At 45.8% G+C, this 118,884-nt stretch overlaps 1 protein-coding gene across 1 annotated transcript; it reads left to right on the top strand.

The window, feature by feature from the left end:
- The first annotated feature begins 238 nt into the window (after window positions 1–238).
- LOC129869651 (PR domain zinc finger protein 5-like) lies at window positions 239–75,354 on the top strand. Its single transcript, XM_055944264.1, has 14 exons — window positions 239–328; window positions 1,151–1,237; window positions 3,364–3,486; window positions 4,707–4,869; window positions 5,187–5,364; window positions 5,840–5,955; window positions 8,979–9,058; window positions 10,899–10,983; window positions 11,088–11,245; window positions 13,915–14,008; window positions 21,684–21,844; window positions 52,829–52,922; window positions 68,082–68,167; window positions 75,158–75,354. The coding sequence occupies exons 1-14, from the start codon at window positions 239–241 to the stop codon at window positions 75,320–75,322; spliced, it is 1,680 nt and encodes a 559-aa protein (XP_055800239.1). The 3' UTR covers window positions 75,323–75,354.
- Window positions 75,355–118,884: the final 43,530 nt, after the last annotated feature.

The following is a 118,884-nucleotide window of genomic DNA, read 5'->3' as shown; positions in this document are numbered from 1 at the left end:
AGGGACTTCAAAGTGCGTGAGCATCCTTCACAAAATATGTAGCTTCTGGTAACAAACTTTGAACCAATCAGGACGCCTGCTAGTCTTGCAGCAAGAGTGGAAATTTAACCTGGACCGAATTACAGAGAACACCCCGCTGCAAACTCTCGTGTCTGTGCGAAAACAGACAATAGTCATTACTTTCCCCGCTGGCATAGTTTCTAATGATCACATTAGGGATTCCTTCAGAGCAATGACAATGTTGGGAATGTATGTGCCAGATAGATTTTCTTTGAAATCATCTAATGTCCAGGATGGAATCGGGCTTTACACGGCGAGACGAGTGAAAAAGTTTTTTTTTTTTTGGACAGGACAATTTTGTATGATTTGGGCATGAAGAAACGTACCAACGTGCAAAACTCATTCGGTGAATGGGAAAAAGGCAGTTTTCTGTTCGTATTTTGGTTTCTTTTTGCGAGTCGCTCCCAAAATCTCCAGCCATAGCCTACTTTAATGCTGCTCTGAGGTGCAGTGCCACGTAGATACTGTAACTCCATAACAATGTTCACTTAGAACTCAACTCTCGTGTGTTACACAGTAACACGTGTTGATACATATTGAACACTTTCTAATTTACGTTTCCTATGCTGTCATTTAACTTGCATACTCAAAATGTGTCTAGTATTATAGGATATTACACAATGTTGTAACCAAGTTGACAATGTTACAAACAATGGTGTTTGAAGATGGTGCAAACAATGTTTTTTACTGAAACTTATTAAACACTGCAAACGGCCATGCTACCAAACGTTATTCATTAGGCAATCTCATATTGGTCAAAACTTTGAACATGAATGCTTCATTCACGAGGAGCACATCTTGACCACACCCCCTCTTGTAGGCTGTTTGAACTAGGCTACTACATCTAGTGGGTCCAAAGTGAAACGCATAGGATGGATTCATGGACAATACTATGTATTATAATACTATAGTCCTATACTGTTTTACAATGTTTACTACTACATTATTTTTGGCATCTATTCCATCGCACAATTTATATCTGATTGCCTTCACATACCCCCTGACAAAATGGAAAATGCCTCTAGTAAAAAAGAAAGACAAGAAAATGAATATCTTGTATCCTCAAATTCTGACAACATGTGTTTTCTACAAGGGGGAAAAGTTTGGCCCTTTTGCTGGAGAGAAGAAACTACCGAGTGAGCTGGATGAGAGCACAGACCCCAGACTGATGTGGGAGGTGATACTGAAACAGACTACCTTCAGTCCTCTAACACTGCAGTCACAGCACAGCATGTTTCTCTTCATAAGCACAATAAATTATATTATACTTTTATATAGTACAATAAATAATATTTATGTTCATTGTAGGCCTACTATTGAAATGAAAGGGTAAATAGTTTAATTCTGTGGCAGTTCAGATACAGCACAGGTGATGCTTAATTGGAGCTTCTAGTTTGATGCACATACACTTGTTGACTGTAGAGTCTTGGTTTGGCAAACTACACCCGCATCGTGTGCCTTTGTTATTCAAAGTGCAATTATGTTTTATCCCCAACATGAGGTTTTGAATTTATTTGAGAAAAGGGACAGGTTTAATTACATTTCAGATCAGTGAGATGATGTTTATTTTCTGTGTAGTTAAAAGTACAAGTAATTGATTATATGTCAGCCATAAAGAATTCAGGTGTCGTCTGAAATTATACACTGAACAAAAATATAAACGCAACATTTAAAGTGCTGGTTTCATGAGCTGAAATAAAAGATCCCATAAATGTTCCATATGCACAAAAAGCTTATTTCTCTCAAATTTTGTGCACAATTTTGTTTACATCCCTGTTAGTGAGCATTTCTGATTTGCTAAGAGAATCCATCCACCTGACAGGTATGGCATTTTAAGAAGCTGATTAAACAGCATGATCATTACATAGGTGCACCTTGTGCTGGGTTCAATAAAAAGCCACTCTAAAATGTGTAGTTTTTTCACACAACACAATGCCACAGATGTCTCTAGTTTTGAGGGAGCGTGCAATTGGCATGCTGAGTGCAGGAATGTCCACCAGAGCTGTTGCCAGAGAATGTAATGTTCATTTCTATACCATAATCTACCCCCAACGTCATTTTAGAGAATTTGGTAGTACGTCCAACCGGCCTCACAACCGCAGACCATGTGTAACTAGGCCAGCCCAGGACCTCCACATCCGGCTTCTTCACTTGCCTGATAGTCTCAGATGAGCAACCCGGACAGCTGATGAAACTGGTTTTGCACAACCGAATATACAAACTGTCAGTTGTCCTCACCAGGATCATGACCTGACTGCAGTTCGGCATCGTAACCAACTTCAGTGGGCAAATGCTCACCTTTGATGGCCACTGGCACTCTGGAGAAGTGTGCTCTTCACGTTTGAATCCCGGTTTCAACTGTACCGGGCAGATGGCGTCGTGCGAGCGAGTGTTTGCTGATGTCAATGTTGTGAACATAGTGCCCCATGGTGGTGGTGGGGTTATGGTATGGCCAGGCTTAAGCTACGGACAACGAACACAATTACATTTTATCCATGGCAATTTGAATGCACAGAGATACTGTGATGAGATCCTGAGGCCTATTGTCGTGCCATTAATCCATCATCATCACCTCATGCTTCAGCATGATAATGCACGGCCCCATGTCGCAAGGATCTGTACACAATTCCTGGAAGCTGAAAATGTCCCAGTTCTTCCATGGCTTGCATACTCACCAGACATGGCACCCATTGAGGATGTTTGGGATGCTCTGGATCGAAGTCTACAACAGCGTGTTCCAGTTCCCACCAATATCCAGCAACTTCACACAGCCACTGAAGAGGAGAGGGACAACATTCCACAGGCCACTATCAACAGCCTGATCAACTCTATGTGAAGGAAATGTGTTGTGCTGCATGATGCAAATGGTGGTCACACCAGATACTGACTGGTTTTCTGATCCACGTCCCTACCCTTTTTTAGGTATCTTTGACCAACAGATGCATATCTGTATTCCCAGTCATGTGAAATCCATAGACTAGGGCCTGATTAATTTTAAAAAATTGACCGATTTCCTTATATGAACTGTAACTCAGTAAAGTCTTTGAAATTGTTGCATGTTGCATTTTATATTTTTTCTCAGTGTTGTATAATCATCTAGTCCTCTATAACTTTCATGTTATATTGGATAGAAGCACATTGTTTCACAGGGTTTTTCATGGCAACTCTGATTTAGTTTGTAAAACAGCATCTCCAGATGAACACAAAGCTAGATCAAGAAGCTAGGTCTGTATGGAAGTGAGACGTTAATTCCAGCCGACAGTATTTCATGTTCTTGATAGGCATGTCTGTTTTCTGTTTCAGGTCCGAGGTCATAAAGGCAATGTGCTCTATGTTTTGGATGCCAGTAACCCTCGCCATGCCAACTGGCTGCGTTTTGTCCATCAGGCGCCATCACAAGAGGAGAAGAACCTGGCAGCAATCCAGGTACAGCCCCACGCTGAAGATAGTAACACCTTCAGATGTATCTACAGGGAGAGACACAGATAGAGCTGGATATCAGCACATATCTCTGAGAGAGAAGGGGGGAGAGAGAGAGAGAGGGAGAAGGAGAGAGAGAGAGGGATAATGAGAGAGAAGATGTACATCAGAGAGAAAGACTAGAAGAGAAGCGAGGGAAAGTTAGTGAGAGTGAGTTGAGATGGATAGTGAAAGTGAAATGAAGGGGAATGTGGATTTTTTGTTTGTTTTGTCTGCCTGTGCAGACAGCTTGTAAGATTGCACCATGTGTTACTGATCAAGCCTGCCATATCAGAAGGAGATGTGATGCTGTCTGATGACTGTATGAGATGAGGCGTCTTTTACAGCTGTAAGTAACTCTCTCTCAAAGTGTCTGAACTTATTATGAAAATCTTCTCTAGTGCTTTGTGCATCCCTTACATTAAAATGTAACAAAACATGTCAGTCTGTGATTAAGATAAGATTAATTATATCCATAAACCCACAAACACATAACAATCCATACACAATCAGATCTATTGGCCAAAGTCGTGAACACACACACACACACACACACACACACACACACACACACACACACACACACACACACACACACACACACACACACACACACACACACACACACACACACACACACACACACACACACACACACACACATACACATGAGTCAGGGCTTGGCCTGGGACATTTCAGCTAGAGGAAAAATAAAAACCGTGGTAGAAGGGAGAATTTAGAAGGGAAGTAGAACAGAACCTGTGATCTTCTGGCTGAGGTTCTGTCATTAATGCCAGAGTGCTAAAGTGATCACTTGTTCAAAGGTCATTCATGTGTGTTAGAGCTCTGTGTTACATCAAAAGTTTGATTTATTGTGTTTCTCTGTTAAATTAATATATATGTGTATTTATAAATGCCTTATCCAAAAGAAAATGACTCTTTGATTTGATTAGACCGTGACCTTTAGGATGTGGAAGTTAATGATGACATGTTTAGGAGTTGAAGTGTTTGACCTTCGACCTTAATCAAGCCTCAGCAGACGAATGTCTAGGTTTATTGGGTTCATCCTTCAGCTACCCCTTTTTTCCATTGTGTGTGTGTGTGTGTGTGTGTGTGTGTGTGTGTGTGTGTGTGTGTGTGTGTGTGTGTGGGGGGGGGGGGGGATGATTATGGTTCTGATCTCTTAGGACGGAGAGAATATCTTCTACCTGGCAGTGGACGACATTGAGACAGACAGAGAGCTGCTGATAGGCTACCTGGACAGTGATATGGAGGAAGAGGAGGAGGAAGAGGAAATCATCAAATATGAAGATGAAAACAGCAAAGATGCCAAACATCTCGTTGAAATGGGTAAATGCCTAACAAAGTTTTACCTAAACCTTCATAAACAGTGTTTTGTCAGTCCAACAGTTTATGCTTGAAGTGTGTAGTGCTTGCACATAGCTGATACTCACACACAGCTTATACTCACACACAGCGGATACTTGATACTCACACACAGCTGATACTTGATACTCACACACAGCTGATACTCACACACAGCTGATACTTGATACTCACACACAGCTGATACTCACACACAGCTGATACTCACACACAGCTTATACTCACACACAGCTGATACGGCTGCGTGTGTGTGTAATGTGTAATAATGACTATGTGGGCAGAGCTGTTGATCAAGAAGGAGGACCACCCGTGCCTGCTGTGTGAGAGCAGCTTCCCTAGCGAGGAGATCCTAGCAGCCCACCTCCAGACCCTCCACCAGAGACCCAGTACTGAGGAGAAGGAGTACAAGTGCAGGAACTGTGGCAAGAAGTTCCCCATCAAACAAGCCCTGCAGCGCCAGTGTGTAGCCTACATCATCTCTCTACTCTACTTACCTGACAGTCTATTGAGTTACACAGAAGTATGCTACCAAGTGGATCATATAATGGAACTGACAGATTTGCACACACTCAGTACATTTTCTTACAACTGAATCAGCCTCTTTATTCGTTTCCTGATGTAGGACACCTGGAAATGTAATAGTATTGCTGTTCATATCTTTATAGCCTACTCCTACTCTGACTGTATACCTCTTTCATTTTGCCCTCAGTGTTTTGCACTGTGCGGAGACCCTGGGTCCTTCAGGAGACTCTTCCAGAGCCCACCACCAGTGTTCCCTCTGCTACATCACCTTCAGCTCAGAGTCCAGGTAGGCTCACATAACTAGATACGAACATACATACTATTGTAATATGTATACAGGGGCTGCCATCTGTTCTTGTCTGAGTTCCTGTGTATTTGAGTGACTGTCTGTATTTTCTGTTTGTGTATGTAGTTATGACCAGGAGGCGTGTAGAGGAGACACCAGGTTCATCTGTAAGGCTGACAGTTGTGGGAAGAGGTTCAAGAGCAAAGACTCTCTGAAGAAACACAAAGGGAACGTCCACACAGGTTGGTCTCCGTCTCACAGACATGTATACAGACACATAGTCCACACTGGTGATGAAGTAAACTCAGCAAAAAAAGAAACGGACGTTTTTCAGGACCCTGTCTTTCAAAGATAATTCGTAAAAATCCAAATAACTTCACAGATCTTCATTGTAAAGGGTTTAAACACGGTTTCACATTCTTGTTCAATGAACCATAAACAATGAACGAACATGCACCTGTGGAACGGTCATTAAGACAGTTTACAGATGTTAGACAATAAAGGTCGCAGTTATGAAAACTTAGGACACTAAAGAGGCCTTTCTACTGACTTTGAGAAACTAAAAAAGAAAGAGGCCCAGGGTCCCTGCTCATCTGCGTGAACGTGCCTTAGGCATGCTGCAAGGAGACATGAGGACTGCAGATGTGGCCAGGGCAATAAATTGCAATGTCCATACTGTGAGACGCCTAAGACAGCGCTACAGGGAGACAGGACGGACAGCTGATTGTTCTCGCAGTGGCAGACCACGTGTAACAACACCTGCACAGGATCAGTACATCCGAACATCACACCTGCGGGACAGGTACAGGATGGCAACAACAACTGCCCGAGTTACACCAGGAACGCACAACCCCTCCATCAGTGCTCAGACTGTCCGCAATAGGCTGATAGAGGCTGGACTGAGGGCTTGTAGGCCTGTTGTAAGGCAGTTCCTCACCAGACATCACCGGCAACAACGTCACCTATGGGCACAAATCCATCGTTGCTGGACCAGACAGGACTGGCAAAAAGGGCTCTTCAGTGACGAGTGGCGGTTTTGTCTCACCGGGGTGATGGTCGGATTCACGTTTATCATTGAAGGAATGAGCGTTACACCGAGGCCTGTACTCTGGAGTGGGATCGATTTGGAGGTGTAGGGTTCGTCATGGTCTGGGGCGGTGTGTCACAGCATCATCGGACCTAGCTTGTTGTCATAGCAGGCAATCTCAACGCTGTGCGTTACAGGGAAGACATCCTCCTCCCTCATGTGGTACCCTTCCTGCAGGCTCATCATGACATGACCCTCCAGCATGACAATGCCACCAGCCATACTGCTCGTTCTGTGCGTAATTGCCTGCAAGACAGGAATGTCAGGTTTCTGCCATAGCCAGTGAAATGCCCGGATCTCAATCCCATTGAGCACGTCTGGGATCTGTTGGATCGGAGGGTGAGGCTAGGGCCATTCCCCCCAGAAATGTCCGGAACCTTGCAGGTGCCTTGGTGGAAGAGTGGGGCAACATCTCACAGCAAGAACTGGCAAATATGGTGCAGTCCATGAGGAGGAGACGCACTGCAGTACTTAATGCAGCTGGTGGCCACACCAGATACTGACTGTTACTTTTGATTTTGATCCCCCCTTTGTTCAGGGACACATTATTCCATTTCTGTTAGTCACATGTCTGTGGAACTTGTTCACTTAATGTCTCAGTTGTTGAATCTTGTTATGTTCATACAAATATTTACACATGTTAAGTTCTCTGAAAATAAACACAGTTGACAGTGAGAGGACGTTTCTTTTTTTGCTGACTTTTGAAACAAGTATCTGCCTTGATCTTTTAGCAGTCTGGTCAGTATAGGAGTGTGTAGGTGAGCGGGGTGTGGTGTAGGCTCTATAAATGTGGCACACATGACTCGTAAATAAATGGGTCGTTCCATCAATTCTGTGCTTTTTGAGAAGTGAGAAGAACTTGGTCCAAAGAAACATTTGATTTCACAAGATGTTAACATTCTGTTATAAAGAGCACATGGTTATCCTAATAAAAAATGTGTTTTCCCATTTCGAGGTTAAATATAAGGAATTACAAAAGTAAGTGCCTATTAAATGCCAAATAAAGTAACAGGGTTGATCGTAACAGGGTGAACCTTAAATCAACCACGAGTCCCGTTGTGACTGGGGGAATGGAAGCTTGTTGTGTGCAACAGGCAGTGGCAATTGAATGCAAGCTTCACAAAATATATATAAAATATATATAAACAAGGGCCTCCCGGGTGGCGCAGTGGTCTAGGGCACTGCATCGCAGTGCTAACTGCGCCACCAGAGTCTCTGGGTTCGCCCCCAGGCTCTGTCGCAGCCGGCCGCGACCGGGAGTTCCGTGGGGGCGACGCACAATTGGGCTAGCGTCGTCCGGGTTAGGGAGGGTTTGGCCGGTAGGGATTTCCTTGTCTCATCGCGCTCCAGCGACTCCTGTGGCGGGCTGGGCGCAGTGCGTGCTAACCAAGGGGGCCAGGTGCACGGTGTTTCCTCCGACACATTGGTGCGGCTGGCTTCCGGGTTGGAGGCGCGCTGTGTTAAAGAAGCAGTGCGGCTTGGTTGGGTTGTGCCTCGGAGGACGCATGGCTTTCGACCTTCGTCTCTCCCGAGCCCGTACGGGAGTTGTAGCGATGAGACAAGATAGTAATTACTAGCGATTGGATACCACGAAAATTGGGGTGAAAAGGGGATAAAAAAAAAATAAAAAAAATGAGGGACAGACGTAAATGAATCACTCATCACATGAAATAAATAATCATCTTCAGAAATGAATTTGTCTAAGCAACAAAATAACTAGGGATTTACAATGATGGTGAAAACTTGGAGAAATGTTGGGGTTAAGTGGGTTAGAATCTTCCTAGAAGTCACAGAGGTTGCATGGAGGGACATAGAAATTAAACAGTTTGTTGAAATTTAGTGGAAACAATGTTGATTTAACCAATGTGTGGGCAGTAGATGCAGACAACCTTCATTAGTGACCCTGTCATGTTTATGTTACATCTTGGTTGCCCCCGACAGTCAGAAGAGAACATATATCTGGTAATTAAACTTTGACCTCAAGTGATTATCTGATAGAATGTGTGTATTTGCTTCCGATGGAATTGGCTTTGCCATGAGGTGAGTGATGATGCTGTTCACTAACATGTGGAATGCCCTGACCATTGTTGCTACTGCTAGCCACCACATCATCACAATGTAGATTGAGGCATGAAGAGCAGGATTGGTAACTCTGCTTGTCCAATCATTGTGTTTCAGGAAGCTCCAGGCGGAAGCTCATGTGCACCATCTGCAACAGGAAATGTTCCTCCTTACTGAACCTCCAGGAACATCGCAAGGTCAGACCTACTACCTCACTGTCTCACCTTTTCACTGCCTCTGTTTTACATGTATTCCTAGACATGTTTTGATCCTTCAGAGATCTGGAAGGACTGGATAGGTGTAAGGTGTATGTTGTAATGGCTCCCAGTCCACTTAGCCCTCTGGTGTCCAGGGCCAGGTGCGTGTGGATGGTTTCACACTGGCCATGTCTGTTCCTTTAAGCTCTATTTCCTCCATATCCCTCCATCTCTTTTTGTTCCATTCCTTTGTTCCTGTCCCCTAATCCCACGCTCTGTCTCCTGTCTCACTCTTCTTCTCTCTCAGTAGGAGGTTGGCTTTATGTTCAAGATGTTACATTTTCAGACTGTGTGACAGTAGAGAAAGGTTGGTTTTTATTTCACAAGCTCATCCCCACAGACTCTCATGAAACTTAAGAGGCATGGTGAGTAGACAATAAGGCTTTAACTGTGGCGGCAGGATTCTACCTCTCAGAGATGGACCCTGAAAAATGACAGAACCACAGAACCATTATGTTACATTACTTTTAGAGATGAATGGAGGTAAGGTATTGCCATCACAAACTATTTCACAGTGAAGCATCTTTATATGCTTAAAGTGAATTATCTTGGAGAGTATATTTGCAGTGAGTTATTTGATTGTCTTGCAATTGGTTTCGCTTCCCATCCAAATGAGGATTTGATATTTATGACCCGGGAACCCAGCTGGTGTTTGGGTGAGGTTTCATGTTCCCTGTCAACATTGATCCAATAGATTATTTAAAAGACATTAATCCACTCTAATGAACTGAACAGGGTCATAAGGGATTCATAATGAACACACTTCATCAGCAAAGGTTGTGTTACTGTTAATCACTTAGACAATTTTAGATAGGTTGGTTGGTTGATCTGTTCCTGAACTATCAGTCAATCAATCAGGTTTTTCTTATCTCCAAACTTCCACCCAATGTATTTGAAAAGGAAGAGTACATTGCCCTATTCTGACCTTTTCATGCTGCCAGTGCCAGTCCTATCCATTCAATATGTGGCACATGTGAACTTGAAAAAGTTTTAAGCAAGCTTTTCTGTATTACTGATGTTCTAATCACCAGTCTTTGTCTGTGAGAGAGACTCTTTCCTCATTTACAGTAGACACAGAAAATGTGTATTGATACAGGGAGATTTGGGTCAGTTGCCACCCGAATTCAATCAATGCTTCATTCTTCTCTTGTATGAAGTAGTTTATTTAGTCATACTTACACAGCTCATATGTTACAGATTTCATTGGAACAGTCATGTGCTGAGGTTAAAAAGACATGAAGCAAAGAAAGAGAAACCATTTTTGGGCCAAAGCTCTATAGAACAGAGACATGTCACAGTTGAGCTAGAGACAGACACTTCCAAACCCAGGATTATGATTCGCACAAGAGCACTCAAACTTAGCATAATGATACATTTGCACAAAAGCTACTTAAACCAGTCCAGTCATTATTAGAATTATCCTGGATTGCTCAATCTTTGAAGCTCTGAGCAGAGGAGCAATTCAGTCTCAGCATATTGTAGCATTAGGCAGAACAGCTATCAAATGTGCTATTATTCAAACCATGCTGAGAGCAGGAGAAGGATTCAAACTTTTCAGCTGTTTAATTATATTTCTGTGTGCAGACGTAGTTGAGCGAGGAGTGAAAGAGTGTGTGTATGTGTGTCTGTGAATATTCCTCTGCCTGCAAGTGTGGAAAAGGTTACACATCAAGGTCATACATTGTCATTTACACAACACAGCATGCAGCGAAATCCATGATCTCTGTCTCTTACATAACCCCCCTGTATCTGGTCTGTTGGCTAATTTATGTATCTCCAGGTACATGAGATATTCGACTGCGCTGCCTGCGACAAGAAATTCATCTCGATCAATCAGCTCAAGCACCACATGATCACTCACTCAGGTAAGAGAACACACGCACGCACGCACGCACACACACACACACACACACACACACAGCTACACTCAGACATCGTTTACTCTCCCTCTCTCTCTGTTCCTGGTTAGAGAAACGTCCGTATACCTGTGAGATCTGCAGTCGTTCGTTCAAGCGTCTGGACCAGGTGACGGCCCATAAGACCATCCACAGTGAGGAAAAGCCCTACAAGTGTAAGCTGTGTGGGAAGGAGTTTGCCCACAGGAACGTCTACAAGAACCACAAGAAGGTGAGCAGGGAACAGGGAGGGTCAGAAAGCTGTAGTCTCTTTTCAGAATGACAGAATGCTTCAACTACATAAAAGGTGGATGTGACAGATTTAAATGGGTGGTTTTATATATGCAAGTTTTACTGATGGAGATCATGCGGAAACGTAACAAGCTCATACATACACAAACTAACATACAAGCATAATCTCACTGCTTCAGAGCTAACATTGTTAGACGTCTCTTCCGTTTTCATTGGGTTTCTGTGGCGTCTGTGGCCTGTCTCCCCCTGAAGACTTCCATATTTACTTAAGGGAATAGGGTGTCACTCAGACAGACATGTGGGGGGCAAAGCGGGGTACACATAAACAAATGTACTTTGAACCTTAGCCCCTCAAGCTACTTGTCTTCATCAAGTCAACATACCAAATCAGCCATGGAGCCTAACCCTAACTCTAACCCAAACCCCAATGCTCACACATCTGATCCCACATCAACACAGAGACAGGAGACAGCGCTCAGATTGAACCAAGAGAAGAGATGGAGGGGAGGTTTAGAGGGAGTGAGAGAACAGATGGAGGGGAGATTTAGAGGGAGTGAGAGAAGAGATGGAGGGGAGGGTTAGAGGGAGTGAGAGAAGAGATGGAGGGGAGGTTTAGAGGGAGTGAGAGAAGAGATGGAGGGGAGGGTTAGAGGGAGTGAGAGAACAGATGGAGGGGAGATTTAGAGGGAGTGAGAGAAGAGATGGAGGGGAGGGTTAGAGGGAGTGAGAGAAGAGATGGAGGGGAGGTTTAGAGGGAGTGAGAGAAGAGATGGAGGGGAGGGTTAGAGGGAGTGAGAGAAGAGATGGAGGGGAGGTTTAGAGGGAGTGAGAGAAGAGATGAGGTATACAGTGCATTCGGAAAGTATTCAGAGCCCTTGACTTTTTCCCCATTTTGTTATGTTACAGCGATATTCTAAAACGGATTCAATTATTTTTCCCCCTCATCAATCTGCACACAATACCCCATAATGACAAAGCGAAAACAGGTTTTTAGAAATTTGTGCAAAATTATTTACAATAAAAAACAGAAATACCTATTTAAGTATTCAGACCCTTTGCTATGAGACTCGAAATTGAGCTCAGGTGCATCTTGTTTCCATTGATCATGCTTGAGAGGATTCTACAACTTGATTGGAGTCCACCTGTGGTAAATTCAATTGATTGGACAGGATTTGGAAAGGCACACACCTGTCTATATAAGGTCCCACAAAACCAAGCCATGAGGTTGAAGGAATTGTACGTAGAGACAGATTGTGTCGAGGCACAGATCTGGGGAAGAGTACCAGAAAATGTCTGATACATTGAAGGTCCCTAAGAACACAGTGGCCTCCATCATTCTTAAATGGAAGAAGTTTAGAACCACAAAGACTCTTCCTAATGCTGGCCGTCCGGCCAAACTGAGCAATCGGGGGAGAGGGAGGTGACCAAGGGAGGTGACTAAGAACCCGATGGTCACTCTGACAGAGCTTTAGAGTTCCTCTGTGGAGATGGGAGAACCTTGCAGAAGGACACCACTCTCTGCAGCACTCCACCAATCAGGCCTTTATGGTAGTGTGGCCAGACGGAAGCCACTCCTCAGTAAAAGGCACATGACAGCCCGCTTGGAGTTTGCCAAAAGGCACCTAAAGGACACTCAGACCATGAGAAACAAGATTCTCTGGTTTGATGAAACCAATATTGAACTCATTGGCCTGAATGCCAAGCGTTAAGTCTGGAGGAAACCTGGCACCATCCCTATGGTGAAGCATGATGGTGGCAGCATCATGCTGTGGGGATGTTTTTCAGTGGCAGGGACTGGGAGACTAGTCAGAATCGAGGGAAAGATGAACGGGGGCAAAGTACAGAGCGATACTTGATGTAAACCTGCTCCAAAGTGCTCAGGACCTCAGACTGGGGCGAAGATTCACCTTCCAATAGGACAACAACCCGAAGCACATAGCCAAGACAACACAGGAGTGGTTTCGGGACAAGTTTCTGATAATCCTTGAGTGGCCCAGCCAGAGCCCGGACTTGAACCCGATCGAACATCTCTGAAGAGACCTGAAAATAACTCTCCCCATCCAACCTGACAGAGCTTGAGAGGATCTGCAGATAAGAATGGGAGAAACTTCCCAAATACAGGTGTACCAAGCTTGTAGCGTCATACCCAAGAAGACTCAAGGCTGTAATCGCTGCCAAAGGTGCTTTAACAAAGTACTGAGTAAAGGGTCTCAATTCTTATGTAAATTCGATATTTCCGTTTCTGATTTGTGTTACATTTGCAAAAAAATTCTAATAACCTGTTTTTGCTTTGTCATTATGGGGTATTGTGTGTGGATTGATGAGGGAAAAAAACTATTTAATCAATTTTAGAATAAGGCTATAATGTACCAAGATTTGGAAAAAGTCAAGGGGTCTGAATACTTTCCAAATGCAGTGTATTTAGGGGGTGTCAGGGCCACACATTAGCTCTGTTAGTTGTTCTCACGAACTGACCGCATCATTAAATACTTATTTACTCTATATTAGTCAATTAAATAGAAAGGAAGGAAGGTGTATGTTTTGATGGTCAGCTAACTGGTATGTAGATATGTAGAGAGAGGTAGTCAGAGGTAGTTTTCAGTGATGCTGTGTACCTTAAGCGTAAATGCTGTCCTGTTCTTTCTCCAGACTCACTCAGAGGAGAGGCCGTTCCAGTGTGAGGAGTGCAAGGCCCTGTTCCGCACCCCCTTCTCTTTACAGCGCCACCTGCTCATCCACAACAGTAAGTATGAGTTTGTTTGTGTGTATCTCTCAGAGTGTGAGACTGTAGCCGCTAGTACCAATGTTCAGGGCCCCTACAACACATAGATGCTATATATAGCCCCTAGTTCAGACCTTTTTTTAGCACGAGATACTGAGGGCTTCCACAACCTCCTGGTCCTCTGTGTCATGGTCCTCCTAGTCCTGAGTGGCACAGCCAGCCAGCCAGCCAGCCAGCCAGCCAGCCAGCCAGCCAGCGTGGTCCTCCTAGTCCTGAGTGGCACAGCCAGCCAGCCAGCCAGCCAGCCAGTCAGCGTGGTCCCCCTAGTCCTGAGTGGCACAGCCAGCCAGCCAGCGTGGTCCTCCTAGTCCTGAGTGGCACAGCCAGCCAGCCAGCCAGCGTGGTCCTCCTAGTCCTGAGTGTCATAGACAGACAGACAGACACAGTGGCTCTCCTAGTCTTGAGTGTCATAGCCAGACAGACACAGTGGTCCTCCTAGTCCTGAGTGGCACAGCCAGCCAGCCAGCCAGCCAGCGTGGTCCTCCTAGTCCTGAGTGGCACAGCCAGCCAGCCAGCCAGCCAGCGTGGTCCTCCTTGTCCTGAGTGGCACAGCTAGCCAGCCAGCCAGCCAGCCAGCCAGCCAGCCAGCGTGGTTCTCCTAGTCCTGGGTGTCATGGACAGACAGACAGACACAGTGGTCCTCCTAGTCCTGAGTGTCATAGCCAGACAGACACAGTGGTCCTCCTAGTCCTGAGTGTCATAGCCAGACAGACAGACACAGTGGTCCTCCTAGTCCTGAGTGTCATAGCCAGACAGACAGACACAGTGGTCCTCCTAGTCCTGAGTGTCATAGCCAGACAGACACAGTGGTCATTGAGGACTGAGGAGCCCTACAGACAGTTGGTCTTGGCAGGATGGAGTCCTGTATGGTCTCCCAGTCTAGACTGATGACACAGAGATTGTGAAGCTCAAGGCATTTCCTGCTTGTGTCTCTGGAGACAGATCACTATTCACACAAATCACTAGGATACTGGGCCATGAGGCTGAGACTGGTATTATGTATTGTGTGTGTGTGTGTGTGTGTGTGTGTGTGTGTGTGTGTGTGTGTGTGTGTGTGTGTGTGTGTGTGTGTGTGTGTGTGTGTGTGAGATAGAGAAAAGAGAATAAGAGAAACAGCATGTGGGAAAAAAGTATGGTAAAGTCTGGGGAGCCAGGTCCAGCCAATCAGAATGAGTTTTTCCCCACAAAAGGCCTTTATTACAGACAGAAATACTCCTCATTTTCATCAGCTGTCCGGGTGGCTGGTCTCAGATAATCCCGCAGGTGAAGAAGCCGGATGTGGAGGTCCTGGGCTGGCGTGGTTACATGTGGTTATGAGGCCGGTTGGACATTTTGCCAAATTCTCTAAAACAACGTTAGAGCCGGTTTATGGTAGAGAAATGAATATTACATTATCTGGCAACATCCCTGGTGGACAGTCCTGCAGTCAGCAATTGCACGCTATTGTGTTGTGTGACAAAATGGCACATTTTAGAGTGGCCTTTTATTGTCCCCAGCACAATGTGCGCACCTGTTTAATGATCATGCTGTTTTATTAGCATATTGATATGCCACACCTGTCAGGTGGAAGGATTATCTTGGCAAAGGAGAACTGATCACTAACAGGGACGTAAACAAATTTGTAAACAACATTTGAGAGAAATAAGCTTTTTGTGCATATATAACATTTCTGGGATATTTTCCATCAGCTCATGAAACATAGGATCAACACTTTACATGTTGTTTATATTTTTGTTAAGTATATATACAGAGAGAAAGAGACTAAATCTCTGTGTTTTTGTTTGTGTGTTTATGTTTGTGTGTTTAGTTCCAAGATGGCTTAGCAGTTCAGACGTCATTTTTGTCCTCGTACTGTCTTGTCCTGTATATATATATTTACATATATATTTACACCTTCTTCGCATATCTTTTATATTTTTTTATTATCCAAGAACTCAACTACAAAAGCTTTCCTGCAACCCGCCTCACCAATTACAACAAAAAAAAGTATTATTTACCTCAAATCTGAAAATCCACAGTGGAAGCTAACCAGGGGCTAATCAGAAGTTAGCCAGAAAGCTAACCAGAAGTTAGCCGAAAGCTAGCCGAAAGCTAATCTGAAGCTGCCCAGAAGTTAGCCGGCTTGCTGGCTAGCGTTGGTGTTTCAGCTGCCCACGTTTTGTGGTCATCAGCTATTCCTTTAGCTCGATAATCTACCGGCACTTTTGTGCAACGCGACTCGGACCGGAGCATACCGGGCCTTTTTTTTCTCTCAGTTTCCCCGGATTTCAGCCGCAGGCTCTGGACATTTGCACCTTGATTTCGCAGCTAGCTAGCTGCAAACCGTGTGACTATTGGCTTACGTCGATCCCGGAGCAAACTTAAATTATTCCGGAGCTAGTCAGCTGAGGAGTTCCATCAGCCATTCCTGGGCTACAGTCACCTATCCGGACCGGGGTTTATTTTGCTGCAGATACGGAGCCCCACCGGGCCTTCACGATTGACTGCCGACGTTATCTGCCCGAGGGAGTTATCCAACTGGCACCTCCGTTGCGACGTTACCTGAACGCTCATCTGGGGCCCGCTAATCGTTAGCTGTCTTATCGGCTGCTATCTTAATAAGTATATCGGACATTTTTTATTTTCTTTTCTTTTTTTATTTTTTTGTTCCTTGGGTCACTATATCTATTTTGCCAATTGGATTGATCCCCTCTACAAGACACGGAACCCCACTAATCTACCGACGGAAACGCACGAGGTGTCTAAAAAATAGACCTCCATCCTATGCTATCTTGCTACCGATAGCCATCTACCCGGCTAGCTGTCTGGATCGCCGTGACCCCAACCAACCTCTACTCACTGGACCCTTATTGATCACTCGATTAAGCATGCCTCTCCTTAATGTAAATATGCCTTGTCCATTGCTGTTCTGGTTAGTGTTTATTGGCTTATTTCACTGTAGGGCCTCTAGCCCTGCTCACTATACCATATCCAACCTTTCAGTTCCACCACCCACATATGCGATGACATCACCTGGTTTCAATGATGTTTCTAGAGACAATATCTCTCTCATCATCACTCAATACCTAGGTTTACCTCCACTGTATTCACATCCTACCATACCTTTGTCTGTACATTATTCCTTGAAGCTATTTTATCGCCCCCAGAAACGTCCTTTTACTCTCTGTTCTAGACGCTCTAGACGACCAATTCTCATAGCTTTTAGCCGTACCCTTATCCTACTCCTCCTCTGTTCCTCTGGTGATGTAGAGGTGAATCCAGGCCCTGCAGTACCTAGCTCCACTCCTATTCCCCAGGCGCTCTCTTTTGATGACTTCTGTAACCGTAATAGCCTTGGTTTCATGCATGTTAACATTAGAAGCCTCCTCCCTAAGTTTGTTTTGTTCACTGCTTTAGCTCACTCTGCCAACCCGGATGTTTTAGCCGTGTCTGAATCCTGGCTTAGAAAGACCACCAAAAATTCTGACATTTTCATCCCCAACTACAAGATTTTCAGACAAGATAGAACGGCCAAAGGGGGCGGTGTTGCAATCTACTGCAAAGATTGCCTGCAGAGTTCTGTTTTACTATCCAGGTCTGTTCCCAAACAATTTGAACTTCTACTTTTAAAAATCCACCTCTCTAAAAACAAGTCTCTCACCGTTGCCGCCTGCTATAGACCACCCTCTGCCCCCAGCTGTGCTCTGGACACCATATGTGAACTGATTGCCCCCCGTCTATCTTCAGAGCTCGTGCTGCTAGGCGACCTAAATTGGAACATGCTTAACACCCCAGCCATCCTACAATCTAAGCTTGATGCCCTCAATCTCACACAAATTATCAATGAACTTACCAGGTACCACCCCAATTCCGTAAACACGGGCACCCTCATAGATATCATCCTAACCAACTTGCCCTCCAAATACACCTCTGCTGTTTTCAACCAAGATCTCAGCGATCACTGCCTCATTGCCTGCATCCGTAATGGGTCAGCGGTCAAACGACCTCCACTCATCACTGTCAAACGCTCCCTGAAACACTTCAGCGAGCAGGCCTTTCTGATCAACCTGGCCGAGGTATCCTGGAAGGATATTGATCTCATCCCGTCAGTAGAGGATGCCTGGATATTTTTTTTAAATGCCTTCCTCACCATCTTGAATAAGCATGCCCCATTCAAGAAATTTAGAACCAGGAACAGATATAGCCCTTGGTTCTCTCCTGACCTGACTGCCCTTAACCAACAGAAAAACATCCTATGGCGTTCTGCATTAGCATCGAACAGCCCCCGTGATATGCAACTTTTCAGGGAAGCTAGAAACCAATATACACAGGCAGTTAGAAAAGCCAAGGTTAGCTTTTTCAAGCAGAAATTTGCTTCCTGCAACACAAATTCAAAAAAGTTCTGGGACACTGTAAAGTCCATGGAGAATAAGAACACCTCCTCCCAGAAGATAGGAAACACTGTCACCACCGACAAATCCACTATAATTGAGAATTTCAATAAGCATTTTTCTACGGCTGGCCATGCTTTCCACCTGGCTACCCCTACCCCGGTCAACAGCACTGGCCTCCCCTCTGCTACTCACCCAAGTCTTCCCCATTTCTCTTTCTCCCAAATACAGTCAGCTGATGTTCTGAAAGAGCTGCAAAATCTGGACCCTTACAAATCAGCCGGGCTAGATAATCTGGACCCTTTCTTTCTAAAACTATCTGCTGAAATTGTTGCCACCCCTATTACTAGCCTTTTCAACCTCTCTTTCGTGTCGTCTGAGATTCCCAAAGATTGGAAAGCAGCTGCGGTTATCCCCCTCTTCAAAGGGGGGGACACTCTTGACCCTAACAGCTACAGACCTATATCTATCCTACCCTGCCGTTCTAAGGTCTTCGAAAGCCAAGTCAACAAACAGATTACCGACCATTTCGAATCCCACCATACCTTCTCCGCTATGCAATCTGGTTTCAGAGCTGGTCATGGGTGCACCTCAGCCACGCTCAAGGTCATAAACGATATCTTAACCGCCATCGATAGGAAACAATACTGTGCAGCCGTATTCATTGACCTGGCCAAGGCTTTTGACTCTGTCAATCACCACATCCTCATCGGCAGACTCGACAGCCTTGGTTTCTCTAATGATTGCCTCGCCTGGTTCACCAACTACTTCTCTGATCGAGTTCAGTGTGTCAAATCGGAGGGTCTGTTGTCCGGGCCTCTGGCAGTCTCTATGGGGGTGCCACAGGGTTCAATTCTTGGACCGACTCTCTTCTCTGTATACATCAATGATGTCGCTCTTGCTGCTGGTGATTCTCTGATCCATCTCTACGCAGACGACACTATTCTGTATACTTCTGGCCCTTCTTTTGACACTGTGTTAACAACCCTCCAGGCGAGCTTCAATGCCATACAACTCTCCTTCCGTGGCCTCCATTTGCTCTTAAATACAAGTAAAACTAAATGCATGCTCTTCAACCGATCGCTGCCTGCACCTGCCCGCCTGTCCAACATCACTACTCTGGACGGCTCTGACTTAGAATATGTGGACAACTACAAATACCTAGGTGTCTGGTTAGACTGTAAACTCTCCTTCCAGACTCACATCAAACATCTCCAATCCAAAGTTAAATCTAGAATTGGCTTCCTATTCCGCAACAAAGCATCCTTCACTCATGCTGCCAAACATACCCTTGTAAAACTGACCATCCTACCAATCCTCGACTTCGGTGATGTCATTTACAAAATAGCCTCCAAAACCCTACTCAATAAATTGGATGCAGTCTATCACAGTGCCATCCGTTTTGTCACCAAAGCCCCATATACTACCCACCACTGCGACCTGTACACTCTCGTTGGCTGGCCCTCGCTTCATACTCGTCGTCAAACCCACTGGCTCCAGGTCATCTACAAGACCCTGCTAGGTAAAGTCCCCCCTTATCTCAGCTCGCTGGTCACCATAGCAGCACCTACCTGTAGCACACGCTCCAGCAGGTATATCTCTCTGGTCACCCTCAAAACCAATTCTTCCTTTGGCCGCCTCTCCTTCCAGTTTTCTGCTGCCAATGACTGGAACGAACTACAAAAATCTCTGAAACTGGAAACACTTATCTCCCTCACTAGCTTTAAGCACCAGCTGTCAGAGCAGCTCATAGATTACTGGACCTGTACATAGCCCATCTATAATTTAGCCCAAACAACTACCTCTTTACCTACTGTATTTATTTATTTATTTATTTTGCTCCTTTGCACCCCATTATTTCTATCTCTACTTTTTTCTATCTCTACTATCTCTACTTTTTTTCTTTTTTTTTAACTTGCTATATTGTATTTACTTCGCCACCACGGCCTTTTTATATTTTTATTTATTTATATATATATTTTGTTTGCCTTCACCTCCCTTATCTCACCTCACTTGCTCATATTGTATATAGACTTATTTTTCACTGTATTATTGACTGTATGTTTGTTTTACTCCATGTGTAACTATGTGTTGTTGTATGTGTCGAACTGCTTTGCTTTATCTTGGCCAGGTCGCAATTGTAAATGAGAACGTGTTCTCAATTTGCCTACCTGGTTAAATAAAGGTGAAATAAAAAATGTAATGTCTCTGTCCACTCGTGTGTTCCGCTGTGAGAAAATGAAGAACAGCTATCATCATTTTCACTTGAAATAAAGATTACATCTTTGCGTAGGGTCAAATGTCACTCAGTGGTAAGCCCTCAGTGTGTGTTATGATCCTCGGGGTGCGTGTGTGTGTGTGTGTTTGAGTATCCGTGTGTGTTTCTGAAGGCTTTATTGAATGAACAATTGCCCTTCATCTCTTCTCATAATCAATCGTGTTTGTGAATGACTTAAAACCTCAGCATTAATGAAGCCAGTATTTAAAGGAGTCCCTGACATGAATATTCATGGATGGAAGGTTTTTATTGGACCACTAGAGCGTTAACGGACACAGGCGTCTACTTGTGTCCCACTTTATTGTTCTGACCATCATGTTCGTTCTTCGTAATGGGAGAATTAACACACGTTTGGAGCCAATACTCACTCTGCCAAGCAAACACACACTATCCAACCCACTGATCCCCCTGTAAAGCACTTCTCAACAATAGTCTCTGTTGTATGGAGTCACTGAGTTAAGGCGTGAGGAATAACATCATGCTGTAGTTTATATGGCTCTCGTTGGGAACAGCTGAGAGTTCTGCTTTTGTTTAATGTCAGAGTGATGTCTGGTGTTTTTTATGTTTTTAAATGAATGAATAAGTTAAGTGCTAGTTGCATTTTTTTATTTTATTGCTGTTAAATAGGAGACCCATTCAAAGAGCAGGCAGCTGTGTATGTTCAGTGTCCGTCTGTTTCTGTCCTCTCCTGCAATCTGTGTTACTAGGGAAGGATTCAAAATGAGTGTCATTTTAGAAAAAGGTAAAGAAATAAGTACTGTCCAGAATGAAAATAACATTGTAGGGAGCAGCACCGTAACACACAGTGTTCTTTAGCCCATACATTTATCCCGTAGAAGTACTTTTCAGTCCTACTGTGAGGGATAGTTCTGCTTTTAGAAGCATAATAATGGATCCATCTCTTCTCCTCCCTAGAAAATAAGACGGTGCAGAAAAGAGACTTGGAAAGTGTCTCTTTCTTTACTGTCATCTTTTGTCACTTCTCCAGGTGAGAGGACATTTAAGTGTGACCAATGTGATGCCACCTTCAAGAGAAAAGACACGCTCAACGTGCACATCCAGGTGGTGCACGACGGACACAAGAAGTACAAGTGTGACCTGTGTGAGAAGGCCTTCGTCACCCCCTCTGTTCTCAAGAGCCACAAGAAGGTGAGTTCAGCAATCCCAGCCAGTCTGACACACTATAGAGCCCAGTCCAGACATTGTCAATCTTTTCCAGAGAAAATCCTTTTTCAAATACTTATCCTGTATGTATGTGTGTGTGTGTGCTTTTTCAAAAAAGAATTATATGTATGATTGTCCTTTGAAAGTTAAAGGAAAGTATAGGAAATTGAGATTGCTGTTCTCTTGGTATCTCTCTTAGGAACTAGGCTACAGTATATAGTCAGCCTCCACCATTGTTCCCCATGCAGCCCAGGAATCATCCGGTCTCTGTTTGTAAATGACACATGGCATTTAGTCCATTAGCTCCACAGGGTTTCAAAGCACAGGACAGATCCCAGAGCAGATTACCAGCCTCAATATAACATTGTCCGCTTGGGTTATTGATCAGATTGAGACCAAAATGTTTCTTGCCACAGAAAGACTAAAACATAACATGGCCTTAGTACAGTAGGACTGAAGACAGACAGGCACATGAGTTGTCTCTCTCCGGTCTGTCGATGTTCAGAAACTGTGGACTTCTGAGAGAGAGCTCTGCTCTGGCAGTGATTAAATCAAATCACATCAAATTTTATTTGTCACATACACATGGTTAGCAGATGTTAATGCGAGTGTAGTGAAATGCTTGTGCTTCTAGTTCCGACAATGCAGTAATAACCAACGAGTAAATCTAACCTAACAATTTCACAACAACTACCTTATACACACAAGTGTAAAGGGATAAAGAATATGTACATAAAAATATATGAATGAGTGATGGTACAAAACGGCATAGGCAAGATGCAGTAGATGGTATAGAGTACAGTATATACATATGAGATGAGTAATGTAGGGTATGTAAACATTATATTAAGTGGCATTGTTTAAAGTGGCTAGTGATACATGTATTACATAAAGATGGCAAGATGCAGTAGATGGTATAGAGTACAGTATATACATATGAGATGAGTAATGTAGGGTATGTAAACATTATATTAAGTGGCATTGTTTAAAGTGGCTAGTGATACATGTATTACATAAAGATGGCAAGATGCAGTAGATGATATAGAGTACAGTATATACATATGAGATGAGTAATGTAGGTTATGTAAACATTATATTAAGTGGCATTGTTTAAAGTGGCTAGTGATACATTTTTTACATCAATCTTTCCATTATTAAAGTGGCTGGAGTTGAGTCAGTATGTTGGCAGCAGCCACTCGATGTTAGTCGTGGCTGTTTAACAGTCTGATGGCCTTGAGATAGAAGCTGTTTTTCAGTCTCTCGGTCCCCGCTTTGATGCACCTGTACTGACCTCGCCTTCTGGATGATAGCGGGGTGAACAGGCAGTGGCTCGGGTGGTTGTTGTCCTTGATGATCTTTATAGCCTTCCTGTGACATCAGGTGGTGTAGGTGTCCTGGAGGGCAGGTAGTTTGCCCCTGGTGATGCGTTGTGCAGACCTCACTACCCTCTGGAGAGCCTTACGGTTGTGGGCGGAGCAGTTGCCGTACCAGGCGGTGATACAGCCCGACAGGATGCTCTCGATTGTGCATCTGTAGAAGTTTGTGAGTGCTTTTGGTGACAAGCCGAATTTCTTCAGCCTCCTGAGGTTGAAGAGGCCGTCTCGTCGTTGTTGGTTATCAAGCCTACCACTTGATGATTGAGTTGGAGGCGTGCATGGCCACGCAGTCGTGGGTGAACAGGGAGTACAGAAGAGGTCTCAGAACGCACCCTTGTGAGGCCCCAGTGTTGAGGATCAGCGGGGTGGAGATATTGTTGCCTACCTTCACCACCTGGGGGCGGCCCGTTAAAGACAGGTGGCTGAGCCCAAGAGACCTGGCTGGGACTGAACACCAGGTGTCCCAAATGGAACCCTTTGTCCTATATAGTGCACTACTTTTGGCCAGGCCCTGGTCAAAAGTAGTGCACTATATAGGAAATAGGGTGCCGTTTCAGACGGGAAAGATACTGAGTACATGGTGCATTGTGTGGTGTACCACACTGTAGAGAGCACAGTCTTTATCCTCCATTTTCTATTCCACTCATGACAGGAGAGTAAGGATCGTCTTGTTCCTGTCATCTGAGTTTCTTTTCCTCCAGGTGCTGTCTGAGTGTCCTTTCCACTGACAGGTTGATCTGAACATCAACAGTAATGATGTGTTTCTCTGGCAGCCCTAGTTTAGTCTTCCTCTCAGAACATCCTGCAATTGGCGTAAACATTATTTTTAAAGTCAGAGTTGTGTATAGGGGAAACCGGGGACAATTGTAAAATGTTTTGTATTTTAGGCCAGTCATTTTTTTGATATAAGAAACTTACAAATTCATACCATTTATAGGTCTGTACATGAAGCAGTCAGATAACATTATTGATTTTAGTCTGAAAAGTCCAGACGTTACATCTGCCCCTTGCCAAGGGCTGGGGCCAAATGTAACACCTAAAAAATAAACCCCAAAAAAAGACTTCACTTCAAAAACATGAATGTTTATGAATTATCATAGACATATGTAATGATTTTGCAAGAAATATTATTATTTATATGTACGTAACCAATATTTACAGTAACACCCCTGTTTGCGCATGGCCATTGGGTTCCTCAGAACATTTGAATAATTTGATGGTGCTCAGCGATATCTGTTTACAACTTATTTGGCACTCTACAGGACCCCAATGTCACGATCGTCTTGCTGTGAGAGATTGGACCAAGGCGCAGCGTGTGAAAAATACATCTTCTTTATTTCAAGAAGAGAGAAAACAAAACAAGAAACGAACAACTATACACGAAATAACAAAATAACAAAACTGACGACCGTGAAGCTATAACGACAGATAGTGCTGACACAAACACTACCCACAAACAGCTAAAGCCTATGGCTGCCTTAAATATGGCTCACAATCAGAGACAACAATAACCAGCTGTCTCTGATTGAGAACCAATTCAGGCCACCATAGACTTTCCTAGACACCCACACTGAACACTAACCCATCTACTCTACTTAACCCCCTAAACCATACAACACCCTAGACAATACAAAAACACACAAAGACAACCCACCCCAACTCACGCCCTGACCAACTAAATAAATAAAAGAAAAAGGAACAAAAGGTCAGGAACGTGACATAACCCCCCCCTTAAGGTGCGAACTCCGGGCGCACCAGCATAAAGTCTAGGGGAGGGTCTGGGTGGGCGTCTGTCCACGGTGGCGGCTCTGGCACTGGTCGTGGTCCCCACCCCACCATAGTCACTACCCGCTTTCGTAGCCTCCTCCAAATGGCCACCCTCCACATTAACCCCACTGGATTAAGGGGCAGCACCGGACTAAGGGGCAGCACCGGACTGAGGGGCAGCACCGGACTGAGGGGCAGCACCGGACTGAGGGGCAGCACCGGACTGAGGGGCAGCACCAGACTGAGGGGCAGCACCGGACTGAATGGCGGATCCTGGCTGGCTGGCTCTGGCGGATCCTGGCTGGCTGGCGGATCCTGGCTGGCTGGCGGATCCTGGCTGGCTGGCTCTGGCGGATCCTGGCTGGACGGCTCTGGCGGATCCTGGCTGGACGGCTCTGGCGGATCCTGGCTGGACGGCTCTGGTGGATCCTGGCTGGACGGCTCATGGCTGGCTGACGGATCTGGCTGCTCATGGCTGGCTGACGGATCTGGCTGCTCATGGCTGGCTGACGGATCTGGCTGCTCATGGCTGGCTGACGGATCTGGCTGCTCATGGCTGGCTGACGGATCTGGCTGCTCATGGCTGGCTGACGGATCTGGCTGCTCATGGCTGGCTGACGGATCTGGCTGTTCATGGCTGGCTGACGGATCTGGCTGCTCATGGCTGGCTGACGGATCTGGCTGCTCATGACTGGCGGAAGGCTCTGGCTGATCCTGTCTGGCGGAAGGCTCTGGCTGATCCTGTCTGGCGGAAGGCTCTGGCTGATCCTGTCTGGCGGAAGGCTCTGGCTGATCCTGTCTGGCGGAAGGCTCTGGCTGATCCTGTCTGGCGGAAGGCTCTGGCTGATCCTGTCTGGCGGAAGGCTCTGGCTGATCCTGTCTGGCGGAAGGCTCTGGCTGATCCTGTCTGGCGGAAGGCTCTAGCGGCTCCGGTCTGGCGGAAGGCTCTAGCGGCTCCGGTCTGGCGGACGGCTCTGAAGGCTCATGGCAGACGGGCGGCTTTGAATACTCAGTACAGACGGGCAGTTCATGCGGCGCTTGGCAAACGGACAGTTCAGACAGCGTTGGGTAGACGGGCAGTTCAGGCGCCATTGGGCAGACGGGCAGTTCAGGCGCCGTTGGGCAGACGGGCAGTTCAGGCGCCGTTGGGCAGACGGGCAGTTCAGGCGCCGTTGGGCAGACGGCAGACTCTGGCCGGCTGAGACGCACTGTAGGCCTGGTGCGTGGTGCCGGAACTGGAGGTACCGGGCTGAGGACACGCATCTCAGGGCTAGTGCGGGGAGAAGGAACAGGGCATGCTGGACCCTGGGGATGCACATTAGGCCTAGTGCGTGGTGCCGGAACTGGTGGTACCGGGCTGAGGACACGCGTCTCAGGGCTAGTAAGGGGAGCAGCAACAGGACGCACAGGACTCTGGGGACACACAGGAGGCTTGGTGCGTGGTGTAGGCACTGGTGGTAAAGGGCTGGAGACACGCACCATAGAGCTAGTGCATGGAGGAGGCACAGGGCTCTGAAGACGCACAGGAAGCCTGGTGCGTGGTGTAGGCACTGGTGGTACTGGGCTGGAGCGGGGAGGTGGCGCCCGGAAATACCGGACCGTGCAGACGTACTGGCTCCCTTGAGCACTGAGCCTGTCCAACCTTACCTAGTTGTATGCTCCCCTTCGCCTGACCAGTGCGGGGAGGTGGAATAACCCGCACCGGGCTATGTAGGCGAACCGGGGACACCATGCGTAAGGCTGGTGCCATGTAAGCCGGCCCGAGGAGACGCACTGGTGGCCAGATGCGTTGGGCCGGCTTCATGACATCCGGCTCAACGCTCAATCTAGCCCGGCCGATACGTGGAGCTGGAATGTACCGAACCGGGCTATGCACGCGTACAGGAGACACCATGCGCTCTACTGCGTAACACGTGTCTGCCCGTACTCTCGCTCTCCACGGTAAGTATAGGGAGTAGGCGCAGGTCTCCTACCTGACTTCGCCACACTCCCTTTAAGGCCCCCCCCCAAGAAATTTTTGGGTTGTACTCACGGGCTTCCAGCCTTGCTTCCGTGCTGCCTCCTCATATCGCCTCCTCTCGGCTTTAGCTGCCTCCAGCTCTTCACGAGGGAGGCGATATTCTCCCGGTTGTGCCCAAGGTCCCTTACCATCCAGTATCTCCTCCCATGTCCATGAATCCTGTGTAGGTGGGTCCTGTTGCCGCTTGACACGCCGCTTGGTCCTAGGTTGGTGGGTAATTCTGTCACGATCGTCTTGCTGTGAGAGATTGGACCAAGGCGCAGCGTGTGAAAAATACATCTTCTTTATTTCAAGAAGAGAGAAAACAAAACAAGAAACGAACAACTATACACGAAATAACAAAATAACAAAACTGACGACCGTGAAGCTATAACGACAGATAGTGCTGACACAAACACTACACATAGACAATTACCCACAAACAGCTAAAGCCTATGGCTGCCTAACCAGCTGTCTCTGATTGAGAACCAATTCAGGCAAGCATAGACTTTCCTAGACACCTACACTGAACACTAACCCATCTATTCTACTTAACCCCCTAAACCATACAACACCCTAGACAATACAAAAACACACAAAGACAACCCACCCCAACTCACGCCCTGGCCAACTAAATAAATAAAAGAAAAAGGAACAAAAGGTCAGGAACGTGACACCCAAGGCTAAAGTTAGTTTTTGTATAATGAATGTGTAATTCATACAATCCTAAAGTTTTCTTTTAAAGCATAATTTGGCTGCTTGTCTCAGGTTTATTTTAACACCGCGTTACAATTTCCCCCAACCCAGCAGCCATGACAACACCTTATGTGCCACAATAGTGACACATGTCAATCATGTTGTCACGCCCTGACCTTAGAGAGCCTTTTTATGTCTCTATTTGGTTTGGTCAGGTGTGATTTGGGGTGGGCATTCTATGTTTTGTTTTCTATTTCTTTATTTCTATGTTTTGGCCGGGTATGGTTCTCAATCAGGGACAGCTGTCTATCGTTGTCTCTGATTGGGAACCATACTTAGGTAGCTCTTTTTCCCTCCTTTCGGTGTGGGTAATTAACTTTGTTTATGGCACTAATGCCCTGTAAGCTTCACGGTTGTTTCTTTCGTTTGTTGTTTTGTAGGCGACATTTTAAATAAAACGGAAAATGTACGCTTACCACGCTGCACCTTGGTCCACTTCTTTCATCGGCCGTGACAGAACTACCCTCCACAAAAGGACCAACCAGTGTGGTAAAAAGGAGGACTGGACATGGGATGACATCCTGGATGGCAAAGGATCCTGGACATGGGAGGAGATCCTGGCCGGAAGGGATCGCCTTCCATGGGAACAGGTGGAAGCAGCCAGGAAGGTGGAGGCAGCTGGTAAAGGGGCCCATCGTTATGAGGGAACATGGCTAGCAAGGAAGCCCGAGAGGCAGCCCCCCAATTTCTTTTTGGGGAGGGCACACGGGGAGATTGGCGGAGTCGGGTTATAGACCTGAGCCAACTCCCCGTGCTTTCCGTGGCGAGCGTCGTACTGGTCAGGCACCGTGTTATGCGGTGGAGCGCACGGTGTCTCCAGTGCGTGTTCACAGCCCGGTGCACTACCTTCCAGCTCCTCGAATCAGCCGGGCTAGAGTGGGCATCCAGCCAGGTCGGAGGGTGCCGGCTCAGCGCATCTGGCCGCCAGTACGTCTCTACGGCCCAGGATATCCTGCGCCGGCTCTGCACACTGTGTCTCCGGTGCATCTGCACAGCCCAGTGCGTCCTGTGCCTGTGCCCCGCACGTGCCGTGCCAAAGTAACCATCCAGCCAGGAAGGGTTGTGCAGGCTCTACGCTCAAGACCTCCAGTGCGCCTCCACGGCCCAGTGTATCCTGTGCCCGCTCCCAGAGCCAGGCCTCCTGTGTGTCCCTCCAGTCCGAAGCCTCCAGTGATGATCCATGGCAAGAAGCCTCCAGTGATGATCCACGGCACGAAGCCTCCAGTGATGATCCACGGCAAGAAGCCTCCAGTGATGATCCATGGCACAAAGCCTCCAGTGAGGACACATGACACATGTCAATGTTTAGTCAACATACAGTATATTGATAAAAATGATGCTAGTTTGAATTCTTGAACATTAATGCTCAGGACAGTAAAAGAAAAATATAGCTGGTCAAAAAAACTAGAACAAACATTTGCCGATAAAAGGTGCACATAGTGAGAGCCGGGAGGGAACCTGAATGCACATGTAATGATAGACTTTCATCACTCTAGCTTGTTTCTGTGGAGAAATTCAAGGTTTAACAATTGCCCCCGGGTCTCCCCTACATGGAGCATGTGTTTTCTCTCTCTCTGCCATGCAGTGTGTGCCGTCAACACTGTGAACCATCAGATCCTCCTCTCCACCCTCAGGGCTGGGTGTCTCAGGCTCTGCACACTCTTGGATTGCATCCTACCAGGCAGGCTGCTCCTACCAGGTGACATGGAGAGGATCTGTGTCTGCACCACGTAGTCTCCTCACTACTGGTGTTTCCCAGGTCTCTTGGTCCTTTCCTCTTCTCTCTACACCAAGTCCCTCAGTTCTGTCATATCATCACATGGTCTCTTCTAACATTGCTATGCGGATGACACTCAACTACTTTTCTCCTTCCCCCTTCTGACACCCAGGTGACGACACGCATCCCTGCGTACCTGGCCAATATCTCAGCTTGGATGTCGGCCCACCACCTCAAGCTCAATCTCGACAAGACGGAGCTGCTCTTCCTCCTGGGGAAGGACCTGCCCGCTCAAAGACCTCTCCATCACAGTTGACAACTCCACAGTGTCGCCCTTCCAGAGTGCAAAGATCCTTGGCGTGGCCCTGGACAACACCCTGTCGTTAACACTCAGCAAACATCAAAGCAGTGACTCGCTCCTGCAGGTACAACGTACAACATCCGTAGAGCACAACCTTTCCTCACACAGGAAGTGGCGCAGGTCCTAATCCAGGCACTTGTCATCTCCTGTCTGGCTGGGCTCCCCGCTTGTGCCATCAAACCACTGCAATTTATCAAGAACGCTGTAATCTTCCCAAGTTCTCCCATGTCACCCCGCTCCTCTCATGTCACCCCGCTCCTCTCATGTCACCCCGCTCCTCTCATGTAACCCCGCTCCTCCCATGTCACCCCGCTCCTCTCATGTCACCCCGTTCCTCCCATGTGACCCCGCTCCTCCCATGTGACCCCCCTCCTCCCATGTCACCCCGCTCCTCCCATGCCACCCCGCTCCTCCCATGTCACCCCGCTCCTCTCATGTGACCCCGCTCCTCCCATGTCACCCCGCTCCTCCCATGTCACCCCGCTCCTCCCATGTCACCCCGCTCCTCTCATGTGACCCCGCTCCTCCCATGTCACCCCGCTCCTCTCATGTCACCCCGCTCCTCTCATGCCACCCCGCTCCTCTCATGTCACCCCGCTCCTCTCATGTCACCCCGCTCCTCCCATGTCACCCCGCTCCTCCCATGTCACCCCGCTCCTCTCATGTCACCCCGCTCCTCTCATGTCACCCCGCTCCTCTCATGTCACCCCGCTCCTCCCATGTCACCCTGCTCCTCCTATGTCACCCCGCTCCTCTCATGTCACCCCGCTCCTCCCATGTCACCCCGCTCCTCCCATGTCACCACGCTCCTCCCATGTCACCCCGCTCCTCTCATGTCACCCGCTGCTCCCATGTCACCCCGCTCCTCTCATGTCACCCCGTTCCTCCCATGTCACCCCGCTCCTCTCATGCCATCCCGCTCCTCCCATATCACCCCGCTCCTCCCATGTCACCCCGCTCCTCCCATGTCACCCCGCTCCTCCAATGTCACCCCGCTCCTCTCATGTGACCCCGCTCCTCCCATGTCACCCCGCTCCTCTCATGTCACCCCGCTCCTCTCATGTCACCCCGCTCCTCCCATGTGACCCCCTCCTCCCATGTCACCCCCCTCCTCCCATGTCACCCCGCTCCTCCCATGTCACCCCGCTCCTCCCATGTCACCCCGCTCCTCCCATGTCACCCCGCTCCTCTCATGTCACCCCGCTCCTCTCATGTCACCCCGCTCCTCCCATGTCACACCGCTCCTCCTATGTCACCCCGCTCCTCTCATGTCACTCCGCTCCTCCCATGTCACCCCGCTCCTCCCATGTCACCACGCTCCTCCCATGTCACCCCGCTCCTCTCATGTCACCCCGCTCCTCTCATGCCACCCCGCTCCTCTCATATCACCCCGCTCCTCTCATGTCACCCCGCTCCTCCCATGTCACCCCGCTCCTCCCATGTCACCCCGCTCCTCTCATGTCACCCCGCTCCTCTCATGTCACCCCGCTCCTCCCATGTCACCCCGCTCCTCCTATGTCACCCCGCTCCTCTCATGTCACCCCGCTCCTCCCATGTCACCCCGCTCCTCCCATGTCACCACGCTCCTCCCATGTCACCCCGCTCCTCTCATGTCACCCGCTGCTCCCATGTCACCCCGCTCCTCTCATGTAACCCCGCTCCTCCCATGTCACCCCGCTCCTCTCATGTCACCCCGTTCCTCCCATGTCACCCCGCTCCTCTCATGCCATCCCGCTCCTCCCATGTCACCCCGCTCCTCCCATGTCACCCCGCTCCTCCCATGTCACCCCGCTCCTCCAATGTCACCCCGCTCCTCTCATGTGACCCCGCTCCTCCCATGTCACCCCGCTCCTCTCATGTCACCCCGCTCCTCTCATGTCACCCCGCTCCTCCCATGTGACCCCCTCCTCCCATGTCACCCCCCTCCTCCCATGTCACCCCGCTCCTCCCATGTCACCCCGCTCCTCCCATGTCACCCCGCTCCTCCCATGTCACCTCGCTCCTCTCATGTCACCCCGCTCCTCTCATGTCACCCCGCTCCTCCCATGTCACACCGCTCCTCCTATGTCACCCCGCTCCTCTCATGTCACCCCGCTCCTCCCATGTCACCCCGCTCCTCCCATGTCACCACGCTCCTCCCATGTCACCCCGCTCCTCTCATGTCACCCGCTGCTCCCATGTCACCCCGCTCCTCCCATGTCACCCCGCTCCTCTCATGCCACCCCGCTCCTCCCATGTCACCCCGCTCCTCTCATGCCACCCCGCTCCTCCCATGTCACCCCGCTCCTCCCATGTCACCCCGCTCCTCTCATGCCACCCCGCTCCTCCCATGTCACCCCGCTCCTCCCATGTCACCCCGCTCCTCCCATGTCACCCCGCTCCTCTCATGTCACCCCGCTCCTCCCATGTCACCCCGCTCCTCCCATGTCACCCCGCTCCTCTCATGCCACCCCGCTCCTCCCATGTCACCCCGCTCCTCCCATGTCACCCCGCTCCTCTCATGTCACCCCGCTCCTCTCATGCCGCCCCGCTCCTCTCATGTCACCCCGCTCCTCTCATGTCACACCGCTCCTCCCATGTCACCCCGCTCCTCTCATGTCACCCCGCTCCTCCCATGTCACCCCGCTCCTCCATGTCACCCCGCTCATCCCATGTCACCCTGCTCCTTCCTCACACCCCACTGGCTTCCAGTAGAAGCTCACATCCACTACAAGACCATGGTACTTACCTACAGAGCAGCAAGAGGAACTGCACCTCCCTACCTTCAGGCTCTGCTCAAACCCTACACCCCAACCCGAGCACTCCGTTCTGCCACCTCTGGCCTTTTGGCACTATGGGAGGGTAGCAGAGTCCCTGCACATCTTCTGAAGCACCTGAAACTCTACCTCTTCAAAGAGTATCTTAACCCCCCCCCCCCCTTTCTACTATCTCTGACTGCTGATAGCTACTTCATTGAGAAAAAAGATACTTATTATGACTGTGATATGTGGTTGTCCCACCTAGCTATTGAAATATGAATGTACTAATTCTGGATAAGAGCATCTGCTAAATGACTAAAATGGAAAATGGTCAAATGTACAGTCCCGGTATATTGTTTTTGTTTTGTGTGTGAAGAAATGACAGCGGTTTTAGCCAAGTTATTAATGTCACATCCATATTACAAGGATGGTTTAATGATTATGTCTAACCCCAATACCTTGAAAAGTTTTGTTTTGGAACATAATGTTCCATAGGGAAAACTATATGAAGCCTTTTATGAAGTAAGAATACCAGTGATATTTCTCCTTGTCCTACAAACAACAAACCAAACAATTGTACATTGAGGCATCTGGAAGACATCTGTCTGTGTGTGTGAGAGAGGGAGAATGAAGGAAAGGGCTTATGTAGCATAACGCCGGTGGCGTGGGATGCAGGGGGTGATGGGGGATGGAGAGAAGAGGATAGAAAGGGGGTACTCCTGTCTATATTGTTGTACTGCTGTTTAAACTGTCCCTCAGCATTTCAGCTTCTTATACTTGTGTTTATTCTGTGGAATTGACATCAGGCAGCAGAATTCACAACATACCTACCTTTCAGTAGAGAGTAAGAAAGAGAGGGAGTGAAGGAGAATGAAGGAGAACGAGGGTGAGAACATTTAGTTGCTGGGGCTTGCTGGGGGGTGCAGCACACTCCTCTCTTTGTACACATTCTCCTTTGTGCGTACATATAGTGCCCCCCAGTCTGGAGCTCAGAGAAAAGACTGACCTGAGTGTGTTTGAGGAGCAAGGGGAGAAAGCGGGATGAGAGGGAGGAGGAGAGGAATGCAAGCAGAGCAGATCTATCTGGTCTCCACCCTGCCCCTCACCCTCCTGGCTCTTTGACTCTAATGAGAGGCCTGCATCATTTGGATTCTTTAATGCAGCTTCCAGGAGAAAGACTTCATTGAAACCACTAGTCAGCCTGTAGGGTTCCCATGTAGAGCCTGTAGAGTTCAGAGCCTGTATAGTTCTCATTGGAGAGTCTGTATTATTATTTGACCCTGCTGGTCATCTATGAACATTTGAACATCTTGGCCATGTTATAATCTCCACCCGGCACAGCCAGAAGAGGACTGGCCACCCCTCATAGCCTGGTTCCTCTCTAGGTTTCTTAGGTTCTGGCCTTTTTAGGGAGTTCTTCCTAGCCACTGTGCTTCTACACCTGCATTGCTTGTTGTTTGGGGTTTTAGGCTGGTTTCTGTACGGCACTTTGTGACATCAGCTGATTTAAGAAGGGCTTTATAAATACATTTGATTGATTGATTTATTGATTGTAGAGTTCAGAGCCTGTACAGTTCTCATTGGAGAGCTGTAGAGTTCAGAGCCTGTATAGTTCTCATTGGAGAGCCTGTATAGTTCTCATTGGAGAGCCTGTAGAGTTCTCAATTGAGAGCCTATAAAGTTCAGAGCCTGTATAGTTCTCATTGGAGAGCCTGTAGAGTTCAGAGCCTGTACAGTTCTCATTGGGGAGCTGTAGAGTTCAGAGCCTGTATAGTTCTCATTGGAGAGCCTGTATAGTTATCATTGGAGAGCCTGTAGAGTTCAGAGCCTGTATAGTTCTCAATGGAGAGCCTGTAGAGTTCAGAGCCTGTATAGTTCTCATTGGAGAGCCTGTAGAGTGCAGAGCCTGTATAGTTCCCATTGGAGAGCCTGTAGAGTTTAGAGCCTGTATAGTTCTCATTGGAGAGCCTGTATAGTTATCATTGGAGAGGCTGTATAGTTCTCAATGGAGAGCCTGTAGAGTTCAGAGCCTGTATAGTTCTCATTGGAGAGCCTGTAGAGTGCAGAGCCTGTATAGTTCTCATTGGAGAGCCTGTATAGTTCTCATTGGAGAGCCTGTAGAGTTCAGAGCCTGTATAGTTATCATTGGAGAGCCTGTATAGTTCTCAATGGAGAGCCTGTAGAGTTCAGAGCCTGTATAGTTCTCATTGGAGAGCCTGTAGAGTTCAGAGCCTGTATAGTTCTCATTGGAGAGCCTGTAGAGTTCAGAGCCTGTATAGTTTTCATTGGAGAGCCTGTAGAGTTCAGAGCCTGTATAGTTCTCATTGGAGAGCCTGTAGAGTTCAGAGCCTGTATAGTTCTCATTGGAGAGCCTGTAGAGTTCAGAGCCTGTATAGTTCTCAATGGAGAGCTGTAGAGTTCAGAGCCTGTATAGTTCTCAATGGAGAGCCCGTATAGTTCTCATTGGAGAGCCTGTAGAGTTCAGAGCCTGTATAGTTATCATTGGGGAGCCTGTAGAGTTCAGAGCCTGTATAGTTCTCATTGGAGAGCCTGTATAGTTATCATTGGAGAGCCTCTATAGTTCTCAATGGAGAGCCTGTATAGTTCTCAATGGAGAGCCTGTAGAGTTCAGAGCCTGTATAGTTATCATTGGGGAGCCTGTAGAGTTCAGAGCCTGTATAGTTCTCATTGGAGAGCCTGTATAGTTATCATTGGAGAGCATGTAGAGTTTAGAGCCTGTATAGTTCTCATTGGAGAGCCTGTATAGTTATCATTGGAGAGCCTGTATAGTTATCATTGGAGAGCCTGTATAGTTCCCATTGGAGAGCATGTAGAGTTTAGAGCCTGTACAGTTCTCATTGGGGAGCTGTAGAGTTCAGAGCCTGTACAGTTCTCATTGGGGAGCTGTAGAGTTCAGAGCCTGTATAGTTCTCAATGGATAGCCTGTATAGTTCCCATTGGAGAGCCTGTAGAGTTTAGAGCCTGTATAGTTCTCATTGGAGAGCCTGTATAGTTATCATTGGAGAGCCTGTAGAGTTTAGAGCCTGTACAGTTCTCATTGGGGAGATGTAGAGTTCAGAGCCTGTATAGTTCTCATTGGAGAGCATGTATAGTTCTCATTGGAGAGCCTGTATAGTTATCATTGGAGAGCCTGTATAGTTATCATTGGAGAGCCTGTATAGTTATCATTGGAGAGCCTGTATAGTTCCCATTGGAGAGCATGTAGAGTTTAGAGCCTGTATAGTTCTCATTGGAGAGCCTGTATAGTTCTCAATGGAGAGCCTGTAGAGTTCAGAGCCTGTATAGTTCTCATTGGAGAGCCTGTAGAGTTCAGAGCCTGTATAGTTCTCATTGGAGAGCCTGTAGAGTTCAGAGCCTGTATAGTTCTCATTGGAGAGCCTGTAGAGTTCAGAGCCTGTATAGTTCTCATTGGAGAGCCTGTAGAGTTCAGAGCCTGTGTAGTTCTCATTGGAGAGCCTGTAGAGTTCAGAGCCTGTATAGTTCTCATTGGAGAGCCTGTAGAGTTCAGAGCCTGTATAGTTCTCATTGGAGAGCTGTAGAGTTCAGAGCCTGTATAGTTATCATTGGAGAGCCTGTATAGTTCTCAATGGAGAGCCTGTAGAGTTCAGAGCCTGTATAGTTCTCATTGGAGAGCCTGTAGAGTTCAGAGCCTGTATAGTTCTCATTGGAGAGCCTGTAGAGTTCAGAGCCTGTATAGTTCTCATTGGAGAGCCTGTAGAGTTCAGAGCCTGTATAGTTCTCATTGGAGAGCCTGTAGAGTTCAGAGCCTGTATAGTTCTCATTGGAGAGCCTGTAGAGTTCAGAGCCTGTATAGTTCTCATTGGAGAGCCTGTAGAGTTCAGAGCCTGTGTAGTTCTCATTGGAGAGCCTGTAGAGTTCAGAGCCTGTATAGTTCTCATTAGAGAGCCTGTAGAGTTCAGAGCCTGTATAGTTCTCAATGGAGAGCCTGTAGAGTGCAGAGCCTGTACAGTTCTCAATGGAGAGCCTGTAGAGTTTAGAGCCTGTATAGTTCTCATTGGAGAGCCTGTAGAGTTCAGAGCCTGTATAGTTCTCAATGGAGAGCCTGTAGAGTGCAGAGCCTGTACAGTTATCATTGGAGAGCCTGTATAGTTCTCATTGGAGAGCCTGTAGAGTGCAGAACCTGTATAGTTCTCATTGGAGAGCTGTAGAGTGCAGAGCCTGTATAGTTCTCATTGGAGAGCCTGTATAGTTCTCATTTGAGAGCCTGCAGAGTTTAGAGCCTGTATAGTTCTCATTGGAGAGCCTGTATAGTTCTCATTTGAGAGCCTGTAGAGTTTAGAGCCTGTATAGTTCTCATTGGAGAGCTGTAGAGTTCAGAGCCTGTATAGTTATCATTGGAGAGCCTGTATAGTTCTCATTTGAGAGCCTGTAGAGTTTAGAGCCTGTATAGTTCTCATTGGAGAGCTGTAGAGTTCAGAGCCTGTATAGTTATCATTGGAGAGCCTGTATAGTTCTCATTTGAGAGCCTGTAGACTTTAGAGCCTGTATAGTTCTCATTGGAGAGCTGTAGAGTGCAGAGCCTGTACAGTTCTCATTGGAGAGCCTGTATAGTTATCATTGGAGAGCCTGTATAGTTCTCATTGGAGAGCCTGTAGAGTTCAGAGCCTGTATAGTTCTCAATGGAGAGCCTGTAGAGTTCAGAGCCTGTATAGTTCTCATTGGAGAGCCTGTAGAGTGCAGAGCCTGTATAGTTCTCATTGGAGAGGTGTAGAGTTCAGAGCCTGTATAGTTATCATTGGAGAGCCTGTATAGTTCTCAATGGAGAGCCTGTAGAGTTCAGAGCCTGTATAGTTCTCATTGGAGAGCCTGTAGAGTTCAGAGCCTGTATAGTTCTCATTGGAGAGCCTGTAGAGTTCAGAGCCTGTATAGTTCTCATTGGAGAGCCTGTAGAGTTCAGAGCCTGTATAGTTCTCATTGGAGAGCCTGTAGAGTTCAGAGCCTGTATAGTTCTCATTGGAGAGCCTGTAGAGTTCAGAGCCTGTACAGTTCTCATTGGGGACCTGTAGAGTTCAGAGCCTGTACAGTTCTCATTGGGGAGCTGTAGAGTTCAGAGCCTGTATAGTTCTCAATGGAGAGCCTGTATAGTTCCCATTGGAGAGCCTGTACAGTTTAGAGCCTGTATAGTTATCATTGGAGAGCCTGTATAGTTATCATTGGAGAGCCTGTAGAGTTCAGAGCCTGTACAGTTCTCATTGGAGAGCCTGTAGAGTTCAGAGCCTGTATAGTTCTCATTGGAGAGCCTGTATAGTTATCATTGGGGAGCTGTAGAGTTCAGAGCCTGTATAGTTATCATTGGAGAGCCTGTATAGTTATCATTGGAGAGCCTGTAGAGTTCAGAGCCTGTACAGTTCTCATTGGGGAGCTGTAGAGTTCAGAGCCTGTATAGTTCTCATTGGAGAGCCTGTAGAGTTCAGAGCCTGTGTAGTTCTCATTGGAGAGCCTGTAGAGTTCAGAGCCTGTATAGTTCTCATTAGAGAGCCTGTAGAGTTTAGAGCCTGTATAGTTCTCATTGGAGAGCCTGTATAGTTCAGAGCCTGTATAGTTCTCAATGGAGAGCCTGTAGAGTGCAGAGCCTGTACAGTTATCATTGGAGAGCCTGTATAGTTCTCATTGGAGAGCCTGTAGAGTGCAGAGCCTGTATAGTTCTCATTGGAGAGCCTGCAGAGTTCTCAATTGAGAGCCTATAAAGTTCAGAGCCTGTATAGTTCTCAATGGAGAGCCTGTAGAGTTCAGAGCCTGTATAGTTCTCATTGGAGAGCTGTAGAGTTCAGAGCCTGTACAGTTCTCATTGGAGAGCCTGTATAGTTCTCATTTGAGAGCCTGTAGAGTTTAGAGCCTGTATAGTTCTCATTGGAGAGCTGTAGAGTTCAGAGCCTGTATAGTTCTCATTGGAGAGCCTGTAGACTTTAGAGCCTGTATAGTTCTCATTGGAGAGCTGTAGAGTGCAGAGCCTGTATAGTTCTCATTGGAGAGCTGTAGAGTTCAGAGCCTGTATAGTTATCATTGGAGAGCCTGTATAGTTCTCAATGGAGAGCCTGTAGAGTTCAGAGCCTGTATAGTTCTCATTGGAGAGCCTGTAGAGTTATCAATGGAGAGCCTGTAGAGTTCTCAATGGAGAGCCTGTAGAGTTCAGAGCCTGTATAGTTCTCAATGGAGAGCCTGTAGAGTTCAGAGCCTGTATAGTTCTCATTGGAGAGCCTGTAGAGTGCAGAGCCTGTATAGTTCTCATTGGAGAGCTGTAGAGTTCAGAGCCTGTATAGTTATCATTGGAGAGCCTGTATAGTTCTCAATGGAGAGCCTGTAGAGTTCAGAGCCTGTATGGTTCTCATTGGAGAGCCTGTAGAGTTCAGAGCCTGTATAGTTCTCATTGGAGAGCCTGTAGAGTTCAGAGCCTGTATAGTTCTCATTGGAGAGCCTGTAGAGTTCAGAGCCTGTATAGTTCTCATTGGAGAGCCTGTAGAGTTCAGAGCCTGTATAGTTCTCATTAGAGAGCCTGTAGAGTTCAGAGCCTGTATAGTTCTCAATGGAGAGCCTGTAGAGTGCAGAGCCTGTACAGTTATCATTGGAGAGCCTGTATAGTTCTCATTGGAGAGCCTGTAGAGTGCAGAGCCTGTATAGTTCTCATTGGAGAGCCTGTAGAGTTCTCAATTGAGAGCCTATAAAGTTCAGAGCCTGTATAGTTCTCAATGGAGAGCCTGTAGTGTTCAGAGCCTGTATAGTTCTCATTGGAGAGCTGTAGAGTTCAGAGCCTGTACAGTTCTCATTGGAGAGCCTGTATAGTTCTCATTTGAGAGCCTGTAGAGTTTAGAGCCTGTTTAGTTCTCATTGGAGAGCTGTAGAGTTCAGAGCCTGTATAGTTATCATTGGAGAGCCTGTAGAGTTCAGAGCCTGTACAGTTCTCATTGGAGAGCCTGTATAGTTCTCATTGGAGAGCCTGTAGACTTTAGAGCCTGTATAGTTCTCATTGGAGAGCTGTAGAGTGCAGAGCCTGTACAGTTCTCATTGGAGAGCCTGTAGAGTTCAGAGCCTGTATAGTTCTCATTGGAGAGCCTGTATAATTCTCATTGGAGAGCCTGTAGAGTTTAGAGCCTGTATAGTTCTCATTGGAGGGCCTGTATAGTTCTCATTGGAGAGCCTGTAGAGTTTAGAGCCTGTATAGTTCTCATTGGAGAGCCTGTATAGTTCTCATTGGAGAGCCTGTAGAGTTTAGAGCCTGTATAGTTCTCATTGGAGATCTGTAGAGTTCAGAGCCTGTATAGTTCTCATTGGAGAGCCTGTAGAGTTTAGAGCCTGTATAGTTCTCATTCGAGAGCCTGTAGAGTTTAGAGCCTGTATAGTTCTCATTGGAGTGTCACGTTCTTTCAAAATCGAACCCAGAAGCAGACCAGGACAAGGAGCGTAGAAAGAAGGTGAGTATTTATTTACAAGTGAATTTGAATGAGTAGATATATCCAGGTGGCGTAGCGGGCAGCGGAGGTGAGTGGATGGGAGTAAATAGGTGAATCCAATGGAGTAGCGGAATCCTCCGTCGACCAGGCGGGAATGGGGTGAATGATCCGGGTGAGTAACTGAAGACAAAACAAACGGAGGTAAGTTCAAGGCAAGCAATACGTAAACAAAAACAACAAAACAAATACTATCCAACTTGAGGCTGATACTATGGCACAACATACTGTTCATGTCTAACGATCCGGCAGGGAATGGAAGTCAGGTCAGAGCTTTTGAAGGGGAGAGGTGATGATCAGGACAGGTGTGCAGATTACTGATGGGATACAGGTGCGGGTGAACATCAATCTCCCAACGAGCTAATTCGCCCGGCAACCAGACAGGATGCGTTCCAGGACACCGGAAACACACTCCAGGACAGACACACAGGCAAACACAGACTCAGGAAGCGGGATTCGTGACAGTACCCCCCCTCCGACGAACGCCACCGGGCGGACTACCTGGAGCGCCAGGGTGGAGGCGGTAGAAGTCACGAAGCAGGTCGTCATCTAGGATCTGACGCCGAGGAATCCAACTCCTCTCCTCTGGACCATATCCTTCCCAATCCACTAAATACTGGTACCCTCGACCCCGCCGTCTGGAGTCCATGATGCGGCGCACCGTGTAGACAGGACCACCTCCGATCATCCGAGGAGGAGGAGGACGAGGAGGAGGGGGCAACAAAGGACTGAGGTGAACCGGCTTGAGGCAGGAGACATGAAAGGTGGGATGTACTCTAAGTGTTGCAGGCAACTTAAGTCGAACCACAACAGGAATAATGATTCTCTCCACTACAAACGGACCAATGAACTTCGGTGACAACTTTCTCGACTCAGTCCGTAGAGGAAGATCCCGTGTAGCCAACCAAACCTTATCACCGACCGTATAAGCTGGGGCAGGAATACGGCGACGATTCGCCTGGATCTGATACCGGTCCGACACTCTAAGGAGAGCCTTCCTGGCCCGATGCCAGGTCCGGTGGCAACAACGAATGTGGGTCTGGACAGAGGGAACCGAGAGATCCCTCTCCTGAGAAGGAAACAAAGGAGGTTGGTAACCGTACAGGCATTGGAAGGGGGACATCCCAGTGGCAGATGAAGGAAGGGTATTATGGGCATACTCGACCCAGGGTAATTGAGATGACCAAGAGGTAGGATCAGAGGAGACAAGACAACGCAGTGTGGACTCCATCTTCTGGTTGGCTCTCTCCGCCTGACCATTAGATTGTGGGTGAAATCCAGAAGTGAGACTGACTGTAGCTCCAATGGCCAAACAGGAAGATCTCCAGACAGCAGAGGTAAACTGAGGACCACGGTCAGAAACAATGTCACTGGGCAATCCGTGGACCCTGAAAACCTCCCTAACCAGGATCTCAGACGTCTCCGTGGCCGATGGAAGCTTGGAGAGAGGGACAAAATGAGCAAACTTGCTGAATCTGTCCACAATGGTCAGAATGACCGTGTTCCCAACAGAAGGGGGCAATCACGTGACAAAATCCAGGGCCAGATGCGACCAAGGTCGCCGAGGAATAGGTAGGGGATGAAGAAGCCCAGAGCTGGGCCGATTGGTACCTTTGTTCTGAGCACAAACAGGACATGCGGCAACAAACCTCCGGGTATCTTCTCCCATGGCAGGCCACCAAAATCGTCTGCGCAGAAGCGCCATAGTCCGAGCAACGCCAGGGTGACAAGCTATCTTGCTGGCGTGGGACCACTGAAGAACAGCAGAACGGACCGACTCAGGCACGAACAACCGACCGGGTGGACCGTTACCAGGGCCGGGCTGCGTCCGAAGGGCCGCCAACACCTCCTCCTCAATCCTCCATGTAACGGCTCCCACGACAAGGTTCTGGGGAAGAATCGTCTCAGTCTTGGCCCCACTCTCCTCCGTCTTGGAGAACATCCGGGACAAGGCGTCCGCCTTGCCGTTCTTCGACCCAGGTCGGAACGTCAGGGAAAAATTGAAGCGTCCAAAAAACAAAGCCCACCTGGCCTGACGGGAGTTGAGACGTTTAGCCGACTGCACATAAGCCAGATTCTTGTGGTCAGTCCAGACCACAAACGGTTGCTCCGCTCCCTCCAACCAGTGACGCCACTCCTCCAAGGCAAGCTTCACAGCGAGAAGCTCCTGGTTACCCACATCGTAGTTTCTTTCAGCTGGAGAAAGACGACAAGAGTAGAAAGCGCAGGGATGGAGTTTACCGTCAGTGGAGCTACGCTGGGACAGGATGGCGCCCACCCCCACATCAGACGCGTCCACCTCAACCACAAACTGACGGGAAGTGTCAGGTTGAGAGAGAATCGGGGCGTGGGTGAATTGGCTCTTCAAGTCCAGAAATGCTCGGTCTGCCTCAGGAGTCCAACAGAAACTTCTGGTGCAAGACGTCAGGGCAGTTAATGGGGCTGCCACCCGGCTGTAATCACGGATAAACCTCCGATAGAAGTTCGCAAACCCCAGGAATCTCTGGAGCTGCAATCTCGTACCGGGCTGGACCCAATCCCGAACCGCCCGAACCTTCTCTTGGTTCATCTTGATTTCTCCCCTGGAGATGATGTACCCGAGGAAGGATGTAGTGTGGGCGTGAAAATCACACTTCTCTGCCTTCACAGACGGTTCTCCAATAACCGCTGCAGGACCTGCTTAACATGCTGGATGTGGCTGGAAAGCTCCTTGGAGAAAATCAGGATGTCATCCAGGTAAACGAACACAAACAGACCTATCATATCCCTCAGCACGTCATTCACCAAACCTTATAACACTGCTGGAGCGTTGGAAAGTCCAAACGGCATCACCTGGTACTCGAAATGTCCCATAGGTGTATTGAATCCAGTCAACCACTCGTCCCCCTCTTTGATCCGAACCAGATGATACGCATTGCGTAGATCAAGCTTCGTAAACACAGTAGCACCCTGTAAAGAATCGAAAGCGGAGCTCATCAAGGGCAAGGGGTACTTGTTCTTGACCGTAATCTCATTCAACCCCCGATAATCAATACACGGTCGAAGAGAGCCATCCTTCTTACTCACAAAAAAAATCCAGCTCCCAGGGGTGATGACGAGGGACGAATGAGACCTGCAGCAAGAGACTCCTTTATGTAGGTTTCCAGGGCTTCCCGCTCAGGTCGAGAAATACTGTATAACCGACCCTTGGGAAAGGCAGCTCCAGGGAACAGCTTAATCGTACAATCATAAGGTCGGTGGGGAGGAAGTGACTGAGCTTTCTGCTTACTGAACACCTCACCCAACTCATGATATGCTTCAGGAACCAGGGACAAATCAGGAGGAGCAGACTCACAGACCCGACTGGGGACAGCATGAGAACAGGCAGTCCTGAGGCAGTTAGCATGGCACTCAATGCTCCAACTAGTTACTTTACCAGTCACCCAATCGAACGAGGGATTGTGTTCTTTTAGCCAGGGGTATCCAAGAACCAGAGGTACATGGGGGGAAGGCAAAATGAAAAAAGAAATAACCTCTGAATGATTCCCCGACAACAACATCTTAACCGGTTCAGTCCTCATAGTGATCCGTGCCAGAACACTGCCGTTCAGAGTGGTTGCTTCAATGGCTTCCGGTAATTGCTCCTTGGAAAGCCCCAGCTGTTCCACTAAGTCGGCATCAATGAAGCTGTCATCGGCACCTGAATCGATGAAAGCGTTAATCGCTAAACTCTGATCCTTATTAATGAGGGTAGCAGGAAAACGAGGTCTGACAGGACTCTTGAGAGGTTGAAACTGGCTCGCTAACATTCCTCCCAAACTTAACGAGCCGAGCAGTTTAACGGGCGCTGAGGACAAACGGAGATGTAATGTTCCGAACTACCACAGTAGCGGCAGCTGTTGGTCTCACGTCTACGTTGGCGCTCGTCCTTAGTTAACCCGTGCCGCCCCACTTGCATAGGTTCAGGATCTGGCGGCCGAACTCCTCCACTTATCCCGTGTGAAGGAAAATGATCAACCCGTTCTGGTCCATCTCCTGACCCGAATGATAACCGAGTCTCAGATTGATTAGATGGACCCCACTTCTTCTCCCTCCTTCTCTCTCGGACTCTATTATCTACCCGAATAGATAAAGTGACCAAGCTGTCTAGGTCACTAGGCTCTGGATAGGATATCAGCTCGTCCTTAAGTTCCTCCGACAACCCCTTGTAAAAAACCGCTTGTAGTGACTCCTCATTCCAACCACTCTCCACAGCCAATGTCCTGAACTCGATCATAAAGTCTGCCAGTTCTCATTGGAGAGCCTGTATAGTTCTCAATGGAGAGCCTGTAGAGTTCAGAGCCTGTATAGTTCTCATTGGAGAGCCTGTATAGTTTAGAGCCTGTATAGTTCTCATTGGAGAGCCTGTATAGTTCTCATTGGAGAGCCTGTAGAGTTTAGAGCCTGTATAGTTCTCATTGGAGAGCCTGTGTAGTTCTCATTGGAGAGCCTGTAGAGTTTAGAGCCTGTATAGTTCTCATTGGAGAGCTGTAGAGTTCAGAGCCTGTATAGTTCTCATTGGAGAGCCTGTAGAGTTCAGAGCCTGTATAGTTCTCATTGGAGAGCCTGTAGAGTTCAGAGCCTGTATAGTTCTCATTGGAGAGCCTGTAGAGTTCACAGCCTGTATAGTTCTCATTGGAGAGCCTGTATAGTTCTCAATGGAGAGCCTGTAGAGTTCAGAGCCTGTATAGTTCTCATTGGAGAGCCTGTAGAGTTCAGAGCCTGTATTGTTCTCATTGGAGTGCCTGTATAGTTCTCATTGGAGAGCTGTAGAGTTCAGAGCCTGTATAGTTCTCATTGGAGAGCCTGTAGAGTTCAGAGCCTGTATAGTTCTCATTGGAGAGCCTGAATAGCCTGTATAGCCTGTATAGTTCTCATTGGAGAGCCTGTATAGTTATCATTGGAGAGCCTGTAGAGTTCAGAGCCGGTATAGTTCTCATTGGAGAGCTGTAGAGTTCAGAGCCTGTATAGTTATCATTGGAGAGCCTGTATAGTTCAGAGCCTGTATAGTTCTCATTGGAGAGCCTGTAGAGTTCAGAGCCTGTATAGTTCTCATTGGAGAGCCTGTATAGCCTGTATAGCCTGTATAGTTCTCATTGGAGAGCCTGTAGAGTTCAGAGCCTGTATAGTTCTCATTGGAGAGCTGTAGAGTTCAGAGCCTGTATAGTTATCATTGGAGAGCCTGTATAGTTCTCATTGGAGAGCCTGTAGAGTTCAGAGCCTGTATAGTTCTCATTGGAGAGCCTGTTGAATTCAGAACCTATAGTGTTCCCATTGGAGAGCCTGTAGAGTTCAGAGCCTGTATAGTTCTCATTGGAGAGCCTGTAGAGTTCAGAGCCTGTATAGTTCTCATTGGAGAGCCTGTAGAGTTCAGAGCCTGTATAGTTCTCATTGGAGAGCCTGTAGAGTTCAGAGCTTGTATAGTTCTCATTGGAGAGCCTGTAGAGTTCAGAACCTGTATAGTTCTCATTGGAGAGCCTGTTGAATTCAGAACCTATAGTGTTCCCATTGGAGAGCCTGTAGAGTTCAGAGCCTGTATAGTTCTCATTGGAGAGCCTGTAGAGTTCAGAGCCTGTATAGTTCTCATTGGAGAGCCTGTAGAGTTCAGAGCCTGTATAGTTCTCATTGGAGAGCCTGTAGAGTTCAGAGCTTGTATAGTTCTCATTGGAGAGCCTGTAGAGTTCAGAGCCTGTATAGTTCTCATTGGAGAGCCTGTTGAATTCAGAACCTATAGTGTTCCCATTGGAGAGCCTGTAGAGTTCAGAGCCTGTATAGTTCTCATTGGAGAGCCTGTAGAGTTCAGAGCCTGTATAGTTCTCATTGGAGAGCCTGTAGAGTTCAGAGCCTGTATAGTTCTCATTGGAGAGCCTGTAGAGTTCAGAGCCTGTATAGTTCTCATTGGAGAGCCTGTAGAGTTCAGAGCTTGTATAGTTCTCATTGGAGAGCCTGTAGAGTTCAGAACCTGTATAGTTCTCATTGGAGAGCCTGTAGAGTTCAGAGCCTGTATAGTTCTCATTGGAGAGCCTGTAGAGTTCAGAGCCTGTATAGTTCTCAATGGAGAGCCTGTAGAGTGCAGAGCCTGTATAGTTCTCATTGGAGAGCCTGTATAGTTCTCATTGGAGAGCCTGTAGAGTGCAGAGCCTGTATAGTTCTCATTGGAGAGCCTGTAGAGTTCTCAATTGAGAGCCTATACAGTTCAGAGCCTGTATAGTTCTCAATGGAGAGCCTGTAGAGTTCAGAGCCTGTATAGTTCTCATTGGAGAGCTGTAGAGTTCAGAGCCTGTACAGTTCTCATTGGAGAGCCTGTATAGTTCTCATTTGAGAGCCTGTAGAGTTTAGAGCCTGTATAGTTCTCATTGGAGAGCCTGTATAGTTCTCATTGGAGAGCCTGTAGAGTTCAGAGCCTGTATAGTTCTCAATGGAGAGCCTGTAGAGTGCAGAGCATGTACAGTTCTCAATGGAGAGCCTGTAGAGTTTAGAGCCTGTATAGTTCTCATTGGAGAGCCTGTAGAGTTCAGAGCCTGTATAGTTCTCAATGGAGAGCCTGTAGAGTGCAGAGCCTGTATAGTTCTCATTGGAGAGCCTGTAGAGTTCTCAATTGAGAGCCTATAAAGTTCAGAGCCTGTATAGTTCTCAATGGAGAGCCTGTAGAGTTCAGAGCCTGTATAGTTCTCATTGGAGAGCTGTAGAGTTCAGAGCCTGTACAGTTCTCATTGGAGAGCCTGTATAGTTCTCATTTGAGAGCCTGTAGAGTTTAGAGCCTGTATAGTTCTCATTGGAGAGCCTGTAGAGTTCAGAGACTGTATAGTTCTCAATGGAGAGCCTGTAGAGTGCAGAGCCTGTACAGTTCTCATTGGAGAGCTGTAGAGTTCAGAGCCTGTACAGTTCTCATTGGAGAGGCTGTATAGTTCTCATTGGAGAGCCTGTAGAGTTCAGAGCCTGTATAGTTCTCATTGGAGAGCCTGTAGAGTGCAGAGCCTGTATAGTTCTCATTGGAGAGCCTGTAGAGTTCAGAGCCTGTATAGTTCTCATTGGAGAGCTGTAGAGTTTAGAGCCTGTAGAGTTCTCAATTGAGAGCCTGTAACGTTCAGAACCTGTATAGTTCTCAATGGAGAGCCTGTAGAGTTCAGAGCCTGTATAGTTCTCATTGGAGAACTGTAGAGTTCAGAGCCTGTACAGTTCTCATTGGAGAGCCTGTATAGTTCTCATTTGAGAGCCTGTAGAGTTTAGAGCCTGTATAGTTCTCATTGGAGAGCCTGTATAGTTCTCATTGGAGAGCCTTTAGAGTTTAGAGCCTGTATAGTTCTCATTGGAGAGCTGTAGAGTTCAGAGCCTGTATAGTTCTCATTGGAGAGCCTGTAGAGTTTAGAGCCTGTATTGTTCTCATTGGAGAGCCTGTACAGTTTGGAGCCTGTATAGTTCTCGTTGGAGAGCCTGTAGAGTTTAGAGCCTGTATAGTTCTCATTGGAGAGCCTGTAGAGTTCAGAGCCTGTATAGTTCTCATTGGAGAGCTGTAGAGTTTAGAGCCTGTATAGTTCTCATTGGAGAGCCTGTATAGTTCTCATTGGAGAGCCTGTAGAGTTTAGAGCCTGTATAGTACTCATTGGAGAGCCTGTATAGTTCTCATTGGAGAGCCTGTAGAGTTTAGAGCCTGTATAGTTCTCATTGGAGAGCTGTAGAGTTCAGAGGCTGTATAGTTCTCATTGGAGAGCCTGTTGAATTCAGAACCTATAGAGTTCCCATTGGAGAGCCTGTAGAGTTCAGAGCCTGTATAGTTCTCATTGGAGAGCCTGTAGAGTTCATAGCCTGTATAGTTCTCATTGGAGAGCCTGTAGAGTTCAGAGCCTGTATAGTTCTCATTGGAGAGCCTGTATAGTTCTCATTTGAGAGCCTGTAGAGTTTAGAGCCTGTATAGTTCTCATTGGAGAGCCTGTAGAGTTCAGAGACTGTATAGTTCTCAATGGAGAGCCTGTAGAGTGCAGAGCCTGTACAGTTCTCATTGGAGAGCTGTAGAGTTCAGAGCCTGTACAGTTCTCATTGGAGAGGCTGTATAGTTCTCATTGGAGAGCCTGTAGAGTTCAGAGCCTGTATAGTTCTCATTGGAGAGCCTGTAGAGTGCAGAGCCTGTATAGTTATCATTGGAGAGCCTGTAGAGTTCAGAGCCTGTATAGTTCTCATTGGAGAGCTGTAGAGTTTAGAGCCTGTAGAGTTCTCAATTGAGAGCCTGTAACGTTCAGAACCTGTATAGTTCTCAATGGAGAGCCTGTAGAGTTCAGAGCCTGTATAGTTCTCATTGGAGAACTGTAGAGTTCAGAGCCTGTACAGTTCTCATTGGAGAGCCTGTATAGTTCTCATTTGAGAGCCTGTAGAGTTTAGAGCCTGTATAGTTCTCATTGGAGAGCCTGTATAGTTCTCATTGGAGAGCCTTTAGAGTTTAGAGCCTGTATAGTTCTCATTGGAGAGCTGTAGAGTTCAGAGCCTGTATAGTTCTCATTGGAGAGCCTGTAGAGTTTAGAGCCTGTATTGTTCTCATTGGAGAGCCTGTACAGTTTGGAGCCTGTATAGTTCTCATTGGAGAGCCTGTAGAGTTCAGAGCCTGTATAGTTCTCATTGGAGAGCTGTAGAGTTTAGAGCCTGTATAGTTCTCATTGGAGAGCCTGTATAGTTCTCATTGGAGAGCCTGTAGAGTTTAGAGCCTGTATAGTACTCATTGGAGAGCCTGTATAGTTCTCATTGGAGTGCCTGTAGAGTTTAGAGCCTGTATAGTTCTCATTGGAGAGCTGTAGAGTTCAGAGGCTGTATAGTTCTCATTGGAGAGCCTGTTGAATTCAGAACCTATAGAGTTCCCATTGGAGAGCCTTTAGAGTTCAGAGCCTGTATAGTTCTCATTGGAGAGCCTGTAGAGTTCATAGCCTGTATAGTTCTCATTGGAGAGCCTGTAGAGTTCAGAGCCTGTATAGTTCTCATTGGAGAGCCTGTAGAGTTCAGAGCCTGTATAGTTCTCATTGGAGAGCCTGTAGAGTTCAGAGCCTGTATAGTTCTCAATGGAGAGCCTGTTGAGTTCAGAGCCTGTATAGTTCTCAATGGAGAGCCTGTAGAGTGCAGAGCCTGTACAGTTCTCATTGGAGAGCCTGTATAGTTCTCATTGGAGAGCCTGTAGAGTGCAGAACCTGTATAGTTCTCATTGGAGAGCCTGTAGAGTTCTCAATTGAGAGCCTATAAAGTTCAGAGCCTGTATAGTTCTCAATGGAGAGCCTGTAGAGTTCAGAGCCTGTATAGTTCTCATTGGAGAGCCTGTAGAGTTCAGAGCCTGTATAGTTCTCATTGGAGAGCCTGTAGAGTTCAGAGCCTGTATAGTTCTCATTGGAGAGCCTGTTGAATTCAGAACCTATAGAGTTCCCATTGGAGAGCCTGTAGAGTTCAGTCCCTGTATAGTTCTCATTGGAGAGCTGTAGAGTTCAGAGCCTGTATAGTTCTCATTGGAGAGCCTGTAGAGTTCAGAGCCTGTATAGTTCTCATTGGAGAGCCTGTAGAGTTCAGTCCCTGTATAGTTCTCATTGGAGAGCCTGTTGAATTCAGAACCTATAGAGTTCCCATTGGAGAGCCTGTAGAGTTCAGTCCCTGTATAGTTCTCATTGGAGAGCTGTAGAGTGCAGAGCCTGTATAGTTATCATTGGAGAGCCTGTATAGTTCTCATTGGAGAGCCTGTAGAGTTCAGAGCCTGTATAGTTCTCATTGGAGAGCCTGTAGAGTTCAGTCCCTGTATAGTTCTCATTGGAGAGCTGTAGAGTTCAGAGCCTGTATAGTAATCATTGGAGAGCCTGTATAGTTCTCATTGGAGAGCTGTAGAGTTCAGAGCCTGTATAGTTCCCATTGGAGAGCCTGTTGAATTCAGAACCTATAGAGTTCCCATTGGAGAGCCTGTAGAGTTCAGAGCCTATAGAGTTCCCATTTGAGAGCCTGTAGTTCAGAGCCTGTATAGTTCCCATTTGAGAGCTGTAGAGTTCCCATTGGAGAGCCTGTTGAATTCAGAACCTATAGAGTTCCCATTGGAGAGCTTGTAGAGTTCAGAGCCTGTATAGTTCTCCTTGGAGAGCTGTAGAGTTCAGAGCCTATAGAGTTCCCATTGGAGAGCTGTAGAGATCCCATGAACACCAGTGTCTAGTAACAGTGTCTAGTAACTGTGTTCTAGTAACAGTGTCTAGTAACAGTGTCTAGTAACAGTGTCTAGAAACAGTGTCTAGTAACAGTGTCTAGTAACAGTGTTCTAGTAACAGTGTCTAGTAACAGTGTCTAGTAACAGTGTCTAGAAACAGTGTCTAGTAACAGTGTCTAGTAACAGTGTCTAGTAACAGTGTCTAGTAACAGTGTCTAGCGGCAGTGTCTAGTAACAGTTTCTAGTAACAGTGTCTAGTAACAGTGTCTAGTAACTGTGTTCTAGTAACAGTGTCTAGTAACAGTGTCTAGTAACAGTGTCTAGTAACAGTGTCTAGTAACAGTGTCTAGTAACAGTGTCTAGTAACAGTGTCTTGTAACAGTGTCTAGCGGCAGTGTCTAGTAACAGTTTCTAGTAACATTGTCTAGTAACAGTGTCTAGTAACAGTGTCTAGTAACAGTGTCTAGTAACAGTGTCTAGTAACAGTGTCTAATAACAGTGTCTAGTAACAGTGTCTAGTAACAGTGTCTAGTAACAGTGTCTAGCGGCAGTGTCTAGCGGCAGTGTCTAGCAACAGTGTCTAGTAACAGTGTCTAGTAACAGTGTCTAGCGGCAGTGTCTAGAAACAGTGTCTAGTAACAGTGTCTAGTAACAGTGTCTAGCGGCAGTGTCTAGTAACAGTGTCTAGCGGCAGTGTCTAGTAACAGTGTCTAGTAACAGTGTCTAGTGGCAGTGTCTAGTAACAGTGTCTAGTAACAGTGTCTAGTAACAGTGTCTAGTAACAGTGTCTAGCGGCAGTGTCTAGAAACAGTGTCTAGTAACAGTGTCTAGTAACAGTGTCTAGTAACAGTGTCTAGCGGCAGTGTCTAGTAACAGTGTCTAGTAACAGTGTCTAGTAACAGTGTCTAGTAACAGTGTCTAGTAACAGTGTCTAGTAACAGTGTCTAGTAACAGTGTCTAGCGGCAGTGTCTAGTAACAGTGTCTAGTAACAGTGTCTAGTAAAAGTGTCTAGAAACAGTGTCTAGTAACAGTGTCTAGTAACAGTGTCTAGCGGCAGTGTCTAGTAACAGTGTCTAGTAACAGTGTCTAGTAACAGTGTCTAGCGGCAGTGTCTAGTAACAGTGTCTAGTAACAGTGTCTAGTAACAGTGTCTAGTAACAGTGTCTAGTAACAGTGTCTAGTGGCAGTGTCTAGTAACAGTGTCTAGTGGCAGTGTCTAGTAACAGTGTCTAGCGGCAGTGTCTAGAAACAGTGTCTAGTAACAGTGTCTAGTAACAGTGTCTAGCGGCAGTGTCTAGTAACAGTGTCTAGTAACAGTGTCTAGTAACAGTGTCTAGAAACAGTGTCTAGTAACAGTGTCTAGTAACAGTGTCTAGTAACAGTGTCTAGTAACAGTGTCTAGCGGCAGTGTCTAGTAACAGTGTCTAGTAACAGTGTCTAGTAACAGTGTCTAGAAACAGTGTCTAGTAACAGTGTCTAGTAACAGTGTCTAGCGGCAGTGTCTAGCAACAGTGTCTAGTAACAGTGTCTAGTAACAGTGTCTAGCGGCAGTGTCTAGAAACAGTGTCTAGTAACAGTGTCTAGTAACAGTGTCTAGTAACAGTGTCTAGCGGCAGTGTCTAGTAACAGTGTCTAGTAACAGTGTCTAGCGGCAGTGTCTAGTAACAGTGTCTAGTAACAGTGTCTAGTAACAGTGTCTAGAAACAGTGTCTAGTAACAGTGTCTAGTAACAGTGTCTAGTAACAGTGTCTAGCGGCAGTGTCTAGAAACAGTGTCTAGTAACAGTGTCTAGTAACAGTGTCTAGCGGCAGTGTCTAGAAACAGTGTCTAGTAACAGTGTCTAGTAACAGTGTCTAGCGGCAGTATCTAGTAACAGTGTCTAGTAACAGTGTCTAGTAACAGTGTCTAGTAACAGTGTCTAGTAACAGTGTCTAGTAACAGTGTCTAGTAACAGTGTCTAGCGGCAGTGTCTAGTAACAGTGTCTAGTAACAGTGTCTAGCGGCAGTGTCTAGTAACAGTGTCTAGTAACAGTGTCTAGTAACAGTGTCTAGTAACAGTGTCTAGTAACAGTGTCTAGTAACAGTGTCTAGTAACAGTGTCTAGTAACAGTGTCTAGTAACAGTGTCTAGTAACAGTGTCTAGTAACAGTGTCTAGTAACAGTGTCTAGCGGCAGTGTGGTCTGGTCTTTCAGTGGGGTAAATGCTCCCAGTGCTGAACAGGGCCTCTGGTTAAATGACTGACATCAGACATTTGTCAGAAGACCACCCTTGAATTCACCCTGCATGCGGTCGACTTTGAGTCTCTTTTGTTGTTGTTGACAATATACAGTATATTAAACATCTTTGATCATTTATCCAACACTTTATTAAAAATATTTTGTAAATGGTATATAACCATGGGGCATTTAACTGGACTTTAAGAGCTTCTCTGTTTAGTATCCAAGTGTATTAGCAGTGCTCATAGTATTCAAGTGATGGGTATGCTCTACCAGTGATCACTGTGCTCTGTAATGAGGCAAAGTTGTACCACTGCATGTTCCAATTGTCTTTCCTAAATACCAACACTTTGTTTTCTGATCTTTTCCATACCAGACGCACACAGGGGACAAGGAGAAGATCTGCCCATATTGTGGACAGAAGTTTGCCAGCAATGGAACTTTGAGGGTTCACATCCGCAGCCATACAGGTCAGTAGGCCTCCCATAACCGGTCATTTGGACAAATTCAACTATATTGTCCTAATTGTTTGGTTAAATTCATCAACTGTCATTGAACGTCACAAACTGTAAAACGGTGTGAGATCGACCAATCCAGTCTACCAGATCCAATCCAGTCTACCAGAATGGTAACAGTGTCCCACAGTGTATGTTCATTAAACTGCCTTGAACTGGAGAGCTACACATTCCTGTGTGTTTCCTTACCGACAGACTAGTGCAGAGACCTGGCACAGTCACACACTCCTTCCATCTACCCCTCCCTCCCTTTTTATTTCTCTACTTCTACTTGTCTTTTTGGCTCTGGCCTTTTGGCCTCTCTCCCACTTAGACTCTCCCCTGTCTTTCCCCACCGATCTTTCCTGTTCTCTCCACTGTCTTTCCCCACCGATCTTTCCTGTTCTCTCCACTGTCTTTCCCCACCGATCTTTCCTGTTCTCTCCACTGTCTTTCCCCACCTATCCTTCCTATTCTCTCTCCACTGTCTTTCCCCACCTATCCTTCCTATTCTCTCTCCTCTGTCTTTCCCCACCTATCCTTCCTATTCTCTCTCCACTGTCTTTCCCCACCTATCCTTCCTATTCTCTCTCCTCTGTCTTTCCCCACCTATCCTTCCTATTCTCTCTCCACTGTCTTTCCCCACCTATCCTTCCTATTCTCTCTCCACTGTCTTTCCCCACCTATCCTTCCTATTCTCTCCACTGTCTTTCCCCACCTATCCTTCCTATTCTCTCCTCTGTCTTTCCCCACCTATCCTTCCTATTCTCTCTCCCCTGTCTTTCCCCAACTATCTTTCCTGTTCTCCTCTTGTCTTCCCTGTATGTGAGATTGAATCGTCACTCCAGTCATGCCACATACATCCTCTCAGGCTACGTAGCTCCCAACAAACAATGGTGATTTCTCTTCCCCAATCCCCTTAATCTCTAGAATGTGTTTGCAGCTTTTTAGTACAAAATATTTTCCATAGGCTTTTCTGCCATTGAGATCCAAAGCACACACATCATCACTAGTGCATCAATCACTATCACGACCATCACTACTATCACTGACCACCATCCAATTTAATGAATTATGTCCCGTTTTCCAGTCATATCTACCTAATCAGGGCTCTATGATTAAGCAATCAAATGCCTTTTGACTGTTTTTATAATGTGCTAATGTATCTATAACTAAATATCTATTAACCTAATGCCTATTCCTACTTATTTAGGTAAGGATTTAGTCTGAAACCATTTCATTGCTAGCTCAGTTCTACTCACCCTCTACAGGTTCCCAAGGCACAAAATAAAGAGTGTGTGTGTATCTGGTTTGTGTGTGTGTGTGGCAGTGTGGAACATGGATGAGGCTGTTTGTATTTATATAGAATAAACCAAACAGCGGGGCTGTGGGGGAATGCAGTGGGAGGGGTGGGAGCGGAGGGGACACCTCAAAGAAAGAAAAGAGGAAGGAGAGAAGAGAGAGAAAAGACCACTCCAAGAAAGCATACAGCGGGATGACCCTTGACCCTGACTGGCTGTAAATCTGTCCTCTCATTCTATAGCCCAGAACTCACTTGACCAAGCTTTTGTTGTTTCTTGTGTAAAGAAAGTTGAGGAAAAGTGTGAGTTATTCCCATTAAAAAAACTCAACAAGGCTCATTTTGTTCTCTCACATTGAGGAGTTATTTGTTGGGCATACATACTGTTCTTTCCAGAACAGCTTGGAAGTCTTAGTGTAGCATTATGCATGAAATATACAGGGAATGCATAGTGTGGGCTTACACATGATGCTGTATGAACTGAACCAGTAGTGGGGGTATTTTAATTGTGGTAGAGTCTCTCCCTTCTAGTGGCATTTGACCTCTCTGCAGGTAGGAAGACAGAGGCATGACTAGTGTCTGTTTGGCTTAAGTACAGTTAAAAAGGAAGGACACTTGTCATGTAAGACAAACTGTGTAAAAAAACAAGACATTTATGAGAGACTTGTGTTGTCTCTGTACACTACTAGGTGTCGTTTTGTTCATGTGGCTGCTAGTTCTGTAAATAAACCTTTAACGTGCCATCTCTCCCTGTCAATAATCTCCTTATTGGATAAGCCCCCAGCTGAGGTTAAAGGCCTGTATGTTGACAGCCTCTCTGGATGGTACTAAGTTAAAGCCTGGTATTCTTTGTTTTACCAGTGTCCCTTCACAGGAACAGCACAGCTTCACTTATTTACTGGATAAACAATAAACACACTGGATGCTTTGCAAGATTTTGTCACAGCAGGTCCCCCCCCCCCCCCCCCCCCCCCCCTGGGAGCAGTTATCACTGGACACTGGTAATAACTGTTTCACGGGACACTGGTAATCACAGTTTCACTGGACACTGGTAATCACAGTTTCACTGGACACTGGTAATAACTGTTTCACTGGACACTGGTAATCACAGTTTCACTGGACACTGGTAATCACAGTTTCACTGGACACTGGTAATCACAGTTTCACTGGACACTGGTAATAACTGTTTCACTGGACACTGGTAATAACTGTTTCACTGGACACTGGTAATAACTGTTTCACTGGACACTGGTAATCACAGTTTCACTGGACACTGGTAATCACAGTTTCACTGGACACTGGTAATCACAGTTTCACTGGACACTGGTAATCACAGTTTCACTGGACACTGGTAATCACAGTTTCACTGGACACTGGTAATCACAGTTTCACTGGACACTGGTAATAACTGTTTCACTGGACACTGGTAATCACAGTTTCACTGGACACTGGTAATCACAGTTTCACTGGACACTGGTAATCACTGTTTCACTGGACACTGGTAATCACAGTTTCACTGGACACTGGTAATCACAGTTTCACTGGACACTGGTAATCACTGTTTCACTGGACACTGGTAATCACAGTTTCACTGGACACTGGTAATCACAGTTTCACTGGACACTGGTAATAACTGTTTCACTGGACACTGATAATCACAGTTTCACTGGACACTGGTAATCACTGTTTCACTGGACACTGGTAATCACAGTTTCACTGGACACTGGTAATCACAGTTTCACTGGACACTGGTAATAACTGTTTCACTGGACACTGGTAATCACAGTTTCACTGGACACTGGTAATCACTGTTTCACTGGACACTGGTAATCACAGTTTCACTGGACACTGGTAATCACAGTTTCACTGGACACTGGTAATAACTGTTTCACTGGACACTGGTAATAACTGTTTCACTGGACACTGGTAATATCTGTTTCACTGGACACTGGTAATCACAGTTTCACTGGACACTGGTAATAACTGTTTCACTGGACACTGGTAATAACAGTTTCACTGGACACTGGTAATCACAGTTTCACTGGACACTGGTAATCACAGTTTCACTGGACACTGGTAATCACAGTTTCACTGGACACTGGTAATCACAGTTTCACTGGACACTGGTAATCACAGTTTCACTGGACACTGGTAATAACTGTTTCACTGGACACTGGTAATCACAGTTTCACTGGACACTGGTAATAACTGTTTCACTGGACACTGGTAATCACAGTTTCACTGGACACTGGTAATCACAGTTTCACTGGACACTGGTAATAACTGTTTCACTGGACACTGGTAATAACTGTTTCACTGGACACTCTGGTCATCACAGAATTGTAAAAAATATTTTGGAGAGGTTATGTATTAACTCTAATAATTGAATTTATAGCACACTTTGAATTTAAAAACAATCGAAGTGCTCCATTGAATGCACTAATAGTGTGGCCTGTTTATGAGGAAGTGAATGGCCATCCCATTAATTTAGGATGTTGTTTGGCTAACACATAGTAACATGGAATTTAGCTGTTGATTGATTCACAAGCATTATTCCAGGCAGACAGAGCGGGTGGGACACTTCTCCCCAGAGTACTGCTGGTGATGTCATGGGCATCCAGGGGACATCCCCCACCAAACTCCATGTCTGAAAGTCCCAATCAGAAATCCTTCCATTCTAAATTGAAAAGTGGAAGGGGGTGGTGACATTACAGGTGATTCCAGAGAATATTAAGTATTAATTCACCAGATGATTCATCTTGGCATAAAACTGGTGTAAATGCAAATGAACATAAATAGATAATTGGTCAGTGTGACTGAGTTTTCTACAGTGTGCAGTGATGTTATATGGTAGTCCTGGGGTTGACCCAGGTGCTTACGCCAAAGGAAATGTTTACAAAACCCAGTGGCCTGAGCGTTACTGACATCATAGCAAATGTCATAATTTAACGCTCGCAAAGGGTCACTTGTGGAATTACCCAGTTCAACTATTTAGTGTCTCTAAACAGAGAAGTTCTTTGTGTGAGATTTTATATTTTGGATTACGTTTCTGGAATTGTAATATTTAGGGTTCCAAATGTATGATTGGCTCAACCTACGTACATTACAATGGTGAACTTTGCAGTTATTGGTTAAACATGAAGATGAATTGGTAGTTTAGTTTTAAAAAATCGGTGTCCTCTGTGCAAGATACAATTGAAGTAAAATGTTTGAGTCATTCCACCCATGACCCTTTCCTCTGCATGATGTGTGTAAAGATATGGTACTGTTTGTCATTATAAAGACAGTGAAGCAGATGTCTTGAGTTCCCCTTGAGAGTCCAGACCAGAGCGAGGAGTGGCTCTGTGTCTTCTGGACTGAAAACGATGGATAATTCTAAGGGAAATGTACTCTGCTGGAGACCAGTGTCTTGACAGTTGTTAAGTATGCAGTAGTGTCTCTGGTCACAACATGCAGTTCAAATGTACATCTGACAGACCTCTGCAAAACACTGAAGGACCACTTATTTATGGCTGTTTGTCTCTGTTTTTGTCAGCCTGTAGGGACATGATGTCATGTTGATATCTGAGGTCCCCTGGTTCTAATAGTACAGTCTGTCCCAGAGACAAGTTTCTCTCCTCATCTCCTCTCTTAAGGCCTAAGGAGGTTAGTTTCCAATGAAAAAGGTGTATGGTGAGGGTAGTTTTAAGGTATGGATCATTGTGGTGTGTGTGTTTGTGGTAGAGCCGAGGGCAGGGCATGAAGTTCTGTGATACAGGTACTCTCACATGGGCCAGTTTAAGAGAAATGTTTGAGGAAGTAGAGCAGTCTTTGGAGGCCCTAGCCATAATGGCAAGGCCAAGTGTAAAGTTGTTGAGTGTTTCTGGGGCTGATCAAAGGCAAATTGCTTATCGGATAAAACAGATCGATATCACATTACCTCAGTGGCCCCTGCCGGCATGCAGAGAGAGGCAGAGAGAGAGAGAGAGGGGCCGGGGAGCGCCAGTGTCTTGCTGGACTGGAGGAAGCCAGGAATACATTTCTGATGGACAGCGATAATGTCTTTCAGACTAGGGCCTGGAGCTACAAAGCGTTCTCCGTAACACGAACGCTGTGTGGCAGACATGCGACGAGCAAGACCATCTGCTTACCAGACACACACACACACACACACACACACACACACACACACACACACACACACACACACACACACACACACACACACACACACACACACACACACACACACACACACACACACACACACACACACACACACACACACACACACACACACACACACACGCACACAGGCACACAGGCACACTGTTAGGGGTGCCAAACGGATCGATTAGCAGACAAGGGGTGTAAGGAGCACAGTGGGGGTTGGGTGGCAGAGAGACACCCAGGGTCACAGAGAGCTGGTGTCCCATTTCAGCGCATACTAAATCAGTTACCATCTCCACCACACAGAGCCCAGCCTCACCACATAATCCCCAACAATCTAGATAATAAGTGGATGGGTTCCAGTTACATTACTGTTCAACTTAAAGGACATAGCACCTCTCATATGAACCATGCCACCTCAAGGAAATTATTCCTGAAATGATCGCTATTGGTTCTGGTCCATGTTTGTATCCTGTAAAGGATTGAGCTGATCTTTTCGGGGTATTCTGGTCGCCAGGCGTGTGTTAGAGAGAGCTGGTCTGGTTTGGTGTGAGTGGTGCCAAAGGGTTGGGGTTGTGTGTCAGTCAACTGTGGAAGGAGGATAATGTTACTGAACATTTACGTAAGTTTGATCATAGTGACCACATTGTACCCTGCTGTTAACAATGGTGAGGACTAATGCTCCGTTTGCAGAGTGTGGGTGTCTATACACTATATCAGTTTATACTCAGCCTGCTCCTCTGCTCCTACTGAGGGATGCGCTGCAAGCCGCAGAGCAGAGGCAGTCAGAGCACACTACCACACTGTATCAACCATATTAGAACACACAAATGCCTTCTCCAGGGCTCCCCAAGGAAAGGACCAGCCTTAACCTGATACCCCATTATGCTACATAACAGACAGATTCTCTCTCCTCTGTGAGAGATGGCACATCTGGGATTCCCGATTTTCCTGTTTGTCAACAAAGGCATCCTAGAGGCTGAACAGGGATTTTTTCCGGGGATGTGATTTTGAGCTGTCCTCTCTGCTCATGTTTCTGAATGTGTGATCATTCCACACTGTACATGAGGCCTGTTGTTAACCCTTTACAAGCTATATGTTGGATGGATAAGACAGGACGGTCTGGTGTGCCCATTCTACCTCTGTGGCCACTCCTGGTTTATGGGGTTTTGGGTCTCCCGAGTGGCGCAGTGTTCTAAGGCACTCAGTGCCAGAGGCGTCAATACAGACACCCGGGTTTAATTCCAGGCTGTATCACAACCGGCTGTGATTGGGAGTCCCATAGGGCGACGCACAATTGGCCCAGCATCGTGCGGGCATGGCCGATGTAGGCCGTCATTGTAAATAAGAATTTGTTCTTAACTGACTTGCCTAGTTAAATAAAGGTTAAGTAAAAAAATAAATAATAATTGTAAGGACAGCAAAGTGATAGCTAGCCTGGTTTTAATAAAAATGTACTGGGTTGGAAGAAATGGGCAGACACACAGACACAAATGAAAACAAACCAGTAAAATCCCACCCTTGAGTTAGAGGAGACTTAAACAGATTTGACACTCTGAAACATGACAAATATATTTTTTTCCCTCCCCAGAAAATGAGTGAATCTGTAAAGGATGCAGCCTTGCGGGCTAGTCCACTCCCAATGAAGTCTGGTAATAGAAGACCGACAGGAATAGTGTTTAACCCAAAACCACATCATCTCGTACATGTGAATGACATTCAACTGGAAGCTCAGTTTAAAACCTGTCTAAGTTGTGTCTGTGGTGAAATAGACCCAAACAGAGCTAAATGTTTGTTATGGGTGATGTTTCTCTGCTGTGTACTCTTTCTCTCTCTGGGTGGTTGTGGTTCCTCTGATTGAATAAGCATCCCTGCATGTTAACTCTCCATCTCTCTGGGACACTCAGCTCATTAACCTTATGACATACAAGAGCAAAACATCTCCCCATCAATTCCTCCTCTATCTGATTAAAGAAACTCTCTTTTTCTTTTTGATAATTAGTCACTAAAGAGAGATTATGCTACAACAAAATGAATGAGAAATTAGATTTTGGTACCCGCAAGGACACACACACACAGAGTAATCTGTATCCCTCTTAAGGCAGTGTTTTATTAAGTTAACATTTAGCTGTTTCACGTCTCCCCCTGGATCTGCTCCATTAACACCAGCAGGAGCAGCTCTTGTTCAGAAGGGACTCATTCTGTCCAAAATACCCTGATTCCATTACCCCAGAAATTAGCCACATTTTTGTCTTTAGTTTCATAACTTGGTGTTTCCTTGTGTTACCTGGTCATGACTGTTGAGGTGTAGTTAACAATAACTTACTGTGAGCCTCTGTGAAAGGAATATTCTGCCTCTGACTTCAATAGTTCAGAACCAGTAACATAGCTGTGGTGGAACCCCAAAATACTTCCTTACATGTATTGTACTGTATTTTCCTTTGGAACGGTTATTTTCTTTGCATTTATATGGGTTACCTCATCTTCCATATATAGGTTGGTAATCAGTGCTGGTTGTGCTATCTGGGCTGAGGATCAGCTCAGGGGTAAATAGATCCACGTGTCTGCTGGCTCTTTGACTGACAGCCTGTCACATCCTCTTTGCCATCTTACGGAGCGTGCTCAGATAGGAACTCAGGGAGTTAGGCTGGCCTGCCTTTGATCCATTGGGCCTAGGCTCAGCTGAGCTACACTGGGCCGGGCCAGCCTGTGTATGGGTTGTAGGGATGTGACAAATGGATAATTTTTCTTTACATTTAAACAGGATAAAAAAAAATATTTTTACTATTAAAACGATTAAAAAAATTCATAAAATAAGGGTGACCCGGGATGGAAGGATAGAAGGTATGTGGACACCCCTTCAAATTAGTGGATTCGGCTATTTCAGACACACCCATTGCTGACAGATGTTTAAAATCGAGCACACAGCCATGAAATCTCCATAGACAAACATTGACAGTTAGAATGGCCGTACTGAAGAGCTCAGTGACTTTCAATGTGGCACCATCATATGATGCCACCTTTTCAGCAAGTCGGTTTGTCTAATTTCTGGCCTGCTAGAGCTGCCTCTGTCAACTGTAAGTGCTGTTATTGTGAAGTGGAAACGTCTAGGAGCAACAACTGCTCAGCCGCAAAGTGGTAGGCCACACAAGCTCACAGAATGGGACTGCCGAGTGCTGAAGCGTGTAGGGCGTAAAAATTGTCTGTCCACGGTTGCAACACTCACTACCGAGTTCCAAACTGCCTCTGGAAGCAACATCAGCACAATAACTGTTTGTCAGGAGCTTCATGAAATGGGTTTCCATTGCCGAGCACCCGCACACAAGCCTAAGATCACCATGCGTAATGCCAAGTGTCGGCTGGAGTGGTGCAAAGCTCGCCGCCATTGGACTCTGGAGCAGTGGAAACACGTTCTCAGGAGTGATGAATCACGCTTCACCATCTGGCAGTCCTGATGGACGAATCTGAGTTTGGCGGATTCCAGGAGAACACTACCTGCCCCAATGCTTAGTGCCAACTGTAAAGTTTGGTGGAGGAGGAATAATGGTCTGGGGCTCATTTCATGGTTCGGGCTAGGCCATTTAGTTCCAGTGAAGGGAAATCTTAACGCTACAGCATATAATGTCCACATACTTTTGGTCATGTAGTGTTACACGCACCTAATGTGTAGGAAAACCTCCCTGCAAAAAACAGCCCAGTCTGACAATGTTTCACTGACAAAATGTTGTTTTGAGCGATGTAAGTTTGAGAAAAAACTGACCCGGAAGTGTTTTTCAGTTGTAGAGTTGTGTTTAGTTGTTTACAGTTCCAAACATACAGTATGTCATTTTCTTAACCCATCTAGTGACTAAATGACAGCACAGGTTTCAAGTATCATACTAGCTAGCCTTGGGTGTCAGCCTGGGAGAAGTTACAGGAGAGACGGGTGGGACGAAAGTAGCATAATGTAAACCGATGAGCTGTAATAAAATAAACATTTAAGCACAGGCCATTGTCTCCTCTAGTTCATATTGCATTTATAATGTTAGCTAAATATCAACAAGTGAGTGTTTTTGAAAATTACACATGCAACAATTTCAAAGATTTTACTGAGTTACAGTTCATATAAGGAAATCAGTCAATCTATGGATTTAATATGACTGGACAGGGGTGCACCTGTGTAATGATCATGCTGTTTAATCAGCTTCTTGATATGCCTTGAAGGGCATAGGCCCACCCACTTGTCAGACAGGCCCACCCACTGGGGAGCCAGGCCCAGCCAATCAGAATGACTTTTTCCCCCGCAAAAGGGCTTTATTACAGACAGAAATACTCCTCAACACCCCACTACCCCCACTCAGACGATCCCGAAGGTGAATAAGCTGGGCTGGCATGATTACACGTGTTCTGTGGTTGAGGCCGGTTGGACGTACTGCCAAATTCTCTAAAACAACGTTGGAGAGAACTGAACGTTCAATTCTCTGGCAACAGCTCTGGTGGACATTCCTGCAGTCAGCATGCCAATTGCACGCTCCCTCAAAACTAGAGACATCTGTGGCATTGTGTTGTGTGAAAAAACTACATATTTTAGAGTGGCCTTTTATTGTCCCCTTATTGTGCACCTGTGTAATGATCATGCTGTTTAATGAGCTTCTTGATATGCCACACCTGTCAGGTGGATGGATTATTTTAGCTAAGGAGTAATGCTCAGTGGGGTCGTGCATTAAAATGCTTAAACATTAGGTGATTTACAGTTGGACGCAATCGGTGTACGAGTCTTCAGGCATCTGGAATCTGCTTCGTTGGTGCCCAAATGGGCAGGTGAAATTTTGTCCCGAAGACAACCGTTAATTCACATTGACTCGTGTTCCTTCCATTTGTTATGTGCATTACCGACTCACAACAAAAACGAAACTTAGCCAACTTCTCTACATTCTCTTCTCCCTCCGTTACGTGTCTCACTCAATTTCGTTTTGACCGCTCCCTCTACACGCATGGGTGCTGCGTACACAAGCTCTAAAGGGCTACAGAAATGACTGTCTATAAAAACCAATCTAATTGATGGGATACACCAACCAAACTGTAGACAAGCAGCATTCCTTGCCAAATCATTACACCTTTATCAGAAACTCAAACTGGACTGTTTGATTGAAGTATGGAATTATGTGTTCCAACCACAAGCTGCAGTTTTAGAAGAATAGATGTCTCCTCTATTTTAGTCTTTTGTTGCGAACTGTAACAATTCCAGTGGTGGAAATAAGAGTCAGGTGCAGAGAGCAGGAATATCTTCAACGAGTGGAATTTATTTCCTTACAGTAATCACCTACAATCCGGTGACGCCACACTAAACACTGGGCGCGTAAAGAGTAATGTCCAAAGTAAATTGAATCACAAAAATCCACTAATACACACCACAAACACGAAACAGAAAAACAAGCCCGCACAAAAGTGAGCGGGCAAACTGGGTTTAAATAACCCCTAACCTAAACACACAACAGGTGAAACAAATTAGACCAACTAAAAAGAAAACAGAAAAGGGGATCGGTGGCAGCTAGTAGACCGGAGACGACGACTGCCGAGCGCCGCCCGAACGGGAAGAGGCACCATCCTCGGCGGGACTCGTAACACGAACTGCTAGTGTGCCATTTAGAATAGGTTACAACCTAGACAGGTTCCAGACTGAAATATGCAACAAAACATGGTTTTGATGAAGACAAATACCATATTCATTAGTCTAGGGGGTCTACTTTGTTTCATGTTTAGCAAAAGCTTAAGCTCGCAACCAGTATCACCTGGTTGAAAAGGGAAGAATTTTAACTTTCTAATGCTGTTAACTATATAACATTTAATGAAATTATATTTGTCACATGCTTCTTAAGCAACAGGTGTAGACTAACAGTGAAATACTTCGTTACGGGCCCTTCCCAACAATGCAGAGAGAAAAATAGAAAAACAATAACACAAGGAATTAATACACTATGAGAAACGATAACTTGGCTATGTACACAAGGTACCAGTACCGAGTCAATTTGCAAGGGTATGAGGTAGATAGGTACATACAGTATATAAACTCAGCAAAAAAAGAAACGTCCTCTCACAGTCAACTGCGTTTATTTTCAGCAAACTTAACATGTGTAAATATTTGTATGAACATAACAAGATTCAACAACTGAGACATAAACTGAACAAGTTCCACAGACACGTGACTAACATAAATGGAATAATGTGTCCCTGAACAAAGGGGGGGTCAAAATCAAAAGTAACAGTCAGTATCTGGTGTGGCCACCAGCTGCACTAAGTACTGCAGTGCATCTCCTCCTCATGGACTGCACCAGATTTGACAGTTCTTGCTGTGAGATGTTACCCCACTCTTCCACCAAGGCACCTGCAAGTTCCCGGACATTTCTGGGGGGAATGGCCCTAGCCCTCACCCTCCGATCCAACAGGTCCCAGAAGTGCTCAATGCGAATCGGACAATCACCCCTGGTGAGACAAAACCACGACTCGTCACTGAATAGCACTTTTTGCCAGTCCTGTCTGGTCCAGCGACGGTGGGTTTCTGCCCATAGGCGACGTTGTTGCCGGTGATGTCTGGTGAGGACCTGCCTTACAACAGGTCTACAAGCCCTCAGTCCAGCCTCTCTCAGCCTATTGCGGAAAGTCTGAGCACTGATGGAGGGTTTGTGCATTCCTGGTGTAACTCGGGCAGTTGTTGTTGGCATCCTGTACCTGTCCCGCATGTGTGATGTTCGGATGTACTGATCCTGTGCAGGTGTTGTTAAACGTGGTCTGCCACTGTGAGGACGATCAGTGTTCCGTCCTGTCTCCCTGTAGCGCTGTCTTAGGCGTCTCACAGTACGGACATTGTAATTTATTGCCCTGGCCACATCTGCAGTCCTCATGCCTCCTTGCAACATGCCTAAGGCACGTTCACGCAGATGAGCAGGGACCCTGGGCATCTTTCTTTTTTATTTTTCAGAGTCAGTAGAAAGGCCTCTTTAGTGTCCTAAATTTTCATAACTGTGACCTAATTGCCTACCGTCTGTAAGCTGTTAGTGTCTTAACGACCGTTCCACAGGTGCATGTTCATTAATTGTTTATGGTTCATTGAACAATCATGGGAAACAGTGTTTAAACCCTTTACAATGAAGATCTGTGAAGTTATTTGGATTTTTACGAATTATCTTTGAAAGACAGGGTCCTGAAGAGTTTGGATATGGGTAAAGTGACTAGCTAACAGGATAGATAATAAGCAGTAGCAGCAGCGTATGTGATGAGTCAAAAGAGTGAATGCCAATGGGGTCAATGTAGGTAGTCCAGGTAGCTATTTGGTTAACTACTTAGCAGTCTTATGACTTGATGGTAGAAGCTGTTCAGGGTCCTGTTGGTTCCAGACTTGGTGCATCGGTACTACTTACCGTGCAGTTGCAGAGAGAACAGTCTTTGACAATTTTTAAGGCCTTCCTCTGACACCGCCTGGTATAGAGGTCCTGGATGGCAGAGAGCTCAGCCCCAGTGATGTACTGGGCCGTATGCTCTACCTTCTGTAGCGCCTTGCAGTTGAATGCCAAGCAGTTGCCATACCAGGCGGTGATGCAGCCAGTCAAGATGCTCTCAATGGTGTAGCTGTAGACATTTTTGAGAATCTGAGGGTCCATGACAAATCTGTTCAGCCTCCTGAGGGGGAAGAGATGTTGTCGTGCCTTCTTCACGGCTGTGTTGGTGTGTGTGGACCATGTTAATTACTTAGTGATGTGGACACTATGTCTCAATTCCCATTATGTAGTGAATAACACCCTGTTGAAACAGGAGTAAATGGTGAAAAGCGATATTGATGAGAAAGACGCACCTGTTTCAGTAGCGCGAGTCGCGTGTCAAATGGAGCTTGCTGTCCTCCATTTAGCAAATGACCTTGCAACTATAGGAGGCCATTGACATTGGCTGCGTATCAACTATAGGAGGCCATTGACATTGGCTGCATATCAACTATAGGAGGCCATTGACATTGGCTGCATATCAACTATAGGAGGCCATTGACATTGGCTGCATATCAACTATAGTAGGTCATTGACATTGGCTGCATATCAACTATAGTAGGTCATTGACATTGGCAGCATATCAACTATAGTAGGTCATTGACATTGGCAGCATATCAACTATAGGAGGCCATTGACATTGGCTGCATATCAACTATAGGAGGCCATTGACATTGGCTGCATATCAACTATAGTAGGTCATTGACATTGGCAGCATATCAACTATAGTAGGTCATTGACATTGGCAGCATATCAACTATAGGAGGCCATTGACATTGGCTGCATATCAACTATAGTAGGTCATTGACATTGGCTGCATATCAACTGCAATCATTCCTGTAATCAGCGCTTTTTCCCCCAAAATTTTAATGACGATGATTTGTGGAGTGCTTTATATCCGTGGCAAATCATTTGAAAGATGCATCCACTTTTACTAACGTTACCATTGTTTCATTAGGTTGGCCTATATGTTACATTTTTTCCCTTTTTGATGATGATCGGGACCTGGTAGTGGTAGTTTTGTGATAACTGCACTGTGATTTAAATTTGGGATTTTTTCTTAACGTTAACGATTCAATTTGGTTTAAATGTTTTAACGTTCACACCCCTAATGGATTGTAGTGTGTCCTTACTCTTTGACTCTGGTCTTTCACGTGACAAGCGGTACTACTGATTGTGGGGGCTTTTATCACATGACTAATAATAATACTTTTCTCAGATTAAACTCTAGGCAGATGTGTGTTGCATTTATTAAGATAAAGTGGTATTTTACTAAATCTGATTCTGAGAAGGCTTGTGGGGGTTCTGTTTGCTTTGCTTCATCATTGGACAATGAGGGTCTTCTCAGAACACATCTACATTAAAATAACCTCGACCCCAAACCTGAGACACATAGAATCCCATCGTCGATAGTTCCTGTGAGGACCTACATCCCGGAGAAGAAGAGTTTCCCTGCATGGAGGAGCATCATAAACACATCAGAGGCAGCATGGCTGGAGGGAGAAGAGGGGCCTTCAGGAGAACCAGATGCTCCAGCTAGCAGGAGGCTCAGTGGCAGAGTGCAGTGTAGTGAATCGGGGCAGGGCTGGCATAAGCATGTAGACCTCCTCAGCTCTCTCTGTGGTGCTGCATAAGAGCTGGAGGCCTGACTCTGTATGTGGCCGGCCGCAGCTCAACATCTTAGTTTTTCTCCCTTCCTTTCTTTAAATCTCCAATTCTTCTTTTAAGCTCAGATCTGCTGTATTTGGGGTGTGAATATTTATGTAAATTAGATATTTCTGTATTTAATTTTCAATACATTTGCAAAAATGTCTAAAAACATGTTTTCACTTTGTCGTTATGGGGTGTTGTAGATGGGCGCGAAAAAAATATTTAATTAATTAATTAATTAATTTTGAATTCAGTCTGTAACACAACAAAATGTGGAATAACTCAAGGGGTATGAATACTTTAAGGCACTGTATGTACTGTATGTCTAATGTTTGATCATCATATAGTATTTTATGTTTCAAAGAGTTTGTTGCCTACTGCCTAGTGTGTAGACAAATGTATGTCTTAACTACTTATCTTAACTACTTAAAAGCATCTGTACATTGTCTTTGTAGTATGCTCTGGGTCGTTTTTTTGTTTCCTTCTCTCTGATGTGTGTTGATCCTTCTGTTTTCTCCCTAGGTGAGCGCCCATACCAGTGCCCCTACTGTGACAAAGCATTCAGCAAGAATGATGGTCTGAAGATGCACATCCGCACACACACTCGGGTAAGTCTCCACACCCACTCCTCCCACACTCCCCCCTCTTTTTGTTCCAGGAACAGTTTGAGATGTTGGTGTTACCCGCATGGAAATTATTGTATTTCCCTCCACCTCCCCACAGCGCTGTGTGTGTGTGTGTGTGTGTGTGTGTGTCTTTATGTATGTGAGTAAAAGAAAACTGTCATGAAAGCCAGGGAATAGCAGTAACTTTTTGGAGCTGTTTTCTTTGACGGAGGTTTTTAACCTCTAAACCAGCTGGCCATTAGGAAATAACTTCTGACCGCAACATGAGTTATGATATATTCAATAAGTCACATGAAATATCCTGAAGCAAACTTTTCTCTTTTTATAGAAAATCTGCACACGCTACTGTTTTTGCGAGTGTGTGTGTGTGTTGAGTATTTCCTGAGATACCAACTCCTAGGTGTCCATAAAGTCTTATCTCTCCATCTCCAGTACTATGCTTTGGTTGATCTGCTCAGTGCTCAGCCAAGCTGTAAAACGTAACACACCCAGGAATAGAGGTTCACACACCTCTGTCAGGCCGCCAAGCAGGGAGGGAGCCAGAGAGGAGTCCTGTCTTGCCAGTCATGGGCTAGTTCTGCAGACATGAACGCTGAAGATCTTTTTTCCAATGCGGTGATGCCAGGACCCTCACTTAGGCTGCTCCCACAGTGAATTTCTTTAAGACTGGGGAGGATAATGAAGACTACTTAGAGCTGTAGATGGTAGACTAGAATACATCCACATCTCATATCAATCTCATTCAGTCGTACTGAAAGACAGTCATTGGGTTCCTGAATGTATACGAGCGGAGAACATGATAGGTATCGTTGGTGTTGATATGATGAGCATGTACAGTGCATTTACAAAGTATTCAGACCCCTTGACTTTTTCAACATTTTGTTACGTTACGGCCTAATTCTAAAATTGATTCAATTGTTTTTTTCCCTCATCAATCTACACACAATACCTCATAATGACAAAGCAAAAAAAACAACGTGATACACATTTACATAAGAATTCAGATCCTTTACTAAGTACTTTGTTGAAGCACCTTTGGCAGCGATTACAGCCTAGAGTCTTCTTGCATATGACACTACAAACTTGGCACACCTGTATTTGGGGATTTTCTCCCATTCTTCTCTGCAGATCCTCTCAATCTCTGTCAGTTTGGATGAGGAGCGTCGCTGCACAGCTATTTTCATGTCTCTCCAGAGATGTTTGATCGGGTTCAAGTCCGGGCTCTGGCTGGGCCACACAAGGACATTCAGAGACTTGTCCCGAAGCCACTCCTGCGTTGTCTTGGCTGTGTGCTTAGTGTCGTTGTCCTGTTGAAAGGTGAACCATCGCCTCAGTCTGAGGTCTTGAACGCTCTGGAGCAGGTTTTCATCAAGGACCTCTCTGTACTTTGCTCTGTTCATCTTTCCCTCGATCCTGACTCGTCTCCCAGTCCCCATCGCTGAAAAACATCTCCACTGTATGATGCTACCACCACCGTGCTTCACCGTAGTAGCCAGGTTTCCTCCAGACGTGACACTTGGCATTCAGGCCAAAGAGTTCAATCTTGATTTCATCAGACCAGAGAATCTTGTTTCTCATTGCCTGAGAGTCCTTTAGGTGCCTTTTGTCAAACTCCAAGCGGGCTGTCATGTGCCTTTTACTGAGGAGTGGCTTCCGTCTGGCCACGCTACCATAAAGGCCTGATTTGGTGGAGTGCTGTTGAGATGAATGTCCTTCTGAAACGTTTTCCCATCTCCACAGAGGAACTCTAGAGGTCTGTCAGAGTGACCATCGGGTTCTTGGTCCCCTCCCTGAGCAAGGCCCTTCTCCCCTGATTGCTCAGTTTGGCGTCTTGGTGGTTCCAAACTTCTTCCATTTAGGAATGATGGCCACTGTGTTCTTGGGGACCTTCAATGCTGCAGACATTTTTTGGCACCCTTCCCCAGATCTGTGCCTCGACACAATCCTGTCTTGGAGCTCTACGGACAATTCCTTCGACCTCTTGGGTTGGTTTTTGCTCTGACATGCACTATCAACTGTGGGACCTTATATAGACAGGTGTGCGCCTTTCCAAATCATGTCCAGTCAATTGAATTTACCACAGGTGGACTCCAATCAAGTTGTAGAAACATCTCAAGGATGATCAATGGAAACAGGATGCACCTGAGCTCAATATCGAGTCTCATAGCAAAGGGTCTGAATACTTACGTAAATACTTTTCTTTTGTATTTACATTTTTGGGGGAAAAACCTGCTTTCGCTTTGTCATTTTGGGGTATTGTGTGTAGATAGATTATTTTTATTCAATTTTAGAATAAGAATGTAACTTAACAATATGTGGAAAAAGGGGAAGGGATCTGAATACTTTCCAACTGCAGTGTAGGTGTAACCTGACTCAGAGATCAGTGTTGTAAGAGGAAGGTCATGGTCACACTGGTCTCTCATTAGGTCATTTTCTGCCTGTGCCTCTGCACTACTTCTCTACCCACTGATGTTCTCCTCCACTTCACAGCTTTCCATGAGCTATGTGTGTTGAAGTGTGTGTTTGTGTTTGTGGTTATAGCCATATGGGGCTGTATATTCATATATACAGTATTTATTTATGACTTTTAACATGATCATTAATTCATAAGGGTATGGCCTGAGGGTTTTGTTGACATGTTTCAATTACATTTCCTGTTTGCTCAAGCACAAACCATTTCATTGCACCCTTTGAATCTGAGCTGCAGGTAAAGTATAAAGCTTCTGGCCTGAAACGGTACAGTGGAAACAGGCAGCTGGCGGGACCGGGAAACTCCTATCAGCTCCAATTCTCTTGAGAGGACTTGATGAAACGTTAATGTTTGAATTGAGACATGGCTTTGTGTGTTCCCGGCTCTGTCTTTGCTCAGTGCATGGTGACTGCAGTAGTGAAATATGGGCTGAGCTGTGATACACAGCAGAGAGCTGGACGATGACATCACTACTCAGCAGAACAATGTCATTTGGCTGAAGGAGCTCCAGCTCAGTGTTAATGTATAGTTTAGAGATGGATCTGTTTAGAATTGTGTGTTTATCCCACATAGCAAACCATCTGCAACAATGAGAATACATGTGATTCCTATAAAGCTGCTGACATGTTGCCTGGTCAGAGATTTTTATTAATCTCTTTAAGGTTCTGTGATGTGACAAGAGTGATCTGACTGTAAACACACTGATTAACATTCCACTGGTTCTCTCTGTGGGGGTGCCTGCTCAGTTTTGTTTGACTTTGGCCTAGAGTTCTGATAGTTTCAACATAATCTTCCAAGCACCTCTGTTTTCAGTTTGAAAACCTCTAAAAGGGTTTTACTGTAATACTTTTCCATTGGTCAGTTTCAGCTGGCTCCTATTGATCCAGTATAGCAGTCTCTGATTGGTTAATCACAGCATTAAGTGATCGGACCAGTTGAAATGAGTATTAGCAATATGGCAGGTGCTCCACTTTGCCCTCTGGTAGGCTAGGTGAATTATCATCATATAGCTAATACCTCTCCAATCCTTTAAGAGCTATACGAAATGTCTAGGGGTATAGGGGCAAGGGTTTCATGTTGTATTGGGTAACAGAAGATGAGGACATGCCATGTTGGTTTAGAGATGACCATTGACCACACGTTTGATATGAAATGTGATCCTCCTGCCTCTCTCAGTGTAAATAAACAGGAGCTTTATCCCTCCATTCATAACCCTACTGACTCCTGAGGGGCCAGATTCAGAGGTGAGCCAGTCAGAGGGTCAGGTCAAAGGTCACTAGGGTGGACAGCTGCTGAAGAGCAGAGGTCACCAGGTACAGATGTTAGATGTTACTGGGGCCACAGTGATGCATTCTGGGTCCTCCACATTACCCCTCTACATCCATGTGTTTCCTAAACTCTGAACTTTAACCCTTTTTGGTTTTTTTTGTACGTCATTCAGGGGGGAAGATTTCCCCAAAGTGGGAAAGTGATACTTTATTAGAAAAGCAATACCTTAAACTAGCAGATTTTACTGGTGGTTTACAATACACATACTGTCAATTATGTTCTGGTTTGGCCTCCACACCCAAGTTTCTCACACACCCACATACACTCTGTTAGGTGTCTCTATGTTTCTTTCTCACTCACACACACAATATTGTCACGTTCCTGACCTTTTTCCTTTGTCTTGTGTTTATTTAGTTGGTCAGGGCGTGAGTTGGGGTGGGTTGTCGAGGTGTTATTTTCTTGTTGGGTTGTTTGTGTTCGGCCGGGTATGATTCTCAATCAGAGACAGCTGTCAATCGTTGTCCCTGATTGAGAATCATACTTAGGCAGCCTGTGATTCACGTGGTGGCTGTGGGTGGTTGTATCTCGTGTCTGTGTTTGTACCACACGGGACTGTTTGCGGTTTGTCACGTTTGTTGTTTTGCCATGTATAAGTATTCGTTCTACGTTAATTAAAGATGACCACTTTCCACTCCGCATATTGGTCTGATCCTTCTCGCCTCTCCTCCTCGTCCGAGGATTACGACGATCGTTACAAACATACTCATGCAGACATGTGCATTGAACCTGATCTGTACCTCCTTTTGTATCTCTGGGCACTAACTTTTTCCCGCCCACATGATAGCCCTTTTCCCAGGACCCCAACTTCCTGCATTCACCCTGTACCCTTGACAACTGATCCATAAATGGGTAGAGATTTCGCTATCAGTGAGTCTTGTCAAAGACTGACACCCAAACAAGAAGTCTTGCTATCTCTGTGCTTATTATTTAACACTAAGCTTTCAAGTGTCAAAAATATTTCCCTGAAGTCAGACACACACCTAGATTGAGAAACACACACACACACACACACACAATAACACACCCACAGAGCGATAACTGCTTTTGAGTGACACCCAGACAGGCCTCTGAAAGGCACAGAGGAAATGGTCTTTGGTGAACTGATGAGGTGGGGAGACAGGAGTGATATTTTACAGCCCCTTTTACAGCCCCAGTGCACTGATATATGTTCAAAGGGCTTTTCTGTGCCATGTTTTGCTTACGCTTTAGAGGATCCATGTGTTCCTTAGAGGATCCATGTGTTCCTTAGGGATCCATGTGTTCCTTAGGGATCCAAAAACAAAATAAAAAAAGATGTGTTCCTACGCTGGTCATTTCTTCCCTACTGCAGGTGCTGTACAACCTCTCATTTCATATCTTCATAAACTCACTGGGGGGCGGCGGGGTGTGAAGTGAGAGGATATGAGAGTGTGTGGGTGTTGGTACTTTTTTGGGATGCTAAATGCTATCCAGGTTTCTTCCATGTGTGAGAGAGTTAATTTGTGTTTCAGTATTTGTGTACAGTATACAGCAGGGGTAGGCAGCTAGATTCAGATGTTCAAATACAATAATTTCATTGAGACACGACCACATCATTTTTTCTTTTGTGGGGGGGGGGGGGGGGTATGGATACTTGGGAATAGATTTCCAAAATTAAACTCCTTTTTAGCTGAATCCTTTGTGAAAATACAGTTTATAAAAATAAACATTTGCGGGCCGCCTGTTGCCGACCCGTGGTATACAGATTAGCTGTGTGTTGAGAGGTGATCTGTCTGTAAAGTGTGTGTTTGTCTGTGTGTCCCTGCAGGAGAAGCCATATAAATGCAGTGAGTGTAACAAGGCCTTCAGTCAGAAGAGAGGTCTGGATGAACACATGAGGACCCACACCGGAGAGAAACCCTTCCAGTGTGATGTGAGTCTCAAACCACCTTATTCTGGACTCTAACCCTAACCATAACTCCAAGTGGTGTGTGTGTGTGTGTGTGTGTGTGTGCGCATATGTTTATGTCCATGCATGTCTCTGTATGTGTGTGCTGATGCTCTGCTCAGCCAGACTGTGGCACGTGGCCAGATGTGGGCTAAAAGTCAATATGAGTAAGATAAAGATCTCTGGAGAGGCAGTCGGCTGATCTCACGTAAACACAGTGAGAGGATCAGAGGGAGAAATGACCCTCTGTTTATAATACCACAGGAGTAATAATGATTCTCAGAGAGAGAGAAACACGCGACCATGGATCCTGATGATGCTCTGGAAGAAACTTTTAAGACGAGTTAAAGTTTCTGGATCCCCCTCACTTTCCTCTAACCATGTCTGGAAATTGAAAACATCTTTCCTTCCACTCTTTTTATTTTGTTTCATGGAAGAACCACAATTGTGTCTTTTTAAGTTAAGAGTTTTAAATCCTTAAGCCAATCAAATTTGCTGTTTCCTTCACCTTCAGAACTGTCTGACATGACGGGTCCTTTAAGCTCAAAATGCCTGGGTTAGCACTAGGGGGTTTGGGAAACGAAGGCTCTCAGTTAAGGCCATTTCTTTATTGTAATAATTTCCTGACCGTGTTGGAATTTAGTTGATGAAATACTTTGTTGATTCAGTATTAAATGTATTGAGCGTTATTTTTCTTTGGTATCTCCAGCCATCTGTGTGATGACGTGTATCACACATTTGATTAAACCGGGTTGATGACGTAATCACAGAAACACTCACTCTCTGCAGGTGGACTTTAGGGTACTTCTCCATGGTTTGTATTTTGAATGGAGGATACAGTATTTGAGTGTGAAGAAAACATGCTGGGAAGCCTGAGTCCATGTGGGGAACTGCTGTGCTCATGCCAATACAGGATTAATATGATTGATAGTTTGAGATGGAGTCATTTGTAGGGTGTAAAATGTATCATTTGTGATGGATGTTTAGTTTAATTTATTTCCTCCTTGCTTTACTGGGAAAATATGATTTCTGCCTTGAAGCCTTCTCTCATGTGATTGGTTCAATTAGCTGGCTGTACCCATAATAGGGATTTCATAGCTTAATATTCCTCTGCAGCATAGTCCTTTAGTTTAGGACTGAATTAATTCAATATGATCCGTCAGAGACCTACTAAAACAGAGATTTGTATGTACCGTATTTAAGGTGTGATAATTGCCATCTCTAACAGAGCTAACTAACACACTTCTGTTTGCTCTGCTCTCTGTAGGTGTGTGATCTGTTGTTCAGTCTGAAGAAGATGCTGAGCAGGCACAAGCTGACCCACAACCCCAACAGGCCCATGGCAGAATGCTCGCTGTGCCATAAGAAGTTCACCAGGAATGACTACCTCAAAGTGCACATGGAGAACGTTCACGGAGAGACCGAGGGCTAAGGAACCCATCTATTTGAGACAGTTTACTAAAGATAAAGATACACTATACTATATTTACAGTGTTATACATACAGGATGACTTGCTATGCATTTCATATGTAGCAATACGCAGTGTTTGTTGCTATTAAATACTGTATATGCAAATGCAGAATATGGAAAATATACATTTAAATATTGAAACAAATCCTGTACGTATGAGTTATGGAGTATGAACATTAGATATTACATTCACAGGGATTTTTGGATGAGGCACAAGACCCACACAGTTCTGATCTGCTTCCAAACTGCCATTTTGTCCCTGTTTGTAGTTTACATTCAATGTAATTTTGATATAAAAGTTTGGGATTGACATTTCCAGACAATGCAGCACAATACAATAACTAGCCTAGTTCAAAAAGTCTCTATCCCACTGTCTGCTTCTAGGTTCCCACCTCATGCCAACCATACAGTGCCTTTACCACCTCCGCTCAGGTGTCTTACTCTGCCACAACTATTGTGACCAGGTACAAACTTTCCAAAGAGTTTCCAAGCCAAAGATGTTTACCAAACACAGCCAGCCTACTCCCTTCCTCCAGCCCACGCATTGCCTGGAAATGCAATTCATTACCATTGTCAAAGTCACTGTTACGGTTTGACAAAAGAAGAATGTTTTTTATGGTTATTTCAGATTCTGAGGGACCAAGTAGTTTCTTTGTGTTTACACTCCTGTTTTTGTAATCCTGTATGTTAAATGGGAAATGTATTTAATGGATGGTGCAGTTATGTTTGTTTCTCTGTAGATTTTATATGACCAGACCATAGCCTTCCTGTATTCCACAGACTGTTACACATTCCCTCTCTTTAACTGTTAATCTCAAACTGTGAATATTTCACATCACACTTCCATGTTTTTACTTCATAAAAGCCTCATTACCTACAAAACAGACATTTACTCTGTTCATTCTAAGTGCGTGTTGGTTAACTGTTGACGTTGGGGTATTTCGGAAACGCTTTGAGAGTTGGTTAAAATTGTTGACTTTGTTGTTGTTAATTTAACCCCTATTCTTGGGTTGGCTGGGAGTCTGCTGGGAGCCTGAGGTAATTTAAGTGCTTTTTTCAGAGGCCACAGTCATCACTCTGATCACCACCTGATCTAAAGCCACCCACTAAAGAGTCTCTCTGATGTTTGCTCTACTCTCTGCTCTCTCTATAAAGGGACTCACTCGGACTCATTTCTCAAACTCATCCACTGCTGATGCTCCTGAAGGGCTCAAAGGCATTGGTTTGTAGGATTTACTGAGTCTGTGAGAATCTCCTGAATGGCAGTTGGATGCTTGAGCTGGAAGTCTCTCTAAACTTGTCATCAAATAGGCTGCGGTGCTGTTGAAGTGGCTATAAATCCTGTCATGTTTGACAGTCAGTCTCCTCAAAATCACACTCCGGTTTATAAAACCAATAGTCGGTAGGTCTATTTTCTGTGTTTGGGTGCTTGTTTATGTGGATATGGTGTAAAATCAATCAATAAATCAATGTAGAAAACTAGTAACACCTATCCCCCCAGAGACTGATTAGGCCTATGCTGCTCTTGCTTTGCTAAACTCATGGGAGATCGTGGATATGGAATGAGACACATGTGTCTCTACAGGCGCATCTCCACCACTCACACACCCAGTGTCCCTGAGGACTGTGGTAGCTGGCTGTTCTGCAGGGTTCTCAGATCAGATGTGGCCATGTTAACCTCTACTCCCTCTGGAACTGATTTCACCACATGGCCGTCCAGGCAGGGCGTGGCTCAGCCTGCACACAGGGCCCTGGCCCACGCTCCCCACTGGTTCAGCTGTGCCCGGTGCCTGTGCTTGCCGCCTGTGCCCGCTGCCTGCTCTTAGTGGTCAGGCCTCAGGGCCGTGCTGACACGCTCAAACACAGTGGCATTTAAAGAAAAAAATTCTAAACAAAGTATGACTGCTTTTTTCAGCTGTGGAATACTCCTTTCTTCCTACACCTCAATGCAGAGGGTTAATGGCTCTAAAAGATGTTGGCTATTCCCTTTTCTTGGGACAGCCCCCACCGCCACATACAGAGCATGCACACCGGGGCTCCCAGCGACTCAATGTGTTTCTAATTGCATGTTTTTACTGGAAGCCGGAGTTTCCTGCTGTTCCTCCCCATCTGAATATGGCTGCTCCCCGCACCAGTCAGCCACGCCCACCGCCCTGCTGAACCGCCATGGAGTGTCATTACCACGCCAGCCAGGGTTTACGGCAAAACCACAGTCACGCTGGGAATGATACGGACAAAGTTGTCTCAACACTGTGTTTGGCCGTTGTTGCCGTGGTAACAGATAGTCTGGAACACTTCCGTGACCAGGGGAATGCACAGTTGCTGGGTGCCCCGCGTGAAGGGTGCCATCAATGGGCATTTTATATGTATAGGGAGGGTGTGCGGGTCTATTCTGGGTGTCCGTTCCAACATTCCTGGACATTCCTTTAAAGCTGAGGGCCTGCGTCCATGGAAACCAAGGGAGTGGTACTCATGGGTAGCAACAAACCCTGATGACCAAAACCACTTAGAGGTCAAGAATTTGACAGTGAGTAACACAACACCAGCAGCAAAAAGAGTAATTGAAAAAAATGTAGTAAAAATAATTGAAAGTTATAGGTGGAGAGAATAAAAAAACAGGTTGAAGTTAAAGAACAGATTGGAAGTGAAACATCTGGTTTTACCTCACAGCCTCTGCTGGTTTAAGAAAGCATTGCAGCAATACAAACTCATCACACTAGTATGAATCTGTCCTTGTGTGTGTACGTGCGTGCGTGTGTATGTGCTTGCACATTTGCTTGTAATCCAAATCCTCTGACATAATTCAGCCCAGTATCACAAGCATGTTGCATTTCAGTGATGGTCTTGAAAAGGAAAGGAATTGGGATTTCTCACATTGTTTGAGAAGATGCAGATATTGTGTCCTTATTGTTTACCCTGTATCTGCCAGGATGTGATTCGAACAAGTTGTCTCAGACTTCAGGCTGAAGCTGGGGCTCGTGAGAAACGCAATGAATGTGACAATGTACAGAGAACAAATCTGAACAGGCATTGTCCCAAAACAGAATGTTAAAGTTCAAGAATTTCAGCTTATATATACACAACTGTTTTCCCTGTTCTGTCACACACTATGTTCCTTCTGAGCAGTAACTGTATTTGAGGCCTGGGGTCTACACAGGCTCTAACCAATATCTGGCAAATGTGTTGAGGTTTCTCTTGATCCAACAAACTCTTCCCCTCTTTTTCTCACAGTGGAGAGAGGGAGATGAAAGAGGAGAATTGGACAGAGGCAGGATGAGAGAAAAGCATAAGAGCACAGAAAACCTGGATGTTGATAATGAATGTTGGAAGAGTAAAAGGCATCATTCAGTAAGTCCACCTCTATAGCCCCAGTGGTCTTCAGTCCTGTCATCAGGTGCATTGCGCCTGCCTTCACCGTGCAGTGTCATTAGTGACCACAGCCCTGTCTGCACCTTACAGGCTGTTGACTGGGAAACACTTGGGAAATGTAGTCAAGCACACTACTGACTTGCCTAGTTAAATAAAGGATAAATCATTAAAATTACAAACAATTATACCTAAAGAAAAGGAAAATCTCCACTAACTCAACTTTATTCATTTTACACTAACAAGGACATGTGTGTCCTTCAAGATGAGATCTTTGTGGAGAAAACGACATACAGTATATAGATACAATGACAAGGGTTCCGACATCACATAACAACTAAAACAATTTAAGTTTCTCCATCCAAAATGTCCTTAACAACAAATCCACTACTTGAACAGAAGATCCTATCAAATTCTGACCGGCTGCCAAGGTTCGTTGTAGCTCAGGAAACTAGAAACAAATGTCAAGAGCCGCCGCATAATCTAATTCAAGGCGTTCTTTAATTCATTTTGAATGCTGCTGCTGTGTAGTGGATGGCTCTCCTCTTTAAACCAGAGCCATCTTTCAGGAATCCCCTTCTTATTCCCTTTCCACAGAGGTTCACTCATAGCTGTTCTGGTATTTATCGCTAGGTGATTGGTGATGACAGAGATGTCTTAAATGGTCTAGTCAAAACATTTGTGTGAACGTGATGAGAGATCCACCATATTTCTTCTCTTTTGCTTTGGTCAGACAGTTACTCGTCACTTTACCTTCCTCTTCCCTCTCCTTCATTCTTCCCTCTCTCTTTCTGTTTCTCTGCCCTCCCAAAACTGCCTTTTAGGGTTTGGCTACATTGAAATGCCCAACACAAATCTCCTAAGAACACACACAGAGACATACACTGAGGCCCTTGGGCTCACTCACCCATACAGACATGCACAATAGCACTGGTAAATGTAGTCCTTGACTGACTCACGCCATTTGTGCCTTGATACATTATCAACTCAGGAGCGGACACAAACAAATACATGTGTCACGCCCTGGCCTTAGTATTCTTTGTTTTCTTTATTATTTTAGTTAGGTCAGGGTGTGACATGGGGAATGTTTGTGTTTTGTTGGGTTTGGGTGTTTTTTTATGGTAAAGGGGTTGTTGGGTATAGTATATGGGTTTGTGTGGAGTACATGTGTCTAGTGTTGTCTATGTATGTTTAGTTGTCTAGGAGAGTCTATGGTTACCTGAATGAGTTCCCAATTAGAGACAGCTGATTTCGGTTGTCTCTGATTGGGAGCCTTATTTAGGGTAGCCATAGGCTCTCATTGGTTGTGGGTAATTGTCTATGTCAGAACGTTTGTAGCCTGTTGAATGTGCACGACGTTTATTAGCTTCACGATCGTTTGTTGTTTTGTTAGTTTGTATTAAGTGTTTCGTGTTTATTTTTTCGTCATCTTTAAAAATAAAAGAAGATGGCTTATTTTCCTAAAGCTGCGTTTTGGTCCATCAATCCTCCACACGATCGTGACAGAATTACCCACCATCGGACCAAGCAGCGGAAAACAAAGCAACAGCAGCAATGTCAAGACTCCTGGACGTGGGAGGAAATTCTAGACGGGAGAGGACCCTGGTCACAGCCAGGGGAATATCACTGCTCCAAGGCAGAGATGGAGGCAGCACGGCGACACGGGAGGAAGCCCAAGAGACAGCACAAATTTTTTTTTGGAGGGGGGCACTTGGAGCAGTCGGCGAAGTTGAGGGGTGAGTCTGAGTGTGTCGAGGAGTTATTGGACAGATTGGAGGAGAGTGAACGAAGGGGAGATTATGAGACATTCGAAGAGTTGTTGACGAAATTGGAGGAGAGTGAAGAGAGAGAGCTGTTGGTTTGGCAGAGTATGCAATGCATTCTCCCTGAGGAGCGTATTAGCTGTCCGATGCCACCTGTGTCAGTTCCTCGTACTCAGCCTGAAACTTGTGTTAAAGTTCCGGAAGATTTGATGCCGGCTATACACACCAGGTCTCCAGTACACCTTCACAACCCGGTGTGTCCTGTTCCTACTTTTTGCACTCATCCTGAGATGCATGTCCCCAGCCCTGTACCACTAGTTCCGGCACCAAGCACTAGGTCTAAGGTGCGTCTCCAGAGCCCTTTACGCACTGTTCCTGCTCCCCGCACTAGCTTTGAGGTGCGTGTTTCCAGCCCATTACCACCAGTGCCTACACCACGCATCAAGCTTCCTGGGTGTCTCCAGAGCCCTGTTGTTCCTCCACGTACTAGCCCTGTGGTGCGTGTCTCCAGCACATTACCACCAGTGCCTACACCACGCACTAGGCCTAATGTGCGTCTCCAGGGTCCAGTATGCCCTGTTCCTTCTCCCCGCACTAGCCCTGAGATGCGTGTCCCCAGCCTGGTGCTACCAGTCCCGGCACCACGCACCAGGCCTACAGTGCGCCTCAGCCGGCAGGAGTCTGCCGTCTGCACAGCGATGACTGAACTGCCCGTCTGCCAAGCGCCATCTGAGCCATCCGTCTCCCCAGCGCCATCTGAGCCATCCGTCTCCCCAGCGCCATCTGAGCCATCCGTCTGCCATGAGCCTGCAAAGCCGCCCGTCTGCCATGAGCCTGCAAAGCCGCCCGTCTGCCATGAGCCCACTGAGCCGTCCGCCAGACAGGAGCCGCTAGAGCCGCCAGCCAGACAGGAGCCGCTAGAGCCGTCCGTCAGACAGGATCTGCCAGAGCCGTCAACCAGACAGGATCTGCCAGAGCCGCCAACCAGACAGGATCTGCCAGAGCCGCCAATCAGACAGGAGCAGCCAGATCCGTCAGCCAGCCATGAGCAGCCAGATCCGTCAGCCAGCCATGAGCAGCCAGATCCGTCAGCCAGCCATGAGCAGCCAGATCCGTCAGCTAGCCATGAGCAGCCAGATCCGTCAGTTAGCCATGAGCAGCCAGATCCGTCAGTTAGCCATGAGCAGCCAGATCCGTCAGTTAGCCATGAGCAGCCAGATCCGTCAGTTAGCCATGAGCAGCCAGATCCGTCAGCTAGCCATGAGCAGCCAGATCCGTCAGCTAGCCATGAGCAGCCAGATCCGTCAGCCAGCCATGAGCAGCCAGATCCGTCAGCCAGCCATGAGCAGCCAGATCCGTCAGCCAGCCATGAGCAGCCAGATCCGTCAGCTAGCCATGAGCAGCCAGATCCGTCAGCTAGCCATGAGCAGCCAGATCCGTCAGCCAGCCATGAGCAGCCAGATCCGTCAGCCAGCCATGAGCAGCCAGATCCGTCAGCCAGCCATGAGCAGCCAGATCCGTCAGCCAGCCATGAGCAGCCAGATCCGTCAGCCAGCCATGAGCAGCCAGATCCGTCAGCCAGCCATGAGCAGCCAGATCCGTTAGCCAGCCATGAGCAGCCAGATCTGTCAGCCAGCCATGGGCCGTCCCTCAGTCCGGAGCTGCAGTCCCTCAGTCCGGAGCTGCCATTCCTCAGTCCGGAGCTGCCATTCCTCAGTCCGGAGCTGCCATTCCTCAGTCCGGAGCTGCCCCTTACCCTGGTGCTGCCCCTTACCCTGGTACTGCCCCTGACCCTGGTACTGCCCCTGACCCTGGTACTGCCCCTGACCCTGGTACTGCCCCTTAGTCCGGAGCTGCCCCTTAGTCCGGAACTGCCCCTTAATGCAATGGGGTTAATGTGGAGGGGGGTCATTTGGAGGAAGCCTAGGAGGTGGTTAGGGACTGTGGTGACGTGGGGACCACAACCAGAGCCGGAGCCGCCACCGTGGATGGAAGCCCACCCAGACCCTCCCCTAGACTGTGTAATGGTGCGCCCGGAGTTCGCACCTTAAGGGGGGGGGTTATGTCACGCCCTGGCCTTAGTATTCTTTGTTTTCTTTATTATTTTAGTTAGGTCAGGGTGTGACATGGGGAATGTTTGTTTTGTTGGGTTTGGGTGTTTTTTATGGTAAAGGGGTTGTTGGGTATAGTATATGGGTTTGTGTGGAGTACATGTGTCTAGTGTTGTCTATGTATGTTTAGTTGTCTAGGAGAGTCTATGGTTACCTGAATGAGTTCCCAATTAGAGACAGCTGATTTCGGTTGTCTCTGATTGGGAGCCTTATTTAGGGTAGCCATAGGCTCTCATTGGTTGTGGGTAATTGTCTATGTCAGAACGTTTGTAGCCTGTTGAATGTGCACGACGTTTATTAGCTTCACGATCGTTTGTTGTTTTGTTAGTTTGTATTAAGTGTTTCGTGTTTATTTTTTCGTCATCTTTAAAAATAAAAGAAGATGGCTTATTTTCCTAAAGCTGCGTTTTGGTCCATCAATCCTCCACACGATCGTGACAACATGTCATGTTGTGTAGTAAACTACACATATAGGGTTGTTGTTGTTTGAGAGTGGCATGAATGAAAATGTAGAGAGTTGTATGTTAACACTGACAATGCTGTAGTTGTCCCTTTGCAGGAGGAAGTTCTCTTTTTCTATTTGTTTTTGTGTTTGAAAGTTAGCTGGTTTCATAGAATCCCACGTGTGAGAGAAATTGAGAAACTTAACACCAGACTGAAGGTTTGTTTGAGCAGAGAAAAGCGACCCTGGGATACACACCTTTCATGTGCTGAAAACACACACAGGCAAGTATTTACGCATAAACACACACACAGAGCTGTGACTTAGATGCTGAGAATGGCCTCCAGTGTCTCTGTCCTCTATGCGTGGCGTGAAGGTGTGGTGAAACAGGGTCTCTGTCCTTTATGCGTGGCGTGAAGGTGTGGTGAAACAGGGTCTCTGTCCTTTATGCGTGGCGTGAAGGTGAGGTGAGACAGGGTCTCTGTCTGAGCTCTTTACATTAGGCACGCTGAACCTGCTGCTCCCAACACACACAGGCAGACACATACTGCACTGAATGGTAATTCCCCCAGCATACAGGGACATCATGCAAGGGGAGTGACTCTGCTGTCAGAATGAACACCTGCCTGGGCCAAAACACATCTATCTTTCACAGGAAGTTATTGGTCAAACAAATGTAATGGATCCAGTGTTCCTGTCTTGTTGTTTGAGCCATTTAACTGTGACCGTATCTGTCTAACATATTCAAACACAGTTCTCACACGATTCACATAAACATAAATGCACACACACACTCGTGCAGACACGCACAAACACACGGTAACAGCTACTGTGGAGTGGAGACAGATGAGCAAGGCTGAGGTCCTGCTTCATAAAAGATGCCTCACTCCCACACACATTGTGGCTTCAGTGCTTTGCAAACACAGCCTGCCTCTGTTGCACTGAGAGCTGCTTGTCTAAACACACACACACATACTCTCATGTGTACTCTATGTGCTCAGTGCTGTTTATTCTGGGGAAATCAAGGGGGACATGACATTATGACGCCAGTATCGTCACATCAGATGTGCGTTGGCTGCCCCATACTCAATATTCTTCTTTAGCCGCCATATTGAAATTGGGGCCAAATCCATGTTGGCCCCTGGACATAATTCAAAGACTATGAACTAAAGATGCCAAACCAACTGAGAGACTTTCAACAGTAAATGGCTGTCACCTGTTTATTACACTCCAACTAAAGATAACAGTACTGCAAAAGACAGCACTATAACAGTACTACAAAAGAGAGCACTATAACAGTACTACAAAAGAGAGTACTATAACAGTACTACAAAAGAGAGTACTATAACAGTACTACAAAAGAGAGTACTATAACAGTACTACAAAAGAGAGTACTATAACAGTACTACAAAAGAGAGTACTATAACAGTACAACAAAAGACAGCACTATAACAGTACTACAAAAGAGAGTACTATAACAGTACTACAAAAGAGAGTACTATAACAGTACTACAAAAGAGAGTACTATAACAGTACTACAAAAGAGAGTACTATAACAGTACTACAAAAGAGAGTACTATAACAGTACTACAAAAGACAGCACTATAACAGTACTACAAAAGACAGCACTATAACAGTACAACAAAATATAGCACTAACAGTACAACAAAATATAGCATTATAACAGTACTACGATAGACAGCACTATCACAGTACAACAAAAGACAGCACTGTAACAGCACTACGAAAGACAGCACTATAACAGTACTACAAAAGACAGCACTATAACAGTACAACAAAAGACAGCACTATAACAGTACAACAAAAGACAGCACTATAACAGTACTACGATAGACAGCACTATCACAGTACAACAAAAGACAGCACTAATGGTACAACAAAAGACAGCACTATAACAGTACTACGAAAGACAGCACTATAACAGTACAACAAAAGACAGCACTAACGGTACAACAAAAGACAGCACTATAACGGTACAACAAAAGACAGCACTATAACGGTACTACGAAAGACAGCACTATAACAGTACTACGAAAGACAGCACTATAACAGTACTACGAAAGACAGCACTATAACAGTACTACAAAAGACAGCACTATAACAGTACAACAAAATATAGCACTAACAGTACAACAAAATATAGCACTATAACAGTGCTACGATAGACAGCACTATAATAGTACAGCAAAAGACAGCACTATAACAGTACAGTAGAAAGGTAATTCTCTCACAGTACATTGACAAGGTCTAAAAACAGCAGCAGCACACGTGAATGAGATCAGATAGTGCTCTCCCTTACTGCCTCTGTTACTTCCATAGTGAGCAGGATTCATGAGACAGAGACAGAGAGAGAGGCTGACCTGGGGACAGAGTGGCCGGGCCCCTTGCACAACCATCCATTATCCCCTTGTTATAAATACGAACTTTGTCCACACTCATCAACTGGAAGATGTGGAAAATATCAAGCTTCTGTGTACTGTAAACCACAGTCAATAGCTGATAGCATCATGTGAATCATGTTGGCAAGGAAGGAAAGAATGACACACAGAGCACAATGAAGGGTTTAAATACAGACAAAAACATGAAACAGCTACTGTTGTTTGTGTTCATCAGATAGATAGACGACAACATTGAATCTGAAAACAAATTAAAGACACCCTGATCCCATCCTCAGGTTTCAGCTTGTGTGACTGAGACCATCTATGTCCTTGATAAGGTGGTGTAGACCAGGGCTCTGACCGTTTATGTCTATGTCCTTGAGATAGTCTTTGATGAGGTGGTGTAGACCAGGGCTCTGTGTCTAAACTCCAAACCTCACTCGCTCTGCTTCAATAACTCACAATATTGTGTTTGTAGGACTTTCCGCTTGTTTCTCCCCGTGAATGTGGGCAACCCATATATTTAACCTCTGCAGCAAACCTTTACTATCGCTGATCTCACATCTCTCGATCCCACCACTCAGTTTAAACTGATACCATCACCAGTTTACTCATGCACAACACAACTGTGGACCGCTCACACTGAGCAGCGCTATGCCACTCTGTAAGAACCATTTAAAATGGAATGTTCTTCACGGCCAATGAGCAGCGAGCGCCTCCTCCCAAACTCCATTACGCATGAGCATTTATCAGCTCTGAACATCGCTGGCCACAGGTGTGTTCTGACCCACCAACCAGGGCTCCAGGGGGCGGCCGGGTGGCCCACCAACCAGGGCTCCAGGGGGCGGCCGGGCGGCCCACCAACCAGGGCTCCAGGGGGAGGCCGGGCGGCCCACCAACCAGGGCTCCAGGGGGAGGCTGAGCGGCCCACCAACCAGGGCTCCAGGGGGAGGCCGGGCGGCCCACCAACCAGGGCTCCAGGGGGAGGCCGAGCGGCCCACCAACCAGGGCTCCAGGGGGGAGAGGTAATAGGACAGGGCTGTACAATTCAATGCTGTGGCCTCAGGGCTCGGGGCTTGAAGGCCTATATTCTAGGTGGAGTATTTACACTGAAGATGTATACTGTAGGCTGATGATACAAGATATACTAGATAAGTACATTAAAGAATATCAGCACCCACAATCTAACTTGCGGCTGCTGGTTTTCTCATAACCTCACATGTAACTCTGTAAACAATTTCTGTGAAGTTAACTTACATAATTCAAAACCCATTCTGATCTGTGAATCCTTAGCCTAATGATACAAATTATATTCAGGTAAACAATTCAATAATCTAATCAAAAACCTTCCATAATGCACTGTTATGTTCTACATAGGCGGAGACAGCACTACAGTGGGTTTGAGGCTGCATGGCGTTTCCTTTCATTCTTCTGGGTGGAACAACCCACTACTTAACAGAGACTGTTGTGATTTATAACATTCGGCAAATAGTTTATTTCCAATAAATCTCTCACTCCATAACTTCATAATACGTTTGTTTAAGATGGAGTTGTGTGGCTTTTCAAAGCTGCTGAAAAGTCATAACTTATCTGCTGACGTACATATTGTTCTATTTGCGTTCACGTGTCCTCGCTGCGTCTAAGATAACTCAACTCTCGATGGCAGCTGAGCACATTTGTTAAGGATTAACATTAATTTAACAGATTTTCTAAATAGTTTATCATCTTCAAAGCTTTGCCAGTTAGTTTCAGTAGCTTCTTCACTCGGGATCTACTGCTGTGGAAGTAAACATGACTTTAAATTGTAGTTTATGCTTATATCACTGAGCTTTAACTCTTAATACCAACATGGATTTCTTTCACCCACCTGTTTGGGTAATTGAGATGGGCTTCAGAGAGGTCTTGTTTACAGTTGGATCATCATGGTGAGGTGCTGTGTTTAGAACGGAGAGCACGCTCTACCCCAGGTCACCTCCTCTGACGCTTTTGATTCTCCCTCTTTGTTCTGAGATCTGAAATGTGTTACAGTTTGAGTTTCATTAAAAGCATATCCTGAAAGTGGATCCGGCCCTTTGTACATCAACAGTAACTATGTACAATCAAACTGGAAGCAGACTGGCCTCTTCTGGGGGATGGTACATCAGTGGTGTGTTTTTCAGGACCCCGAAGTCCTAACATTTCACCCGAATGTTCTGAAAAGGAAGGAAAACAATAACTTTGAGAAGTCAGGACTTTTTTCAGATCCTGAATTTGTTTAAATGCTATTTTAAGCTTAAAGGTTAGGTTTAGGGTTAAGGTTTAGGGTTAAGGTTAGGGCTAAGGTTTAGGGTTAAGGTTTATGGTTAGTATTAGGGTTAGGTTTAGGTTTAGTGGCTAGCGAAAACAGTTTTTACACTCCAAAAAGTCCACTCCAAAAAAGTGTGTGTGTGTGTGTGTCAGTGCCTAGGAGTCAATCTAGACCAGTGTCACTTTCTCCTTTGAAACAATATCCTACTCTAACATGGCCTAGTGGCTACACATTTATTCAGTGTGCATGACACTGATATTGCTATGTTGTATGTAGGAAAGGTTGGCTTTACTTAGGTTGCAGCCACACCTGTAGAAAGCAAATGGCATTAAAGGGTTGATTCTAAACAACTGTGCTAAACACTTTTTTTGGGTGCAGACCCAGATTTCCCAAAATGCCCTACCTTTGAAAACTTGAGGTGGTGAATAACAGAATGACTTCAATTGACTTGACTGCTGTTGTGGAGGTCTTTTTTCCCTCTTCACATCACAGGGCCACAACCCACCCATGGGAAAGCAGAGCAAATAAATGTCTATGAGAATGTCTATGTATCAAACACACAGAAGAGCTTCCAGATGTGACATGTCATCATCAAGGACATCCAATGAAGGGGGGATGAGTGACAGGCTCTCAAAAGTGGACTGAAACATCACTCAGGCAGAGAGAAATATAATCGCCTCTTCAATGGCAACCTGTGTGTGTATCTATCAACACAAGGGCATGTTTCAGTGTTTAAGTGCACCGATTGAGTCTGGTATGTGTGCCCTGTTTTGGTAGGTGATAATGTTTATTTTATGGATAACACCAGTGTGCGTGCGTGTGTGTGAGGTCCAATTGGAGACCCCTCACTCAGCCCTGTAGCCATGGCACAGAGACTCTTGCATCTCTTGAAATCACCTTCATGTGGAGTGACTTTTTGCATCGCTGGCGACAAGGAAATCCCACTCTTTATTTAGGGGGAATTCCAACCTGAGTGAAACGTGCATAAACGGAACATAATTCCATTTTGATGCACTTTTCTCTCTACGCGTATTCTAACCTTGAACTTGTGCATGAGAATAACATGCTATTCACCCGCTATTCCTTTGGGGTGGATATCAAAGAAATGAAGGTGTGGAGGTGTGTTTACAAATACGCCATATTCTGACCTTGACTTAATTCATTCATAATTCCACCTCCTTTCAAAGTGTAACAACATACACTGCATGACCAAAAGTACGTGACTCGTCGAACATCTCATTCCAAAATCATGGGCATTAATATGGAGTTGGTCCCCCTTAGCTGCTATAACAGCCTCCACTCCTCTTGGAAGGCTTTCCACTAGGCTTTCCATTCAGCCACAAGAGCATTAGTGAGGTTGGGCACTAATGTTGGGCGATTAGGCCTGGCTCGCAGTCGGTGTTCCAATTTATCCCAAAGGTGTCCGATGGGGTTGCGGTCAGAGCTCTGTGCAGGCCAGTCAAGCTCTTACACACAGATCTCGACAAACCATTCTGTATGGACCTCAAGTTGCCACAAAGTTGGAAGCACAGAACTGTCTAGAATGTCATTGTATGCTGTAGCGTTAACATTTCCTTTCACTAGAACTAAGAGGCCTGAACCATGAAAACAGCCCCAGACCATTATTCCTTCTCCACCTAATTTTACAGTTGGCACTATGCATTGGGGCAGGTAGCGTTCTCCTGACCTCCACCAAATCCAGATTCGTCTGTCGGACTGCCAGATGGTGAAGCGTGATTCATCACTTCAAAGAACGCGTTTCCACTGCTCCAGAGTCTAATGGTGGCGAGCTTTACACCACTCCAGCCGATGATTGGCATTCCGCATGGTGATCTCAGGCTTGTGTGTGGCTGCTCCGTCATGGAAACCCATTTCATGAAGCTCCAGATGAACAGTTCTTGTGCTGACGTTGTTTGTTGTTTGTGCTGACGTCCTCGGTTTGCAACTCGGTAGTGAGTGTTGCAACCGAGGACAGACGATTTGTGGTTGGTGATAATGTTTGTTTTTATGGATAACACCAGTGTGTGTGTGTGCGCGCGTGCGTGTGCAGGACAGCCCCATATCCTGGAGACAAGAGGCCAAAACAGTTCAGCTCAGATTTAGCACCAGCCTTAACCTCACTAGGGTATGTGGGACGGTAGCGTCCCACCTCGTCAACAGCCAGTGAAACTGCAGGGCGCCAAATTCACACAACAGAAATCCCATAATTAAAATTCCTGAAACATACAAGTATTTTACACCATTTTAAAGATACACTTGTTGTAAATCCAGCCAGTGTCCAATTTCAAAAAGGCTTTACAACGAAAGCACACCAAACGATTATGTTAGGTCAGAGCCAAGTCACAGAAAAACACAGCCATTTTTCCAGCCTAAGAGAGGAGTCACAAAAAGCAGAAATAGAGATAAAATTAATCACTAACCTTTGATGATCTTCATCAGATGACACTCATAGGACTTCATGTTACACAATACATGTATGTTTTGTTCGTTAAAGTTCATATTTATAACCAAAAATCTGAGTTTACATTGGCGCGTTATGTTCAGTAGTTCCAAAACATCCGGTGATTTTGCAGAGAGCCACATCAATTTACAGAAATACTCATAATAAACATTGATAAAAGATACAACTGTTATGCATGGAATTTTAGATCCACTTCTCCTTAATGCAACCGCTGTCAGATTTTAAAAACTTTAAGGAAAAAGCACACCATGCAATAATCTGAGTACAGTGCTCAGAGCCCAAACAACCCAAAAAGATATCCGCCATGTTGTGTAGTCAACAAAAGTCAGAAATAGCATTATAAATATTCACTTACCTTTGATGATCTTCATCAGATTGCACTCGCAGGAATCCCAGTTCCACAATAAATGTTTGTTTTGTTCGATAATGTCCATCATTTATGTCCAAATACCTCCTTTTTGTTAGCGCATTTAGCACAGTAATCAAAATTCATGAGGCGCGATCACTAGGTGCAGACGAAAAGTCTAAAAGTTCCGTTACAGTCCGTAGAAGCATGTCAAACGATGTATAGAATCAATCTTTAGGATGTTTTTAACATAAATCTTCAATAATGTTCCAACTGGAGAATTCCTTTGCTAACTATCACGTGAATGCACATGGTTAGCTCGTGGCGCTCTGGCAGACCAATGACTCAATCCACCCACTTCACAGTAGAAGCAACAAACAAGGTTCTAAAGACTGTTGACATCTAGTGGAAGCCTTAGGAAGTGCAATATGACCCCATAGACACTGTGTATTCGATAGGCAAAGAGTTAAAAAACTACAAACCTTTCCCACCTCCTGGTTGGATTTTTTTCTCAGGTTTTTGCCTGGCATTTGAGTTCTGTTATACTCACAGACATCATTCAAACAGTTTTAGAAACTTCAGAGTGTTTTCTATCCAAATATACTAATGATATGCATATTCTAGATTTCATGGCTGAGTAGCAGGCAGTTTAATATGGGCACGCTTTTCATCCAAAATTCCCAATGCTGCCCCCTACCCAAGATAAGTTTTTTAACTATTCTGAAGTAATTATGAGACACTAAGGGCCCGATTCAGATTTTTCAGTAGTTGGCATTCAGACTTACCTTATGCAGGTGTGTAATGGACTTTCAGGTGTGGTTGCATTGTGTTTGCTGAATAAATGTAATTCAACCTCTGAAAACCGTCCCACTTGCTGGCCAACAGATTTTCTCATGGAGTTTATTCAATAAGGTTTTTAGTACATTTATCTAAAGCCATCTCTTTAAATACAGTATACCTTTAATTTGAATTTTCTCAACAGACTCACTAGAATATACACTGAGTGTACAATACATTAGGAACATCTGCTCTGTCCATGACAAACTGACCAGGTGAATCAAATCAAAATCAAATCAAATCCATGTGAAAGCTATGATCCCTTATTAATGTCACCTGTTAAATCCACTTTAATCAGTGTAGATGAAGGGGAGGAGACAGGTTGAGACAATTGAACCATTGGATTCTGTATGTGTGCCCTTCAGAGGGTGAATGGGCAAGACAAAATATTTAAGTGCCTTTGAACAGGTTATGATAGTAGGTGCCAGGCGCACCGGTTTGAGGGTGTGAAGAACTGCAACGCTGCTGGGTTTTTCACTCTCAACAGTTTCCGTGTGTATCAAGAATGGTCCACCACCCAATTGACTTCCAGCGAACTTGGAGCCAGCATCCCGGTGGAAAGTTTTTGACACCTTGTAGTCAATGCCCGACAAATTGAGGGCAAATGGGGGTGCAACTCAATATTAGGAAGGTGTTCCTAATGTTTTGTACACTCGGTGTATATCGAGAGAATGGGTTCAGCATAGGGATCAATGAAAGAAAGCCATCTAAATACACGCATATTCATCTCCTTTTCAGCACCAATTGTAGGCTACTGCAGTAAAGTGAGTTATTATGTATGTTGGTATTATTGACGGTGGCTACCGACAGTGGCTAATATTTAATATGATGGAAATATTTTTTTTAAATACTGAAAAGTCCAGGCATATAATTAAAACATTCTAGAGTGCATACATCAACTTGGTAAGTAAGGCACTAATGTCAGTGCTCTCAGGTTTCCATAGAATACAGCCTCGGCTTGGGTCTCCAAATTTCAGCCTTGCAAATTCTGAAGCCATAGGCCTAGAATTACAATTCTGAATAACGACACAGCTATTTCTATTTTACTTTGTGAAAAAGAGGCTGAAATACCTGTCATGTCGACATGTTTTTCCGTTTGCTGAAATATGACTAGTTTCACATTGTCTCCAGCGATCATAAGACAGATCTGAAACAATTGTCATTTATATTTACAATTCCCTTATCCAGACAGCTTGCTCATTTAAATAGATCTTATCAATAGCTCTTATCAATTGGTAAATAACAGTGCATGGAGAATGGTGTTATTCCTATCAGGAAAAATACACTATACAGTGCATTCAAACCCCTTCCGTTTTTCCACATTTTGTTACATTTCAGCCTTATTCTAAAAAGGATAACATTATTTTTTCCCTCATCAATCTACACAATAACCCATAATGACAAGTGAAAACAGGAAAAAAACGGAAATACCTTATTTACGTAAGTATTCAGACCCTTGCTATGAGACTCGAAATTGAGCTCAGGTGCGTCCTGTTTCCATTGATCATCCTTGAGAGGTTTCTACAACTTGATTGGAGTCCACCTGTGGTATATTCAATCGATTGGACACGATTTAGAAAGGCACACACCTGTCTATATAAGGTGCATGTCAGAGCAAAAACCAAGCCATGAGGTCGAAGGAATTGTCCATAAAGGGTGCCAAAATTTCTGCAGCATTGAAGGTCCCCAAGAACACAGTGGCCTACATCGTTCTTAAATGGAAGGCGTTTGGAACCACCAAGAATCTTCCTAGAGCTGGCTGCCCTGCCAAACTGAGCAATCAGGGGAGAAGGGCCTTGGTCAAGGAGGTGACCAAAGAAATCATGGTAGTCCTTTCCTGCAGCCAATGGCCAGATGAGAAAAAATAAGAAACCCGTGCCCTCTTTGGCCTCATGGGTGGAATTTTACTAATATTTTCCATAATTTCATAATGAATAAAGATTATTTCAACTCTATATCTGACATGGTACAGGTGGATTATTTTCTTTAAACCCATAACCATGTGTTTGAGGTGTATACTTTGTTTCAAAGTAGAGTTGTTTAGACTACCAAGAAACACTCTGATTTTTACTCCCCCAAAGTAAGGAGTATGGAATGTGTCATCAGACAGGAGAACTCCAGAGTAAGGAGTATGGAATGTGTCATCAGACAGGAGAACTCCAGAGTAAGGAGTATGGAATGTGTCATCAGACAGGAGAACTCCAGAGTAAGGAGTATGGAATGTGTCATCAGACAGGAGAAATCCAGAGTAAGGAGTATGGAATGTGTCATCAGACAGGAGAACTCCAGAGTAAGGAGTATGGAATGTGTCATCAGACAGGAGAACTCCAGAGTAAGGAGTATGGAATGTGTCATCAGACAGGAGAACTCCAGAGTAAGGAGTATGGAATGTGTCATCAGACAGGATAACTCCAGAGTAAGGAGTATGGAATGTGTCATCAGACAGGAGAACTCCAGAGTAAGGAGTATGGAATGTGTCATCAGACAGGAGAACTCCAGAGTAAGGAATATGGAATGTGTCATCAGACAGGAGAAATCCAGAGTAAGGAGTATGGAATGTGTCATCAGACAGGAGAACTCCAGAGTAAGGAGTATGGAATGTGTCATCAGACAGGAGAACTCCAGAGTAAGGAGTATGGAATGTGTCATCAGACAGGAGAACTCCAGAGTAAGGAGTATGGAATGTGTCATCAGACAGGAGAACTCCAGAGTAAGGAATATGGAATGTGTCATCAGACAGGAGAAATCCAGAGTAAGGAGTATGGAATGTGTCATCAGACAGGAGAACTCCAGAGTAAGGAGTATGGCTGCTGAATTCCTGAGCTAAAGAACAGGTCCAGACCAGACAGCCAGTCCCTGTGGTGACACAGCTCCACTCGGGCTCACACACACTGGGGGAGAGGATTAGCACATTACACCTACCCCGGGTACTCAGTCAACCTCCTCAGCCAGCAGGTCAACACCAAGACATACCTCCATTACAGCTCAAAGGGCATTAGGGAAAGGATTAGGGCCAGCAGTTTCATGCTAGGCACAAAGTCACTCTCCCACCAGCCAGGCGGGGCGGGCGGGCAGCCATATGTCAGCCAGATGCTGCCGGCCTCACTCCTTTCAAAGAAACAATTAGGGACAATTATTGCAACATATAAATTAATTTCATCCATGATTAAAATGTTTGGTGAAGGGGGGAGCTGGGCTGCACTGCCAGGTGGTTGTAATCTTGATGGCAGTCGCAGTGGGACTTTAGAAAGAGAGATGGAGAGAAAGAAAACCTGCCAAGCTGTTTATTCAGGCACTTGTGTGTCGGGTCAAGTGTCCCCCCCCTGCTTTCCACGTTCACCCCACCGGCGAAGGCATCTGTCCTCTACCTAATACTGCTTTAATAATGGAGGTCATTCATTTTAATAGTGCCTCATTTCAAACTCCAATAGTTAAGGCATGTAGTGCTCTCGTCTGGGTGCTAGTGTTGCAGCAGGAGTGAGGGCTAGCTCTCCAAATAAACAGTCCCCCGCGAGCAGCGGGCGTCTCAACCACGCCGTAATCCACCCAACGGCCCAGTTCATGGTCACAGAGGGGGGAAACGCAGCCGTGCTCCTCTGAGAAATCTAAACCATGTTAGGAGATGAAAACCACATTTGGGTAAGTGGCAAAGAGTAGGATGACAGGGTGACTGGAGCTCAGAGCACTCACTGGATAACAGAACAATCAAGTGTAATTGTACTTGAAATGTGGAGAACACAGGAGGAACCGCCAAACGAGTCTGTCAGCTGTTTGTCAGAATATTATTACCTTCCACAACTCTATCCGTCTCCAGCAACGCTCACACACAAACACACACACGCAGATAAGAGGGCTGAAGAGACCCCTTTAAGTTGGGTGACAGCTGATTTGCGTTCTCATAGAATATCTTTAAAGGCGGTAAAAGAGTACTGCTGTTGATGAGTCATTATGGTGCCAGTTAAGGTGAGACAAGAAAACCATTTAACCTTCAGATGAAGAGTGTCACTGAGGGAGGTGTCAGTCTGTCACTCAGTCTGTACATACAGAAAGAAAGTCGCACACTGTAATTATGTTCCCAAACATTTAATGTAGTTTACGAAAGTTCACTCAGGAAGGCTGGTCTGAATGTTCTTTAAACTTCATCAAGCAGCATAACAAAATTCACTTTGTTTCCTATTCTACTGGCATAGTGGGAATGAATACAAATGTATCATAATCAGCATAGCGTCTCATTCTTCTCTTTGCTATTAGCCATGTGCGGAATGTCATTCACCTATTTACCTTCAGCCTATAAGCACGGCACAATAATGCACATTCTGCAACTTGCTGTTTAACCTATGGACTCAGTCCTGCAATTATCTCTTTCCTCCCTCTCAACCAACAGGCCTTCTCTCTCTCGCTCAACCAACGGGCCTTCTCTCTCGCTCAACCAACGGGCCTTCTCTCTCGCTCAACCAACGGGCCTTCTCTCTCGCTCAACCAACGGGCCTTCTCTCTCGCTCAACCAACGGGCCTTCTCTCTCGCTCAACCAACAGGCCTTCTCTCTCTCGCTCAACCAACGGGCCTTCTCTCTCTCGCTCAACCAACGGGCCTTCTCTCTCGCTCAACCAACGGGCCTTCTCTCTCGCTCAACCAACGGGCCTTCTCTCTCTCTCAACCAACGGGCCTTCTCTCTCGCTCAACCAACGGGCCTTCTCTCTCGCTCAACCAACGGGCCTTCTCTCTCGCTCAACCAACGGGCCTTCTCTCTCGCTCAACCAACGGGCCTTCTCTCTCGCTCAACCAACGGGCCTTCTCTCTCGCTCAACCAACGGGCCTTCTCTCTCGCTCAACCAACGGGCCTTCTCTCTCGCTTAACCAACGGGCCTTCTCTCTCGCTCAACCAACGGGCCTTCTCTCTCTCAACCAACGGGCCTTCTCTCTCTCAACCAACGGGCCTTCTCTCTCAACCAACGGGCCTTCTCTCTCTCAACCAACGGGCTTTCTCTCTCTCAACCAACGGGCTTTCTCTCTCAACCAACGGGCCTTCTCTCTCAACCAACGGGCTTTCTCTCTCTCAACCAACGGGCTTTCTCTCTCAACCAACGGGCTTTCTCTCTCTCAACCAACGGGCTTTCTCTCTCTCAACCAACGGGCTTTCTCTTTCTCAACCAACGGGCTTTCTCTCTCTCAACCAACGGGCTTTCTCTCTCTCAACCAACGGGCTTTCTCTCTCTCAACCAACGGGCTTTCTCTCTCTCAACCAACGGGCCTTCTCTCTCTCAACCAACGGGCTTTCTCTCTCTCAACCAACGGGCTTTCTCTCTCTCAACCAACGGGCTTTCTCTCTCTCAACCAACGGGCTTTCTCTCTCTCAACCAACGGGCCTTCTCTCTGTCAACCAACAGGCTTTCTCTCTCTCAACCAACAGGCTTTCTCTCTCAACCAACGGGCTTTCTCTCTCAACCAACGGGCTTTCTCTCTCTCAACCAACGGGCTTTCTCTCTCTCAACCAACGGGCTTTCTCTCTCTCAACCAACGGGCTTTCTCTCTCTCAACCAACGGGCTTTCTCTCTCTCAACCAACGGGCTTTCTCTCTCTCAACCAACGGGCTTTCTCTCTCTCAACCAACGGGCCTTCTCTCTCTCAACCAACGGGCCTTCTCTCTCTCAACCAACGGGCCTTCTCTCTCTCAACCAACGGGCCTTCTCTCTCTCAACCAACGGGCTTTCTCTTTCTCAACCAACGGGCTTTCTGGTCGTCGACAGCCATTCGCCTCCCCACCACCACCAGCTATAACAACCTTAAGGCCCATCATTGGAACTCCTTTACCCGAGAGGTGGGTTCGATGCCAGCTGCCCAGCAAATGGCTACCTGTCATCAGAATCTGGCTCTAAGGCATTACCCAAAATGATTTAATAAAATCCCATGTTGCATTCTGTCTCTGTTCATTCATTTAAGCCTGTACCCGATTGAAATGGGTACAGCAACCAACGTTTCTGCACGCAGTGCCTTCTTCACTTTCTTTTTATAGTTGACTATCTGTTAGTCAGCACCTCCACAAAACATTTTTGGGTGTGCGTCATCTTACGACTTACTCAGTCTGTACATGCCAAATCCCAGCGGGGTGTCTGGCCACAGACGTACGTACGCTAACAAAGGACATGTTTTATGTCAGATATCAGGTTTATACCGTAAAACATGCCAGGTTCACAGTGAAAAATCAGAATCAGATAAAAGAATTACCATTATCAATAGTTGTATGGTTATTACAGTCATTTCTGCTGTTATTCTCTGTTGCACTTCAACATACATCTCCAGATCTCCTCACTTGAAAATGTCTTCCCATGGTTAAGAGTCTCTCGTTCTGCAGGATCATTTATGTTTACTCCTCAGATTAAAGACATCCATCTCTGAGGTGTGTCACTTACCCAGCATACCTTGCAGTTTCCTGTCGTCAGTCTGCATAACGTTGATGTATGATCTGTGAAGAGCAGAGTTGTTTTATCTCCCGCGTGGTGACATAGGATGGTCGTTTTATCTCCAGTGCAGGAAGCATGTGATGCTTCTCCATCGCTCCTGGCCTGTCTGCCTGTAGAGAGCCTGATGAAAGCACAGGGCCACCTTGCCTGGACAGAACACATCCATCAGACCTACAGGCCCAACGGGGCACAGCAGAGTCATACTCTGCCCCTGGGAGCACCAAGTGTCCTAGCCAGGTTTAAAAAGGCTTTTTTATCTCACCAATGCTACACACAGACATACTAGTCCATGTAAGCATGGAGGTACATACCACATATGCACACACAGAAATTCACACTTTAATGCACTACTGTATATTTGAACTTTCACATGTACATATACTCACTCAAACCCCATGTGGTGGATGAAGACATTCGTGCCTGTTCAAAGAGGGATTTCCCCACCCGCTAGTATGTCTACTAGTGTACTCCACTGGGACACAGTGATTCTACATGTCTACTAGTGTACTCCACTGGGACACAGTGATTCTACATGTCTACTAGTGTACTCCACTGGGACACAGTGATTCTACATGTCTACTAGTGTACTCCACTAGGAAACAGTGGTTCTACATGTCTACTAGTGTACTCCACTGGGACACACGTCATAAAATGTTGGATGATAGAGAACACAGACAATAAATAGCTATTATTGGATGGGTGGTTGGTTTATTAAAGTTCTGAAGCCAACTGCACATAGACATCACAGTCACATCATTTCAGTCATATGGTTGACAATGACTTCCTGGGTACATAAATAGAACCAATATGAGACAAAGATGTGGAAATTGTGTTCTCTTACAATCCACTCCATTGAACCAGTCGTTGAGTGACTAGCAGGCTTTGAAGTGGCTTTCCAGGGTTGGTGAGGGGCATGTAGGCCAGACACACAAAGGAAATGTTTACATTTTCACAAACTGACCCTTCATCCTCACCGACAAAAAAGCAACAATGCTGCATCAATTGGTGGACATTTGCCCAAGCACTCACACCAGAATTTATTTTAACGAGCATTTTAAGAGTTCCATAAATTATTCTAGGGGTTTGGTGATGCACCAGTCTGTGATCGCTCAATTTTCATTCTCTCTCTATTAATTTCTCTCCCTCATCTCTCTCTCCTTCCTCTATCGCTTTCAGTTTCCCCTCTCTCTTTCTCGCTCTCCTTCCCTTTCTTTCTGTCTCTGTTAACTGATTGCTTCCACACACTGAAGGAAAAGTCCAGCTGGAGACTGTAAAGATAAACTCTCCATGTTTAAAAATGGGAAGATTAGCTGTTTTGTTAGGTTTCTTCTCATGTTTGTGTCCCTGTGTGTCCAGCCTGGTGAGGTAGAGCAGGTTGAGAACAGAACAGACCAGAAAGAGGAAGGTGCTGTGCTCTGCATGCCAGAATGGGAATGTGGAGGAGGTGTCACGCCCTGACCTTATAGAGCTTTTTATGTCTCTATTTTGGTTTGGTCACGGTGTGATTTGGGTGGGCATTCTATGTTCATTTTCTATGTTTTGTATTTCTTCGTGTTTGGCAGGGTGTGGTTCTCAATCAGAGGCAGCTGTCTATCGTTGTCTCTGATTGAGAATCATACTTAGGTAGCTTTTCCACACCGATGCTTTGTGGGTAGTTATTTTCTTTTTAGTGTTTTGCACCTGACAGGACTGTTTCGGTTATTCTCTTTGTTATTTGTGTTCAGTTTCATTAAAAAGCATGAACACTTACCACGTTGGTCCGATTACTCTTCTTCAGACGATGAAAACTGTTACAGGAGAGTGGTTTTTGAAGTGAGGAAGAACACTAATTGGCAAGGGAGCAGAGAGAGAAAGACATACTTGCTGCCAGATCTTTGTGTAAAACACATTCTGTGTGCTTTGCAGGTCTAGAGGGAGGTGGAGGCCTAGACATGCAGAATCAGGACCATTCGCAGTCAAGGACCAGCTCCTGATACCACTTTTGGCTTGCAATAAGTGCAGGGCAAACGTTGCTTCCTGCCTTTTTGCATGGCTGGGTTATGCCACGTTTAGTCTGTCTGCTCAGCTTTAATACTGTACCTGTATGTTATTTATTTCTGTCACGAGTATTGGGCCAGTAACCGAAAGGTCGCTGGTTCTAATCCCCATGCCGACTAAGTGAAAATTCTGTCGATGTGCCCTTGAGCAAGGTATTTTCTAATTATAATTTCTCCAGTAAGTCGATCTGGATAAGAGCGTCTGCTAAATGACTAAAATGTAAATCTACACCGAAGTTATACTAATTTAAATTACAGTGCTTCCTTGTTTTACGGGCATGGTTAAAAACAGTGTAATTTATCCCAATCGTAATCTTTCAACATGTTGATTCACTTCAGGATGACTTGTCCTTATCTGCTCTGTCTTCCCAGTGTAAACAGGTAAACACAGGGAAAGACCTCCTTTCATATCCCGTCTCAGTGGCCTCCCCTGGTTTCACCTACCATGATGTGCATGTTGACCGATAAGATCATTTTTCACGTTCTCAGCTATATTGCACAGCATTGTCTTTAATCGCATCTAGTAAAATGTATATATTAATTATCCTATGTTACTGAATATAAGACATAATTATACTGCCATATCACTTACATTAACTTCACAGGGACTTGATAAATACTGTGGCAGTTTAACAACTTTGAAGATTGTTTTAATGACAGATTCTCAGCAAGGACTTTGTGAATAATTTACCAAGTTCAGCAAGCAGGGCTAAACAGTGTTTGGCTTAATTGAGTTTGTTGGAAGTGTGTTGCTGTATTCTTGCTTTTCAACAGGCTGTCATTTCTCTGTAACACATTATGAAACCCATTACTCTTCACTCATCACTCTGAGAGGAGAAGACTGAAGCATCTGTGAGGGTTAATTACAGTAAGCTCTGTTTAATAAGCAGCATACGTATCATGTGTCTCAGTGTAGACTCTGTAAGTGGAGAGAGGAACGTTCAGAAGACCTGGAATGCCTGATGTTCATGTATATTAGCAGATGCCAATGCTGGATTGAGGAACTGTTTTACTCTGTTGCCAAGTAACAGTTTTCTTTGGCTGTGATTGGATCGCCTGTTTAGAATATGCTGGCTGTGTTCGGCTGCCATGTTGGATTTATCAGGTGCAGAAACATATGTTATGCTTTAAATGGGAAAAATCATGATATGATTTTAGGTTTGATGATTATGAGTTCTGTAAGAAACATATGCAATTACATCATGAGATTTTCTCATGTCTAATTTGACAAAGATGCTGATGTCTACCACACGTTACACGATTATTTCAAACACTGAATTACTGAGAGAACCAATTGAATATTGATGAACACATAGTTTGTGGTTAAATCCAAGTGGCCCATTAACCACCGCATTTAACCATGGAAAGGTGACTGGGAATATGGGCGAATATAAACAGTGTAGTTATTCGCTCCGCAAGGCAATCAAACAAGCAATATGTCGGTACAGAGACAAAGTGGAGTCGTATTTCAACGGCTCCGATACACGACGTATGTGGCAGGGACTACAGACAATCACGGACTACAAAAGGAAAACCAGCAACGTTACGGACACCGACGTCTTGCTTCCAGACAAACTAAAAACACCTTTGTCCGCTTTGAGGATATTACAGTGCCAAGGACTGTGGGCACTCCTTCTCTGTGGCCGACGTGAGTAAGACATTTAAACGTGTTAACCCTCGCAAGGCTGCCGGCCCAGACGACAGCTGGCTGGTCAGCATGCACTGACCAGCTGGCGGATGTGTTTACGAACATATTCAATCTCTCCCTATCCGAGTCTGCTGTCCCCACATGCTTCCAGATGGCCACCATTGTTCCTGTACCCAAGAAAGCAAAGGTAACTGAACTAAATGACTATCGCCCCGTAGCACTCAGTTCTGTCATCATTAATTGCTTTGAGAGACTAGTCAAGGATCATATCACCTCCAACTTACCTGTCACCCAAGACCCATTTCAATTTGCTCACCGCCCCAATAGGTCCACAGACGATGCAATCGCAACCACACTGCACACTGCCCTATCCCCTCTGGACAAGAGGAATAACTATGTAAGAATGTTGTTCATTGACTATAGCTCAGCATTCAAGACCATAGTACCCTCCGAGCTCATCATTAAGCTTGAGGCCCTGGGTCTCAAACCCTCCCTGTACAATTGAGTCCTGGACTTCCTGACCGGCCGCCCAAGGTGGTGAAGGTAGGAAACAACATCTCCACTTCGCTGAACCTCAACACTGGGGCCCCACAAGGGTGCGTGCTCAGCCTCCTCCTGCACTCCCATGACTGCGTGGCCATGCACGCCTCCAACTCAATCATGAACTTTGCAGATCTCACCTCACTTGCTCATATTGTATATGGACTTATTTTCACTGTATTATTGACTGTATGTTTGTTTTACTCCATGTGTAACTATGTGTTGTTGTATGTGTCGAACTGCATTGCTTTATCTTGGCCAGGTCGCAATTGTAAATGAGAACGTGTTCTCAATTTGCCTACCTGGTTAAATAAAGGTGAAATAAATAAAAAAGATGACACAACAGTAGTAGGCTTGATTACCAACAACAATTAGACAGCCTACAGGGAGGAGGTGAGGGCTCTCGGAGTGTGGTGTCAGTAAATGACGCTCAACCTGTCTTCATCATAAGGGATGTTTGAGTCAAAGGTGAACAAGGTGATTAGCTCACTAAAGAACTCTAAAGCCAAATGTGTGTTTGGGCTGGACTCTACCTTTCTTAAAAACTACAAAGAGTCACTCATTGGCCCCATTACTAAGGTCACCAACACATCTATTGGTCTCGGGGTGTTTCCAAGGGTATGGAAGTCGGCCATAATAACGGCCATCTTTAAATCGGGTGACCCTGCTGATGTGAGTAACTACAGGCCCATTAGTATACTACCTGTGGTGTCGAAGGTTGTTGAAAAGTGTGTAGCAGAACAACTGATTGCCCACAACAACAGCCCCTTCACATTACACTCCATGCAGTTTGGCTTCAGAGCGAAACACTCCACAGAAACGGTCAACTGCTTTCTTCTGGAAAATGTGAAGTTCAAGATGGACAAAGGGGGCGTTGTTGGGGCTGTGTTTCTGGACCTAAGGAAGGCTTTTGATACTGTTAACCATGAGATTCTCATCACAAAATTGTCCAAGTTTAACTTTTTCCCGATGCCTTGAGATGGATGAAATCATACCTTGAAGGCAGAACACAGTGTGTCAGAGTGAGCAATGAGCTGTCGCCCACTCTTAGCTATGATGTGGGCGTGCCCCAAGGGTCAATACTGGGGCCCCTCCTGTTCAGCCTGGACATTCATGATCTGCATTCTGTCTGTACTGGGTCTGAAGTTTAAATGTATGCAGATGATACAGTGATATATGTGCATGCAAAGAGCAAACAAGCTGCACAAGAACTCACTACTGTAACGGTCCAGGTTACAAAGTGGCTCAGTGACTCGTGTTTGCATCTCAATGTGAAAAGAACTGTCTGCATGTTCTTCACAAAGAGGGCAACAGATGCTACTGAGCCAGATGTCTGTGTGTCAGGGGAGAAGCTCCAGGTGGTATCTGGTTTTAAGTACCTGGGCATCATACTTGATTCCAACCTCTCTTTTAAAAAGCAGGTGAAAAAGCTAATTCAAATAACCAAATTCAACCTCGCTAATTTCCGATTTATACGAAGTTGTTTGACTACAGAGGTAGCAAAACTGTACTTCAAATCTATGATACTCCCCACTTAACATACTGCTTGACTAGTTGGGCCCAAGCTTGCTGTACAACATTAAAACCCATTCAGTTTGTCTCCAAACAGGCTCTCAAAGGGCTTGACAGGAAGCCCAATAGCCATCATTACTGTTACATCCTCAGAAAGCATGAGCTCCTGAGTTGGGAAAATCTTGTGCAATACACCAACGCATGTCTTGTATTCAAGATCCTAAATAGCCCGGTCTCCCCCTCCACTCAGTATTTTGTTAAACAGAAAACCCAAACATATGGCAGCAGATCCACAAAGTCTGCCATGAGAGGTGACTATAGTTCCCTTAAGGAAAAGCACCTTTAGTAAATCCGCTTTCTCTGTGAGAGCTTCCCATGTCTGGAATACACTGCCATCAGACACGCATAACTGCACCACCTATCACTTTCACAAAATACATGAAGAAATGGCTAAAGGTCAATCAGATTTGTGAACATAATCCCTAGCTGTGTATTGCCGCTTTCCATTGTGTCTGTTGTCTGTAGCTTGTGAGGTGTAGAAACACTCTGTTGCTTTTATGGATTTTGTCTTGTTGCTTTTTGTGCCATGTTGCGCTGTCTGTATGCTACGTCTTGCTTGTCCTATGTTGCTCTGCGTGTGCTCACTGCTCATTGACTGTCTGTATTGTAATTGTTTAATAACCTGCCCAGGGACTGCGGTTGAAAATTAGCCGGCTGGCTAAAACCGTAACTTTTACTGAAACGTTGATTAATGTGCACTGTCTCTGTAAAAATAAATAAACTCAAACTCTTCAACCTCAGGAGGCTGAAGAAATGTGGCTTGTCACCTAAAAACCTCAAACTTTTACAGATACAATCCGACAGGATGCTCTCAATTGAATCGCAGCCTGGTACGGCAACTGCACCACCCACAACCGCAGGGCTGTCCAGAGGTTGGTGCGGTCTGCACAACGCATCACCGGCAGCAAACTACCTGCCCTCCAGGACACCTACACCACCCAATGTCACAGGAAGGCCAAAAAGATAATCAAGGACAACAACCACCCGAGCCACTGCCTGTTCACCCTGCTACCATCCTGACTAACTCTATTAAGTTATCTATACTTTTACCCAAGTATGACTGGGTACTTTTTCCAGTACGGGTGCATCAAAGTTGGAACCGAGAGACTGAAAAACAGCTTCTATCTCAAGGCCATCAGACTACTAAACAGCCATCACTAACACAGAGGCTGCTGCCTACATACAGACTTGAAATCATTGGCCACTTTAATAAATGGAACAGTAGTCACTTTAATTATGTTTACATATCTTGCATTATTCATTTGACCTTTATTTAACTAGGCAAGTCAGTTAATTAAGAACAAATTGTTATTTTCAATAACAGCCTAGGAACAGTGGGTTAACTGCCTTATTCAGGGGCAGAACGACAGATTTTTACCTTGCCAACTCAGGGATTTGATCTTGCAATCTTTTGGTTACTAGTCCAACACTCTAACCTCTCGGTTACCTGCCGCCCCATCTCATATGTATATACTGTATTATATACTATCTATTGCATCTTAGCCTATGCCGCTCTGTCATTGCTCATCCATATACTTATATTTATATATTCTTATTCCATTCCATTCCTTATTCCATTAGGTATTTGTTGTGGAATTGTTAGATATTAATTGTTAGATATTGCTGCACTGTTGGAACTAGAAGCAGAAGCATTTCGCTACATTCACAATAATATCTGTTAACCATGTGTATGTGACCAATAACATTTGATTTGATTTGATGAGGATTCAGTACTGACAAAATTAAGTTCATGTTTCCAGTGCTTTTCTCCGTGGTTTTGATTGCAGTGAGAGAGCATAAGGTCCATACTAATGTCATAGACACAATGACCTTGGCCCCTGTCACTAAGTCAGACAACGGACAGACTTACAGCATTATTCACTGATGGACAACTTTGTTTTGAAATGTGTTGTTATAGAAAATAGTTATTTGCAGTTGAAAACCAGGTGCATCTATTATTACAACTCTGGTCTGACTTCCCAATCATTGTCAAGTCACATACAGTACATGTATGCTGCTGTACATTACCAGACCTCCTCTGACACACACATGCAGCTATTGAGAAAGAACTCTAATACATTATTGCTCCTCTTGCAATTCATTGGGTTACACCATAAAACCCTCCACAGAGAGAGATTGCATTTACAAGTGTCGCTGGAGTGTGGAAAAGAGCTTGTGAGATCTATAAATGTATAAAATGTGTGATTTCACTTCAATGCAAAAAAATCACCCAAGGACCAGCTGTAGATTCGTGAATAAAGAGGGGCTGTAAAACAGAGCTAACTATGAGCAGAGACGATGGGAATCCCACATGTTTATGCACTCCTCACCCCTGAAGCAACTACGTGTGTGTGTGTGTGTGTGTGTGTGTGTGTGTGTGTGTGTGTGTGTGTGTGTGTGTGTGTGTGTGTGTGTGTGTGTGTGTGTGTGCGTGTGTGTGTGTGTGTGTGTTATAATCTCCACCCGGCACAGCCAGAAGAGGACCGGCCACCCCTCATAGCCTGGTTCCTCTCTAGGTTGCTTCCTGGTTCCGGCCTTTCTAGAGAGTTTTTCCTAGCCACCGTGCTTCTACACCTGATTTGCTTGCTGTTCGGGGTTTTAGGCTGGGTTTCTATACAGCACTTTGTGACATCAGCTGATGTAAGAAGGGCTTTATAAATAAATGTGATTGATTGAGTGTGTGTGTGTGTGTGTGTGTGTGTGTGTGTGTGTGTGTGTGTGTGTGTGTGTGTGTGTGTGTGTGTGTGTGTGTGTGTGTGTGTGTGTGTGTGTGTGTGTGTGTGTGTGTGTGTGGACGTGCTTAACTATTCTTGTGGGGATCAGAATTCTGAAAAAGAGTATTAAACAAGCAGAAATTTGACCAACTTGGGACATTTTATTAGTCCCCATGAGGTCAAATGCTATCTTTAGGAGGTTTAGGGTTAAGGTTAGAATTAGTGTTAGGGTTAAAATTACCTTTAGGGTTAGGAGCTAGGGTTAGGTTTAGGGTTAGGGAAAAAAATATTTTGAATGGGACTGAATTGTGTGTCCCCACAAGGTTAGCTGTACAAGACTAGGTTAGCTGTGTTTGTGTGTGCATGTGTGAGTGTGCGAGTGTGAACCCTGGCACGCTCATGTGTTCATGTGAGTGTACCAGGGTTCATGTGAGCATGCATATGTCCATGTGAAGTGTGTACTGCTAAAAAAAAAAAACACTATTGCGAAACCAGATAGCAATATCTAATTTTCTTGGTTAATCTTGTTTAGTTGTTAGATACAGATCACATAGTGTGTGTCATCAATCTGTCATTACGACAGATATACTGCATGTGGTTTATACAGTTGTCTGGATTTATAGTTTATAGAGAAAGGAATCCACATCCTTACCCCGATACTCAGACAGTATGCAGTAAGAAAAGATAAGAATAGCACATTGTCTAATATGAACTGGTGAGACGTTGACGTCATTTCTGTTACCTTCCTGCTTTCTGCATTGACTCTGTACAAGTTGTACAACCTACCACACTACTGACCTCAGACATCACATTAACAATACCTACTGTTCGTTTAACAAATATTCACCTCACTACCAGTAAAGGGGGACTTCCCGGGATGACAAAGTCATGGAGGCTTTGTAAACTTTGGCAGAGAACGTTTCTTAAGTCAGATGATATCAGAAAGTTTGTTTTCCCGCTTTCTCTTTTTGATCTGATTATCATTTCCCTTCTGTCATCATGGGAACCGGGGGCAAGCCAAAGAAGTAGTCTTATGGTAAACATTCCAGCATCAACATTCTACAGAACACTGTATTTCAATTGATGGCTGATATGCAATCTCCTGTCCATGGTAGTTACATACTTGAGGGATTAAGTCGGGCATTTCAGATCTCTCGCCCAGCTAGCCAATTATAAACAAACACCTGGTTTCTGGCGATGTAAATCTCTGTGTGTGGGGATCTGGGGAATAGCCAGTGACAGTCAGGCAGCCTTTATAAACTTCACCAGATGCTTTAAACAACAAAACTTTGCCCATCAACTTGCCTTAATCACTATGAGATCTGTCACTATGGAAGGCTATGATATAATAGCTTTATGGACCGAAACAATAATCACTGTTATTGAGCGATTTCCCTAAACACATCGATACACCAGCCTTAAAAAAATTCTGTGTTCTCACAGTCATATGGGACTGAAGTTATATCTGCATCCTGTTTCAATGTGCTGCGCTGTAGTTTATATATGGGTCAGTTCAGTTCATAGCTCTGCTCTGTTCTCTTCAAGGGAGGAAGGATTTTAGTTCTGAGTGAGAGCCTAAAACTCTGACCTCTATTCTGGGTCTGTTGATTGACATTGTCTTCAGTTGGTTTGTTTGCATAAGGTCCCCCCCTGTTGGCGTCTGTCATCCAGTCACGTCTTGTACATCTCATTAAGTTGCCCTCTGTCCTTCTCTGTCTCGCACTGAGTCAGGGCAAAATATACAAACATAACCTCAGCCCACACACTAACTAAACTCCCACATGCTCTTAAGTCGCAAGCAATAACACTCTCTATAGTTAAGAAACACATAGTTTAAAGTCTGGCAACACCCATGCACGTAACGTAAAGGCACATCGCCTTACACGCACCCTATGCTAAATAGCTGTCTCAATAATACTTAGTTGAGGATTAATGTCTCATTTTCTCTACTTTTAGTATAGACTTTGATATATGAGGTCTGAGATAGAGTAAAAGGATATATCTAAGTCATGCAACATAGTAGTCTCTGAACTCTGAGAGCAACAGACCTCCACTCTACGCCATGCCTCTGCGATATGCTGCTGGATAGGGAATTTCCCAGCGGTCGGTTCTCTTTCAGGTCTTTCAGGTGTTCTAGCAGGGGTCCAGTGTAGGATCCTCCAGAAGGCTTTGCTGTGTGTCTGTGTGTTGTATGAGAGAGGTAACGGAGGTTCTGGTTCTGGTGGAGCGTGGAGGGTCTTTGATGAATAACCTAAGCTCCCCAGAGACACTTCCTGGTCCCCTTTCATATGAGTGGTTCATTCATCAAAGATGTTCTACTCCCAAGCCAGGAGACTTAAATTATTATGGACGTTTACCTGTAATAAAGGAAGTAACCAGGGGAAAAACAGCAGCCTTTCATAGAGGACAACTTTGAACTGTGGTGGCATGATCAAACCCGACCCAACTGGAGCTAGCACTGGGCGAGAAGGAGGATGGATTGGGTTTCATTCAGGAATAATTTAACGCTTCTGGAATGTTTCACGTCAAACACATGGCCTAGGTAGAGCTCTACAGGGGGAGAGTTTTATTTTACCGCCCCAACACAGCCATGTGTGTTGCCATGCCATCACAGGTTCCCCTGTGCTCTTTTCCCTTATGTCTGTTTCACACAGGTCAATGTCACCCCTCACACCTCAGCCCTTAATCTGCAGATCAGTGGTGTGTATTCATGGATGCCAAGGGAAGCCAGGCTTCCCAAAAAATGTACCAATATTTATTTTTTATCTTTCGTCTCTGTGTTTCATAAATTTCCTTCAATTCGCAAACGAAACAGTGCCCCTCTGTCTCAGTATGTGTAGTGTATCTAGCTGATGCTCTCTTGTCAAAAAGAGTATGACATTGTTGCCGCCCGTAGCATTAAATGCAGGGGAAGTCAGCAAGCATTTGGACTCACATGATAAATAATATAAAATAATAGCCAATCAGCGTTGAGCTAAACTGAGTGAGCTCAGCTGTGAATGGTCCTGGCGCACCAAAAAAAGTTTTAAGAGAAGCCAGTCTGGATTTGGCTTCATACTAATAACATAACATCACGTCCGACTTACCGGACAGATGTTGCTCTCAGGTTTTGTAATGAAAGACATTCTGCCACTGTGCCTTCTTATTGTCTCGGCCTTAGGCCTATATATCACGGTGTCAAGGCATATGAACTAACAGGTTATAGAGCAGACAACACAATTATCACAACACATACTGTAGGTTGTATTATGTTTTTTTCTGGCTTGGCTTCCCCAGTGATTTTACCCACGCACCCCTACTGGTGCAAATGCAACGGAACAATACTGAGCACCGTCTCTCCTGTCTTGGGCACCGCTAGATGACTTCAGTGTTTAGTCTGTGAGCCTTATGGGCTGTTACCTGTTGGGCCCAAAAAACATGGTCCTTAGCGTTAGGTTTAGAGTTGGTTTAGGGTTGAGCCGATATGTGGACATTAACTTATGTTTACGATGAGGGTTAGGGTCAGGTTTATGATACAACAGGCCTCTTACAGATCTTCATTTCATCACTCTGTTGTCACAGAGAATTTTCTTGCACAGCAGGAAATTCAAATTGTAGTGTATTCAAGGTTTAAAAATACTTCTAAAATGTGTTATTTGCACTTTACAATTTCAGACTAGATTTGCAATAAAGTAAAATTCCTCAACTCCTACAAAAATATAAATTCATTATAATCCACATGATATTTCACATTTCCTGTTGTAGCAGGATTATTTTCCTGCTGTGAGACGCAGGGTCAAATTAAGATAGCGCATCTATACATATTAGAGTAACTATTTGGCAAAAGGCGTGGATTCCACACTGACAAGGACTCCCATGCGCTCTCTCTCCACTAGAGCCATGATGGAATACACAGCCAGTACATATTGGGCACACACATACAAACATACACACACTTGTTTGTTTACTATTCTTGTAGGGACTTCTGGTCCCCACAAGAATAGTTAAACACGTCCACACACACACGCACGCACGCACGCACACACACACACACACACACACACACACACACACACACACACACACACACACACACACACACACACACACACACACACACACACACACACACACACACACACACACACACACACACACACACACACACACACACACACACACACACACACACACACACACACACACACACACACACACACACACACACACACACACACACACACACACACACACACACACACACACACACACACACACACACACACACACACACACACACACACACACACACACACACACACACACACAGCCCCATTAGGACATCGAGCACCTAAGTCATTTAGAGTCCATCAGCATGTGACCAAGTGTCTTAATGCGTAAAATCACCTGAGTTTTGATCACCACGCCCCATTTTCTTGATGTCCTTCTTTCAGCACTGGTGATTAAACATGGCCAGGTTGTGATTAGAGATGTTTTGGTGTAGTGAAAGGACGGCGGGCGGCACATTGACACTGTACAGCCTTCCAGCTCACCGTCATCACTACAATATTTTTGAGGATTTATTAGTTATAAATCTGAAATATAGGGAGAGGCCTGTAATTGGTTATTATGGCTTGTGCTTAGGGTTTGACGAGGGACTGTTATTTTTAGAAAGCTGTGTCATACACTGAAGCGTCAGGCCTTTTCATATCTATGCTCATATCACCACCTATCCAGCCAGCAGCTTTTACAGGCATATCAAAAGCAATTCAACATTGGCTGCCTGTAACTGCAGGAACAAAGCAACACAGCCATGTTTTAAATTCTAATTAAGACGCAGCGTGAATGTACATTAGCAACAAACAGCTCCGTAATTACATGTTCTTCTAACTATCTAACTCCTCCTTCCAGAATAAAATATCTGCACCTGCATGGTTGACTGTGAAGAGGAATGATGATGAGGAAAGGACAGGGAATGCATGAGTTACAGTTAAGATCACGAGACTAAATTAGTGGCTTTTCTTTCCAGGCTTTGATTCAGGTGGAACCTTCCATTACGTTCCAACATGCTGTCTGTCACGACTTCCGCCGAAGTCGGTCCCTCTCCTTGTTCGGGCAGCATTCGGCGGTCGACGTCACCGGCCTTCTAGCCATCGCCGATCCACTTTTAATTTTCCATTTGTTTTTGTCCTTGTCTTACACACCTGGTTTCAATCCCCCAATTACTTGTTCATTATTTAACCCTCTGTTCCCACATGTTTGTTTGTGAGTGATTGTTTATTGTATTGCGGTCCGTTATCGTGGCCTTGGATTTATTTGACGTGTATTGTGATTATTGTTGAGTAAAATTGCGTACATTACTCATATCTGCTGTCCTGCGCCTGACTCATCTTCACCAGCTACACACAGACGCATTACACTGTCTCTCTCTATCCAGTCTATTCCTGTGACTCAGGTCCTACAGTAGGTTAGCATTCTTTTTAAGTACCGGTATCTTGAACTTCAATGAAAAATGATTGGTAGACAACAAACCCAGGTAACCTGTACTGCTGCCAATTACTCATATCTTTGAAAGACACAAACGTTGTCATTCCAAACACTGTGAGGACCTGAATAAAAGCAGTAAGAGACAAACACGTAAGGAGAGGATTATATTTTGATGACTGTAATTAAAAGTTAAAGTATGGTCCCTGAGCAACGCAGCCCTAGGCTAATTAAGAGTGTCTTCTCCACACAACCTCTAACCACTCAGAGAAATAAGCATAATTAGCTCTGCAAATGTTTTGGCTCTTTCCGTAATCTCCTCTGTTGAGCCTCAGATGTTCTCTTGGTGTACTGATTTATTTGTTCTTTAAATCTATGTTTGTTCATTTGAAGAGTGTGACCTGTTGATGCATTCCATTTACAGGAGAAAGAAATTAAGGAGCATTCTCTCTCTCTTTCTCTCTCTCTCTCTCTCTAGCTCTCTCTCTCCATACTAAATCACAGGGTTCTTCATCTCTGCAACTGTTACAGGCCTCCCTTCCACATGAATCCTCTCTCAGACACTGTCATCCTCTCAGGCAGCCATGAAAACCATTTCTGTGTAACGGAAGAGCCAGTACAGCCATGCATTGAAGGCTTTTAGCACTCAGTGTGGGTCAGTGTGGGATCTGAGGACTCAACGACAACACAGACAAGGTACAGTAAGAGATTCGCTTCTGGCTTTCATGTGTGGACAAGCCTCTCAAGGCTAGAGAAGGACAGGGGTGGTTCAGTAGAAAAGGACAGGGATGGCTCAGTAGAAAATGACAGGGATGGTTCAGTAGAAAAGGACAGGGATGGTTCAGTAGAAAAGGACAGAGTTAAAGTATGGTCCCTGAGCAACGACCCTGAGCAGGGATGGTTCAGTAGAAAGGACAGGGGGAGTTCAGTAGAAAAGGACAGGGCTGGTTCAGTAGAAAAGGACAGGGATGGCTCAGTAGAAAAGGACAGGGATGGTTCAGTAGAAAAGGACAGGGATGTCTCAGTAGAAAAGGACAGGGATGGCTCAGTAGAAAAGGACAGGAATGGTTCAGTAGAAAAGGACAGGGATGGCTCAGTAGAAAAGGACAGGGATGGTTCAGTAGAAAAGGACAGGGGGGGTTCAGTAGAAAAGGACAGGGATGGTTCAGTAGAAAAGGACAGGGATGTCTCAGTAGAAAAGGACTGGGGGGGTTCAGTAGAAAAGGACAGGGATGGCTCAGTAGAAAAGGACAGGAATGGTTCAGTAGAAAAGGACACGGATGGCTCAGTAGAAAAGGACAGGGATGGCTCAGTAGAAAAGGACAGGAATGGTTCAGTAGAAAAGGACAGGGGGGGTTCAGTAGAAAAGGACAGGGATGGCTCAGTAGAAAAGGACAGGGATGGTTCAGTAGAAAAGGACAGGGATGGCTCAGTAGAAAAGGACAGGGATGGTTCAGTAGAAAAGGACAGGGGGGGTTCAGTAGAAAAGGACAGGGATGGCTCAGTAGAAAAGGACAGGGATAGTTCAGTAGAAAAGGACAGGGATGGTTCAGTAGAAAAGGACAGGGATGGTTCAGTAGAAAAGGACAGGGATGGTTCAGTAGAAAAGGACAGGGGGGGTTCAGTAGAAAAGGACAGGGGGGGTTCAGTAGAAAAGGACAGGGATAGCTCAGTAGAAAAGGACAGGGGTGGCTCAGTAGAAAAGGACAGGGATGGTTCAGTAGAAAAGGACAGGGATGGTTCAGTAGAAAAGGACAGGGGTGGCTCAGTAGAAAAGGACAGGGATGGTTCAGTAGAAAAGGACAGCGATGGCTCAGTAGAAAAGGACAGGGATGGTTCAGTAGAAAAGGACAGGGGTGGCTCAGTAGAAAAGGACAGGGATGGTTCAGTAGAAAAGGACAGCGATGGTTCAGTAGAAAAGGACAGGGATGGCTCAGTAGAAAAGGACAGGGGTGGCTCCGTAGAAAAGGACAGGGATGGCTCAGTAGAAAAGGACAGGGGTGGCTCAGTAGAAAAGGACAGGGATGGTTCAGTAGAAAAGGACAGGGGTGGCTCAGTAGAAAAGGACAGGGATGGTTCAGTAGAAAGGACAGGGATGGCTCAGTAGAAAAGGACAGGGGGGTTCAGTAGAAAAGGACAGGGATGGTTCAGTAGAAAGGACAGGGATGGCTCAGTAGAAAAGGACAGGGATGGTTCAGTAGAAAGGACAGGGATGGCTCAGTAGAAAAGGACAGGGATGGTTCAGTAGAAAGGACAGGGATGGCTCAGTAGAAAAGGACAGGGATGGTTCAGTAGAAAAGGACAGCGATGGTTCAGTAGAAAAGGACAGGGATGGCTCAGTAGAAAAGGACAGGGGTGGCTCCGTAGAAAAGGACAGGGATGGCTCAGTAGAAAAGGACAGGGGTGGCTCAGTAGAAAAGGACAGGGATGGTTCAGTAGAAAAGGACAGGGGTGGCTCAGTAGAAAAGGACAGGGATGGTTCAGTAGAAAGGACAGGGATGGCTCAGTAGAAAAGGACAGGGGGGTTCAGTAGAAAAGGACAGGGATGGTTCAGTAGAAAGGACAGGGATGGCTCAGTAGAAAAGGACAGGGATGGTTCAGTAGAAAGGACAGGGATGGCTCAGTAGAAAAGGACAGGGATGGTTCAGTAGAAAGGACAGGGATGGCTCAGTAGAAAAGGACAGGGATGTCTCAGTAGAAAAGGACAGGGATGGCTCAGTAGAAAAGGACAGGAATGGTTCAGTAGAAAAGGACAGGGATGGCTCAGTAGAAAAGGACAGGGATGGTTCAGTAGAAAAGGACAGGGGGGGTTCAGTAGAAAAGGACAGGGGGGGTTCAGTAGAAAAGGACAGGGATGGCTCAGTAGAAAAGGACAGGAATGGTTCAGTAGAAAAGGACACGGATGGCTCAGTAGAAAAGGACAGGGATGGCTCAGTAGAAAAGGACAGGAATGGTTCAGTAGAAAAGGACAGGGGGGTTTCAGTAGAAAAGGACAGGGATGGTTCAGTAGAAAAGGACAGGGGGGTTTCAGTAGAAAGGACAGGGATGGCTCAGTAGAAAAGGACAAGGATGGTTCAGTAGAAAGGACAGGGGTGGCTCAGTAGAAAAGGACAGGGATGGTTCAGTAGAAAGGACAGGGATGGCTCAGTAGAAAAGGACAGCGATGGTTCAGTAGAAAAGGACAGGGATGGTTCAGTAGAAAGGACAGGGATGGCTCAGTAGAAAAGGACAGGGGGGTTCAGTAGAAAACAACAGGGGGTTATTGGAGAGTTGAGGCTGAATGATCCATCACTTGGTGGGTCATGGTCCAACAATCCTCCCCCTGAGTACAAGTCTCCTATGTATAACCGTGTCCTGAGTACCTCCAGACTGCAGATAACTAAAGGAAAGTCCATATAAGTGTGTGTGTGTGTATGTATGTGTGTGTATGCTTGTGTGCATCCATGCACATTCTTGAGCGCGCAACGTGTGTGTACAGTATAGTTCTTTGTTTATGTGTCTGTGTGTCTCCAGAGAGAGAGAGAGAGAGAAAGAGAGAGAAAGAGAAAGAGAGAAAGAGAGAGAAAGAGAGAGAAAGAGAAAGAGAAAGAGAAAGAGAAAGAGAAAGAGAAAGAGAAAGAGAAAGAGAAAGAGAAAGAGAAAGAGAAAGAGAGAGAGAGAGAGAGAGAGAGAGAGAGAGAGGCAGGCAGGGGATATCCATTACTCATAGGTTGCCTATAGAGAGCAGGAGAGGCAGCAGCACCTGAATCCTGTTTAATGGTGGAAATGGATGCACATACTCCCCTCAAAGTAATCCCCTTTACGGCCAACACTCACCTCTGATAAATGGACAGAAGACAGATGCCAGCGCAGGAGGTGAGAGGGAGGGGGAGGCGGGGGCGATGGGAGAGATTCTTAGGTTGATGGGGAGGCTGCACGTATCTTTGAACTCCTGTCCACAATCCAGGGTCACATTGGGGGTGATCGAGTGCTGCTGTGTCGTGTCTACAAGAGGGTCGGGAAAAGTAGCATAGCATCTTTCTACTGTATGTTACTCAGAGAATACAGACCTTGGGAGACCATCCCAATACACAGGTCCCAGGTTCTAGTGTTCTCCACACTCAACCATCACCTTCAGGTTCAAAGTAATGTGTTATATCAACAGCATCACAGGATAATGGGGATCAGCATCATAACAGGGGTATGTGCATTACTGTAACCATTACTCAGATCTTAGCCCATAGGTCCAGCAGAGTCCGATACTTTATCCAGTACCCCAACCCTGGCATCAGTCAAAACCACCAAATGATGCCTGACTAATGTGATGCCCTGACCTATGACCTCTGGCCTGCTCAGTCTCTATTGGCCAGCGTAGTGGAGTGAGAGACTATGCCGATACATGTGGGTCCTGTTATCACAGCCCACCACCCTCCTCTTCCTCTACTCCTCTACTCCTCAACTCCAACAGGCCCCTAAGGCCAAAGGTCTCATTGGAATATGGGCCGGAGTGGAAAGGAGAGATTACAGCAGAACTAATAGAGGAAACAATAAATAAAGAATATTAGCTACCTGCAGTAGTGTCTGTTTTCTGAGACTGAGGGTTTTGAAGTATCCTCAAAAGCTATGGTGAAGCCATATTAAAACATCAATCATTTACAATTTATGAAGGCAAAATAAACCTTGTGAGGAAACCAAATGAGTGTAAACAAATGTGCCTTTATAACTTCTTAAAATATTTACTGCATATATATTACAAAGAAAGGTATTGACATAAATAACCATAGTGCATTGCAAAAGCCTAGGGTCTTTCAATCCTCTTCCATATTAAAGACCACTTTTCAGGGTCCTTCCTGTGTGCATTTATGACTTCCACAATAATGGGTGGGTCTCTGGTGAATATTTAATTTCTTTATATTAACTCATGAAATAACTCAAAATGCAATTTCGCAATATTTCTGACAAAAAAAGCTAAACAAATATATACAAGTGTATGAGAGAGAATTTCAGATGAACGCTGCTAGCAACCGTCAGACAGTTCATCTGAATGCGCATCCTGCTCTGGCCTACCACAGAGAAATTGCTTTCAGTCACAGAATCAAGGGATATATCCACACACACACACACACACACACACACACACACACACACACACACACACACACACACACACACACACACACACACACACACACACACACACACACACACACACACACACACACACACACACACACACACACACACACACACACACACACACACACACACACAGGCCTAGCTCTCGTTAGTGGTTATGAATCTGTCACTGGGCCCTGTGTTTCACACTGCAGTGCAGGGGGAGCCAGTGCAGAGCAGGGAGACTCAACATCCAAGCCTTTTATTACTTTATTGCTTCCTCCCAAAGGAAAGGAGCACAAAAGTAGATAACGTCCCCCACCACCCCCTCTGTCCCCCCTGTGTCCCCCCTCTGTCCCCCCTCTGTCCCACCTCTGTCCCACCTCTGTCCCCACTCTGTCCCCACTCTGTCCCCACTCTGTCCCCACTCTGTCCCACCTGTGACCCCCCTGTGCCCCCACTCTGTCCCCACTCTGTCCCCACTCTGTCCCCACTCTGTCCCCACTCTGTCCCACCTCTGTCCCACCTCTGTCCCCCCTGTGCCCCCTCTGTCCCCACTCTGTCCCCACTCTGTCCCCACTCTGTCCCCACTCTGTCCCCACTCTGTCCCCACATACCCAGTCTGTCCCTACTCTGTCCCCCACAGACCCACTCTGTCCCCCCTCTGTCCCCCCTCTGTCCCCCCTCTGTCTCCCCTCTGTCTCCCCTCTGTCTCCCCTCTGTCTCCCCTCTGTCTCCCCTCTGTCTCCCCTCTGTCCCCCCTCTGTCCCCACTCTGTCCCCCACATACCCAGTCTGTCCCTACTCTGTCCCCCACCACCCAATCTGTCCCCCCTCTGTCTCCACTCTGTCCCCCCTCTGCCCCCAACACCCACTCTGTCCCCCCCCTGTCCCCCCTCTGTCCCCCACCACCCACTCTGTCCCCCCTCTGTCCCCACTCTGTCCCCACTCTGTCCCCACTCTGTCCCCACCACCCACTCTGTCCCCCCTCTGTCCCCCACTACCCACTCTGTCCTCCCTCTGCCCCCACCACCCACGCTGTCCCCCCTCTGCCCCCCCTCTGTCCCCCCTCTGTTCCCACTCTGTCCCCCACCACCCACTCTGTCCCCCCTCTGTCCCCCACCACCCACTCTGTCCCCCCTCTGTCCCCCCTCTGTCCCCCCTCTGTCCCCCCTCTGTCCCCCCTCTGTCCCCCCTCTGTCCCCCACCACCCACTCTGTCCCCACTCTTTCCCCCCTCTGTTCCCCCCTCTGTTCCCCCCTCTGTTCCCCCCTCTGTTCCCCCCTCTGTTCCCCCCTCTGTTCCCCCCTCTGTTCCCCCCTCTGTCCCCCACATACCCAGTCTGTCCCTACTCTGTCCCCCACAGACCCACTCTGTCCCCCCTCTGTCCCCCCTCTGTCTCCACTCTGTCTCCACTCTGTCTCCACTCTGTCTCCACTCTGTCTCCACTCTGTCCCCCCTCTGCCCCCACCACCCACTCTGTCCCCCCCCCGTCCCCCCTCTGTCCCCACTCTGTCCCCCACCACCCACTCTGTCCCCCCTCTGTCCCCACTCTGTCCCCACTCTGTCCCCACTCTGTCCCCCCTCTGCCCCCACCACCCACTCTGTCCTCCCTCTGTCCCCCACCACCCACTCTGTCCCCCCTCTGCCCCCACCACCCACGCTGGCCCCCCTCTTCCCCCCCTCTGTCCCCCCTCTGTTCCCACTCTGTCCCCCACCACCCACTCTGTCCGCCCTCTGTCCCCACTCTGTCCCCCTCTGCCCCCACCACCCACTCTGTCCCCCCTCTGTCCCCCACCACCCACTCTGTCCCCCCTCTGTCCCCCACCACCCACTCTGTCCCCCCTCTGTCCCCCACCACCCACTCTGTCCCCCCTCTGTCCCGCCTCTGTCCCCACTCTGCCCCCCCTCTGTCCCCCACCACCGTCCCCCCTCTGTCCCCCCTCTGTCCCCCCCTCTGTCCCCCCTCTGTCCCCCCTCTGT

This window comes from Salvelinus fontinalis, chromosome 14 (assembly GCF_029448725.1).
Source record: "Salvelinus fontinalis isolate EN_2023a chromosome 14, ASM2944872v1, whole genome shotgun sequence".
Taxonomy (NCBI): domain Eukaryota; kingdom Metazoa; phylum Chordata; class Actinopteri; order Salmoniformes; family Salmonidae; genus Salvelinus; species Salvelinus fontinalis.
This window is presented reverse-complemented; position numbering and strand designations above follow the sequence as displayed.

Excerpts from the sequence above, each read along its gene's own strand:
- LOC129869651 (XM_055944264.1), top strand. The coding sequence starts at position 239 with ATGTTGGGAATGTATGTGCCAGATAGATTTTCTTTGAAATCATCTAAT. Across the intron at positions 21,845-52,828 it reads TTCTCAAGAGCCACAAGAAG|ACGCACACAGGGGACAAGGA; the intron begins GTGAGTTCAGCA and ends TTTCCATACCAG. Across the intron at positions 52,923-68,081 it reads TCACATCCGCAGCCATACAG|GTGAGCGCCCATACCAGTGC; the intron begins GTCAGTAGGCCT and ends TTTTCTCCCTAG.